The sequence below is a fragment of the Mus musculus genome, chromosome 16, assembly GCF_000001635.26.
Source record: "Mus musculus strain C57BL/6J chromosome 16, GRCm38.p6 C57BL/6J".
In the NCBI taxonomy this organism is placed as follows: domain Eukaryota; kingdom Metazoa; phylum Chordata; class Mammalia; order Rodentia; family Muridae; genus Mus; species Mus musculus.
The window spans coordinates 17,435,424-17,544,050 of NC_000082.6; the positions used below are offsets into that span (position 1 = coordinate 17,435,424).

The window sequence follows — 108,627 nt, forward strand, 5'->3', positions numbered from 1 at the left end:
ATCTACTTGTCAGTGATTTGGCTGACAGAGAGGCAAGGACTGAAGATGTTTTGGGTTTCTAGACAAAAGCATTTGTAGTGGATACACTGCTTCTTTAAAGGCTATAAAAGTGTGATCCATCTTGGTGCTGGAGGAAGGAACTAGATCCTGGAATGCTGAGCTTGAAACATTTGGCCCATTCAGGTGGACTGCTCATTGTTAACCAACGCTGTGCACAAAACAGACCCCATCCCTACCTCCTGAGACCTGGTCCTCAGAGAAAAGGCAACCAAGGGACAAGTAAGAAGACTAGTAAGTGAACTAACTATGCAGGTCTGAGGTAGAGAAATGTAGCAAACTCAGGGTTGTCAGAATCTGACACCAAATACAAGGTGATGAGCGATGGAGGTGGTAAGTCAGGCATGGTGGCTGACATCCATAAACCCAGCACTTGGATGAGGCAGAGGGATTGCCAAAAGTTGGAGGCCATCTTAAATTACATATTGAGTTCCAGGCTATCCTGGGCTAAAGACAAGAGAAGCCTTGTCTTTCATTCATTGATTAACTAAAATCTCATAGGTAAGCCTGGCACCAATGGAAGTAAGCCTGGTCTACAGTGAGCTCCAGGATAGCCAGGGCCACACAGAGAACCCCATGACCAAAAAGCTAGTTGGGGAGAAAAGGATTTATTTGATTTATACCACACTGCTGTTCATTATTGAAGGAAGCCAGGACAAGAACTCAAACAGGGCAGGCTCCTTAAGGCAGGAGCTGATGCAGAAGCCGCGCAGGGGTGCTGCTGCTTATCGACTCCTTTCGCATGGCTTGCTCAGCTTGCTTTCTTATAGAACTCAGGGCATGGATGGCAATGTTCACAATGGGCTGGGCCCTCTCGCATTGATCACTAACTGAGAGAATACCTTACGGCTGATCTCTGGAGGCATTTCCTCAGCTGGTAACTCTAGATTGTGTCAAATTGACACACAAAACCAGGACTCCTCATCTCAAAACCCCGCCCCCTAAATAAAATTTTAAAAAATCATAGGTGAAAGATACTGCTGGGGAGAGGAAAACCAATTTAAAGCCATATATGGTGGAGGCAGGAACATTGTAAATTTAGAGCCTGTCTGTCTGGAGGGGAATGGGGGACTAAGGACATACCTTGCATGCTGAAAGCCAGGTGTTCAGTCCCCAATACTGCATAAACCAAGTATGGTAAAATATGGAGTCATTTGCTCTCTGGAAGTAGAAATAGAGGGACCAGAAGCTCGAGGCTAGCCTGGGCTATGTGAAACTCGGTCTCAGAAAAAAAAATTGTAAAGGCTTAAACATGAACACTAGAGGCTAGAGAAAACCAAACTTATGAAGCCAAGTGTGATGGTGCATGCCTATAATGTCAACACTTAGGAAACTGGAGCAGGGGGATGGTCATGACTGAAAGCCAGACTCAGCTCCATCTCACAAGACATTGTCTATAAATAAATAAACAATGTCCATGAAAACCCAGTTCAACAGATGAAGCTTGAGAATGCCAACAACCTGGCAAACATGGCAAGTAAAACCCCAGACAAAACAAAACAAAGAAGAGGCAAGAACTCCAGGGAATGGGGCTAAACATCCTTACAGCAGGAAATGGCACCAAGGCCAGAAGCACAGGCGTGCTTACCAATCCTAAGGGATGCAGAGCAAAGACGAAGCAAGAAGCTAATTGATCAGTCTCCTCAACCTGACAGGAGGTAGAGCCTGTGGAGAAAGGAAAGTCACATAGCTAGAGACATCCACTGAGCTTGGGACCACCCACCTGCTATTCCAGAATCTTAGCAGTCAGGATACCAAGCAGGAGGATCTCAAACTAGATAGCAAGACTATAGCTTTTTGGTTTTTTGTTTTTTGAGACAGGGTTTCTCTGTGTAGACCTGGCTGGCCTGGATCTCACTCTGTAGACCAGGCTGGCCTCTGCCTCCCAAGTGCCAGAATTAAAGGTGAGCATCACCACCACTGGCACAAGACTGAGAGAGAGAAAGAGAGACAGACAGACAGACAGACAGACAGACAGTTTTTATGTTGCAGCTACTCTGGAGGACCACAATTTCAAGTCCGACTTGGGCTAGAATGAGTTTGAGGCCAGACTATATTACTTGGTGTGAAACCCTGTCTTAAAATAAAACCACAAAGGAGCCAGGCCTGGTGGCGGTGCAGGCTTGGAATACCAGAACTTGGGCATGAGTTTGAGGCCAGGTTGGGCTACATGAAACCCTGTCTCAAAGAAGAAGAAAAAATAGCTAGATGTGGTATTGTTCACCTTTAATCCCAGCACTGGGGAGGCAGAGGCAGGCAGATATCTGTAAGTTTAAGGCAGCCTGGTCTTTACATAGCCAGTCCCAGACCAGCCAGGACTACATAGAGAAACCCTGTCTGGGGGAAGAAAAAAAATTCTATAGCTTAGTGTTAGGGTTGCCTAGTAAACTCAAGGCCCTGGGTTCAATCCCCAGTACCTCTTCCTCAGAAAGGAATGAGGAGATACAGTGGGCATATATACTGCATCTGAAGCTGGCCTTCATTACAGCCCTGCAGATAAGGTGGCTTACAGTACAGGAATGTCCAGGAATGTCCATCACAGTTCTGCAGGCTAATGCCAGCAGGTTGGTTTCCTCTGAGAGCAGAACCCCTGACCCTCTCTGCTTTGGGTTTTCTTGCACCCGTGGTGAACTGCCAGGCATGCCTTAAGGGCCTTTCAGAGATTCACCAGAATCAAATTTACCCTTCTACCTTTCCCCCTAGGAACTCTGGCTGATGCAGATCTACCTACATTTGCCTTCTAGTGACACAGAGAGGCCCTCTGTTTGTCTTTTTCGAATGTGTTTTTGTTTTACCTATTTGTACATCTACATGCAGGTCTATGTCTTTCAGGTCTGCAGATGCCTCTTATGTCACAAACACCATGTTTTATCATGGGACTCAAAGCCACAAACGCTGCATCACAGTCCTAAGGTTAGTGATAAATTGGCATCTTTTTAAAAAACCTCTTAGATGAAGAGTCACATCTGGCCTGGAAACATAACTGGGATGTTCTTATCTTTTCTTATTTTTTAGGGTTTTCTATAGTAATAAATATTTAAAAATCCCAGCCTAGGGCTTCTTCCCCATCTTAGACCATTTATGTTTTCAGATGAATGACACACACAGCTCTTGTATCTTTAAATATGCCTTAGGCAGCGTAATAACAGGGCAACTGTCTACCCTCCATGCTATTAGAATCTACTTTCTTATCAATAACCCAGAGTTGTGACTATGTTTCATCTGGGGCTGTTCCTAGCTCCAATTGGCCAGGCCACATGGCCACATTTTTATGGTTCATGGTGGCTCTCCTTTCTCCTCTCCTGCACATTTTTCTTTTCCATGGTGGCTTCTTCCCTCTCTTCCCTTTCTCACGGTGCTCTCCCTCCAAATCCTGTGAAACCTCAACCACCTATGTCTCTGCTGACCAGCTATTGGTTGTTAGCATCTTTATTCACCAATCAGAATTAACTTGGGGGCAGGATCCAAGTCTTGGGGGCTGCATTGCAATAGACAGTAAAAGACAAAACCTCAACTGTTTTCTTTTCTTGTTGTTGTTTGATTACCCTTAAAATCAAATGATTTTATTTCGTTATTATTTTGACTTTTATTTTAAATGTATGGGTTTTGCTTGCATGAATGTCTGCCTACCACTTGCAAGCCTGATGACTATGGAGGCCAGAAGTGGGTGTCAGAACTCCTGGAGCTGGAGTTACAGATGGGTATGGGTTGTCCTGTGGATGCTAAGAATCAAACCCAGATCCTCTGGAAGAGCAGCCAGTGATCTTAGCCATTAAACCATCTCTGTCTATCACCTTAGGAACACCCCCCCCCCCGCCCTTAAATCACTTTTATCTCATTTTTCCCTGTTTACTATCCAACTTATTCCACAGGTTACAAAATTTGTTGTTGGTGGGGGTTGGTTGATTTGTTGGTTGGTTGGGTTGTTTGGATGGTTGTTTTTGTTTGGTGGTTGGTTGGTTGGTTTGTTGGGTTGGTTGGTTGGTTGGTGGTTGGTTGATTCCATTGGTTGGTTGGGTTGGTTGGACTGGTTTTTATCCCAGGAATGGCATAGATTTAATTTGCACTGTCTTTTCCATTTATCCTGGCATCCTCACACAAGCCATCTTCTAAGAAACCACCTCAGCATAAAACTATACCTAGTAGTGTCCATGCAACCTCCATGGTAACCTGCTCACACTCTGACCATGTGACCATGTGTTACTCTCTCAGACCGAAAGTTTTATTTTCAACCTTTAACTTTTTTTTTTTAGGACATCTCTATACTCAGGCACCAGACCTCACTCGTTGAGCAGGCATACCATCCCATTCTACAGAGAGGACAACAGTTTGACTGGGATTTGCCCCATTGCTCCCCACCCAGATCTTCCCTCTAGTTAGAGCGCTCATCTGTGGTTATGCATATCTCAGCACCCATTGTAGGGGCATGTTACTGCTGACAGAGCAAGATGATACCTTCAGGGGTGCTGGACCAGGTAGTTGTTGTTGTCATCCCCTGTCAATTAAAGAATTAAAAGGCAGGAAAGAAATGCTACCAGGATCTTGGGGTTCCCATTTTGGGGTTCTTACTCCCACTGATAAAATAATTTAACAAGCTGGTAAAAACACATGGCAAGGGCTAATGCCACCATGGAAGGGAACCAAAGAACGTGGACTTTTGAATTACTTACAGGTCAGGGACAGCACGCTGCTAAACCAGACAAATTATCATTGGGGAGCGTACGCTCAGATCTCAGCTGCCGCTCTTAAGGCGTGGAAAGCACTCTCTAGGAAGGGGGAGGCAAGTGGACATTTGACAAGAATTACCCAGGGCACACAGGAGTCATTCTCAGACTTTGTGGCCAGAATGACGGAGGCAGCAGGGAGGATATTTGGAGACCCAGAGGCAGCTATGCCTTTAATTGAACAGCTGGTTTATGAACAAGCTACGCAGGAATGCAGATCAGCAATCACACCTAGAAAGAGTAAGGGGTTACAGGACTGGTTAAAGGTTTGCTGTGAGCTTGGAGGGCCGCTTACTAATGCTGGATTGGCAGCCGCCATTCTACAGGGGCGGAGGCGCTCGGACTCAGCGGAGATCAAACTTTGCTTTAATTGTGGCAAACCAGGGCATTTAAAAAAGGACTGCAGAGCCCCCATAAAAAGGACAGCGCCAGGGTTGTATACTAAGTGTGGAAAAGGATACCATTGGGCCAAAGATTGTTGCTCAATTAGAGATATACGAGGCAGGCTCTTGCAGCCAGGGCCCCCTCAAGTGGTAGAAAATGAGAATGAAGGCATTTCAAAAAACGAGTTTCGGGCCCCCAAGTCCCACGGCCCCAAAACATATGGGACTCCGATGGGCAACAAGTGGACACCACGGTCCGCAGGGCAACAGAAGGCTCAGCTGGTTTGGACCTCCGTGCCTCCACCCGATTCATGCTGATGCCTCAGCTGGGAGTGCAGCCAATTCCTACTGATTATAAGGGGCCTCTGCCATCTGAAAGTGTCGGCCTAATTTTGGGCCGGGCTTCCCTCACCTTACAAGGCCTTATTGTCCACCCTGGAGTTGTGAATCAGGATTATAAAGGGGAACTTCAGGTTCTCTGTTCCTGCCCTCATGGTGTCTTTTCTATATCACAAGGGGACAGAATAGCTCAACTAATAATTTTGCCAAGCCTACATGGCTGTTTTCCCTCCTCTGGTATTCCTCGAGCTCCCAGAGGGATTGGTTCTACAAGAAATGATTCTGCTTACTTAATAATGTCTTTAGATTCCAGGCCATCCTTGGAGTTAGTTATAGAAGGGAAACAATTTAAGGGAATTTTAGATACAGGAGCAGACAAAAGTGTTGTTTCTTCCCACTGGTGGCCAAAAACCTGGCCCGTCACTCAGTCATCACACTCTTTACAAGGGTTAGGCTACCAGTCCTGCCCCACTATTAGCTCCCGTTCTTTGAGATGGCAAGCACCTGAAGGTCAAATGGGACAATTCACTCCTTATGTCTTACCACTCCCAGTTAATCTCTGGGGGAGAGATATTTTACAGGCAATGGGAATGACCTTGACTAATGAATACTCACCACAAGCTGTTCAAATGATGAGAAAAATGGGCTATACAGAATGAAAAGGATTAGGGAAAGGAGAGCAGGGTAGGCTTGAACCTATCCCTCAAGAAGGTAATACTGGGAGACAAGGTTTGGTTTTTTTCTAAAAGCGGCTGTTGAGAGTTCCATGCCCACACCATGGCTTACAGAGGAAGCTGTATGGGCTCCTCAATGGCCTCTTTCCTCTGAAAAATTAGAAGCAGCCACAAATTTGATTTCTGAACAGCTATGCTTAGGTCATTTAGAACCCTCTACCTCACCCTGGAATACACCTATTTTCATAATTAAGAAAAAAATCTGGCAGATGGTGCTTATTACATGACCTCAGAGCAATTAATGCACAAATGCACCTGTTTGGGCCAGTTCAGCGAGGGCTACCATTGCTTTCTGCCTTACCAAAAAATTGGGAGATTATAATCATAGATATTAAAGACTGTTTTTTCTCTATACCTCTGTGCCCTCAAGATAGGCAAAGATTCGCATTTACCATCCCAGCCATTAACCATTTGGAACCTGATCAACGGAACCAATGGAAGGTTCTACCTCAGGGGATGGCAAATAGTACTACCATGCGCCAACTGTACGTGCAATTGGCACTTAAATCAGTTAGAAATTATTTTCCATCCTTGCTTCTAGCTCTTTATATGGATGACATTCTCATTTGCCATAAAGATCCACAGTTATTGCAAGATGCATACCCTATATTAATACAGACATTAGGGCAATGGGGATTGCAGGTAGCCACTGAGAAGGTGCAAGTTGCTCAAATGGGAACCTTCCTTGGGTCACGCATTTATCCTGACAAAATTGTTCCTCAAAAATTAGAAATCCGCAAAGATCAATTACATACCTTAAATGATTTTCAAAAATTGTTGGGAGATATTAATTGGCTGAGACCATTTTTGAAAATTCCATCAGCAGAGTTAAAGCCTTTATTTGATATCTTAGAAGGAGATACTCACATCTCCTCCCATAGAGCACTTACCCCAGCTGCCTGTCAAGCTTTACAAACTATAGAAAAGGCCTTACAAGGTGCCCAATTATTACGCATTGATAAGTCAAAGTCATTTGAATTGTGCGTATTAAAAACTGAACAGTTGCCAACAGCAGTCTTGTGGCAAAATGGACCCTCATTGTGGATCCACCCTAATGCTTCACCTGCAAAAATCATTGAATGGTGCCCTAATGCAGTCGCTCAACTTGCACTTAGGGGAATAAAAGCTGCCATCACTCATTTTGGAGAAGAACCTCATATACTAATTGTGCCTTATACCTCTGCTCAAGTTCGAACCCTGGCAGCAACAACTGATGATTGGGCAGTCTTAGTTACCTCCTATTCAGGAAAAATTGATAATCATTTTCCTAAACATCCAATTTTGCAGTTTGCCTTAACTCAAGCCATAGTGTTTCCAGTAATTACAGCCAAACACCCACTTGCAGACGGGGTGGTAGTATATACAGATGGATCCAAATATGGCATAGGTGCATATGTAATAAATGACCAAGTAACATCCAAGCAATATAATGAGACATCACCCCAGGTTATAGAGTGTTTAGTGATACTAGAGGTCCTTAACACTTTCCCAGGACTGCTTAATATTATATCTGATTCCTTATATGTAGTCAATGCAGTGAATACACTTGAAGATGCTGGCTTAATTAAATCATCTAGTAAGCTTGTTCACATTTTCCAACAAATTCAGTCAGCCTTGTTACACAGAAGACATCGTGTCTATATTACTCATGTCAGAGCTCATTCTGGCCTTCCTGGCCCTATGTCTCATGGAAATGACTTAGCAAATAAAGCCACTAGAATCGTGGCTGCTGCTCTGTCCTCGCAGACAGAAGCTGCAAGGGAATTTCATAAACACTTTCACGTGATGGCTGAAACTTTACGCTGCCGTTTTACTTTAACCAAAAAAGAAGCTCGTGATATTGTCACCCAGTGTCAAAACTGTTGTCAATTTTTACCTACTCCTCATATTGGGGTAAACCCCCGAGGTGTCAGGCCATTACAAGTCTGGCAAATGGATGTCACACATATTTCCTCTTTTGGGAGAAATCAGTATTTACATGTTTCTATTGACACCTGCTCTGGTGTAATGTTTGCCACACCTTTAACAGGTGAAAAAGCCTCTCATGTTATACAGCACTGCCTAGAAGCCTGGAGTGCTTGGGGCAAGCCCACAATCCTAAAAACGGATGGGCCAGCGTATACTTCTGCTAAATTTCAACAATTTTGTCATCAAATGGATGTCACTCACCTGACTGGCCTTTCTTATAATCCTCAAGGACAAGGCATTGTGGAACGTGCCCACCACACACTCAAGTCTTATTTTATAAAACAAAAAGGGGGAGTTGATGAGACTCTACCCTCAGTGCCAAGAGTAGTTGTCTCCATGGCACTCTTCACACTTAATTTTTTGAATCTCAACGAGCAAGGATGTTCTGCAGCTGAGCGACATAGCACAGACCCTGATAGACCAAAAGAAATGGTTAAATGGAAGGATGTTTTAACTGGTCTGTGGAAAGGCCCGGATCCTATTTTGATAAGATCCAGGGGAGCTGTTTGTGTTTTTCCACAGAGTGAAGACAACCCATTTTGGCTGCCAGAACGACTCACCCGAAAGATATTCATCAAGGATGGTGTGGAAGATGCTGACCTCCCGAGGACTGTTCCTGATCCTGACAATGCTGAACTTGTCTAAGGTTCCTAGTATAATGGGTTCCTAGTATAAAGGACCATTCTCTCGACTTTCCCTAAACCAATGCCAATTTGCCATGATGCTATAGTTTTTCCAAAATTCTTTACTACTAATAAAACAGTGGATTTGCCATATCTACCCTATGATCCCACCCAAGCACCATTAGGAGAAAAATCGCTCTTTACTAGAACAGGGTTCTTTATGTTTTCAAATTAATGGACCAGGAAAATGTATCAACCTCACAGCCCGAGCCTTGGGAATGTTTAATAAGCACCGAGAAGGCTTGGGGAGCACAACCCAAGATACTTCCAACGCAGATATAACCATTACAAATCGGACCTTCTGGCAGGAGGCAATTTGGGTTAATGGTACATTTCTACCACCTAACTTTTCAAACAAAGAATGTCCCCACCAACCAAGAATAGCCCCCCATTGTAGCTTGGAAGATGAAGGGCTGATCCTGCCTTGGTCTGATTGTCAATCCTCCATCACTCGTTGGGCAGATCAGAGTAAAACCTTTTCCTTTTCTCCCAACACGATGGTTGACCTAGAGAAGGAATTTGCTATGAAAAAGGGACTTTTCATACAGGACATTAGAATGCATCCCTTTCACAAGTGGATGCTTTGTGGAGTCAACGGCAGTTGTACAGAACTCAATCCTTTGATCTTTATCCAGGGAGGAGCAGTTGGAAAGGCTTCTTTTACTGGCATCTCAAGAACTGCTCAGTATTGGGGAATGCATGCTGCCTCCCTGGACTCTTATGGATATACTAATACCAGTGTAGAGATCACTGGGTTCAATAAAACTTTGGTAACCAGATTAATTATCCACCTACCCCAGTCTGTGTTTACCCCCCCTTTCTTGTTTATCCTTTCAAATGGTTCATTTGAAGGCTGTTCTAATGATTCTTGTTGGATTTCTCAATGTTGGGGTGTAACAAAGGACACCCGCGCCATGGTGGCCTGGATCCCATGTTGGATCCCATGTTGGATCCCTGTTCCGGTGGAAACACCCTCCACCTTATCCCTGTTTAGACAAAAAAAAAAAAAAAAAAAAAAAAAAGATTTTGGCATTACTGCTGCCGTGATCCTAGCGATTTCAGCCAGTGCAGCTGCTGCTACAGCTGCAGGGTACGCTATGGCTAATATGGTTCAAACAGGCACAAAATTAAATCAGCTTTCAGTCGATCTGGCTGATGCCATCAATGTTCAAACTTCTGCTAGTGCTCAGTTGAAGGGAGGGCTGATGATTTTGAATCAGTGCCTCGATCTGGTTGAGGAACAAATAAGTGTTCTATAACCAGTTGGCCCAGTTGGGCTGTGAAAGAAAATTGGGTGCTCTGTGCATTACCAGTGTCCAATATGAAAATTTTACTCGTGCAGCTAATCTGTCTAGACAGCTCTCCTTGTATCTTGCAGGAAATTGGTCCGAGGGGTTCAATGAGACTCTCGAGGCCCTGAGGGCGGCAGTTTTAAGGATCAACTTGACTCGAGTGGACCTGTCATTGACAGAGGGCCTCTCCTCCTGGATTTCATCTGCATTTTCTTATTTTAAGGAATGGGTGGGGGTAGTTTTATTTGCTGCTGCCATCTGCTGTGGACTTGTGTTCATGCTCTGGTTGGTTTGTAAGCTCAGAACCCAACAAAACCGTGACAAGGTCGTTATTACTCAGGCACTTGCAGCCATTGAACAAGGGGCTTCCCCTGAAATTTGGCTATCCATGCTTAAGACTTAAATGGCATCTGAGTTCTCTGCTATTGCGTCCCACGGATTTATGGATCCATTGCACTGGGATGAGAGATACTCAACGCTCATTGATCAGCACTTGCACTTCGCTGAGTTCTACTAATTCGTTTTTTGGCTGGCCTCTTTTATAGAGTTCGCCCTAGGTCATTTGGCAGTTACTGTCACATAGTACTGCGGTATCCAGAGACAGGCAACTTTCCTCATGTACAGACCAACCTAAGACACGGGACCCAGTGGTGATAGAGTTACCCTATGACAGGAAAGGCTGTGACATTGGAGGAATGACCTAAGACAGGAGCCACAGCAGATGGACATGACTGCAGAGGCCTAGACCAGCCTCAAATTTTAATAAAATAAAAAGGGGGAGATGTGGAGAGCCATGCTGTGAGCAATCGCCATTATAAGATGGCGCTGGCTTCCACTGCGCCTAACTAGTAAACAAGCTTTATGCACAAGTGCAAGAGTAAATTCACGCCCAGTCACTGCCCATCTCGGGGCGTAGTAATGGGGTGATGGGCGAGCAACTAATCAGGTGCTGTCACACCACATCAAGTGCTGAAACGTCACGCTGCTGGCTATATAAGCAGCACCATTTTCCGGGTTCGGGGTCTTCCTTATGTTGAAGCAATAAAAGCTTTGCCGTAGAAGGATCCGGTTGTCCGAGTGAATTCTTGCCGGCGAGATACTAGCTCGGGCAAGAAAGAACAACAACTAAGCAGGTTGAGCTGGGGTTGTATCTCAGTGCTAAGTCACGTGTAGCATGGACACGGTGCTAGATTAAATTCCTAGCATTAAAACAAGTCGTTGGTAATAGCAGCCACCCTGAAAGGCTCCTCGGTGCTTCTCCCTTTCCCAGACGGACACTAGTAGGCAGGCAGAGCTTGGCCGCCTTTGCACCTAACTCCCTAAAATGCTTCGTACAGTTGTAAGAGTTTATGCATATACATGATTTTCAGGGTCATAGAAAAGGTTGCTTTTCCTGAAGCTGACTGAGGGAAATCTTAGTCCACACTGGCTTGATAGTCTAACACAGTAATTTTTTTTTTCTTGATGACAAAACACAATTTCATCTGGTCTCCATGGAGCACGTGAGGAAAGATCTCCCAGAAAGGTTTCTGAAGAAAATATTTCTTTTGCTCTTAAAAAAGGGACCAGGACCATCCAGGTGGCTTGGTAAAGGCACCTGCTGTGAAGCCTGAAGACCTGAGCTCAATCCCTGAACCCACATGAAAGCCAGAACTGATTTTACAAAGCAGATCCCTGACCTCCACACATGCACCATGTTGAGTGTGGTCTCCACACCCTAGAAATAACACATTTTAAAAAGATTTACTTATTTTATGTGTAGGAGTGCTTTGCCTGTGCATGTGTGTTTACACCACGTGTATACGCCATACCCCAGGAGATCAGGAATGACAGGATCCTATGAAACTCTAGTTACGCTATAGCCACTATGTGTGTCCTTTATAAAAGCAATTCTTTAGCCCCAATTAAAAAAAAATAATAATAATAATTTAAAAAGGGAGGAAGCGGGGTGCTTAGGATTAGGTGTGATACTGTACTCCTGTGAATCCCAGCACCCTGAGGCTAAGGTAGAAGAATCACAATGTTGAAGGCTAGGGCTTCATAGGAAACCCTGGTTCCAAAACAAACAAACAAACAAACAAACAAACAAACGAACAAACAAACGAACGAACCTGCAGCACTGGGGATGTAGCTCAATGCTGGAGCATGGGCCAAGCACAAATAAGTCCTGAGTTTGATCCATAACATTGCTACCTAAATAACTAAATAATTAAATAAGGCATTGTCCTGACTGGGAGTGAGGATTGGGATGGTGGAACCCTCTTTCTCTCTTCTCCGTTACTCTGAATAAAGTCAAAATGAAGTTAGAACAGGGGAAATCCCACAGAACCAGCTCCAGAGAGCGGCTATTCCATCTGTCTGCCGAGCAGGCTTTTCCCTGACAGCATGTCCTGGGAAGTGACAAACCCTCTTACTGCTTTGGAAAGGGTGTTTATAGCTTCAGCCACAAGTGCACTGGCTTCCCCATGGTTGCTGATCGTGCTGGATCTTGAGTCCCTAAGGAGGAATCCTTCAGAGACCCTGAGTCGCTGCCATCAGGTACAGACTGGTCTGACTGTGGTAAGGGTCAGAGCTGACCTCAGTCATCACCGTTTCTCAGGGAGGCAATGATGCGAGAAACTGAGTGGGGGGACCTGGATGGCTCAGGGAGTTAATCGTGAATTATGTTTTGTGACTTTTCCTGTGGAGATGTGAACTAATGTCTGTCCACCTCAAATAATGTGCTACAAGAGACCAGAGACAATTCTACCAAGTCCACACACTGTCTACAGATTTGGTCTTTCAATGTGTCTGTCATGCATACCTCGAAATCCCCCCTGGTACTTTCTTATAATTTCATCTTTGTCCTAGTAGAAGGATGGGAGAAAAGGGGAGGGGGAGAAGAGGCAGGAGGAGGGGGAGGAAGAGTAAGATAGCAATATCATTCTAAAGTTATGAAGGAGCTAAAGAAAAACTCATTAAGAGTGCACTCGCCACCATTCTCCTTATTGGGCAGCTCACAACCACATGGAACTCCAGCTCCAGGGGAGGGGCCAATGTTTTCTTCTGCCTTGGCACCCACACACATGTGGTATACACTTATATAGACACATGTACATATTTATATTATTACTACCCACAGATTTATGTGGCTATAAAGCTTGGTCAGAAAAGCTTTTTTTTTTTTTTTTTTTTTTTTTTTTTTTTTGCAGTGGACAACTGTTGATGTACAGATTCATAACTGGTCAAAGTCAGATAATAAGAGACTATGATCTCAGAAAACCGAGAGAGAGAGAGAGAGAGAGAGAGACTATGAACATTCAACCCGCACACCTCAGGAAACATGGAGGGAGCAGAAAGAACAGAAGAGCTAGGGGCTGGATAGATGGTTCAATAAGTAAGAGTGCTTGCTGCTCTTGCAGAGAACCTGGGTTTCTCTCTCTCTCTCTCTCTCTCTCTCTCTCTCTCTCACACACACACTTTAAAATACACATTTGCTGTTGTTATTTTAGACAAGGTCTTGCTATACAGCCCTGTCAAGCCTATAACACTCCATGTAGCCTAGGCTGGCCTCAGACTCAAAATGATCCAACTACCTCTGCCTCCTGAGCTCTGGGATTAAAGATAGGCAGCATTGTGCCAAGCCAAAATACAAATCTTTTTTTTCAAGATTCCAACGTTATTTTTTCCTAAAATATAAATCTTCTTTGTTGTTGTTGTTGTTGTTGTTTGTTTGTTTGTTTTTCGAGACAGGGTTTCTCTGTGTAGCACTGGTTGTCCTGGAACTCACTTTGTAGACCAGGCTGGCCTCAAACTCAGAAATCTGCCTGCCTCTGCCTCCCAAGTGCTAGGATTAAAGGCATGAGCTACCACACCTGGCTTATAATATAAAATTTTAAAAAATAAATAGGGAGGGCTGGAGAGATGGCTCAGCGGTTAAGAGCACCGACAGCTCTTCTGAAGGTCGCAAGTTCAAATCCCAGCAACCACATGGTGGCTCACAACCATCCGTAATGAGATCTGATGCCTCTTTTGGGTGTCTGAAGACAGCTACAGTGTACTTACATATAATAATAAATCTTTAAAAAAAATAAATAGGAAGAGAGTGGCATGAAATATCCTGTTCTAGTCATGACATGGTAGTGGCCCTCATGAACTCACAGCTGGTTTTCTGCACAGGATCAAGCCCATCTTCAGAATTCTCAGGAAAAAAGCCAGGTGTGTTGGTATGTGTTTGTGATATCAATGTTGGAATGCAGAGGCAGTTACAACTTTGCCATTCACTGCTTAGCCAGCCTAATCTACCTGGTGGGCCCTATACCAATGAGAAAGCCTATCTCAAAAACATGATGTTGCCTATGCTGGCTTCGAACTTTCCATCCTCCTGCTCAACCTCTGAGAGAGCTAAGATCATAAGCCTGTGTTATTTTTTCTTCTTTTTGTGGCAGGGTATTTTTAATGTACCACCACTGGCCTGTGTGTTAATATATAGACCAGGATGGCCTCAAACTTGGAACTAATTGAATCCTGCCTCTGCCACAAGAGAGCTGGGATTATACATGCACCACCAGAGCTGGCTAGAAGATAAGTCCTGGAGGTCTCATGGTGAGGCACAGAATGACTGAATAGCCCATCTAGTCACTGATTTGAACTTCAACCATGAGTTGAACTCAGTCAAATTAAATATCTGAGCTATACAAATTTCACTTGCGACTAGAGCAATATGAAAGCATGTTTTTATTTATGTGTGTGTTGTGTGAGTGCAGGCATGTGTATTACCACTCTACACAGAATTTTAGAGGACACCTTAAGTTGATTGTCCTTCCATCTTCAGACCCAGGGATCCAATTCAGGTGTTTAGGCTTGGCTGGCAAGAGCTTACTTCCTGAGACATCTTCCTAGCCCCCATGAAGCATCTCTGGTTATGCCAAGTTACAAAAAGGCACTAGACCTTGACATTTTCCCCTTCGCTTACTTACCACTGGGATGGAATCACCAGTTATTACCCTACAATCTAAGAATTGCTAAACATGGGAAATGTAAACGGCCAGAACAAGACTTTAGTGATAGAGATCTAAGTAGGAGTTCTCCTGTATTCCTCACTTTTGAGATTTCTCCCTCCCCTAACTTCCTCCCCATTTTTGTTGGGTTTCATAGAGCTCAGCTGCCTTGAACTCATGATCCTCCTGCCTCCATCTCCTAGTGATGGGATTATTGGTATGTGTCACCACCACTGGCTTGGGACATGCCTTCCTGTTTATCTAATTTGGGAATGCTATGACCAATAATCCAGCATCTGTTTTTGTGGTGATTTTTCACAATAGTCATTCATTTAACAAATTTCTGATCATTCAAGACTAGATGTGGATTTAAGGCAGGCAAAATATAGGTAAATAAGACAGTATTCTGTGGTATTAAAATTTCATCCTAGCCTGTTGGTGGTCAGAGTTAGTTCCAGGACAGCCAGGGCCACACAGAGAATTCCTATCTTGATAGATAGATAGATAGATAGATAGATAGATAGATAGATAGGCCGGGCAGTGGTGGCGCATGCCTTTAATCCCAGCACTTGGGAGGCAGAGGCAGGCGGATTTCTGAGTTCGAGGCTAGCCTGGTCTACAAAGTGAGTTCCAGGACAGCCAGGACTACACAGAGAAACCCCGTCTCTAAAAAACCAAACAAATAATTAAATAAATAGGTACTAGTCGGGTTGGAGGGAGAAATATGTCAAGGGAGGCAGAGCTGAAACTGAGCAACGTGGAATGGCAGGAAATGAACTGTTGCAGAGCAACAGGCTTCAGGCCAGACACAGGTGTTGCATTTCACTTGTTACACTTTACAGCCGGTAGTGTCCAGTCATCCTCACCAACACACTGTCCTCCTCGTAAAGTATTAGTCAAACTGATCTTCACCATCATTCCACGTGTACCAAGGAGGATCACCTAGGGCAGGCGTTATTTGATAGGTTATTCAGTAACCTATTTGATGGTCACCTCACTCCCTAGGTCATGCCCTTCCTGAGCCACCTGATTTACCAGGGCCTTCTGGCTCGCAATCATCTGACGGCCACGCCTTCTTGGCCGGACACTCAGCAACCACTCTACGCTTTGTTCACAGAAACAGGTTTTCAAAACGCTGTTCCCTCTCGGCTCCAGCTGTTTTCCTGCCAAGCCCGGGAAGCCTGACAGCAGCAGCTTCTCGGCGGCTGCTTTGCGGTCCAGGAAGGGCCTGACCCTCTGCCTCCTCCCGGAACGCGGGAGCCCGCGCGAGTGGCTCACGCTGGGACCCTCGCGAACGCACTCCTGATTGGCAGCGCCCAGTGACGTCAAAGGAAGGGCCTCCGCGGTGGAGGGGGTAGAGCCCAGCTCCGCGCGTGCGCAGATTGAATGCGCTGGACCAAGGGGGAGGTGCCCGGCTGCTTCTCCCGCGTCCGCCATTTTGTTGCTGTGGCTATTGGGAGCGGGCTGGGTAAGACTGCTCGGGAGGCGCGACTCTTGTTGGAGTGCGGTGCTTCGTGTGACCGCGGGGATCGGTGCAGGCTCTTGAGGCTGTGGAGCCGGCGGCGGGTTCCAGGACAGAAGTCACTGGAGCCTCCCCTGTACTCCGGCCAGCTGAGAAGCCCGAGGCGGCCTCCGCTACTGCTCAGCTTCGCCCACCTCGACCCCGGGGCTTTGCCCAGTGTTCCCGGACCGGCTCTCCGTGAGGCGGCCCGGTGCAGGAGGGCGGTGGCGGAGGATGCTGCGGGGCCCGGAGCCTAGAGGAACGTCCTGACCAAGCCCTCTGATTGTTCCTCGAAGTGTTCTGAGAGGCCCTTCCTCGACCCCAAAGCCGACAGCGGGTAAAGGCTTCCCAAGCAAGAGAGCCGCAGACGCCGCCCATCCCCGAGCCCAACACCATGTCCTCCGCCAGGTTTGATTCTTCAGACCGCTCTGCCTGGTACATGGGGCCAGTGACTCGCCAGGAGGCGCAGACTCGTCTCCAAGGCCAGCGCCATGGCATGTTCCTAGTCCGGGACTCATCTACCTGCCCCGGGGACTATGTACTGTCCGTGTCCGAGAACTCGCGTGTCTCGCACTACATCATCAACTCCCTGCCCAACCGCCGCTTTAAGATCGGGGACCAGGAGTTTGACCATTTGCCGGCCTTGTTAGAGTTCTACAAGATCCACTACCTGGACACTACCACCTTAATCGAACCGGCGCCCAGGTACGCGAGCTCCTGCCCTTCTCCGGTTCAGAACTTGACCGGATGCGAAGGGTCGGTCAAAGATTAAATTTTGGGGGTAGGGTAGGGGATAGAACTCCTTTTCCTCATTCTAAATCAGAAGACATTCGGATTATAAGGCCAATATCAGGATCTGGGTCATTGGATGAAAGGATGCATTTTATTTAGACATTTAGCAGTGCTGCTTGCATTGTTTAAATGCACCCCTAACCCCCCACATATATACACAGTTTTGCCACTTTACTTGACTGTAATACTAATGCAGAATGCTTATTAACGACGCTAAAAATATAGACTTCCTTGAGATTCTGAAGATAGCCATGACTCCTCCTTTCTCGAAATTCTTGTACACCATTTAAGGTTTTTGTAACTCCTGCATTTTTCAACTAACTTTAGGTTACAAAGTGGCCTTCGGCCTTTGGAATAATCCTTAAAATGGATCGAAAGTGTAGAAATCTCAGAATCTGATTCTCTAGCACTCATTTTTAAAACTGGGATTACCAAGAGAAGACAGTGGGATTATATTTGAAGAAATTTGTATCCTCACCGTTCCTTCCTCAGGGGTGGGAAGTGTATTTACCTAAATTCTACATTAATTCAATTTTAGTTTTTTTTTTTTTTGTAATTAAGTCTAGTGGTTTAACATATGCTTTAAAGACCCCTAAGTAGAGCTAGCTGAGATAGATACACACCCCTAGTCCCCTAAGGAAAGAGGACCTTGATTCCAAGTCAGACTGAGCTGTAGCAAGACCCTGTCTTAAAGAGAAAGATATTGATCCCCAAGTGTTCTCTTTTTCAAGTAAAATGCATTATTTTATAATTTGCTTTAATTTCCCTAACGAATATCATCAAATGATACAGTGTGAATTGAAAAGGTGTCTAGAGACTTTAAAAGATATTTTCCTGCCCAGTTTATTTCTAAGCTATTTTCTAAAAAAAGAATTAAAGGCTGATTTAGATTTTTCAGGGTGAGGCGACTTCATAAAGGTGAAATTTGCTCTGAACTTTGAAAATGAAAAGATACTATAATTAATTAAGGGCACCTACTTAAATCCAAAGAGTTTCTTCTTTAGGATAGAATAATGAAGGTGGGGTGGTTAACCGTTGCCAGACCGAGTGGATTTTAGGAAGTGTGGAGAAGGCTAAGCCTGATGATGAGTGAGGGGAAGTGTTTGCAGTGAAAGCTGGGTGACCTACCTGCCTTTGGTTCCCACCAGGGGAATGTGAACAGAGAGCCCACCCCCACAGAGTTGTCCTTTAGCCTCCGTGTGCTGAGTGAGTACTCACACACAAAGAATTGTTAAAAATGTAAAACACAGAAAAGTGACTGTAAAAAGTGATGTGTTATCCAGATGAGAATATAAAATTCTGTGAAACACGAAGTTCCTAGTAGATGCTGGCAGGTGCTGTCAACTTGAATCATCTTCAATGTAAGAGCTTGAAGAGACTTAGGATGGATAGTGTTTAGTCGTATATTTAAGTAAACTCACTTCTCGAATTGTGAACATTATGTTATTGACTTCAGGCCTTTATTAAAACATGCAACAATGTGACAGGTGTTGGAGAAAGTTTAAGTTAATTATTAGAGTCACCTCAAAGAGGGAAATATATACTGCAGTGGCTTCCTGCTAGTTACAAGATCTGATTCTACTTCATGTGTCTTCTCAAGTACCAAATGTAATTTTCTGAGTTTTTCATTAGCTCTGCTTGACACACATTCCTATCTTTTCTGTTTTGTTTAATTTCCAGATGAAAGTAATAACCAAATCATAATTATCCCTAACTTGATATCACTGTCCCGTGTACAGCTGCAAATTGTACATTATAAATTTTGGAATAGATGGCAGTGTACCTTGGGGGATATTCTTTAGTATCTCAGCTTAAATATAACAACTACTAATATTCTCTTAATTGATGTTATGCTTTATGATAAAGAAATTGAGGGGAAAACTGAATATCTGTACAAACACATAATTAACAAAATATGGTAGAAACACTCCTGTTGATTATAATCCTAACTGGTCATGTGGCCTTACTGGATACTCATAAATACCCCTCTCTACTACATGTTGTATTTCTCCACCCTCAGCGGGCACCTGAGGGCTTGCCTTTTCTGGAGCAATGACCTATGTCTTCATTCTTGATGGTTCTGTGCCTTTTGTCATCCTGCTTGGATTAGGCTGTTATAGTTACCCACTGACTAAAAAACCTAGGACACAGCACTAAGAGACACCCTAAAGGATCGCCTGTATTCCAGACATCATCTTTCTTCCTCCATTGTGGAGAAGCAATCCAATTCTCCCTTGGTAATCTGGACCAGTTACCCCTCTTAACACTGTTTTCCTTTCTTAGCCTGTTGACGTAAGGGCATCAGATACCCATAGTGGCCAGAGGGAAGCCTGAGCTTCCATGTCAGTGGAATGTTTGTAGTGTCTCCTGGCAGGAACCCTTCCCCCACTGGAACCAAAATTTCTAAGACAGCAGAATTTAAAGTTGCCAGAACCGGAAGCAAAAAATTTCCTAGTGGGTGATAGTGAGTGGGACCATCTCCTCTTTCACCCCTTGGTTCTTGAACCCATGGGTAAGCTGCTGCTACCTAATCTAATCTGTACTGTAACTGTCTTCAAAAGGCTCTTCCATCTCCATGTCAGACCAGCAGGCTTCATGGTAAGACCAGTGGATTTCATGTTTATAGGCCCACTGTTGCAATTCTTGGGCTGTGAAGTAAGTTCTTTGGTTAGAAGCAATACTCTGTGGAATACCATGATTGTATTAGTCATTCTATAAGTTCATGGATCGTGGTTTTGTCAGGAAAGGGAAATCTATAACCAGAATTTAAGTATCTACTCTAGTAAGGACAAAGGCTTGTGCTTTCCATAGAAGAAGTGATCCAGTGTAGTCAACCTGCCACCCGCTCACGGACTAGTTACCCCAGGGAATGGTGCCATATCTGGGACTTAGTACTGGTCTCTGCTTTTGGCAGATCTGGCACTCGGCAGCAGCTATAGCATGGTCAGCCTTGGTGAGTGGAAGTCCATGTTGTTGAGCCCATGCGTAACTTCCATCTCTGCCAACATGGCCACTTTGTTTGTGGGCTCATTGGGTAATAGTAGGGATGGCTAGGGGAAAAGCCTTGTCCACAGAATGGGTCATTCTATCTACTGCTTGATTAGTGAATTCCTCCTCTGTATAAGTCACCTATTGTTGGACATTTACATGAGACACCGTATCTTCATATTCTTTGCCCATTTATAGAGATCTATCTGTATCTTTCTCATATGTCTTTCTCACCAATTTTCTTTCTTTTTTTTAAAATATTTGTTTGTTTGTTTGTTTATTTATTATATGTAAGTACACTGTAGCTGTCCTCAGACACTCCAGAAGAGAGAGTCAGATCTCGTTATGGATGGTTGTGAGCCACCATGTGGTTGCTGGGATTTGAACTCCTGACCTTCGGAAGAACAGTCGGGTGCTCTTACCCACTGAGCCATCTCACCAGCCCTCTCACCAATTTTCTAATCACACTCTTCAAGTCCTTACCTATATAGCCACTCCACTATATATCTCATAAATAAATGAAAATTACTCATCTGGCCATTTCTCCTTCCAAACAAAATGTATGACTATGTGTACTGCCTGGAGTTCTGCACAAAGATTTCCCTTTGCTGTTATCTTTCAAGGTTGTCCCAGAAAGGGGTTGTAATGCTACAGATGTCCACATCCTGAGTGGTCCTTGCACATTGTGTAGAACCATTAATAAACCAGGCCTTATTTTTTGTCTTCTCAGCCAACCAGTCATAGGATACATTCCATGAGGTGCATGCTTGGCAGTAGACAGCATTGTAATGGGAGTAGAAACCACAGCATAGACATTTGGACCTATTATTACCTTCATGCTTATGTCTTCAGGACCTGCTCAGACCCTATCATGTGTATAAGACTTTCACTTGATAATAGATTGCTGCTGTGTATGGCTTGATGGGTCAGATAACACCCAGATCGTGATGGGCAGCATAAGTTCCATGGGAACTTGGTAGCACATTGAAAAATGTTCAGTTTCCTCTTAGGCCCAATAGCAGACCAAGAGCAGTCTCAAAGGAGAGTAGTTGTCTACAGATAATGATAGAACCTTGATCCAAAATCCTAAAGGTCTCCTTTGTGATTCATCTATGGGGGTCTGCCAAAGACTCCAGACAACATCCCTGTCTGCCATTAACACCTCAGGTGCCATCTGGTCTCCTGGATCCTATAGTCCAAATGGTAGAGCAGTGTGCACAGCAGTCTGGACCCATTAAAAAGCCTTCTGTTCCAGGCCCTATTCAAAGTTAGCAGCTTTCTGAGTCACTTAGCATATGGGCCAGGGTAACACACCCAAGTGAGGAATGTGCTGTCTCCAGAATTCTAATAGGCCCACTAAACATTGTGCTTCTTTCTTGGTGGTGGGAGAGGCCATGCGCAATAGCATATCCTTCATCTATCTCTGCATGCCCCACACCACTGGACTCCTAAGGCTTTCACTTAGTCCTTGAATTTTGGTTGGATTTATTTCCCATCCTCTGATGTGCAAGTGTTAACAAGTCTAAACCTCTTGCTCACTTGATCCTGTCAGCATAGTGTCTTCGGTATAGTGAGCCAGTGTGATGCTCTAGAAGATACAGACAGTCAGGATCCCTTCTAACTAAGTTATGACACAGCTGCAATTAATATATCCTAATAAAGTAAAGCTGTAAATGTATACGGCTGTCACTGCCAGTGACAGCAAATTGCTTTTGGTGGTCTTTATGGACAAATACCAAGAAATACCAAGTGCATTTGCTAGATCAGTAGCTACATGCCATGTATTAAGAGATGTGTTAATCTGCTCAAGTAAGGATACCACATCTGGTACAGCAGCTGCAGTTGGAATCACTACTGTATTGAGTTTTTGATAGTTAACTGTTAACCACCACCATCCATTTGTCTGCTGGACTGGGCAGATAGAGTTAAAGAGAGATACGGTGGAAACCACCACACCTGCATTTTTCAGTACCTTCACAGTGGTACTGATTTCTGCAGTTCTTCCAGGCATATGATACTGGTTTTGATTCACTATTTTTCCTGGCAGAGGCACCTCTCGGGGCTTCCATTTAGCTGTTTTGTTTTGTCTTGTTTTGTTTTGTTTTTGAGACAGGGTTTCTCTGTATAGCTCTGGCTGTCCTGGAACTCACTTTGTAGACCAAGCTGGCCTCAAACTCAGAAATCTGCCTGCCTCTGCCTCCTGAGTGCTGGGATTAAAGGCGTGTGCCACCACGCCCGGCTTCCATTTAACTTTTTTCCAATCATAATAGCCCTCACTCCATACAGGTCAGGGAGCCAGTGTGAGAATTCTCCCAACTTCTACATATATCTATCCCAAACATACATTTTGGATCTGGGTTAATAACAGGATGAATTCAGGGACCCACTAGACCTATTGTGAGTTAGACTTTGACCAAAACTCTATAAGCCCCAACTTTAACTGGAGAGCCACAATGTTTCTTGGGGTCTCCCAGAATCAGTGTCAATTCAGAACCAGTTTATAGTAGACTCTGGATAGTCTGTTTCCTTTCCCCTGGTGTAGGTCCTTCTTGGAACAACTGGAGAAAGGCTAACAGTAAAACCTCTTATTTTATCATTTCCTTCCTTAGGAACTTTGCACTTTGCCGTCCCTTCATTCAAGGGATTTTGGGTCTCCAAACTGGCTCAAGACTAGAAATTGGTTCATCAGCTGAGATTCCCTTTTGCCACAGTCCAATCTAACATTCCTTTAATTTGTTTGAGGATTTTCCTGCTTATACAAATCAAACAAAAAGCCGGGCGTAGTGGCGCACACCTTTAATCCCAGCACTCAGGAGGCAGAGGCAGGCGGATTTCTGAGTTCGAGGCCAGCCTGGTCTATAGAGTGAGTTCCAGGACAGCCAGGACTATACTGAGAAACCCTGTCTCAAAAAAACAAAAAACAAATCAAACAAAAAAGCAGTAGAGTTTCTATCTATTTTATGCCTGGAAACACCATGATTGATTAGCAAGTATTGAAGGTTCACTGGAGTCGTGCCATAAAAATGGCTTTGTCTGTGCTGCTCATTATGGGTTAGGCCATTATGGACCCTGCTCCGTCTATGCTAACCATTACAATGACTGTTATCACCTTGCCTTGCCTTTATGATTTAGTGCTGCCACATGGCCCCTACTGCTTTGAGGCCCCATTAAACTCATAGCATTAATTCATCCAACTAAGCACCAGCATCTCTTACCCTAAGATCTGGCACAAAGAATGACAACAGAGCTCTAGATGTGCTAGTACCTTACTGCCCTCTCACTTTTTTGCATCTTACAGGATCAGTGAAGGCCTTCTTCCCATTCCGGAGGATCAAGATTTATACAGTGAACCCCCTTAGCATTGCACTTTCCCTGAGCCTTCAGTTCCCTTCATCAGCACTAAGCCAAGGGATATTAGGCATCTCATACTCCTTTTGACAAGTGCTTCAGCCAACCATTCAAAATTTTAACCCCTTTAAAAACTGTGCAAGCTTTCCTGTTAAATGTAGCTCTCCCTCAGTGGGTCCGTATCAGTAAGCTCAGCCCCAGTTTGTTGGTTGTTTTTTTTTTTGTTTGTTTGTTTGTTTTGTTTTGTTTTTTTTTGGTTTTTCGAGACAGGATTTCTCTGTGTAGCCCTGGCTGTCCTGGAACTCACTCTGTAGACCAGGCTGGCCTCGAATTCAGAAATCCACCTGCCTCTGCCTCCCAAGTGCTGGGATTAAAGGCGTGCGCCACCACTCCCAGCTGGCTCTTGTATTCTTTATGTAATCCCTCTGCCATGGCTTTCCCTGAGCCTTATTTGGGAAGGGATTGGTTTTATGTACCATCTAGGGCTGAGCACTCAATGGAGTATCTCTGTACTTTGACCAGTTCTGAGTCTCTGCATTAACTGTTAGCCACAGCAGACACAAGCTTTGGCCAGCATTGAGGGCAACACTAATTTATATGGTAAATATAAAATATTTAAAAAGTTTGACAGCACATCCTTCTAGCAAGTCAACAGAAGTAGGGTCTCCCTAGAGCCTTTGACCTCAATGAGGTCTGATTATGGTAACAGTACCAGACAGTAAAAAATGGTGAGCTGCTCGTTCACTGAGAAACTCTCTCAGTAAGGTGTTAATCATCTAGCTACGTTAGGTAATGGTGAATAATGGCAATAGCCTGTGTTGTTTTGGGTGCCTCATAGGCCTCCTGGAACAAGCCTTGCTTGGGCTTAAACTCACTAGGATTGGTCTACCTCTTTATCCAAAGTACAGAGATTAATAGCATTGTGCCACTATTCCCAGCCAAAACTCCCTTTAAAAAATTACATATTCATTTAAAAATGACTTTATGTGTTATGAGTATTTTCTCTGCATGTATGCTGGTGCAACATGTGCATGCAGTGCCTGTGGCAGCCAGAAAAGGGTGTTAAGAGTTCTGGAATTGAAATTGCAGATAATCATGAGCCACCATGTGGGTGCTGGAAATCGATGAAGAACAGCAGTCAGTGTTCTTGTGCTGGGATTAAAGGTGTGCGCCACCATTACCCGGTGCAGTAAAGTTCCTAAATCTCTTAACTACAAAGCCATCTCTTCAGCTCAGAACCTTTTGTAACCCTAGTTCCAGAGGATCTGATGCCCTCCTCTGGCCTCTGCAGATACTGCATGCACATGGTACATGGACATATATGTAGATAACAAACCATACATGCACATAGTATACAAATAAATGAATTTGTATTAGTTTTAATTGTGCCCATATTTATGTGGGCACGTGCTGTGAGATTACAAACTGAAATAAACCCTTTCCCCAAGTCATGGTGTTTTATCACAGTCACAGAAACCCTAAGATATATGGGAACTGGAGTTACAGATGGCTTTCAGCTTCTATGTAGGTGCTAACAATCAAACCTGGGATCCTTTCAAGAGCAGCAAGTGCTTTTAAGCTGAGTCACCTCTACAGCCCCTAAGAATCTATTACTGTGTGTCTGTGTGAGTGCAGGTGTGAGTGTCATTATATGTGCAGAGGTCAGAGGACAATTGTAAGGAATTGCTACTTTTCACCATGGGATCAGATTCCCATGGTCAGGTGTGGGCAGCAAGCAAGCACTTTGACCCACTGGGCCATCTCACCTGACCAAGAGTAACTTTGGTTTTTGTTTATTGAACTTGAAAAGAGTAAAGTGTTGTTAGTCTGATGGCTTTAATGAGGAAAAAAAAGGCAGGGGCCGAATAATAGATTTAGGAACCTTAAACTAAGATAGGATTGCTCAGATAACCAGGCAGGACAGAATATACATAGCAAGAGAGGCTATGTAAGGAGGTAGTGTGCTGTTATTGTTGGCCTGAATAAAATACCAGTACGGAGAATCGGGAGAACTTACTAAATGTCATTGAGTGGACGCTGGGCATGTAACTCTGTACATGTGCTTAGATAAGAGAGGCCCTGAGTTCAAGTCTTGGCTCAGCAGAAAAACTGTTAATTTTTTTTTAAATAAGTGGACATATGTTTCAGTGGTAGAGCACTTGCTGCCTATCATTAGTGGGGCTCTGAGTTCAGTCCTCAGCTTGGAGTTGGAAGATAAATGCTACTCCAGGTGTCACCTGGAGCAACTGTAATAGACTTATGCTTGTAATCCCAGTTCTTCTCAGGCTGGGCCAGGCAACTCTCCCACTAATGTGAAGCCCTCCTGGACTACAGAATAAAGATCCTGTCTCAAGAAAAGGGGAAGAAGATGATAACTGTTGTGATTTAAGTGAGAAATGTGTCCTCAGTTGTAGTGCTACCCAGGGAGTTACTGCTGGTCCTGGTATAATATTACATAACAGAAAAGTAATAGCAGTTATTTTAGGGAGATATAGCCTTAATAAAAGAAGTAGGTCAGTATGGTTGGGCTTTGGTGATTTTTAGTCCTGCTTCCTGTCTCTGCTTCCTGTGTGCAGCTGAGGGAGAATTTCTCGCTTTCCTGTTGTGGCCACCTGATACTCTGTCACTCTTGCCATTATGGACTCTAACCCTCTGAAACAACTCAAATAACCTTGAAGTTGCTCTTTTTATGTTTTAAGATATATTTTATGTATATGAAAGTTTTACCTGCATATATGTATGTGCATTTTATGTATGCCTCTGGAGACCAGAAGAGGGGGTGGGATCTCTTGGAACTGGACTTACATATGGTTGTGAGCTGCCATCTGAGTACTGGGAACTGAACTCAGGTCCTCTGAAAGAGCAGCTAGTGCTCTTAACCTCTGAGCCATCTTTCCAGTGCCTATAAATTGTTCTTAGTCATGGTGTTTTATCTTATCATACAACAGAAAGTAATTTGCCACTTTTCTTGGATAATGATGACTCTTCCTTTTCCTCCTCCTCTTCTTCTTCCTCCTTCTCCTCCCTTTCTTTTTCTTGTTCTTGATTTTGAGACAGGGCCTTATTCTGTAGCCCAAACTGCCTCAAAGTACCAAGTGCTAAAATTATAGGCATGGGCCACTCTGCCTGCTTTAGCATTGATGACTCAAATTTTTCTTCAGTTATTGAGTCTAATAAAAGGGGCAAAATAAAGGCTGGAGAGATGGTTCAGTAGTTAAGAGATTTGTTCTGAATACATAGGACTTTTGTTCAAATCTTTAGCACTCATATAAAAATCTGAGCGTGGTAATGCATGCTGTTAATCCCAGTACTCGAAAGGCAGAGGCAGGAAGATCTCTTATGAGTTCCAGCCTGGTCCACATAGCAAGTTTTAGGGCAGCTAAGACTTCACAACAAAATAGTAGGACCTTAAGGGTCTTAGAGAGGGAAAATGATTTTTTTCGACATGGCTGCAAGTACTTGTAATCCCAGCATTTTGGGAGCAGAAGACAAGTGTATCCTTGAAAGTTGCTGCCCTGCTAGCTTAGCCAAAAAATGGTGAGCTGCTAGTTCACTGAGAGACCCTCTCAAGAGGGAGACACCTAGTTCTTGCTTGCTCTATCTTATGCGTGTGCACACATGGGTGAATATACCCACACTATGGCACATACGTACAAATAAAATGAAAAGTAGTAATTTTAAAAATAATGTGTGGCACTATGCCTACATTAAAAACTAAAAACCATTTGTAGCTTGCAGATCCTGAAGTTTGTACAATCTGGTACTTCACAGAAGTTTGCTTTCTTCTGGAAACCCTTCAGTAGAGTTTCTGTTTCTTTGGGGGGGGGGTGTTTACAGAGCATATGAGTCTCTGGGACTGGTCTACTAAGCCTATCTTAAAATCTTAGGAGGGCTAGTATTCATAGCCTCTTTTTTTTTTTTTTAATCACATCTAAATTCTTTGCCTTTTCAATTTCTGTGACTAGATACTTGACAAGAGACAAAGGAAGTTTATTTTAGCTTACAACTTAAGAAGAGAAGAAATCCAGTCATCATGGCTGAGAAGGCATGGTAACAGCATCTATAAGCAGATAGAACATCACATAGCTTCACCAATCAGAGAACAGAGAGTAGACAGGTAGTGGGGCCAGGCCACCAACCTTCAAGATGTGCTTCTAGTAACTCTCTTCCTTCTGTGGGGCTTCCCCTGACAGTTCCAAAACAGTGCCATCGCCTAGGGACCAAGTGTTAAAATGCATGAGTCTATGGGGGACATTTTACATTGAAAACACTTGTTCTGTCTTTTCAACGTTTACCTTTTCCTTAGACTGTCCTGGGTTTTATCAACTCCTGCCCTGACACACAGTAGTTATGCTTAGTTTTATTCCATCTCTATCTCTAAACTATGGTCTTTCAAAAACAGTTAGTTTTATTCATAATTTTGGTCTCATAAATACTTAATACGTAATGGGGTTAGTGGCTGTCTGGTTCATGGACTTTATTAACTTGAGTTCATGGTCAGGTTGTAATGGTGCCCTCTTGATCTGTCTTGTTTGTTAGGAGCTATGTTGTTCGTCCTTTTGTGTTTGTTTTTGAGACAGGATCTCTATGTAGTCTTGGCTATCCTGGAATTCAATATGTAGATCAGACTGGCCTTCAGCTCACAGAGACCTGCCTGCCTCTACCTCCCATGCATGCCCAGCTGTTTAACCGTCTAAAACCATACAAATGCTAAAATAAACATCCTTGGGTAAGAGTTGAAATAGAGTTTACTGTGCTGTCTAGTTAGCTCTGTCTATGTGATACACACCAAACTTGGAATAGGAACAGGGATATGCTTTTAAGGTGTATGTGAACAACACACAAAAGAGTTTACCTAACAGGAATCCTTGTGAATGTCTCAAATGCATTGGCATAAACTCTTTACCTAAAAGATACAGTTTGTCCTTGAGGCTAATTAACTTAACATGTTCTGGTTGTGCATCTACCTACCCTATGTATTTGCTTTTCTTGTCTGTAAAATGGAGATATCAGAATCTGTGCCTCTGGATTATTTAGTGATTAAATAGCATCACCAAGAGACCCCAAACCACAAGCTTGGTGGTATATCCCTGTAGTTCCAGCATTTAGAAAATGGAAGCAGAAGAATTGTAAGCTAAAGGCCAACCTAGGCTATACATAGTGAAATCATTTTCAAAACGATTTGGGGTTGGAGAGATGTCGCAGCTTTTTAGAGTACTTTGTTGCTTGTCACCTTTTGGGTTTTTCTATGTATGCCCTAGTTCCTGAATAATGACACAAAGGCTTTTATATTTTATTAATAAAGGCCTAGGTCTTAAGCTAAGCTTGTTCTTCAACTAGCTCTTAACTTATATTAACCCATTTATACTATTCTGTGTCTGCCACATGGCTGTTGCCGCTCCTCAGTTTCATGCACCTACTTCTTCTGTGTGACAAAGCTCCAACACCTGACTCTTTCCCAGACCATCCACTTTCTGGCTTTGCTGTAGGCCATTAGCTCTTCAATAAACCAATCAGAAGGCACCTTAAGCAGGCAAGGAAGGACAGATACACATCTTCATACAGTGTACAAAACATTCCTCCAGCAGTTGCTCTTGCAGAGGATCTGTCCAGTTCTCAGCACCTACACAGCGGCTCACAGTCATCCACAACTCAAATGCTTAGGGATCCGACGTTGGCCCTCTGAAGATGCCAGACATTTATTAAAGGGTACTTACATACATGCAGGGAAAATATCCATACATATAAAATAAAATAAATCTTTAAAAAATAAAAATAGAAAGGTTGGGCCTTCAGAGATGGTTTCTCTGCTAAAAGCGCCTACTGTTCTTTCAGATGACTCGAGTTTGGTTTCCAGCACACATGTGAGGCAGTTCACAACTTACTTAAGCCCCAGGGCATCTAAAATTCTCTCCAGACACCTGCATTCATATGCACATACCCATGCACTTGTGCACATGATTAAACATACAAGCAAACCTTTAAAATAAACACAAAGCGTGTTAAAGTGCTTTCTATAAATAGATATTAACTCTTTCAGTGCTGCCACTCTTGTCTCCAGGTGGACTGGTATAAGCCACTTGCTCATAGGTTTTTGTTTTGTTTTGTATTTTAGTTTTCAATTTAAGTAGTTACTTGTATTACTAATAAAATGTAATTTTATTACTAATAAAGATGTAAGTTTGCCAATTATGAAAGATGCCTTTTGAGAAACAATTGTGCCCTTCACAATGTAATAGATTGTACTACAAGGGCCATAAAACAATTCAGTTCTTTAATTTAGAACATTTACATAAAGTGTAATGTTGGGGAAAATATGCATAATGAGAGAGTGTATAATGTGCTCAAGATCACAAATTCAGTTCCCAACACCAAGAAAAAGAAAAGAAACCAAAAATATGCTCAAAAGGCTTCATGACATTGAGGAAGCTTGGAGCTGGAGAGATGGCTCTACAGTTTAGAGTACTTGTTGCTCTTGCAGAGAATTTGAGGAGAATTAGAAAAAACCCTAATACCCAGGAATGCTTCATTAAGTAGCCTTACAGAATACAATATAATCCTGCCATAAAGGTAACCATGAAGCAGACAAAAACACTAACATTAAGTACTAACATTAAGTAAAGAAATTGCTAGGCTGGAGAGATGGCTCAGCGACTAAGCACTGGCTCTTCTTCCAGAGGTCCTGAATTCAATTCCTAGCAACCACATGGTGGCTTACAGCCATCTGTAATAGGATCCGGTGCCCTCCTATGATGTGTCCAAGGAGAACCATGATGTACTCACATAGATAAAATAAATACAATCTTTAAAATAAAAAAGGAAGAAAGAATAGTAGGTAGATCTAAGACTTTAAGACAGCCATAAACTGGCAGGTATGTCTCTTGAGTTTGAAGCCAGCCTGGTTTACAGAGTGAGTTCAGGCCAGCCAGGCTGTTTTGAGACTGTCTCAAACAAAACAAAAGCAAATGCTTTAAAGGCCAGTGAAATTGCTCAGCAGGTAAAGGTCCTTGCCATCAAACCTGAGAGCATAAGTTTAATCTCTGGAATCTATCTACATGGTTGAAGGAGAGAATGGACTCCTGCAAGTTACCCTTTGACCTCTGTGTACACTTCAGACATGTGCATACACAAAAATACACACTAAATAAACAAACATAAAACACTTCAAGGTAGCTATAGGGACTATTATTACTTAGGTCACTAATCAGAAGAAAGAAAATTACCAATAGCTACGTGCAGATAAAACATATTAGACGCTTAATTAAAAAATAAATTAAAAAAACATATTAGAGTGATCTATGAATATGAATGATTAAACCTATACATCCTGTATCCTTAGTACAGTGCTAGAATGGGAATGACGATGGTCTTGCTGCTGAAGCCATCCCCTAAGGAGACTGTTCAAGATTGTGATTCTTTTCAATCTGGTATAGTCTTCTTCAGAAAACATTGAGAAAGGTAGTGGTGAATACTTTTCCCCTCGAATTAGGCACAGTTGCATGTTTTCAGAATATTTCTTGGTTAAGAGAGACTTCTGGGGGCTGGTGAGATGGCTCAGTGGGTAAGAGCACCTGACTGCTCTTCCGAAGGTCCAGAGTTCAAATCCCAGCAACCACATGGTGGCTCACAACCATCTGTAACAAGATCTGACGCCCTCTTCTGGAATGTCTGAAGACAGCTACAGTGTACTTACATATAAGAAAGAAATAAATCTTTAAAAAAAAAAAAAAAAGAGACTTCTGTGCTAGTTTCACATGGGCTGTTAGTGAAGAGCAGGTTTTTAAAATCCTTTTATTTTCCTTAACTGCTGCTGGGGCAGAAGCCAGAGCTTTGTATATGCTAGCTAGCTAGGCAAGTATGTGCTGCCATATGGCTGAGCTGTACTCCATTGGGAACTTCATTGTGTAGCTGATTCTGGAAGTGACTTCTCCTTGGTAAAATACATGTTGAACATGGTGCACAGACAAAACGCCCATACAAATAAGATAACATTAAAAAAAGAACTCTCCACCTTTTGTTTTAACTTACCTACTTTCCAGGGGCCAGGGGAGCACTCTGCCACAGTGCACATGTGGAAGTCAAAGGATAGCTTTCCGGAGTGGGTTCTTACTTTCCACCTTGATTCAGTAAGATTGTTCTGGTTTCTGCAGTTCCAGATCCAGAGAGTAGTCCAGGCTAGCTAGCCCTCGAGCTACTGGGTGTGTCTTGTCTGGACTCTGACCACATCCAGCTTCTCCTGAGTGTCAAAGGGATTCGACTCAGATTGGTAGGCCAGCACAGCCAACACCTTTCCCCACTGAGTAACTTCTCTGGCCCCTCCAACTTCTCTTTTGAGATAGGGTCTCACCAAACCTGTAGCTGACTGATTCTACTAGATTCTACTGATTCTACTAGTCTGGCCAGTAAATCTTTGGAGTCTCCCTGCCTTTGCCTCCCTCCCCTATGCTGACCTTCCTTCTGGCAGGTTCTTCAGGCCATGCCTGACTTAGGCATTAGAGATTCCAACTCAGGTGCTGATGCTTGTGTCACCAGCCCTTTAATGGCCATCTCTCTGTCCTAGTTTTCTCTCTTTTTATTGTTCTTTGTTTTGATTTTACAGTGAAACTTCCTTAGAACAGTGAAACAAAAGAACATTAGGAGACTGGAACCTAGTTCAACTTGAATTTCAAAACTTGCATTAAAATGGAATTTATCTGCTTTTGGTTTTAGTTTCATTTACTAGAAACAGCATCTTTCTTCATACTGGGAATTAAATCTAGGACCTTGTACATACTAGACAAGCTCTCTACCTCCCTCCCTTTTTCTTGCTGAGACAGGGGCTTATGTGCAGCTCTGGCTGGCTGGCCTGGAACTTGCTATATAAAGAATATACTGGCCTTGAATTTAGAGACCTGCCTTTCTAGGGCTCTACCACCTCCTGGCTAGGTGGCACACACCTTTAATCCCAGACCTGGGGAGGCAGAGGCAGGCAGATAGATCTCTGAGTTCGTAGACAGCCTGGTTTACAGAGTGAGTTCCAGGGCAGCCAGTGTTACAGAGAAAAGTCCTGTCTCAGTAAACAAACAAAAGTATGTGCCACCATATTTAGTGTTCCCCCCTCTCCAATCACTATACACTTGGCTTCTTTTTCTGGTCTTCATTATTGTTTATCAGCCAGGAGAGGAGGATCATCAAGATGTGTGCAAGTCAAGATGATAATGTTTTGGAGTTGGTTTCCTCCACCATTTACATTGATTTTAGAAATCAAACTTAAGGTTTGCACAGTAGACATTGTACCAGTGAGCAGTTAACTTTCATATTTTACATCCTTTGTAACTTAGTGACCTATGCAGGACGAGAGCCATTAATGAGGACTGTGAGGAAATGTTTCTGTGACAGTTGTAACAAGAGAAGACAGCAATAGAACTTACTTAAGAGTTAAATAGGTTCAGATTATCTGAAAACAAAACATTCTTAGCAACAGATTGTGGGTGATGGTGCATATGTCCTTGTACACACATGACACAAAGTATATTTAGGATATTGTTATAGACTACAGAAGGTACAATGACAGAACATTCTCACTTACTGAGAATACAGTGAAGGAACAGTTCCTTATAGGGGAAGGAACTCTATATGTTTTTGACACATACCAGCATAGAATAAGATTTCTCTTCAGAATAATTGTGTTTCTCTCTTAAGGTACCCAAGCCCACCAGTGGGTTCTGTCTCAGCACCCAACTTACCTACAGCAGAAGAAAATCTGGAATATGTACGGACCCTTTATGATTTTCCTGGGAATGATGCTGAAGACCTACCCTTTAAAAAGGGCGAGCTTCTAGTGATAATAGAAAAGCCTGAAGAGCAGTGGTGGAGTGCCCGCAACAAGGACGGCCGGGTTGGGATGATTCCTGTCCCTTACGTTGAAAAGCTTGTGAGGTCTTCGCCACATGGAAAGCATGGAAATAGGAATTCTAACAGTTATGGCATCCCAGAACCTGCTCATGCGTATGCTCAACCTCAGACCACAACTCCTCTACCTACAGTTGCCAGTACTCCTGGGGCAGCGATCAACCCTTTGCCATCCACACAGAATGGACCTGTCTTTGCAAAAGCAATCCAGAAGAGAGTACCTTGTGCTTATGACAAGACTGCCTTGGCATTGGAGGTAAACATTTATCAAGACTGGTTTTTGAACGTGGGTCTTCATTTAAGTTAGTCATCCCTTTTAGAGGTGCCTGTGTTGTTGGGAATTAGACTAGAGAGTTCACAGGGTGGACTTGCTATCCTTGTCCTTTCCAAGCCCTCCCTTCAGTCCAGGTTCTTAGCTACTCCCTCTCTCCTTTGCTCCCAGCAGGGAAAGTGATAATTAGACCCATAACCTATGAGTAAAATTAGCCATCAGAGGTACAGACTACTTGTATAGATCCGTATCATTACATTGTAATTAAGGAGTAATACAAATAAGGTGTCTAGGCAGAGAAATGAGTTTACTAACCTTTGCCTGTTACAGATTTTGTAAATCATGATAGAATAAAGTAGGAAAAACTTGAACATTTTCATTACCAAGTCACTGTCTTTTTTTGTTTTTCTTTTTGTTTTTGTTTGTTTGTTTGTTTGTTTGAAACAGGCTTTTCCTCTGTAGTCCCAGCTGTCCTGGCCTCCTGCCTCTGCCTCCTGAGTGCTAGAAAAGTATGTACCCACCACTGCCTGGCAATTGTTGTCTTTTAATTAAAGACTTTTGCCAGCATTAGCATTGTTTCTGTGGCCTGCTGAAATAAGACAAATAGTCCTGAAGATCCGTGTTAATGAGGTTATTGGAGAAGCTATTGTCTCAGAAGTTTCAGGTTTTGTTTTAAGACAGTCTTAAATGTAACTGAGGTTGGCCTCCATCATACTATGCAACTGAAGCTAACCAGCATTCTAGATCCTCCATCTCTCTTTTCCAAGTGCTGGCTTACAAGCATGCTACTGCTCTTACAGAAAATAGACAGGCTTAAGGGACTTTTGTCCCTTAAGTGTGAGAGAGGTCGTGTATGTGTGTGCATGGGTGTGAAGACAGTTTATTTGCTGTTGCTCAGTAAGTGTGAGGGCCTTCATGTATGTGTGTGCACGGGTGTGAAGACAGCTTATGTGCTGTTGCTTGGTCAGTTGTCTTGAGTTTTGGAAGGTGTTTTGTATTGTTTTTGAGAACAAGTCTCTCGCTGGTTGGAACCAATTAGGCTGGACTGGCTGGCCAGTGAGCCCCAGGGATCTGCCTGTTTCTGCCTCCCCTATGCTGGAGTTAAGGGCATTATCATAGCCAACTTCTTTATGTAGGTTCTGGAACTAAAACTCAGATCGTCATGCTTGCAAGGCAAGTGAACACTTTACCAGCAGAGCTGTTGTCCTAGCTCTGGCTAATTGGAATTATGTAGACCAAGCTATTCTCAAATATTGGACAGTCTTCCTACCTCTGAGCACAGATTCCATTTGGCCTAGGAGAAAAGAATGAAAAATAAAGGAGGTTGAAGAATGTGTACACACACACACACACATACATATATATTTATATTTTCTAAGATGTAAAGTACAACAGGTGATTGCTGAGTATTTGAAAATGGGGAATTGTATGTCACAAACCTTCACTCTTTCAGCTTTGTCCTCTGTAAAATGCAAGTAGCTTAGTTATACCATCTTCAATATATTGTTATGAAACCAAATAACATGCTACTTGTGAAGATGCTTTGCAAATCACAGAGTGCTATGTAAGTATCACTATGATGACAGTTGGATATGCTTGCTTAGTGTTATTACATTGCATATGTTATAGAAACTAAGATAAACTTGGCTATTTTGTATCATCCAGAGGTGGGAATAGGAGAAACTTGAGGGAAAGCCTAGGTATCCCACAGGAATGGAATGGACCTGACTGCTTTGAAAACAAAATAACCCACAGAGCCTGTTGAGACTGGCCTTCAGTTCCTTTGTTTGTCTTTGAGACAAGCTCTTCTTTCTAAGATTTATTTATTTTATATATATATATGAGTACACACTGTAGCTGTACAGGTAGTTGTGAGCCTTCATCTGGTTGTTGGGAATTGAATTTAGGACCGCGGCTCACTCCAGTCAACCCCCCCCCCCAATCAGTCCCTGCTTGCTCCAGCCCAAAGATCTATTTATTATTACTATAAATAAGTACACTGTAGCTGTCTTCTGACACACCAGAAGAGGGCATCAGATCTCATTACGGATGGTTGTGAGCCACCATGTGATTGCTGAGATTTGAACTCAGGACCTTCGGAAGAGCAGTCAGTGCTCTTAACCACTGAGCCATCTCACCAGCCCAGAGACAGGTTCTAAGTGTGGCCCTGGTTGTCCTGGAACTAGCTCTATAGATCAGGCTGGCCTTGGACTCAGATCTGCCTGTCTGCCTCTGCTTTCTGAGTGCTGGGATTAAAGGCATTCTTTTTCCTTCTACATTTGCATAAAGATAATACATATAGCCTGTACACAGACAAAAATTAACTATAGGGTTGAAGAGATGGCTCAGCACTTAGAAGCACATATTGGTCTTATAGAGGTCTGGAACTAAGTTCTCAGCATCCATGTTGGGCAGCTTATAAAAGTTTGCAATTCCAGCTTCAGTGGGATCCAGTTTCTCTGACTTCTTTAGGCACCCGTGCTTGTGTATACACATGCAGGCACACACACTATAAATAAAATAAATGTTTTTTTCAGTTGGTTGTATATTTATATGTAACTTTCTACTCACTATCCAGTTACTTTTGGACCAGAAATAATATCTAAATGAGTTACACTTGAAAATTTGTTTCAGGGTCAGTGACTATATATCTCTTCTTACAGCAGGGACCACGATTGAGGAGGAATCCAGTTATGTTTAGAGCAGGAAAGAAACAGAGTAAGGATGAATACCTGTAATCCCAGCACTCAAGAGGCTGAGGCAGGAGGGGTGGGAGTTGGAAGTCTAATTGGCAGATTAGGCTTCCACCACAGTGAAACATGAGTGCTCTCATTCTTGCCCCCTTCCCATCTCACACACAGGCACACACTTCTTATTTATTAGAAGACAGGATCTCTCTCTTACGTAGTTCTGGTTGTCCTAGACTTGCTATATAGACAAGGCTGCACTCACAGATACCCACCTGCCTATGCTGCCGAGGTGCTAAGATTAAAGGCATGTGCTACCATACTCAGCTCTATATTGTTTGATTATTTTAGCATTTTATGTGTATGGGTGTTTTGACTATGTTTCCTTTACATATGTCTGTTCACCATGTAGATGCAATGCCCTCTGAGGCTAGAAGATGATCTTGGATCCCCTGGAACTAAAGTTAACAGTCAGTTGTGAGGCACCATGGCGGGGGCGGGGCGGGGGGGGTGCGTATGGACACGTGGGTCCTCTGGAAGAGCAGCCAGTGCTCTTAACTGCTGAGCATTTCTCCATCCTCCATCCACCCCTCTTGAGTAGTCCTCACCTCACCACTTCTGGATAGCATGGATGCTTTGCCTGTTAATACCTTCCAGCTTGGTTCTGAGTGTGATAGCACATACTTAACAATCCTAGCACTGGAGAGGTAGAGGCAAGATTAGGAGCTGGAGGACAGGCTAGATGATAAGAGACCCTGTTTCAGCCTTTCAAGATACTTGTCATCTTAAACTAGGACGCAGAATACATTAGACCATTGGCTGTTGTTGCTAGGATAAGAGCTTGCAGGCCCTTGTTTGTTGAACTCTGATTCTGAGTTGTTTGCGTGTTTGTTTTTCTTTTCTAGACAGGATTTCACTATGCATCCCAGGCTGGCCTCAAGCTCCTGCCTCAGCATCCTTGAGTGCTAAGATTATCAGAATATACTAACCATGCCTGGCTTTTTAAAAATATATATTATTTATTTAATGTATATGAGTACACTGTAGCTGTCTTCAGACACACCAGAAGAGAGCATCAGATCCCATTACAGATGGTTGTGAGCCACCATGTAGTCGCTGGGAATTTAACTCTGGACCTCTGGAAGAGCAGTCAGTGCTCTTAACCACTGAGCCATCTCTGCAACCCTAACCATATACCTGGCTTGATCTTTTATTGTAAGATAGTGTTTTAGAGATCAGTGTCTGCTATATGGTGCATTCTTTGGAATGTGCAGAGTAGGGTTGGAGGTGTAGTAGAGGGATGGCCTGAGTAGGAGAGCCAGATGAATGATGTAGTTTTTAAGATGACTTACACACTTGGCCATTACACATCTCCCTAGACTCTCAGCCCCCATTTCTCACCAAACCTTCATCATCATTTGCTCTGTGTGATGCTTCACTGCAAGAATATGTTGGTGGAACCACTGAGGATATTTCCTATCAAGCTGTAACATAAGAAATAGTGTTTCTCTGCCTGTCTGATCTTGTTAAAAGCAATTCTCTTGGGACTGTTGCAACTAGGTTATTGGGGAAAGTATTAAAATTAAGTTGAGGAACAGTGGGAAAAGTAGGGCAACATGTGCCAGTAATTGGAACTTTATTATTCCTTTAGCTAGTGTCAGGGAGAAGAAGAGTGGCGTTGCTGAGCAGTATTCTCTGAATATTTCAAAGATGTTTGTTTTGTTCTTCCCTGAAAAATAGTCTTTGAGAGTAGGAATGTAGCTCAGCCCTCAGTTTGATTTTCAGCTCTACAGAGTTTAAATATATAAGTTGACTTTTGAAAGAGTCCCTGCAAATAGAGACAATTTAAAAAGTGTTAGCTGTTTTCTTCTGGCTTCTTCTTAAGCAGTGACCCATGTAAGAAGTGGAGGTGTGTGTCCTCAATCCTTGAAGACGGTAGCTCTAGCCAGGTCTGTTGGTGCGGAACTGTACTCCTAGTAACTTGAGAGGCTGAAGCAGAAAGATAGGTTAAAGCTAGCCTAAGCAACTAACTCAGTGAGGTCTTGTCCCAGAAAGTGCCACCTGATTTCACTCAGGATGGATGGATGGATGGAAGACAGACAGACAGACAGAGAGACAGCAGAGCTCTCCCTGGCCTCAGTGGAGCTACAAGGGGCTGCTGTGAAAGCTCATCATATGCCCAGGAAAGTTCCCAGATTGATGAAAGCAATCTAGCCTGCCTGCAGTTGTAGTACCTCCCAGAGGCCAGAAGAGGGTGTCAGATCCTCTGGCCCTGGAGTAACAAGCAATTGCAACCTAAAAGATCTTTAATCAAAAGATAATAGCTGGAGCTGAAGAAATGTGCTGTTGTTACAGAATATTTGTAGTCAAAGTTCCTTATCTGAGAAGTGAAATTGTGAAGAAGGTTGGACCTATTTTAAATCCTGGCACTTTTTTTTGTTTGTTTGGCTGGTCTTTTGTTTTTGAATTTTTGAGAGAGGGTTTCTCTGTGTAGCCCTGGCTGTCCTGGAACTTGATATATAGACAGGCTAACTTCACACTCACCTGTCTCTGCCTTCCTAGTGCTGGGATCAAAAGTGTACTTAAAGGTTGACTTTTATTGGTATAGTTTTGGGCAAATTACTTAAGTTTTCTAAACAACCTGGCTCAAAAAAGTGACATTTGCCCATAAGTTATCCATCCATGTAACCAGCTGGTAGTGATGTATATACCAAGGAGCTCACAGTGTGAACAAAGGGACGATAGAGAAGAGTGTGGAGGTAGATGTTGGTCTGGAAAGGTTTTCTGGAGAAGGCACCCCTTGAACTGAGTTTTGAAGGATGAGTTGAGCAAACTGGTAAAGCAGGAAAGACAGGGGAAAGAGTAAGCATGGAGGGCCTTGACACACTACAGAGCAGCCACCTGGGGTGACAGAGAGAGCCTTGACACCACAGAGCAGCCACCTGGGGTGACAGAGAGAGCAGGTGGGAGAAAGGGCCCATGTGGCAAAAGGCAGCAGGGGAGCGGCTTGTACAGATTATAAAAGAGCCAGGGAGACTTAACTTTCTTCTAGGCATTGCTTTAATTTGAAGCATGAAATACCCAGTTTCTCAAAACTGGTTTTAGGGATTGTACCTCCTTGTTAATTTTAAATTTCACAGAAAATGCTTTATTTCCTTCTAAAGATGCTCTCACTCATTCTAGTATTTGTTTATTACAAAAAAGAAAGGGAAGAGCGAGGTGTCGTGGTGCACACCTACAGACCCAGCACTTGGTCAGCAGCAGCCGGGGATGGTCCTGGGCTACATGAATATCTAAATGGAGCTTCAGCCACAGAGCCTGTATGATAAAGGTTAAGAAACATGGTTGAGGAGATAGTAATATGTGTCCTTTGCAGTGGTGAAGGCCTGAGTCTGAGCCTTAGACTCCACACAGGAAGCTGGAGTGGCATCTGTGCCTACAGTTTCAGTGATGGTGAGGTGAGAGGCAGAGACACATTTACCCCTGCAGGGTCCCTGCCAGCTAGTCTAGTCCACGAGAGACTCTAGCTCAAATCACAGGTAGAAAATGCTGAAGAGGGCTGGTGAGATGGCTCAGTGGGTAAGAGCACCCGACTGCTCTTCCGAAGGTCTGAAGTTCAAATCCCAGCAACCACATGGTGGCTCACAACCATCTGTAACAAGATCTGACGCCCTCTTCTGGAATGTCTGAAGACAGCTACAGTGTACTTACATATAATAAATAAATTAAAAAAAAAAAAATGCTGAAGAATGGCACCCAGGATTGTCTTCTGACCCCCACACACAACAATTGGTTATTCCTGCTGTTCTATAGGAATTAGTTAGGATACAATCTGTGCATGGAGAGTATCCCATGTCACAAGCTTCAAGTAATATAAAGTGGCTCAGAATAGACTTTGCAAAATTGAGGAGAAATTAAGTTGTAATGATTCCTTAGAGCTTAGTCCAACATCTCACAGGTATTTTGACTTTCTACAATGTCTAACTCCACTGACCCTTCAACAGAATTAATTAACAGACAAGAACCTGGGACACTGTAGTGAACAAAAGCCTTCAAAAACATGAGGACGGGCACTCAAACAGGGCAGAAACCTGGAGGCAGGAGCTGATGCTATGGACCTATGGAAGAATACTGCTTACTGTCTTACTCCTCAGCCTGCTCTCTTGTAGACCCCAGGACCACCTGCCCATAGCTGGCATCACCCACAATGGTCTGAGCCCTCCCCCATCAATCACTAATTAAGAAAATTCCCAGGCTAGAGAGAGATGGCTCGGTGGTTAAGAGCACTGACTGCTCTTCCGAAGGTCCTGGGTTCAAATCCCAGCAACCACTTGGTGGGTCACAACCATCTGTAATGAGATCTGATGCCCTCTTCTGGTGTGTCTGAAGACAGCTACAGTATACTTACATATTATAATAATAAATAAATCTTTTTTTTTTTTTTTGGTTTTTTGAGACAGGGTTTCTCTGTATAGCCCTGGCTGTCCAGGAACTCACTTTGTTGGGCTGGAGCGAGCAGGGCCAGAGTGAGCAGAAGTTCTGAGTTCAATTCCCAGCAACCACATGATGGCTTACAACCATCTGTACAGCTACAGTGTACTCATATACATAAAATAAATAGATCTTTAAAAAAAGAAAAGAAAAGTGCCCTACAGGTTTGACTACAGCCCTATATTAGGGAGGCATTGTCTTAATTGAGGTTGCCTCCTCTCAGATGACTCAGCTTCTGTCAAGTTGACATAAGACTAGCCTGCACTCCTGGTTTATACAGTACTAGGAATCAAACCCAAGTCTTTGTGTGTGCTAAGTAATATCTTATACTATCCCCTCACAAAGCGATTTTTAAAAGAAACAGATATTTATACTAAGGTCTTCTGTGCAGCTTCTCCTCTGATATCTTTTGTTCACTAATCTCTTCTGGCATTTTGTCCAGGTTGATTTTAAGCACATCTATAGAATTTATCTATTTGGCACAAACGAAAAGACTTGACCTTGCTTAAGTCTGCCACTCTCTTCTGGTGTACTTTGTCTGTGACAGAACAGTCTTGGACCCCTACTCTGCTTGCAAGTATATTTGCCCAGGCTTCAGTCCATCCTTTTTATCTTTGGTGTCTCAGTTTTAAATTTTTTATTTTTGTTTATGTGTATTTTTGTTTTGCCTGCATGTATGTGTGTGCACCACATCTGAACCTGTTATTGGAAGAGGTCAGAAGGTGTCAGATCTTGAACTGGAGTCACAGATGGTTGTGAACTGACTGTGAGACTTGAACCTGGGTCCTTCGGAACAGCAGCCAGTGCTCTGAACCACTGTCTGATGTCTCCAGCTCATGTACTATTTATTTATTTATTTATTTATTTATTTATTTATTTATTTTTGAGACAGGATCTTATGTAGCCTAGTTGGACTTAAATTCATTGTATAACTCTTGTATAGACCTGAAGTTCTTGATCCTTCTGCCTCTGTCTACCAAGTGATGGGATTACACAAATCCACCACCATTCCAGGTTTGTCATGGTCTTTTTATGATTCTCCGTCATCTTTGAGCTGACTAGCATTCTTTTTATGGGGGGGAGGGCGGCAGGGGTTGTTATTTTGGCTTTTTGAGACAGGGTTTCTCTGTATAGCCCTGGCTGTCTTGGAACTCACTTTGTAGACCAGGCTGGCCTCGAACTCAGAAATCCACCTGCCTCTGCCTCCCCGAGTGCTGGGATCGAAGGTGTGCGCCACCACGCCCAGCTCTCACTAGCATTCTTAATGCTCTTTACTCCCACTGGAGGTCATACATGATTATATTGGAATTTCTTCTTGGATCCCCTGTGCCACCCCCTTAAAGATTCAGTTATTTAATGTGTATTTGTATGTGCTTGAATATGTGTATGTGAACCATATATGTGCAGGCATCCTCAGCAGCCAGAAGTGTTAGATCCCCTAAAGGTGGAGTTGCAGGCAGTTGAGAGCTGCCCAATGATGTGAACTCCCAATTATTTGAATTATATCTCATCGTTGAGTCCTTTGAATTAGATTTCTCAAAGCCTATTGTGCAAGTTCCTTTCACTGAATGGCTCAAATTCTCAGATTTCTATTTTGGTCAGTTGGTTTTCTTTCATTGGTTAATTCACATTAACAGTGTTGTAACTGTTTTAGACAGGGTAGTGCTATATAGCCAGGATACTCTAAATTCACTATGTCCCTCCCTCTCCTCCAGCTTTGCCTTGCATTTCTGAGGATCCTCCTGTCTCACAGCAATGTACTACCATGTGTAGCTTACAATAGCAATTTCTTCTTTACTACTTTTGCTTGCTAAGATGAAGCAGTATGCCAGGCATAATGAGATTTAGTGTGTTAGAATAATCTCACTGTCACAAAGGAACACACAAACAAGGCAGAAGCAGCTCAGCCAGCCTGGGTAAAAGACCCAGACCGGACAGGAAGTTCTCTTGGCTTTTATTTTAATGCAGATGGTGATTATAAAAGAACCACTAAGGAGGAGTCAGCCAAGTTCTGGGAGGAGGGGTTTACCACTTGGGGGAGGGTTGAGATTAAAAGATTAAAAAGTATGCATACAGACTTTGTAAGATCAGGGAAGACTTACTGAATATTGGCCCTTGGCGGCACACTATCTTTGAAGACAGAAAACCATGCCTCACAGTAGCACTGGTTACAGTGTTCAGTCTCAGAGGTAATCATAAATTGCAGTGAGTGAGTAGCCAGCAGTTTCTGGTTGGTCCTCTCCACGTGTGCATACAGAAGCACCTGACTCACCCTAGAGGGCCATACAAGGTCCTTGCACAGCTTCTCAGTATAAGGCTGCTTTCCCTCACCTCTGTCCCATCCCAGCTACGTGCAGCTTTGCCCTAAGATTCATTAGTCCTCACATTCTGAAGGACCTCTGCTGGGCTGCCGTGTGAATGTCCAGGGCCCTTATTTTTCACGAGGACTGACCAGGCTCTAATTCTTGTTTTTGAAGTAGGCCTTGCTGTGTTTTGAGTCCTAGTCAAATAGGCAGCAGTACAGGTGCCCCCGTCTTTAGACTTCTGTCTTGAATCTTTTTTTTTTAAGATTTATTTATTTATTATATGTGAGTACACTGTAGCTGTCTTCAGACACCAGAAGAGGACTTCAGATCTCATTACAGATGGTTGTGAGCCACCGTGTGGTTGTGAGGATTTGAACTCGGGACCTTTGGAAGAGTAGTCAGTGCTCTTAACCACTAAGCCATCTCTCCAGCACCCCCACCTTTTTTTCTGTCTTGAATCTTATATCAGTTCTCATTTGTAGCAGCTCATTTTTAGAAATTTTATTTTTTTCTATTTCTTTAGTGCCAGAGATGCTTTTTTCCCTTGTGATCACACTACCATGTCAAAAGTAAAAATGATCCCTGGATGTTGAAATACACTTGTAATCACAGCCTTAGAGGCTGAAGTAAGAGGATTAAAAGTTCAAGGCTAGCCTGGGTTACATGGTGTATTCTAGGCCATTCTGGGCTACATAAACATTGTGAGACATGACTGCCAAAAGAATAGGTATATCTGTTAATACAGGCTCTCAGGAACTCAGGATGGTCTCAAGATAAGCAGTCCTCCTGCATTAGCATCTTGAGTACTAGAATTAAAGGGATGGACCATCATATCCATTATTCCTCTAAAAAGGTGTCTTTAGAAAATCCTTCAGATATCAGGGAATTTAGTTCAGTGGGGAAAGTGCTTGTCTTCTTTTACTCGTGTGTGTGTGTGTGTGTGTGTGTGTGTGTGTGTGTGTGTGTGTGTGTGTGTGTGTCTAAGAACAGCTTGAAATTATTGGTGGTTCTTTCTTCTACCATGTGGGTTTTGGGGATAGTACTTGAACATGTCTGGCAAGTGTTATATCTATTAAGCCATCTTGCTACCTCAGGTTCTCCACAAGGTCTCACTTGTATAGTCCTGGCTGGCCTGGAACTCAAAAGAGATCTGCTTCTCACATTTTTGATTAAAAAAAAAACCTTTCAGTTGGTAAATCTTATCATTGACTTATAAATCAAAATTAATTGTTCTTTAAAGGATTTTGTTTGCTTGTGGAGACAGGTCACTCTGTAAAGCACTTGCTGCACTAGCGTAAAGACTTTGGTTTGTTTCTCAAAACCCATGTGAAAAGCCAAACGTGAACCAGGTGGTGGTCGAGTCATTCATGCCTTTAAACTCAGCACCCAGGAGGCAGAGGCAGGAGGATCTCCAGAGTTCCAGGACAGCCAGGGCTACACAGAGAAACCCTGTCTCGTGGGGGGGGGGGGGGGGAGGGGGGATCAGGAATGGTGGCACACATTTGTAATCCCAATACTAGGAAGAAGGAAATACTTGGATACTTGGGGCTCACTTACCAGCTAGCCTAACCTAATTGATGAGCCCTAGGTCTTAGTGAGAAACTCTATCGCAAAAATCAAGGCAGGGGCTCCTGAAGGAATGACACCCAAGATGAGCCTCGGTCCTTCGTGTATATATGTGTGTGACACACATGCATATGCATATAGACATAAATGCCAAAATGGGAGGTGGGTTTTTTTAATGTGTAAATAGGACAAGAATACTCTGAAATTGATAGGGTAATTTTTTTTTGAGTCAGTCTCACATAAACTCATAGCCCAGTCTGACCTCAAACTCTGCAGTATATTCTACTGTGTGCTGGAACCAATACTTCTGTCTTGGTGTGTGTGTGTGTGTACATCTTGAGAGGTAGGCCCATACATGCTACTGTGTACATGTGGCAGTCAGAGGACAACTTTAGAGCCAGTTCTCTTCTATCTTTTTGTGGGTTCTTAGGATTGAATTCAGGTCCCCAGGTTTGTGCAACCAGCACCCAGCCATTTTGCCAGCCCCCTGATCTATCTATCTCTCTCTCTCTCTCTCTCTCTCTCTCTCTCTCTCTCTCTCTCTCTCTCTCTCTCCATTGTTGCTGACTTCAGACACACCAGAAGAGGGCATCAGAACCCATTACAGATGGTTGTGAGCCACCATGTGGTTTCTGGGAACTGAACTAAGAACCTCTGGAAGAGCAGTCAGTGTTCTTAACTGCTGAGCCATCTCTCGTTGATATTTTTCTTAAAACGCACATGTTAGTTTACATATGGACTATTTATATTTTATGTGGAGTAATGTCCAAGGCTTTGTGGTTAAGAGTGCCTATTGCTTTTGTGGAGGGCCCCATGTCAGGTTCTTGTGAACTCCAGCTGCAAAAAATCTAACACCTTAAGCACCCATATTCACGTGCACATACCTACACAAAGACACACAATTAAAATAATAAATGTTAGTAACAGTAAAAGGGATGAGCCTATAGCTCTGTGCTAGAGCACTTGTTTATTAGCATGGCAGAAGGCACTGTCTCCATTACTGGGAATGTAGAACTAGACCTGCTTCCTAGCCTTTCTGCCCCATCTATAAACATCCAGGCTCCTTTAGCAGAGCAATAGCTCATTTTTTCATGTGTTTTGTAGCTTGGATTCAATTATTTATTTATATATACATATACATATACATGTGTGTATATATATATATATGTATATCACATAACTTTTGTCATATTGTTATCTCATATAGTCAACGGGTATGGGCCCTATCTGGACTGCTGAGTGTTCACTGTGTAACCGCAGCAGAGATAGGGAAGTTCATTAAGGATTAGGAACTGCCTTAAACCAATTGGGTAAAATCCTGGTGGAAAGTTAAAAGTGTGTGGTTTTCAGTATTTGACACACTCTGTTCTGTCTCCCTGTTGTCTTTCACCTGTTGAACCCATTGGAATGATTTATTAGACACTGTTTTTAGGTCTTCTGCATCCATTATCCTATTTGCTTGTAAGGGTTTTTTGGAGGGGGTTGGTTGATTGGTTAATTGGTTTTGGTTCTTTGAGGCAGCACCTCGAGGAGGCAAGGCTGCTGGTCTTGAACTCAGTGTGTAACTAAGGCTGCCCCTGATTCCCTGATCCTCCTTCCCTCTACCTTCCAAGTACCAGATTATAAACACACACACTATGTGTGACTTTGTGTGCGAGTTTCCTCCTTCATTTCTCTTAACATCATTCTGAAATGCCTTTTTTCTTATGTGTTGTCTCCTCCCCTGCCCTTGGCAGTATTGAGACTGAAACCCTGGGACCCTAGACAAGTATTGTATTAGCAAGTTTACATTCCTACCCCTAGCTCCCCTTTATCCGTTCTGATAGAACCCCTGTTATTGACAAAGTAGAAAATGTAAATTAAAGGGCCAGCCATGTGGCTGAGTGGGTAAAGGTGCTTGCTCCCCAGTCTGAGAACCTGAGTCCAATACCTGGAACTAACTTGGTAGAAAGAACTGACTCCTGAAAATTGTCCTTTGTACTCATATGCCCTCCACCCACACTCATACATATGTGCACACAGTACACACAAATACATAAATGTAAATAAGCATTTCTTGAAAAGTTGTATGGGTGTCTTGCAGGCTAGCCTGAGTTATGTAAGTAAATAGTAAGACCCTGTCCCCACTCCCAGAAAAGTTGAGAGCTGTGCTGCTTTCCCCAGGGACTGCCCATAGACGGTTGGGAACTGTTCCCTCCTTAGTGAGAGAGGTGACATTGCCTGATAGCAGTTGTACCTTTTGAATTGATTTGAGGTGGGCAGAGTCCTCCTTTCTTCCTCTCTTCCGCTTTCTTCCCTTCCTTCAGACATGTTTTTTGTCATTGTGTGTTGGGTTGTGTTTTGTATATGAGGAGAGCAGAGGTCAGCGTCAGCATCATGTGTAGTTCCTTATGCTCTATCCACCTTGTGTTTTGAGACAAGGTTTCTAGGTGACCCTGGAACTCACCAAGTAGGCCAGACTGTCAGGGACTCACCTTTCTCTGCCCCACCAGTTCCATGTCACCATGTCTGTCCTTTTTCATGCATTCTGGAGATGAAATTCAAACCCTTACATTGTCATGGCAAGCACTTCAACGCCTTCTCCCACGGAACTTCTCACCAGCTCTAGATTGTTTTTGTTTGCTGTAGTGGTCTTTTAGTATGAAATGCTTTAACACATTTGTGCAGGGGTCATGCTAATTATCTCTGTATCATTTCAGTTTTACATAAATATACTGTCAGAGCAAGATGGTTTTATTAAGTCCGTGCTGGTCTCAAACTGAAGGTCCTCTTAGCCTCCTGTGTGTTGTCTGTGGGGATTATAAGCACCACACCTGGCTACTTCCCACTTTCCTCCCAAGACAGGGTTGCTCTGTGTAAGCCATTGGCTGTCCTGGAACTCGCTCTGTCCATGAGGCTGACTCAGAGATCTGCCTGCCTCTGCCTCCCAAAGACTGGGATTGAAGGTATGTGCCACCAGTCCGCACTTCTTACCCTTTTATTCAGCTTAACATGCACGTTCTTAGAGTTGGATGCTCATACATGTCCATTTATTAGTAACGCTGGAGGGAGTGGCTGCTCTGTGTTCAGAGGCTGCTTCCTGAGTTTTTGCCAGCGACAGGTATCCTGGGTGGTTGGTGGCATCTCGTGTCTTTGTACTACTTGATTTTTGTATAGACAGTGTTTGTGATTTAATGTAAACTGTCTTCCTTGTTTGTAGTGATGCTAATTTTGTTTTCTTTCCCTCTTCCCTTACAGGTTGGTGACATTGTGAAAGTCACAAGGATGAATATCAATGGCCAATGGGAAGGCGAGGTGAATGGGCGCAAGGGGCTTTTCCCCTTCACACATGTTAAAATCTTTGACCCTCAGAACCCCGATGACAACGAGTGATTGCTGTGCTGTCCCTGCTGCTGCCTCCTTCTGCCTGTCAGTCTCCTTTGAAGTGGGAAGCACTCTGTCACATGCAAGTTACACCGAGCTGCTGGCGGTCAGCTTTCCATACATTGGCAGTCCCTGCACATACGGAATGCCTCAGCAGCTGCCTTGCTCGCTGGCTCGGCATTTGTATCATAGTCATGCTGTCAAAGAGTAGCTGATTTAGAGTTCTTGTGGATTGTGAACTGGAAACACTGGTGGAAGCACACAGTAGAGACTGGAACCCAGAGCAGCTCTTCCTTCCCATCCATCACTGCCTTGTTTGTACTGGAGGCTGACAGAGAGAGCAAGCAAGCCTGCTGATGGTCTGCATGGAGACGGTGAGGCTTGGCAAGGTCTCGCTTTGCTGGTCCACAGAACAGTGGTTTTGCCACCAACTCAGTTTTCTTTGGACGACAGAGGAAGTAAAACTCCAGACAATTCTGTCCCGAACTCCTCAAGTCTGGCTGGTTTTCATTTTCTTTTGTTTAGTTTTGTTTTTTGGAAGACTAATTAATTATAGTTGTGTGTTCTGAACAGATTTTTAAATAGTAGGTTGGTCTATGATGGTCTAAGGAACAATCCATGTCTCTGAGCTTCCAAACTGAAGCCACTGTACGTAACTAAAATAGGAAAAGACCCCCTCCAGGGGCCTTTATCTTTTGGTTGCCACAGTACCTTGTTTACCATGTGGCAAACAGTGCACAGCAGCAGTCATGGTGTACCTTGCTGTGAAGCACCAAGGTGGGGGTGGGCCTGCTGTCATCGCTGCCTCTGACAGGAGCAGACAGGGTGGGCCTCTTCAGTGAAAACGTTTGAAGTCTGTGGGCTTACTAGATCCGTGAGTTAAATTGCATTGCTGTGTTCCACCACAGAGGCCACCCAGCCCTTCCTGTACTGACCTAGCTTGTCCAGGCAGCTTGAGAGTGGTGTCTGTTCTGGTTCCACAGCCTGAGTAGAACCAGAATACAGTGCTTCTGAGCAAAAGAAGACGCCCCTCGATCATGAGCCATTTTTCCTTGCATGTCAGCTACTACAGATATGTGTCTGATCCCTCATCCACACATGGCAAACCAGAGCTCTAGAACCTTTCTAGAGTGCACTCTTTTCAGTTGGACCCTGATGAGGATACACCTCCACACAGAACGAACGTAGCAGACCTAGAGATGGAGTAGTGGCTAGTGAGCAGCTCTAGCATTTACAGAATATCTTCTGTAACCATGGCCCTGGTTCTGCAGGCCTGAGGCTTTGAGAACTAATGGAACATATTCAGGTGACAAAACCAACAAAACCCTTTGTCCACTATATTTATTTCTCTTAAAGACTTTAAATTTTTGTTTATGTTGGGCATGGTGGACACACCTTTAATCCCAGTACTCAGAAAGGCAAAGGCAAGTGGATCTCTGAGAGTTCAAGGCTATCCTGATCTATGTAGTGTGTCACAGGACAGGCAGGCCTACATACATACCTTGTATCAGAAGATGGCCCAATCCCCCCCTCAGACCTCCCCCCAAAAAAAACTGTATATGGGTGTTTCCACTACATGTATGTATGTGTATCACATGGGTAGTTTGTTAGGAGGCCAGAAAAGGGTGTTGGTTGGATCCTCTGGAACTGTGGAGTTACTCTGTGGGTTCTAGGAATTGAACCTGGGTCCTCTGCAAGAAGACCTTAACCACTGAGCCATTTCTTGAGCCCCATTAGTTTCTCTTTAAATCAGTAGTCCATCAGGCTAAGTTCTATAGTAAAGAATGTTCATGTGACAAAGTAATGGTCATTTGGGGTATGGGGAGTGTCACGTCTGTAGAGGTTACTTCTTTTTGTCTCTGAAAGCTGCCATTTCTAGCCAGACCTATTGAGTGGACTTAAGTGTTCAGGCCCCAGACTCTGCCTAAATCAAGATTTAAGACTTGCCTTCTGGCCAGTTACACAGTTTAGCCCCAGGCCTTTGATGTCTCCACTGGAATACACACCTTGTTCACTGAGGGCACAACCCCCAAGGGATACCCCATCACTGGGGCCTGAACCTCATGCCTTACACGTGCTAGATAACCGGCTGCCAGTAAGCTTTTGAAATCCGAGATGGGATCTCTATAAATTGCCCATGCTGGCTTCAAGATTTCCATCCCAGCCTCAGCTGAAATTATAAAGGTTTGAGTCACCACACCCAGCTCTTAAGGTCTTTTAAAACTACATTTAACTGAAGGGCTTGGTGCCTTTTGATTATAGCACCTTGCTTAGCATAAACAGCCATTTTTGAGAACAGGGTTTCCCTTTTCCCAAGACTGTTGACCAGCAAGACTCTAAGGAATACTTCATGATCAGAATGTCCCATAACCCTGGAGTTTGCTTTATGTAATCAGTTAATTTGGCACATGTAAATGTCTATGCAGCTTCCTCAGAGATCCAGATCTCAAAATAAAGACTTAACTTTCTGAACTCTCAGGATACGTGCGTGCGTGCCAACAATAGTAATTCTCTGACTTAGAAGCTCATCGATTTTTAATCATGGAAATCTCTCTCACTGATAGAAAGCAGCATCTTCCCCAAGTCCCACTCTTCTGGGAAGACCCTTGGTTTCAGGGGAGTACGATGGAGGCTTCCTTTTCTCATCATCAGTGCTGTGTGGTCTGCTCTGCCATGTTGTAGAAAGTACTGGGATGATAAACCCACTTGCTATGGCTGTTGTATCTGAGAAGGAAACAATTAGGTAGTTGAGGGCTTTAAGGGCTAGTTAGTCCTGGGTGACAGCCCCCCACCTCCACCTCCAACCCCATACAGAAGGCATGCTTGTCACTCTGCACTGCTCTGATGCCACCTGTTTCGAGGTTGACAGGGTGTCCTGGCTTTTGTCATCCAGACGTAACCCTCTGTGCTCACTGGAAGAGACTCTGCCCTCTTTTCAAGTTGCACGATCCTGGCACTGTGCCAGCCTTCCTCTACAGCTGTTTACAGACAAGATGGGCCAAGACTGATGGCCACTGCTCTTGTAACCTTTACTCAAAAGAATAATGAGCATTTAAAAAAAAAAAAAGGGATGATGTGTTTTTGTTCCAGGTGTTCATAATTTAATCTTTTAATATTATGTTCATTAACCTCTTAAAATGAGTGAATTCTTGATTGTTTTAACACAGTACCTAAGACTAATGCTTTCTGTGGACTCCTCACTCTGGAACCAGTGAACCCCTCCCTGGTTAACTGCTGTGAGCGTGGACGCTGAGCTGCTTGTATATTCTGAAGGAGCAGGAGGACAGTTCTGAGACAGGAGGACAGTGGCCTTGCTTCTAGACGGTCTTCACTGTGTGTTTTAAAATGACATAAAACTCTTTTGACGTGTATAACTTAAAGAACATAAGCATCAGGCAATAATATTTTCTGTGTAAGCTTTTAAAATTATTTTTGGGGATCATAGCTTGTTTTATTTTGTGCTATAAAATTAACAGTATTAAATGACTTATATTCTTAGAATACATTGAGTGTCTTTTCTTAACAGATTAGTGCCTTTTTATTTTTGTATTCCATTTTGCGTTACTGGTCCCAGCATCAAAACCCTTGTTTCCATGGCCTGTTTGTACATTGTCTCAATAAAACTTGCACCAGCCGGCGTGGCAGCAGCCTCGGTGTTTCAGTGTCTCCTCAGTCAGCCCCACCAGACTCTCCCAACAGTTCAACTGTGCTGAAGCCCCTGGTACTCCCCAGAGACCCACTCACGCTGCTCCTGCCTCCCTCATTCAAAAATGACAGCTTCCTAACATGGGAGCCTCCTCCAAAAGGAAATAACTCTTTTCTGGGTGTCGTGGAAGCAAGCACTTACTCAGCATTCCGAGCAGGAGGTGCACTCGGGGAACCAGTGGGTTGCTTGGTCCTCGCCCTGCCTCAAAACAACCTTCTTTGCAGGGCTCATGTTTCCCTTGTGTAAACCTAACAAGCAAGTTTCATCCTTTCCTTTCTGTCTGCCTGTCTTATTTCTCTACCACCTTAGGAGGCAGGGTCTGTATGTAGCTCTGGCTTCTCACTCTGTCCTAAAAGAGTGGGAGGCTTGCTAGCTCTCGCTCTCCAGCTCAGGCTGGCCTCAGACTTCTGGAATTACAGGTTTGTGTCACTGAGCCTGGTTCGTTCATTGCTGGGATAGAACCCAGGACTTTGTTCATGTTAGGCACATACAGTACCACTTAAAAGAGTAGGAAGCCCTGTGCTGAGGTGCCCTATGGCTGAGGAGCATGGGATTCCCCGTTTTTCCAGGCCATAAGCTGACCCTACACTTAAGCAACCAAAACATCAGGGTGCTAGGATGTGTCACCTTGCCAGAAGCATCCTTGGGGTGAAATTGGAACCTCAGGCTTCAGGTCACAGCATCTTTCAGGATTTTCCTGATTCTCTTGCGACATGAGCTATCCTTGGGTCTGAGGACCTTTCTGAAGGTAGCTGTCCTAATGAGTCCTTGTGTTTTATTGTTTGCTCTATGAAGCTCTTGCCACTTCTGCCCTGGGACACAACAGAAACCTGAAGCCTGGTGCCCTGGGCCTCAATGGTACCATAATGAACTTAACACATGCTAGGGTTTCTTCCTAAGTAGTCATCTGCTTCGCAACTACTACACTAATAATGTCCTTCCAATTTCATCGTTGACACCTCAAACTCAATAGCTCCTATTCTATCTACTTCCTGTATGCCTGGCTCGGAGTCTGTTGTTTTGCCAACAATCCTAGGAAGCTGCAGCAAAGAGATTCTGCAGAACTTGGACTCTGTAGACTGGGCTGGGGGTCGAAACATCTTCCCTCCAATTCCCTCATCTCATACACCAGGACAGCCTGTCTGTTCAAGTCCCAGCCCTGTCACCTATCAGCTATGCGCCCTAGTGGGGAGGGGTCCCTAATCTCTCTGAACCTCAATTTCCCCATGCTCTGACTAGTTATGAAGAATAAGTGCTATCAGCCCTGCTGGTGTATAACTGTATCTCAGCTATCAAGAGGCAGTGGAAATGAAAGTTCAAGGCCTGCCTGGACCCGAGAGCCAGTTCAAGGCCTGCCTGTCTGGGCAATTTAGTGAGACCTTGTTCCAAAATAAACGTACAAAAACATAACCAGCAGTGGGCGCACACCTTCAGTCCCAGCACTCTGGAGGCAGAGGGAGGCAGATCTCTGAGTTCAGAGCCAGTCTGGTCTACACACAGAAACTCTTGTCTCAAAAAACCAACAGAAGAAAAATACAAAAGCAGTTAAGGATATAGATTAGTGTCAGAGCACTCATCTAGCATAGATGAGACCATGGGTTGAATCCTAAGAATTTCAAAAATAATTAAAATAATAAATAACAAACAGTAAGCCAGGCTGCATGTGGCGGTGATCCGCTACTCCGGAAGCTGAAGCTGAAAGAGTTCACATTCTAGGATAGGTAGTCCAGTGTTAAGGGCACTTGCTGAGTGGTTCCCAGAATCCGCGTTGCATGTTAACTCCAGTTCCAGAGGATTCAACGCCGCCTTCAGACTTCACAGGCACTGCATGTACATACTGCACAAACATACAAATGGGCAAAACACACACACATGAAATAAAAATATTTTTTAAAAAAATATTTCAGGCATGGCATGGTGACCTACACCTTTAACCCAAGCGCTCTGGAGACAGAGGCAGGTGGATCTCAGTGTGTTCAAGGCCAGTTTGCTCTACTTATGGGCTGCAGCTCCCCTGCCTCCCTGACTCAAACCCGGGCAGGTGGGCTAAGGGGGCGGGGCGGACGCCTCGGGCTCCAGGCCCGCAGTGTAGCCGCAGCGCCGGCCCCGCCCCCGCCCGCTCCGCCCTGCAGGCCGGCCGCAGCCCGGAGCGGATCCCGCCCGCCCGCCCGCGGCCACCAAGCCAGGTGAGCGCGCCTGTCCCTGTCCCGCACGCGCCCCGGGACAGCTCGCTCGCGGATTTCTACCCTGGTGGCAGAGTGAGGCACTCAGGAGGCTGCAGCGACCCCGGTCCTTGCTGCTGCTCCCCAGCACCCCTTTCGGCTCCCTGGAGCCCTCCCTACCTTGTGCTGGTCGGTTGGTTGGCTGCTGCTTCCAGCGAGGGAGCCGCAAAGAAGCCGGTAAGGGTGCTGGAAAAGGTTTCCGAGCCCAAGGAAACTGCACGTGCCAAGGCAGGGAGAGTGGACAGTAAGTTGGCGTTAGGGCCCCCGACAGGTGAATCACAAGCTGAGGCGCTCCGAGGCAGCAGTCTCCAGGGCCCCTGACGCCACCTAGGGCCTAGGATAAGCTGGGGGTTGGGAGTTGGGGGGACGGCCTCTCACTCAACACACACCAGGAGCGAAGAGTGGGACCTGGCATGGAAAAAGAAACAAGCTTCCTGCTGGCCTGCACCCAGGGGGGTCCCGGAGCCATGCGGAACCCTCTGTGAGGTGGGGGTAACTCAGAACCTGCTTCAGGTTGCTGGAGTTCCTGGGACATGGAGTGTCCACCCGATGTGTTTGTGCAGCGGGGCAGTGTTAGAACTTTTCTGGGCAACAAAATGCAGAGGTCTCTCCCCACAGGCCCAAGAAACTTTGTCTTTGAGTTGGAATCCCTGGCTCTAAGCTGGCCTTAGCACATCATAGGTGGAAGGCATGGTCCCCACCAAATCTCCCGCTAAGCCTGAGGCCCCAAGAATAAACTCCCGGAAAGGGAGGGACCCCAGATCCAAAAGCCAGTCTAGTCTGTTTGTACGATCTCAGCCCCAACAGGTGAGGGCTGAAACCAGACCGGAAAGAGGTGGGCAACGCTGAGACATGGGTGAAACCAGGACCTCTGAAAGGGTTCTCTGGTTCCCAGGAAGGGAGCTAGAGGGGCAGTTAGCAACTGAGTTTTATCCCTTGAGTTGTCTCCTCTTGCCCCGACAAGGGCCTTGGGTTCCTCACCTGTAATTTGCTTCGAAGGTCAGAAGCTAGCAGTGGCTGGTCCTTTCCCATTCTGTATTTCCTTCTTGACATGGGGACTGGGCTAACCTAGTGACTCCCAGCACGGTTCAGTGCAGGCTTCAGGAAGAATTTCCAGGTGACCCAGAGCCGACTGTTGGGTAGAATTTGGACAGATCAGTTGTAAACAGGGTAGTTACACCTTTGTCTTGAGCCTTCCAAAGTCCACATCTTCTAGAAGGCCCACCTATGGCCACAAGGACACAATGGCCACAGTGATCTGTTTACCAGGTAGTCTTGCTCTCCCGTTTGGAGCCTTAGAGTGACCTGAGCACGTCCCAAGGCCTTGCTTATCTTAGGATTTATTAGGGTGAGGAGTGGGGAAGACCACACAGATGCCCCTAACTGCTGCTTGACCTTGGTGAGACCTTGGACCCCAGTCTTTCTATCTTCTTCAGCACTGCACAGCCGCCTGAGGGGTGGGGAAACTTATGGCTGCTGGGCTGCTGGGCATGGGGCAGAGGCAGAGCTGTGCGCTTGGTTTCCCTCTTCCCCCAACCCCATCAGTCCTGGGCTGGCTGCCCGCTTTTTTCCCCACAGAGCTGGGTTTCCCTGGGGACCAGTGGCTTGGCCTAGCCCCACACCCACAGCCCCCTCCTGGCCACAACTCATGCTAGAAGGCGGGCTGGACCCTCCAGGACACTGGCCTTCCGTGCCCTGCTGACCAAGGCCCAGTAGTCTCTCTCCATTGCTGGGCTGGGAGCAAGGAGCAGTGACTCCCATGGAAAGAGGTAGGTGACTAGAGGTTGCTAGTCAGGGCAGTGGCCAAGGCTGGGCTGGGACCCTTGTCACTCTCAGTGGAAGAAGAAGGATTCTGGGGACTCTGGTTGTCAGGGTTTTCTGTAGACGTGGTGGTCTTATCTAGGGAAATGGAGAGTCTCAGAGTCTCCAGACTTGTGGGATTTAGAAAAGGGGAATCTAGGGCTAGGTCTATGTAGTCGCAGGTTTATGGGCAGTAGCAGATATTAGAGCACAGAGGGTCTCCAACAAAGGATGCAGTAAGGGGAATCTGAGGTTCCTATGCCTAGAAGCCTCAAAGGGAGACAGATGCCCTACAAACAAGATCTGCCCTCCTCATGTAAGACTCTTCCAGGATTCCTCAAAGATGCCTCTGACTCTACCCAGACCTGCATCAGTGCTAGGACCCAATTTCCCATCTCCCCTGCAGGTCCTAAAGCTGTCTAGCTGGCATGGCAGCTCTAGCGTCTCTGAGGGCCACAGGGGGTCCAGTCCTGCAGGGCACATCCTAGACCTTGGACAGCTGGACAGCCTGCCATCGTGCTCCCACCAGCCAGGCCAGATCCCAGGCCACCGTTCACCATGGGCGGCTGCTTCTCCAAGCCCAAGCCAGGTACCTCCCCTTCTCTGACAGCCTCCCCCTCCCTCTGTACTTCACCAACCTCCAAAGTAGGTCAGGCTAGGCAGGAGCCCAGAATGCTAATGCACTGCAGGCAAGAAGGGTAAAAACCTAGGAAAGCTCTCCTGGACTCCTCTCCTGTAGCATCCCCCTTTTTATTTGGGACTTTGGGTGTTAGTGGTGGGGACAACAGCTGATCCTTCTTAGAAAGTTGAGTCTAGAAGGTTCCTCTTATGCTGCGCAGAGCTAAGGGCTACTTCTCCATTCTGGAGAAGAGAGGCTTTGGGGGATGTTCTTAGCCACAGTGTAACCTCTTTGAGTCTCAATTTCCCTCTCTATAAAATAGAACTGGACACTGCCCTCTTAGGGTGACTGACAGGGTATCATGGACAGGTCCCTACTCTTATCATCCTGTGACATATCAGACATCATCTTGGCTTCTCTGGGCCTCATCTCCTGTTTTGTGTTTTTGTTTGGGTTTTTGTCTTTTGAGACAAGATCTCACTATGTAGACCAGGCTGGTCTCATACTCACACAGATCCTCCTGCCTGTGCCTTGCAAGTGCTAGGATCAAAGGCATGTACCACTCTTCTGTTTTCTCCATGTATATAGGAAATCTTGCCTAGCCCTAGAAACTCCAGCCAGGGGTAGGATCATTCCAAGGTACTACAGTACTTAGGATCTACCCTGCCAGGGGACTCATGTCTTTGGGTTTCTCCCTCAGTCTGCACATTCCTTCTACCCTAGTCGTAACATCCAGAAAGCAGAACCTGTAGCCATGACAGGGATGCAGAAACTGAGGACTTCAGAGCCCAGTGAGTGCTCCACCCACCCAACTTGCCCTGGCTGGCTCACTCTGCCAGCTTGCTCAGCTCTCCTTACCTGATACCCATCAGCTCGGTTACCTTGGGACTCATAAGACTTTTCTTCCTTTCTTGGGTCTGAGGTAGGACTTGGGGGAGAAAGCGGAGCTGTGACCCACCCACTGGCAGTATTGGTGAAGATTGTCCATCCTCGCCTGAGTCTGTGCCAGATCCTACAGCCTCTGCCATAGGTGCCCACTGTCTTTGTCTCAGTTTCTTCATAGAGTGGGCAGGAATGTGCCTGCAAGATCCCATGGGAGTCCCATACTGGGCACCTGAGGGACTGCTTGGCTGGCAGGACATGGTGGGGACAAGATGCCACTCAGTCTCAATGAGCTGGCCTAATCAGGGACCCCTGACTCAGCACTTCAGATCTGGAGCTAGCCATTATCCCCTGACCTGAATCTTGTCAGTTTGCTTTTGTAATTTTTTTTTTTAAGATAAGATTTCATCTAGCCCAGGCTGGCCCCAGACTCACTATGGGGTTGAAAATGATCTTAACTTAGCAGCCTCCTATCCCCCTCACTGGTGCTAGAACTGCAGGAGTGTACAATTATGATCACTTTTACTTAGTACTGGAGATAGAACCCAAAGCTTTGGGAATGCCAGGCAAACATTCTTCCAGTTATGATGTTTGGTTTTTTTAAAAAAATTTTTAAAGACTTATTTATTTTATGTATTTTATGTATGTGAGTACATTTTGCTCTCCTCAGAAGAGGGCATCAGATCCCATTACAGATAGTTGTGAGCACCACGAGGTTGCTGGGATTTGAACTCAGGACCTCTGGAAGAGCAGTCAGTGCTCTTAACCACTGAGGTATCTCTCCAGCCCTGTTTTTTAAATTTTTATTTTTATCATTTAAATTTTGTGTGTGTGTGCGTGTGTGTGCTCGCGTGTGTGTGTGTGTGCGTGCATGCGTGTGTGTGTGTGTGTGTGTGTGTGTGTGTGTGTGCGTGCGTGCGTGTGTGGGTGCGTGTGTGTGTGTGTGCGTGTGTGTGTGTGTGTGTGTGTGTGTATGTGTGCGTGTTTGAGTGTGTGAGTGAATGGAGGTGCATGCAGAGGTCAGGAGAAACAGGTGCCCTTGGACTAGGGTAATGGCTGTTCTGAGCCACCTGGCTGCTGGAACTCAAACTCAGCTTCTCTAGAAGAACAGTATGTGCTCCAGCACTGGTTCTGTTTTGTTTTTTGTTTGTTTATTTTTATTTTATAAAATGAGCATTTTTGTCTTCGTGTATATAAATGCATAGCATGTGTGCAATGCCTGTAGAGGCCAGAAGAATTCATCTGACCTCCTGAGCCTGGAGTTACACATGGTTAATTGTGAGCCATGGTGTGGGTGCTGGGAATCAAGCTGGGTTCTCTGCAAAAGCAACAAATACCCTTGACCTCTGAGCTGTCCTCACCCCTTCCTTTCCTTTCATTAAAAGACAGAGTTTACTATGTAGCCCTGAATGACCTAGAATTCACTACTTAGACCAGGCTGGTCTTGATTGTACTGTGAGCCTCCCATGTGCTGGGATTACAGACCTGAGCTAGCATACCCATTTTATGTTTTAAAAACTTTGTGTTTTAAGGGATGATAAGTTTATTTTGGCTTACAATTTGAGGGTCACATTCTGTCATGGTGAAGGCCTGGCTGCAGACGGCTTTGTGGCAGAGAGAACATTCAACAGCTCTCTTTCTCTTTCTCCAGGAACTTACTGTTCTGCTCTGGGCTGGTCTCAAAGTGTCTGGCTATTCTTACTGCCCAGAGACAACATTCAAACTTGGGTTCTTTAACGTCTTGGCGGTGTGGCCAGGGGCTGATGACCTCGCTCAGGTCCTCCGTGTCCCCATGTAGAGTACAGGGTGGCTCGCCTGACTCTGACCCTGACTCTGACCCTGGCATGCAGGAACACTTGTAACTGTGATTGTTTTCTTCCTTTCTGAGGTGGATTCTGGGTTGCAGCCCCAGGCTCAGGCTCTAGTGGGGCCTGGGCTCAGGGAGCTTCAGGATGTAGGTATGAGAATGAGGCATGAACTGGGCAGTGGTCAGCAGGGCCCATGAAGAGACCAGAGCAAATGGAAGACCTTCCTGTAAATTCTCCCCATCTCTGCCACTCTTTATGGCTGTGTCTTAGTGATAGCAGCATTTGCCTCCTGAGTCCCTCCTGTCTTGTTCTTGAGACCGGGCTTCGCCGTACAGCTCTAGCTGGCCTGGAACTTGCTTTGTAGACCATGCTGGCTTTGAAGTCACAGACCTGCCTGCTTCTGTCACTCGAGTGCTGGGATTAAAGTCGTGCACCATCATTCCTGACAGTTCTTTTTTCTTCCTAAGTCTTTCAGCCAGTTGCTTACCTGTGTCAGAACTGTTAGAAGTGGCTGAGGAGGTGGCTCAGTAAATATGGTACCTACCACACAAACATCAGGATCTGGGTTCAGATACCCAGAGCCCACATGAAAGCCAGGTGTGGTGGTGCGCACCTGTAACCCTAGTTTTGGGGATGGGGAGAGACAGGTAATGTAGCCAAGTAGCCAGTCATGAGGTCTAGAGTCAGTGGGAGATTTCCTGTCTCAAAAAAAGAGGGGAGAGGGGTTGGGGATTTAGCTCAGTGGTAGAGCGCTTGCCTAGCAAGTGCAAGGCCCTGGGTTCTGTCCTCAGCTCTGGGGAAAAAAAAGAGAGAGAGAGGAGGGATTGGAGGGATAAAGACTTCTGACACCAACTGCTGGCCTTCACACGTACTCACAGATATATGTGTGTACACCCCTCTAAAACATGTGCATGCGGGCACGCGCGCGGATACACACACACACACACACATACCTACCCCCATCTTAAATGCCCAGCCACACACTATTAAAAAACAAAAATCAAAAAATCAAAAAGCTAATAGGAAGTACAATTCTCTTGATCTGGCTGTCTGTCTGCCTTTTATTGGGTTTTTGTTCTTTGTCATGTCTTCCAGTAAGTTCAGAGCTAGCTGATAAATCTCTCTCACCAGAGCTAGGATATGTTGCTCAGTAGTTAGAATGACCACCGAAGATGGCAGAGACCCTGTGTTTAATCCCTAGCACCAAAACCAAACCACACCCCCTCACACACACACACACAATCCTAAACCACTATTGTAGTTTCCAGAATAGAGCTTTTGTCCGGTTATGTGTACGATCAGCGCATGGGCAGGTGCTCCTCGTCCTTCCCTACCCACTTTTTGAGGCAGGGTCTCACGTTATAACTCAGGCTGGCCTGGAATTCACAATGAAGCCCAGGCTTACCCTGAGCTCTTGGCAGTTTTCTACCTTAGCGTCCCAAGCGCTACAATTACAGGGGTCAGACACTACTCCCCACAGTTTGTTCCTCACCGTTGATGCTGGGGGTGAAACCCAGGACCTTGCCATGCTAAGTGTGACCCCATCAGTTGTCTCTACCACAGCCTATTCTCATTTTGTGCCTAAGGTGTCTTGAGGACCAAGAGGTAATGACAGTGACTGGGCGGCTGATGGGATCATGACCTGGCTCTGTGGGTAAGAAGGGTCCTCCTCTAAGCCGTCCCTTCTGCTCCTCACTTAATGACCGCCCAGGAGAACATCAGTGAGCTTGCCTTGGAACCTTCTGGAAGCATGCAGAGAATAGCAGCCTGACTTGGAGGCTCCCTGGCATCCTGCCAGGCTGTTCCTGTGAACTCCCACAGCTCTCACCACTGAGAGCAGCTGAGCCTGGCATGTTTTTCTTCTTAATTCTTCCAAAAACATTCTAACACCATTACATAAAGTGTGTTAGTTAGAGTCCCTACCCCCACACAACAGCCTCCATAGTGTGGCAGCATGCTCTTGTGTCCTCTTCACCAGGCCCAGTTAAAGAGCCTTTGCCTTTCTCCCCTGCAGTAGCTAGGCCTGAGGAGAAGGCTGGGATGCCTGCTGGCATGTGGAGGGGAGCTTGGCCCAGCAAGCAAGGATCAAGAACCATGGGAACTGTACCTGAGCTCACAGTGTGCTCACACTGTGGGGAGGGGGAATGGGGGGTCAGGGTGGCAACTCAGCAGCCAGGTTAATCCTTGTGTCCTTTGTTTCTGGGGTATCAGGTGAAGGGGTTCAGAGGTAAAAGCAGGAGAGAGGCTTTGATGCCTGGGGGCATAGAGAGCCAGCCACCTGCTCCCAGGATAGCTCATGCTGTGCCAGAGCCTAGCTTCCTCCTCCTTGGCCTCCTCCCTACTGTAGCAGCCCAGGAGATGGGATTACAGCTGCTCAAAATTCTGTTTATTGTTCCCTTCTAATTAAAGAAAGAAAGAGAGAGAGAGAGAGAGAGAGAGAGAGAGAGAGAGAGAGAGAGAGAGAGAGGGAGGGAGAGAGGGAGAGAGAGAGAAAGAAAGAAAGAAAGAAAGAAAGAAAGAAAGAAAGAAAGAAAGGAAGGAAGGAAGGAAGGAAGGAAGGAAGGAAGGAAGGAAGAAAGGAAGAAAGAAAATAAACCAGGCACGTCATGGGAATGGGAATTTGGGAAAATGCAAGAAAGTTCAAAGAAGGAAATGTCAGTCTCTAGCTACCTACTCCTGCTATCCTGTAGTAGCCCCATGGACACACTGTGCAGCCTCTGTGTGGGAGCCATGAGTCTGCTCGTCTGTACTGCACATAAGTATGTACCCTTAGTGGTCTCACTGACAGGGCTACAGACCCTGTGCACAGAGATGTCAACCACATGGGGTTCGGTAAATGCTAAAGAGATCTCCAACTGATTGACGTAGCCATATTAAGAAGCTGAAAGCTGAGAGGTGGTAGTGTATGCTTTTAATCCTAGCACTTGGGAGGGAGATACAGGCTGACCTCTAAGTTCAAGGCCAGCTTGCAGTACAAAGCGAGCTGGAGGACAGCCAAGGGCTACACAGAGAAGCCCTGTTTCAATAAACCAATAGATAGATAAATAGATAAAATAAAAAGAAGTTGTTGAAATTAGGGCCTCTTCTAGAGGAACCCACATGGCAGCTCATAACTGTTTATAACTCCATGTCTAGGAAATCTAATGTCCTCTTCGGGTCTCCGTGGGTACCAGGCACACACATGGTGCCCAGATATGCATGCAGGCAAAACATCTACATACATAAAGTCATTTTTAAATATTTATATATAAAGGGCTGGAGAGATGACCCAGCAGTTAAGAGCACTGGCTGCTCTTCCAGAGGTCCTGAATTCACATAGCAGATCTCAACTGTCTATAACTATAGTCCTATAAGATCTGATGCCCCTTCTGGTATATAGATATACATATAGACAAAATATGTACATGCATAAATAAGTTATTATTATTATTATTTTGGTTTTTTGAGGCAGGGTTTCTCTGTGTAGCCCTGGAAGTCCTGGAACTCACTCTGTAGGCCAGGCTGGCCTTGAACTCAGAAATCCTCCTGCCTCTGCCTCCCAAGTGCTGGGATTAAAGGCGTGTGCCACCACCGCCTGGCAAGTAATTATTTTTTAAAAGTTGTATCGATAAAGAAAAAGTTGAAATTTTGTCGTGTACTTTGCCTTCCTTTTTGTGGCATTGGGACACTGATCCCAGTGTCACCCATGCCAGGCCATTCTGCCACTAAGACTGGCCCAGCCTGAGTACATTTTTTCCTCAGGTTGGCTGCAGACTCTTATGTACCTGAGGAGGACCTTACATTCTTGATCCTCCTGCCTTGCCTCCTAAGTCGGGATCACAGGTGTGCACTGCTATGCCGTGTGGGTTTTAAGCTTGATTTGTTCGCTCTTACTGCTGTTGTTGCAGTCCTGAGGATGGGCTAAAGCCTGTGCAAGCCTCAAGCACTGGACCACTGAGCAACAGACAGTCGGGTTTTTTAATTTTTAGTTTTGAACAGCAACCTATTGAAGCTGGAACGCCAATGATCCAAGCAGTGGCTGCCCGGGGTCCTACAGCTTGGGAAGCAAAGCAGGAGGATCAAGAGGTCAGAGATGCCATCAGCTGTAGACTGAATGCGAGGCTATAATAGTCCAACTACATGAGACTGTTTAAAAACCAACAAAACCCTCACACAACAAAAAACATTTAAAGCTAGTGGGAAAGTTATAAGGACAGTGATTCTTGTCCCCACCCCCAGCCTTCTTGGTTTTTGATGTAGGGTCTCACTTTGTATTCTAGGTTGGTCTAGAACTCATAGGAGTCCTGCTCAGGCTCTGGAGTACTGAGATTGTAGGTGTGATCCACTGGCCCAATAGAACAGTGAACACTCTTCCATTGCCCAGATTCACTGGCTGGGAACTGAGCTGTAAATGTGTCTCCAGGCAGGGACATCACCTTTGTCTCTCATTAGATAGATAGATGAGTTGGGCATGGGGTTCTTTCCTCCAGACTGGCTCCAGGTGAAAAGCTGTGTTCTGTGACTCCCTTACTGATTTTATCACTGGAAAAAATAGAAGTTTCTGGTCTGGCTATAGTTTGGTGGTGGAGTACTAGCCTGACCTGAGGGAGGCCCTGGGTTCTTCAACAAGAAGAAAATACACACGAAAGTGAATTGAAATCAAGCACCGGTTGCTGGCCTCTGCTTGGCCTGTGGGGTGGGAACAGGGCTGGTTCAACTAGGGCTCATGGCTGCTCTGTCCACAGTGGAGCTCAAGATTGAAGTGGTGCTGCCAGAGAAAGAGCGGGGCAAGGAGGAGCTGTCAGCCAGCGGAAAGGGCAGCCCCCGGGGTTACCAGGGCAACGGCACAGCACGCCACTTCCATGCTGAAGAGCGGCTGCCCACCCCACAACCCTATCCCAGCCCTCAGGACTGTGTGGAGGCTACTGTCTGCCATGTCAAGGACCTCGAGAATGGCCAGTGGGTGCTGGGCTGCAAGGGTGGTGGTAGGACCTGAGGGGGGGGGGCATGGGAGAGACCACACATGAGGGGTTGGGCTGAGGCCTTGTATGAAATCGGCTGTAGCTCTTGGCTCCCTGGGTGCTAAGCTTTGTGCTTCAGCTGCTCTGGGCTTCCCAAATATTGGACCCTGGGAGGAGGTGCTTACAGGAGGACATGATTAGCTTCTAGTTTGATCTCTGAGCACAGCCTCTCCCCAGGATGCGGGAAGTGGAGCTGGGCTGGGGAAAGGTGTTGCTGGTGAAGGACAATGGGGAATTCCATGCCCTGGGCCATAAGTGTCCTCACTATGGAGCGCCCCTGGTGAAAGGTAAGAAAGTGTGAGATATACATGGGAGGTGGGCTACACCATCCATGCCTATATAGGGAATCTAGAAGGCCCCAGGGCCTTCAGTCATTTGTGAGGGCTCCTGGGTTCGGGAGAGGCCCAGCAGGGTCCAGTCTCTTCTGGGCATGGCGCTAGACTGGCACTCATTTGTCTCTCCTAGGTGTACTGTCCCGGGGACGTGTGCGCTGCCCCTGGCATGGTGCCTGCTTCAACATTAGTACTGGGGACCTAGAGGACTTCCCAGGCCTGGACAGCCTGCATAAGTTCCAGGTAGGGCTGGGAAAGTGACATGGTGGGAGCCTGTGTTGTGGAGTCAGAGACTGAAGCATCTCAAAGTTTGGTGCTGATACTGCCCTCTCAGGTGAAGATTGAGAAGGAGAAGGTGACCATTCGGGCAAGCAAGCAGGTACCAGGGAGACTCAGGTCACCAAGGCCCAGGTTTAAGAGGAAGGGTTTTGAATAGGCTGGGAGGGTATCTTGGCTGGAGAAGAGCATGAGGCAAAGTCCTGTGGTGGAAGGGAGCCTGGCGTGGGAGGGGAATGAGGGACTTTAGGATGGAGATGAGGCTGGGCTGGAGCCTCAGGATCCAAGCTCTGTGCTGCGCTTCCCCACTCTCAGGCCCTGCAGCTACAGCGGAGGACAAAGGTGATGGCCAAGTGTATCTCTCCAAGTGCTGGCCACAGCAGTAGCACCAACGTGCTCATAGTGGGTGCAGGTTGGTGTGGGGCTAATGAAGGAAAGGGGGAGCTTGGAAGGTGGGAGAGGCCTTGGCCTTGGTCTACGGTCCTGTCACTCAGGTGCTGCTGGCCTAGTGTGTGCAGAAACACTGAGGCAGGAGGGCTTCTCAGACCGGATTGTCCTTTGCACACTGGATCGACATCTGCCCTATGACCGGGCCAAGCTCAGCAAGGTAGGGATGGAATGGTGTACCCTGTCCCCAGATCCGTCACGTACACATGGAGCCTTGCCTGGCACGCACTAGAGGTTTAGCTGACTATTCTCTGCAGTTTCTCAAGCCTGTCTATGGTGCTTGTAAGAGATCTGAGTTTGTTGAGTTCTGTCCCAAAGCCCCAGTGTGATGCAGTGTCTTCACCCTCCCTGGGGTCTGCGTCCTCTTCAGTACAATGAAATGTCAGGAGTGTAATATATATGCCTTAAATCTTAGCACTTGGGAGGTAGAGGCAGGTAGATCTCTGTGAGTTTGGTATACATAGCTAGTTCCAGGCCAGCCAGAGCTACAAACAGAGACCCTGTCTCAAAAAAAATTAATAAATAAAAATAAAATAGCCACCATCTGACCCTGACTCATGACCATGTTCCTCAGTCCCTGGATGCACAACCCGAACAGCTGGCCCTGAGACCCAAGGAATTCTTCCGGGCCTATGGCATTGAGATGCTCACTGAGGCTCAGGTATGAAGATAGCGGGGGTTGGGGGCAGTCAATGAAAATGTCTAAGGAAACAAGAGGCCATGGGTACCCCTGGAGGTGTGGTGGATGTTCAGCCCTCTGTTCAGTCCTGGGACCCAGCACTGAGCCTTCTTCCTGGCAGAGTGATGGGGATGGTCTGATCCCAGCTAAGTCTAGGGAGCCTTGTGGGATTTGAAAGTATATAAAGGCTGGGCATGGTGGCACATGCCTTTAATCCCAGCACTCAGGAGGCAGAGGCAGGCAGATTTCGGAGTTCGAGGCCAGCCTGGTCTACAAAGTGAGTTCCAGGACAGCCAGGGCTATAAAGAGAAACCCTGTCTTGAAAAACCAAAAAAAAAAAAAAAAAAAAAAAAAGAAAGGAAGGAAGGAAGAAAGAAAGAAAGAATATAAAGACAACTTTGAAGGGTCGGGACTACCCTGAAGCTGCACCTTAGAAGTCTAAGTTCAGGTTCTGGGGGTCTTGTGGAATTCTAAAGTAAGCCACAAGGCCCAAGCGTGTGCTGAGAACTCTTGCTGCCCTCTGGGGCTTGCAGGTAGTCACAGTGGACGTGAGAAATAAGAAGGTTGTGTTCAAGGATGGCTTCAAGCTAGAGTACAGCAAGCTGCTGCTGGCACCAGGAAGTAGGTAGGTAAATGTCTTCTGCCAGACACTAGGCAGCTGGACATCAGCCGGGGTGGGGGAGCCTCACTGATCCCATCGAATCTTAGCCCTAAGACCCTGACCTGCAAAGGGAAAGATGTAGAGAATGTGTTCACCATTCGCACGCCCGAGGATGCCAACCGCGTGCTGCGGCTCGCCCGGGGCCGCAATGCTGTTGTTGTGGGAGCAGGCTTTCTGGGTGAGTAGCTGCAGGGGAGGTGGGTAGTGGTTAGCTACCATACCTAGTCCTAGAGCGTGAGTAGAGTGCTAGCCTTGCTACTCCCTGCCCACCACCCAGGAATGGAGGTTGCTGCTTATCTGACTGAGAAAGCCCACTCAGTATCCGTGGTAGAGCTGGAGGAGACACCCTTCCGGAGGTTCCTGGGGGAACGTGTTGGTCGTGCACTTATGAAGGCGAGTCTGTTTCGATGCTTGACCTCTAGATGCCCTAGTTGACTTGCCTGGCCCCAGGCCAGAGTCTCACCCACTATCCATGTTCCTCCTTGCTTGTACAGATGTTTGAAAACAACCGGGTGAAGTTCTATATGCAGACAGAGGTGTCAGAGTTGCGGGCTCAAGAGGGCAAGGTAGGCTTTTCTCTGCTGTTGCTGCTGCTGCTGTTGCTGCTGCTGCAGTCTGTGTCTCTCCCTGTGCTCAGGAACTGTGCCCACTCACTCACCCATTCCCTCCCCCCAGCTGCAGGAGGTGGTGCTGAAGAGCAGCAAAGTCCTGCGAGCAGATGTCTGCGTGTTAGGCATTGGTGAGTAGGTAGACAAGCAAGTACTAGTAAGCAGAACTGTTACTTGAGCCTCAGTTTCCACATTTGTAAAATGGGACTCCAATGTTACCCACTTCACAGGACCATTGTTTACTGGGCTTAGTCTAGGCCTCTCATGGAGCAGGTGACTGCTCTCTATGATACCAGCTGATACATAGGAGACAGACAAGTTTCTGATTGGTTCCTATGCCAACCCACATAATAGTTTGGGGAGGAGCCAAGCTGGAAGGTGGCAACACAGGGTTGGAGAAGCATGGCTTTGGATCCCTATCAGGAGAGCTCTATAGCACTTATTGGGGAGACAGTTCCTGAGGCTAAATGGGGAGCATAGAGCCTACAGATGGGCTTACAGAGGGCAGGATGCAGGAAGTCCCCAGGTGGGCATCCTATGGGTGACTAATCTGGGGCTGGCAGATACAGCAGGAATGGAGAGAGAGATGAGACAGAATGGCGGGACCAGGGTGTGGATGCATGGCTTCTGTCCTGTTAGGTGCGGTGCCTGCCACAGGCTTCCTGAGGCAGAGTGGCATTGGTCTGGATTCCCGAGGTTTCATCCCAGTCAACAAGGTGGGGCTGGATGAAGTGGGTAGGATGCGGGGTGGAGCATGGCTGGATGACCATGTCAGCTCCCCTGTACCACCCACAGAGCCCTGGCCCTCTCCCCACAGATGATGCAGACCAACGTCCCAGGAGTGTTTGCTGCAGGTGATGCTGTCACCTTTCCTCTTGCCTGGAGGAACAATCGGAAAGTGAACATCCCACACTGGCAGATGGCTCACGCCCAGGGTATGGCCAGCCCCGAGGCAAGTTAAGGGCTGGAAGGCTATCCCAGGGTCTCAGCCACCTTCAGGTCCAGACCCCAGTTGTTGATCTGGGGTCTTAAGTTCAAGGGTTGGTGGTTCAGCGAGTCTTATCCAGTGATCAGTCGGTGTACAGAGTGGCCTCCCTCCTGAGACCCTCTGCATACTTGCTGGACAAAACTCTCTCCAGCCCAGCTGTCTTTTTGCTACCCTCCCCTTTTTTGTTCTCAGGGTTATGAATTTGGTAGAATTGCTGCTTGGCCATCAATCACCTCTGAGAGGGAGGAAGGATTTATTTAGTAGGCTAGCTTCTTACTCAGGACCTTGTTTTTCTTGCACCACTAAACTACCTCTGTGACTCGGTTGGGTTATTGTGGTTTTTGTGGAATTTTTTGGTAGCCACCATATCTCCTGAGCTTCATGGACTATGGACTTTGCTCTCAATCCCTAAGATGCAGGCACCAGTGTGTTAACCACCTCAAGACCTTATAAAGGACCTCCACATCTCTAGTCTTGGATAGGGATTTCTCCTATGTCTTACCTTCCCTTTCTTCTTCCTTCACCATTATCTAAAAGGCTGATGGTAGTGGTATCTCCCAACTCTACTATCTGTTCAAAATTGTTACTAGAGAATAAGGATCCAAAGGTACTCCTTGGCCAAATATAATTAGGACTTAGGGCTCTCTGGAGATTCTTAGATGTATTCAATTGTAGATTTAGGTGGAGCTTTAGAAATGGGAAGCCACCTGTGCTAACTCTGTGGGCTGGTCATCTCTCCCGTCATCTCTCCCGTCATCTCTCCCTTCTGGCCTTTGGGCCCCATTGTCTTCCCTCTTTACACCTGCTATATCTGATCTACTGTCTGTGTACACAATTGTGAAGTAGATCACAACCCCAGTAGACCTTTCAGATGTACAACACATCATTCAAAGAGGACTAATGTAAGTGGATCTCTGGGGCCAAGCATTCCCCTCTGTACCCGCTAACTACATCCAAAGGTGGGCTATGGGCTGAACATGATTCTTTTTTTAGGAGGCCTAGGCAAAAAAATCATACCTGTCAAGGGTCCCTAGAGTGGGCTGAGGGCAGGCAGCCGGGTGGTGAGAGGAAGGATTGAGCTCTCACCACCCTGGATTTTTCAGGGCGGGTAGCAGCTCAGAACATGCTGGCACAGGAGGCTGAGATCAACACGGTACCCTATCTGTGGACTGCCATGTTCGGCAAAAGCCTTCGCTATGCTGGTAACTAAAAGCTTGTCTCCTGGGGATGGGGTCCTGAAGGCACTTCAGGATTAAGTATGGGGGTTGGGTCCAGTAAGAACTAAGAATTGGCAAATAAGAACTGGGTTGGCTCAGGTGCATACTGCACTCCCAGCAGTTCAGAGGCTAAAATGGGAAGATCAGGAATTGGAGACCAGTCTGAGTCTTAGATGGTAGAGCCAGGAACTGCTTAGGAGGAGCAGAGGGTTGACGAGATGGCTCAGTGGGTAAGGGTTCTTGCTGCCACACTGATGATCTGAGTTCATTTCTTAAAACCCACATAGTGGAAGGTGAAAAATCACCTCCTGCAAATTGTCCTCTGATCTCCATACATGCATGTGTGCATACACATGAAATAAATAAATAAATGTCATTAAAAAAAAGTCGGAGTAGGATCCAGGTATGGTGGCACAGGAGTTTAGTCCCAGCACTTGAGAGCAGAGCCAAATGGATCTCTTGAGTTCAAGGCTGGCCTGATCTACAGAGTGAGTTTTAGGACAGCCAGGGCTACACAGAGAAACCCTGTCTCAGAAAAACAAGAAGGAGAGAGAGAGGAAAGGTGGGGAGGGAGGTCTGTTGTTTAGACAGGAGCTAGGGAGCCTATGAAGACTGTCCCCCTTCCCCAGTTCACATGGGCGCCCTCCCACAGGCTACGGAGAAGGCTTCGATGATGTCATCATTCAGGGGGATCTGGAGGAGCTGAAGTTTGTGGCTTTTTATACCAAGTGAGAGCAATGGGGTGCGATGGGAGCATGGAGCAGTGGGAGTGCTGTTGGGAATCGATAGTGTTAGCAAAGCAGCAGGGGCTAAAAGACAAGTGAATGGCCGCGTGGGGGTGCTGGGCAGGAGATGAGGAGGAAGCAACAACAGTCCTCCCGTGCATCAAACAATACTGTGTCTTCTGGATATTTCTTTGAGGTAAGTGTTGACACTGAGGCAGGTAGGTGTCTACAACAAGGAAAGACAAACTGGTGTAGACAAGCTGATGCTAAGGCTGGGCCCATCCCTGCGCTGTGCCAAGGGTTTCTTTGGGCAGCTGACAGTGCTGGGACCAAATGGAGGGCTGGGTGCTCAAGACATCTTGTTTCCCTGGACAAGAGCCTTCCCGGCATCCCAGGTGGACCAGAAGGTGTTAGGATCTCAAGAAGGACCACTGCTGCTAGTGGTCTCAGGCTGGGGCTCCTTCTCTCCATAGAAGTGACGAAGTGATTGCTGTGGCCAGCATGAACTACGATCCCATCGTATCCAAGGTGGCTGAGGTGCTAGCCTCAGGTCGAGCCATCCGGAAGCGGGAGGTGGAGTGAGTGCGGGTGTGGGAGACTGTAGGGTGTGTGTGGGTATCCTGGATAGGATCTATTAAAGCTACCATGGCAGCCTGTTGCCCGCTCAGTCCTATAGAGCTCTTCTCCTCACTTTCAGTTCCCATGGTTCCTGGGTGAGATGAGGGTGAATTTGGTTTAGAAGTTGACAGGATATGATTACAAAGAACCGGGTGTGTGGCCCAGAGAGGAGCCAATGTTGGGGAGTGGGGGGTGGAGGCAATGTGATTTGTGCTAAGCTTGGCAGAACTTAGGTGGAGAAACATAGTAGGTGATGCCCCCAGATATGCCATCCACAGAGAAGTGGGGTGGTTACATGACATCTGGGAAGCAGTGGACATGAGCCATTACCATCATCCCAGCACAGTGCCAGTGAGTCCCCAGTAGCTTAACCTGTGTACAGAGAACTTCCCAGGACCAGAGACAGGCCAGAGGTGACTGATGGCTATGTGTCGGGGTAAATCCTAGAGTGGAAGACTCAGAGTGGATCTGATAAATGATATACTTTCTTTGGCCTTCTGTTTTTCCCTCTTGCCTTCGAAAAGGTTGTTTATGCTACACAGCAAGTACGTGCATTGTTTCTTGTTGACTGTTCTCAGCCTTTCTTCCCCAGCCCAATGACTGAACCCTCCCACCTTGCCCAAGTCCATTACCTACGGGGCTTTGACACAGATCAGTCTCTGCTGCTGTATTCAAGAATCATTGGCTCATGGTGCCTAGAGTGGGGAACCTGTCCTCTTCTGCCCTGACCCATCCTCCTCTCATTCCTGCAGAACCGGTGACATGTCTTGGCTCACAGGAAAAGGATCCTGAGCTCTCCTGTGGTGGACTTGGGCAGGCCTCTGGGGTACCAAGGTCAGAGACCAAGTCCTGGGGCAAGTGCCAACTCCAATTTCCCAGGATCCCTCACTGTGGAATCTGAGTCCTCCAAGGCTTGCCTTGACCTGTCTGCCTCGCCTCCAGCCAGGCTACCACAGCCTCCAGAAGATGGTCCATTCCTAATGCCTCAGCTGTCACTGACAGCTGGGTGTAGAGGCAGGACAGGCTCTGCCTTGGTTTCCTCTACTAGGACGATTTTCCCAGCAAGCCCCTTCAACATTACCTTAAAATTAAAACGCATGTCTCAGCAGAACTGTGTCCTAGTGTAATTGGGCCGACACTTAGAGCCAGGCATGATGTGACACATCTGTAATAGTGGCACTCAGGACAGAGGCAGGAGGGTTAGAAGTCTCAGTCTTTTGTTTTTTTTTTTTAAAAAAGCTTCACAAGCCAGAGACAGCTTTTGTATTTGTCCACTTAAGAGAGGTGGGAGCTGGGTCCTGCAGACTCCATGCTGCCACAGAAACCTGAGCTCAGACCAGGAGGTGGTGGCGCACACCTTTAATCCCAGTGCCCGGGAGGCAGAGGCAGGCAGATCTCTGAATTCAAGACCAACCTAATCTACAGAGTGAGTTCCAGGACAGCCAGAGCTACACAGAGAAACCCTGTCTGAAATAAAACAAAATGAAAATCACCTCATTGTTATTAACTCACAAATACACTCTGCTAGATTGCAGTAGTCACTCAAAAACCTATCCAGTTGCATTCTGTATATCTCTAGGTTTTGTTTTTGTACAGTTAGGATAGCCATTGTGAAGCTGCTCTTGACTTTTACTATTTTACATTTATAAGCTCTTACCAAAAAAATATGAAACTAGACCAACTGACATTATATCCATTTCACTACATGTGTCCCTTTTGCCTGAACTTCCTGAATCATTTCACGGGTGATTCAGCTGGCAGCAGACTACAAATAAAACACACACACACACACACAAATTGTGGTGTAGCCTAGTGGCAGAGTGCATGCTGATCAAATCCTAGGTTCAAAACCCACAGCAAAACAGAGAAAGGGGCTGGAGACATGGCTCAGTGGTTAAGAGCACCAGCTGCTCTTCTGAAGGTCATGAGTTCAAATCCCAGTAACCACATGGTGGCTCACAACCATCCGTAATGAGATCTGACGCCCTCTTCTGGTGCATCTGAAGACAGCTACAGTGTACTTAGATATAATAATAAATAAATCTTTTAAAAAAAGAGAGAGAAGGAGGGGGAGGAAGAGAGAGGAGAGAAATAAATGAAGATACTGCTCTCAACTGAGAACCCAGAGGTGCCCCGCCATCGAGAGTCCCAGACAAGAATGCCAAGAGAGAGCAGAGGGGGAGCAGTGAAGATCAGGTTTGGGGAGCACAAACAGAAGGTGGACAATTGAGCAGCTCGCTTGCAAGTCCGAAACCTCATCCTGGAGGAGGGCGGGGGGATCTTCCGGGAGACAGCAAAGCCCGACTACAAGGCATGCCGGGAGCGTGTAGCTCGCCGCTGCCTTGAGAATGTCAGTGGTTTACTATGGTCTGAGTGCGTATCCTGAAAGAGGAAACCCAAATCGAGACTTGGCCAGAAATACTTTCCAGAATGTGATGTGCTCGATATACGATAATGCGAGGAGCCGGGCTGCCAGGTTCCTCGATAGCGAGCCGCGTCGCGGGAAGCGCGAGGTTTGTCGGGAGGCCCGACAAACCGGCCGGAAGTGCTACACCAGCGGCGCAGGGCTCTCTGGGAAGTGTAGTCCTTTGGCTCTGCCCGGGCGGTGGCCGTGAGTCCTGCAACCTGGCGGCCTATCCAGCCTGAACAAGGGATGGCTGGCTCCGGAGGCCCCATTGGGTCCGGGGCCTTGACAGGAGGGGTACGCTCCAAGGTGGCTCCGAGCGTGGACTTTGACCACAGCTGCTCAGACAGTGTCGAGTACCTGACGCTCAACTTTGGACCCTTCGAAACAGTGCATCGCTGGCGGCGCCTCCCGCCCTGTGACGAATTCGTGGGCGCCCGGTACGACAGTGTACAGGGATCCTGAAGGCACTGGTAGTAGGGACGAGAGCTGGTCTTAGGACGGGCTGTAGGGACGAAATCCCGTGTGATGTCTTGGAGTATAGATTGGTCGTTCCCAAAGCTGAGTTCCCAGGGAACAGCACCGTAGTGATTCTAGGCAGGGTACCAGACTTGTGTTTCTGAGGATCCTGTTTGGGTCCCTGAGCTGTGAGGTATGAGTGGGAAGTCTGAAGCGTCCCCGATGTATGTCCTTGCTGTCTGAAGAACTGAAGGATCTCTATAGATCTTAGCAGTTGAGAGGCTTTGTCCAAACTTATGTGGTAGCAACCATGTGTGTAGTCCCATTTCTTGGGTGCCAGCTGGGAGAGTTCCGGTCTCACCACCCTTCACCCCTTCTTTCTTTCTAGGCGCAGCAAGCACACAGTCGTGGCATATAAGGATGCCATCTATGTGTTTGGTGGAGACAACGGGTGAGTTTGCCTGTTTTGATGGAAGTGGTGGCAGGGGATGATGACAGAGAGAGACAGAGGATGGGAGTCATTAGCTATGCCTTGTGAGCCTCTGTTTCGCCATCTGTGTGGTGCTTTGCCCTTGATTCCCATGTTACGGTGAGGAAGACCCTACCCCTAAAGCCCTTTTATCCAGCATTCAAACGGCAGCCTGTGCTAGGTTCATGGAGATATCCTTGTGTTGAAAGAGGAGACAGCTTTGGAAGAAACATGCTAGCCCTACTGGCACTTTTCTTCTTTCCCTACACTTCTCTCTAGGCTTTGCCCAAATTTTTGTTTTGTAACATCTCTTATGGGGGGAGGGGCGCAAATGTGGAGATCAGACAACAGCTAGCAGGAATCATCTTTCTCCTTGTATGGGTACCAGGGCTTGAAGTCAGGTTGCAAGACATGGTGGCAAGTCTTGTTGAGTCATCTCACTACCTCTAAAACAGTTTTATTGATGCTGTACACACATTTGGTGGAGATTTCCCTGTGTTGCTTTAACCTCCTGGAAAATAATATTCCTGGAAATGACCTAGTAAGCACATCTCCATGCACATAGACTTCCACCAAGTAAGCTGAGGTTATGTGTTTACATATGACTCCCTCCTCTCAGGCCTAGAACCTGGCCTAAAGCCCAGAACAGGCACTATAGCCTTGGTCCTGTAGACTACATGAGGTAGCTGACCTAGAGCAAGTGAGATTTTTCAGGTCTATTAAGACATACAAACTTGGCCATGACTGTCTGGGATTTTAGCTCATTTCCACAGCCTCTTTCTCCAAGAGCAGTTGGGGATTCATGTACAACTGCACATCAGAGTGCGCGTTAATTGGTTCACAGTCCTGAATGCCTCTGTCTTCTTTGTCCTAATAGGAGGGTATGGCCTGCTTGTTAGTGCTGTCCTGTCTGTTTGATGACCTTGTCCCCATCCTTGTTGCCTAGCCATTTGCAATGTTGTTCCTTCCCTTCCACACTTCTGTCCTCTTCTAATGTTCTTTTGGGTGAGGCCTTGTGCCCTCTTATCTCTTTTAAGTGCCACTTGCCCCTGGTGTTGGCCGAGATCCATTTCCTTACTGTTTCCTACAGCAGTGTCCAGATGTAATCATTTACTAAGCAAAAGAAAAGAACGAGCCTTAGTAAGAATTTCTACACCAAAAAAGGCTGGCAGCTAGCATAGAGTGGGTAGGACATTAGGACTGCTGTCCTCAGCATCTACTGGAGCAGGTAGATAACTATGTGGTAATAAACAGAAGTGGTTTCAGTATGCAGTTTCAAAAGAAAAGTTAAGAGAAGGCCAGTTACACATTTATTTGGCTGTGACTTATGATAAACCAGGGGGCCCTCCATTAACAGAGTGGAAAGAAGAGTTCCTTCTGGGCAGTAGCAACTTTGGGTCTTGGGAAGGTAGGAGCCAGGAAACCTGGCAGTGGGGGTGAGGCCTGGTCAGTTAAGTTAGACTCTTGACGGTTACAGCAGGGGGGCTTCCTTATCACACTGCCTCAGGTAGACTACAGTCTCCTGGTTTTAGGGAAAACTGTTAGGTTTTGGGATCAACAGCTTTCGGTTTATGAGGCTTTTGACCTTGGTAACTGTTCTGGTTTGCCCCGGTCTTTGGGGACCTAGTATAGGAAATTAGTTTAAAACAGTAGTCTCCCATAATTTTGTTTAACAAATGCCACTAAGTTTAAGTAGGGGGTTAGATGAGGAAGGGCAGGAACTAGACATGATACTAGCATCTCAGGTTTGACTTCTTGGCCATAAAATGAAGTTAGGAAGGGCACCCACCTAGCTCAGCCTGAGCAAGGCAGGGAGAGATGCCCTGCAAAGGCCTGGCTTGGAGGGGGTGTTTGAGTTGGTTCACCTTTTTTCCACATCAACGAGTTGGTAATATGCCCAACTTGCATATTAAATGCAAGCTGACCCAGTGAGCAGTGGAATTACCTCTGATGCAGTTGTCATGTCAGATGGCGGCAGATGGAAAGCATGCAGGTCTCCACTGATGTTTGAGCCAGAGTGTTGTCATTGCGGGGCAGCCTGGGAAGGGTTCAGTGCAGGACAGGACTTCTGGAGGCTGGGTGAGGTGTGAGTGAGGACGCCAGCCCTGGGCCCTTGAGTGGGCCACTGGTGGTGTGATCAGGCTGGCCTTGCCTGTGTGGGAGCCCTAGTTGCCCATATCACCTAGTCATTAGTTTTGAGCTTTGGACATTGACGAGTTGTCTGACAGGTCAGTGAGTCAGGCCCTTCTTACTGCCTCCAACCCTAGATGCATGCCTTCTCCCATCTTGAAGATCCTGACGAGGTGACACCTTGCAATATCCTAGCAGCTGCCATTCTTTCTCTCTGATTGCCTTTCAGAAAGACGATGCTCAATGATCTTCTGCGTTTCGATGTGAAGGATTGCTCCTGGTGCAGGTGGGTAGCCCCTGGGCCCCAGGACCCTGCCTGTCTTCCTGGAGAGCAGCAGCACTGGGCCAGATTTACTGGCTGAGAGAGTCAGCTCAGATGAGAGTCTTGAATGGCTTCACTTCTCATGGCTTTCTGTGAGAATGATTATCCTAAATTATCCCAAATCCTGTGAGCTACAGGCTGCCTTTGGTCTGGTTGGTGGAAAGTAGATTCTGACTTGGGTGGGACCTTCGATCACTAGAATTTGTCCTGGGCCAGGAGCAGCTGTGAGATCTCAGGGTATGGACAGGCCTCAGCTTAGACAGTTTTCTCAGAGTTCCATCTCAAGGCTGTCAGCAGAGCCTCTTGTCCAACCTTTGTCTCATAGGGCTAGTTACGTGCCAGTAGACCCCACACAGTTGTTGCGCAACTGTGAAAACCCTATGAATGACAACCTCAGCCGTGTGGCCTTGGACAGGAGCTGCCTGCCTTTGTTTTCTGCAGCAGACCTGATCTGGCAGCAGCTGACAGCTGATGGGGAGACATAGTCCTGAGGGTCAGGATGTACTGGGCTCGCTAGCTCCATCATCTGCTCACACAGGAGTACAGTGCCACACAGCCCCTTCTGCTCCATGCTCTGTAGTCTGTAGGACATGCCCCTTGGTCCCTAGCAGCCTTCTGGAGTGGGGTCTCTTTTGACAGGAGGATTCAGGGCTCTGGCGATTGTGTGACTGCCCTGAACATTCAACCAGGCTGGGTAGCTCTACTTGGCATCATGCACTGTCTTAGTTAGGGCAGGAAAGTGTTTACCTCAGATTACTATTCTGTGTCATAAGGAAGTCAAGGCAGGGACCCAAGGCAGGTATTTGGAGTCAGGAACAGAAGCCATGGAGGAATGCTACTAGCTTGTGCCTCACGATGTGCTCAGCCTGCTTTCTTACACCACCCAGGACCAGCTGGCTGGAGGTGGCCCTACCTACAATGGGCTGAGGCTTCCCACACCACCAATAAAGGAAATGCCTATAGGCTTGCCTGCAGCCCAATATTATGGAGACATCTTCTCTATTGTGTTTCCCTGTTTTCATATAACTGTAGCTTGCATCAAATTAACAAAAACAAACAAGTAGAAACAACAAAACCCCACCACCAACTAGGACACCCACCTCTGCTTGGTTTCCCCATAGCACCAGCATAGCAGCTGCAAGTGTTTCTCTTGAACTTGATCTTTACACAACTGCTGCAGATTCTTCTACCTCTCTTTCCTTTTCTGGATACAAAACGCAGGGATTAGTGCATGCCAGGCAAGCACTCTGCCTCTGAGCCGTCTCCCCAGCCTTCCTTGTATTTGTTTGTTTGTTTTCTGAGACAGGATCTCATGTGTACCCCAGACTGGCTTCAGACTTGCTATGTAGGTAAGGATGACCATGACCTCTTACCCTGAACCTGAGAGCTGGGACGACAGGTGCCTGCTACCATGCCCGGTTTATGTAGTACTGGGCATCTAACTTAGGGCTTTGGCTAGGCAGGCTTAGTGCAGGCTAAGCAAGCACTTTATTAATTGAGCTCCATTTCCAGGTCCAGTCCTCAGTTGATTTTAATGATTGCTTTGACTGGCCAGCGAGATGACTCGGCAGGGAGAGAACTTGCTGTGCTGGCCTGGTGACCTGAGTTCTGCCCTCAGAACCTGAGAGAAGGTGGAAGGAAAGAGCAAGCTCACACACAGCTGCCCTCTCACCTCCGCAGGCACACACGGGATTCTTAGCCAGGTGCACAAGGTGCTAGACAAAAATGAAAACCACTTTGAAACTTGGTAACTGTCAGTCAAAAGGTGCTTAAGAAAGGCAGACAAAGTGGTATACACCTGTAATACTAGCACTCAGGAAGCTAACACAAAAGGATCCTAAGTTCAATAACAACCTGAGTTCAAGACTGGCCTTCCCCAGTTCTAAGGCTGTAGCTCAATGGTAGTAGTGTTTGCCTAGCATGTCCAAGGTCCTGGGTTCATTACCCAACACTGCAGAAAATTCACATACAGTCAGGTATGGTGGGTGTAGACACTTAACATTTTAGTTTTGAGAGGGAAGCAGGAGCTTTGCAAATCTGAGACTAGCCTGGTTACATAGCAAGACCTCAAAAAACAAGCAAACATGAATTGCTTAAGTTGAGCATTGTCTTAGTTAGGGTTTTACTGCTGTGAACAGACACCATGACTAAGGCAAGTCTTATAAAAAACATTTATTTGGGGCTGGCTTACAGGCTCAGAGGTTCAGTCCATTATCATCAAGGTGGGAGCATAGTAGCATCCAGGCAGGCATGGCACAGGCAGAGCTGAGAGTTCTACGTCTTCATCCAAAGGCTGCTAGTGGAAGACTGACTTCCAGGCAACTAGGGTGAGAGTCTTAAGCCCACACCCACAGTGACACACCTATTCCAACCATGTCACACCTATTCCAACCAGGTCACACCTATTCAACAAGGCCACACCTCCAAATGGTGCCACTCCCTGGACCAAGAATATACAAACCATCACAAGCATAGAGGTACCTTTCCAAAGTCCCAGCATCCTGAGACCAGGACCAAGGCAAATTCTGTTGCCTACTTGAAAAAACAAATTATAAAATACCTTTCAAATGATTCAAAAAACAAAAACTAAACAAACAAAAAAAGTCCCAGCCAGGTATCACCAATGGCTCACACATGGATTGATTGATTGATTGATTGATTGATTGATTGATTGATTGATTTTTGAGACAGGGTTTCTCTGTGTATCCCTGAATGTCCTAGAACTCATTCTAGACCAGGCTGGCCTGGAACTCAGAAATCTGCCTGCCTCTGCCTCCCAAGTGCTGGGATTAAAGGTGTGTGCCACCTCTGCCCTGCTTGGCTCACACATTTAACCCCAACAGTCAGGCAGAGCTCTGTGAGTTGAGGCCAGTCTGGTCTACATTCTACTTCTACTTTCTATGTCCACTTCTAGGCCAGCCAAGGCTACATAGTAAGACCCTGTTTAAAGGGGGGACGGGGAGTCAGGAACAGTGGTTTTTTAATCTCAGAACTGGGGAGGCAAAAGTAGGTGGATCTCTGAGTTTAAGGCCAGCCTGGTCTACATAGTTTCAGAACAGCCAGAGACCCTTTCTCAAAAAAATTCCCGAGAGGCCTCAGAGGTATTCAGTAGAAGGGTACAGAGTGAGGGCCTGCTCCAGGCAGGTAAGTAGGAATTTTAATGCCTATTACCTTGGTTTTCTCCTGATTAGTGATGTTTTAAAGGGCTCAGTGAGAGAAATGACACCTTTGAAATACAGAAGCAAAGCAAACCTGACTCCCTGGCACACATCTCTCCTCCCCTTTTGTCGGGTGGCTGAGGTAAAAGATTGCTTGAACCACAGTTGAGGCAACCTTGGGCACCATAGTGATAACCTGTCTGAAAGAATTAACAGATTACTGCAGTCATGGGGATGGCACCCTTGAATTCTAGTATGGAGGAGACTGTGATAGAAGGGTGATAAGCTTGAGGCTGACCTGGACTACGTAGCCTAATGAGTTACGTGGCAGCCTAGATACTTGCAGCAACACCATAACTTGAAGAGCAGAGGAGAGGGAGGGTAGGTCAAAGAGAGCCAGGGAAGGAAAGAGAGAGCATGTTGGAATCAGAGGCTGTAGGGCTTGGATTGCCTGGCGGGGGCCTCACTGACCTCCCCTTGTGCCTCTCCAGAGCCTTCACCACCGGCACCCCTCCAGCCCCCCGTTACCACCACTCTGCTGTGGTCTATGGGAGCAGCATGTTCGTCTTTGGTAAGCAGCAGCCTCTTGCTCTCCTGAATCCACTGACCAAAGTAGTACCATAGATATAACCCTTCACTTTCGTTCTTGTCTTCCAGGGGGCTATACTGGAGATATTTATTCCAATTCTAACTTGAAGAATAAAAATGACCTCTTTGAATACAAATTTGCAACTGGCCAGTGGACGGAGTGGAAGATTGAAGGGAGGTAAGAGATTCTGCTGAGAACCTTTATAGTAAGTGAGGCCTAATGCTATTCAGCCCTGTGTGCCTCCTGCCACAACCCACACGAGGAGCCTGTGGCTCGGAGATGTTCATTTACTGCTTAATTTTCATCTCTGCTAAGTCCTGTGAGGGCACAGGCAGGAAGCCAGGAACTGGTACTGAGTCCCTGTTGCACAGCCTGCTCCCAGGTTCACATCTCCTGCCTGCTCTGTGAGCCCACTGTTCTCCTAGCAGCTGGGAGGTGCTGTGTCTGAGTGGACCCCAGATCCCGTTGGTTGTCCTTTGTTTGGTTTCTCATCACTGGATGGAACCCAAAGCCTTGCTGAGAGGAGGCAAACTTTCTGTCGTTGAGCTACACTCCCTACATCTGATTTTTGACTCCTGTCTTTGCAGTAGGATTTGTAGGCTAGCCTAGCTTTGAGCCTGAGTGCTGGGGTTACAGGTGTACCACACTATGTCTGTTTTTTGGTGGTTTTTTTTTTTTGGTTTTTGGAGACAGGGTTTCTCTGTATAGCCTTGGCTGTCCTGGAACTCACTTTGTAGACCAGGCTGGCCTCGAACTCAGAAATCCACCTGCCTCTGCCTCCCGAGTGCTGGGATTAAAGGCGTGTACCACCACGCCTGGCTTATGTCTGTTTCCTACAAAAGGAGACATGTTCCCACCCCTTAGGAGGGTTTGGTTTGGTTTGGTTTGGTTTTATCTTTGTTGGTGTTTGTTTTGAACCAGGGTCTCACATAGTCCAACTGACCACTGGCTTGCTGTGTAGCTAAGGCTGGTCTTGAACTTCTGAGCCTCTTCCTTTCATCTCCCCAGTGTCAGCATTTACAGACATGCTGTCATGCATGGTTTCAACATCTGGATTTCTTACACATCTTGTGCAGTTGTTTGCTTGCACTGCTCTTTGAGTCCCAGTGTCAGGCAGACGTGGGCCTGCTCAACACAGGACACATGCAGCCCTGCACTGCAGCCTCCCCTAATGACCTCTTTCCTCCATTTAAAATAAATAATAAATAAAATATATAATAAATATTATATATAATATAAATATATATCATTTATATATATTATATGTAGATATATTATATACATACATATATGCTTATGTGTATATGTAAAACTTTTTTTTTTTAATTCTGTTTGGGTGTTTTGCTGGCCTGTATGTTGCGCAACGTGTATGCCTGGTGCCTGAGGAGACCTGAAGAGGGCATCAGGTCCCCTGGGATTGGAGTTACAGGGATGGTTGCAAGCTGCCCTGTGGGTACAACCTGGGCCTTCTGAAGAACAGCCAGCGGGCACTCTTCAATCCTGAGCCTTCTTTCTGGGCAGTCCTCATTTTTTTTCCCTTTTTGTTCTAGGTTGCCTGTTGCCAGGTCAGCCCATGGGGCTACAGTGTACAGTGATAAGCTCTGGATCTTTGCTGGTTATGATGGCAATGCCAGGTAGGCGCGTAGCTGGCCATGTCTCCTAACTCTGCATGCCCTCAAGGGCAGAATAAGCTCTCTTGGCACCTAAGTGCTCAGGCTGGGGTAAGTTACCCTGGTAGGTTTTGAGTTCCTTAGGAGCTGGGTGTGGAGGTAAGACTTCTGAGTGGCGCTCTCAGCCCAGTTGCTGGCCCCTTGATTTTCTCAGATGAGGATATTTGGAACTTACAGGTGGGGCCTGGAAGCAGGAAGCGTCTCAGCTCAAACCCAGCTCTGAGCTCCTGTGTTGCAGTGTTCTCTATTGATTTGTTGTCTTTTGTTTTGCTTTTGTTTTAAGACAAGGTTGCTATGTATGTAGCCCTGGCACCCTCTGTGTAGAGACTGGCTTCCAACTCACAGAGATCCTCCTTCCTCTGCTTCTTGAGTGCTGGGATTAAAGGGGTGGGCCTCCACACCAGACTACCGCCTTATTTCAGAAAAGTACTTTTAGCTGGGCGTGGTGGCACACCCCTTTAATCCCAGCACTTGGGAGGCAGAGGCAGGCGGATTTCTGAGTTCAAGGCCAGCCTGGTCTACAAAGTGAGTTCCAGGACAGCCAGGGCTGTCTCGAAAAACCAAAAAGAAAAAAAAAGAAAAGTACTTTTGCTGTGTTCGTCTAATAATCAAAGCAACATGTGCTCATTCTAAACTTGAACATCGCAGAAGCTAAGAATGGCACAGTGGAGCAGTCGGTTCTGCATGTGGCCATTTCCCTGTCTCAGGCGACTCATTACCCCAGATGTTATGTGTAAAGCTATTCTGTCTTGGCTGGTCAGAGAGCCAGCAGGAAGTGAGGGCGGCTGGGCCCAGTGCAGGGATTTGATATAGCAGCTTCTTCCCATGAAACACCTGGGTTTTTTCAAGAAATCTGGCATAGTTGTCCCTGACACACATGCCAAGTGGTTCTTTTCCAGAGCTCAGGACCAAAGGATCCTGACTCCTCTGTCCTGATGCAGGTTGAACGACATGTGGACAATTGGCCTCCAAGACCGAGAGCTCACATGCTGGGAGGAGGTGAGGGTACAGGGAGCATGCAGCTGGTGGGAAGTTGGGCACTGGGGCTGGGTTGCAGTATGGGGAGGTGAGGGGTAGAGGAAGCTGGTCCTCGGGTAAGAGGTGCCGGGGAGGGATATAACAGAGGCTGTCTTCTTCCCTTCCCAAGGCCTAGCCTCTTTTCCTCCTTGACCTTCCCTCAGCCCAATTCCATTATTGACTAGACTCCAGTTGGGCAGGCTTGTAGCTTAGTTGGCAATGCAGCAATGCACGAAGACCCGGTTTCATCCCCAGACCTACATAATCTGGGCGTGGAGGTGCATGCCTGTAATCCCAGCACTTGGGAGTTGGGTCAGAAATTTGAGGTGATCCTTAGCTACAGAGTGAGTTTGAGGTCAGCCTTAGCTACATAGAGAGTTCTGGGTTAGCCAGATCTGTACAGTGAGACCAACCCTGCCTCCAAAATGAATGAGTGAGTAAATAATAAAAGGCTTTGGAGCTAAGGTTATAGTCCAGGCTAAAGTCCCCGTCTTTGACCCTAGCAATGGAAGTGGAGTCAAAGGAAGAAAAAAGCTGTGAGTCCTGGATGGGCAGGGTGCCACAGGTGACAGATGTGATCTGAACATAGTGACAGCCACGTTTTGCTCACCATTTTCCCCTCTTGTAGAAACTGTATTTTAAGCTCCAAATGAACCTCATGATTCTAGCCTTAGCTGATGAGAACAGGCTGTGTGGTGTGATGAGGATGTAAGTTTGTGTTTATTCATTTCAAAGTTTAGGATAGTGTAGCCTCAGGCCTTGGAGGCCCTGGCTGAGCTGTGCCCATACCCCAGGTGGCCCAGAGTGGTGAGATCCCCCCATCCTGTTGCAACTTCCCTGTGGCTGTGTGCCGGGATAAGATGTTCGTGTTCTCAGGACAGAGTGGAGCCAAGATAACTAACAACCTCTTCCAGTTTGAATTCAAAGACAAGACGTGAGTTCTCTGGGTCTTGAGGGACGCTAATATATTCATGCCGATGTCTGGTAACTGTTGTGATCTCCTAGTTTCCACATATAGCAGGAACGTATAGCCTGGAGTATGGGTATTTGACCCTGAAAGGCCTTTGGGTTATGGCTGTAGCTCAGCAAGACATGGCCTGGATCAGGGTCCCATGGCTGTCCTGAGTGTGAAGGATAGCCCTGTACTGTGTATGGCCACTGGTAACAAATGTGGCCAGTGCCAATATCATGTGCTAGCAGAAGATAGGCAGGGTAACGTAGGCTCTCTACTTTCTTTGGCGGCTGTCTATCCTTGGACCCTATGATAGGGTTAGTCTTTGACTCTGGAACTAACAGAGGAAAGGGAATAAGGCTTGGGAGGGGACTCCAAAGTTACCCCACAGGTCAGGGTAGAAAGAAGTACCACAATTCCTGGGTAGAGAGAATACAGTTCTGGGGTATCATGGAGCCAGATGGAATAGCCTGCATCTGTGTTGGTTCTGCTAACTTAGCAGGAAAGGGACCTGTTGAAAAGTCCTAGGAGGAGCATGTTCCTGGGCAGGCATCTCCCAGGCAGGGACTCTACTGTTTGGGCAGTGAGCAGCACAGCTCCATCCCCAGAGCAAACTAGCAGAGACTGCCCTGTCACTGCTGTCCTCTCTATGACGATGTGAGGAGAGGGGGTAAGGGTGGGGCCCCATGGTAGGTTTCACAGAGCTGGGTAGGGCCAGTACCTGAACTAAACAGGTCAAGAGATGCTGGCAACAGAGACCTGGGTCTTCCCTTTAGACCATGGGCTGGCACTCCAAGCACTTTAGGGGGACTTCATAGGAGGACCTTTTATGGGGAGTGTGTGAGAGAGCAGGGCTCCCACCCCACTGTTGGTTCATGGTCATGGCCCCAGGTGGACACGCATCCCTACTGAGCACCTGCTTCGGGGCTCCCCACCCCCGCCACAGCGGCGCTACGGACACACCATGGTGGCCTTTGACCGCCATCTCTATGTGTTTGGGGGTGCAGCGGACAATACACTGCCCAATGAGTTGCACTGCTATGATGTGGACTTCCAGACCTGGGAGGTTGTCCAGCCCAGCTCTGACAGTGAGGTGAGTCCTGGCTGGGTTCCCTGGGTTTCACATTGCTAAGAAGAGCAACTTGAGAACCTTCAAGGCCCTATAGCCTTCAGTTTTTCCTGCCCGCATTTCATCTTGTGGCACTGGGCTGCTATCCTGAAGAGCTCTGGAAAGCATTCTGACCACCCTCACAGCCTTACCCATTGTCTTGTGCCCCCTCTGGAACCCAGAGCAAGCTCTGGAAGGGATGATGGCTTATTACCTTCTTGCACATGTTTTCTACAAGGTTGGTGGGGCCGAGATGCCTGAGCGAGCTTCCTCTTCTGAGGATGCATCTACTCTAACCTCTGAAGAGCGGAGCAGCTTTAAGAAGTCCAGAGATGTGTTTGGCTTAGACTTCGGCACCACTTCAGCCAAGCAGCCTGTCCATCTGGCATCAGAGGTGAGTATCAAGGACCCTTATTAAAATTCCATTACTTTCAGAAGCAGGAACTTTCAGATGGTATGGGCTCCTGGAAGGAGCTCCTTACTCAGGTCACACAGCAACACATGGCTCTGGGAGTCCCAGGCTTGATCCCCTGTACCCTAGTGAGGTACTCTGGACTAAGTCCTCCATATCATAAAGTTAATGCACAGCCTGCCCTGCCCTCTGCCTCCCCTACCCCATGACCCCAGCTTTCCTCCACACCTGCAGGAGCACCCAGGAAACCTCTGTTCAAGGGACTAGGATCTTTGGCCTTTCTTCTTTCATGGCCACATGGAGCCATAACCTGGCCACAGCTGGATCTAGTGTCGGAGACTGGGTCCCATCCCATTGCTTTGTTCACTTGTCTTTCTCAGCTGCCCAGCGGGAGGCTCTTCCATGCTGCCGCTGTCATCTCTGATGCCATGTACATCTTTGGGGGCACTGTAGACAACAACATTCGCAGTGGGGAAATGTACAGGTTCCAGGTGAGTAGCTAGTAGTTCTGTGAGGCCTGCTGGGCCAGGTGGGTCCAGTGAGTAGGGACAAGGAGATGTCAAGGTGCACAGTGGTACCTGAGCCTGGGGATGGTGGCATCTCTGAGCAGCTTGGTGGAGAGGGTTAGAGGTGCTGTAGGTCCAGGTAGGGAGAAGGGACCCTTACTACGGTGAGGCAAGCAGAGCCTCTGTTTCAGAGGAGAATGGCAGGTCAGCTCGCAGGACCAGCAAAGCAGTGGCCAATCTGGGCTCTGTGCTGGGGACTCCAGAGAAATCATAGCAGCCCGTTCCCAAATCTGGAGGAACTGATGCTTAGGACAGGGGCCTGTGCCATAGTGGAGGCATGGATAAATCTATTTCAATGGTGGGTAGGGGTGGGATGGGGTTGCTTGAATTCCTGGGTCCACGTTTATTAGAAAGAGTACAACCTGGGGTAGCCTCTGTCAGTGCAAGACCATAAAGTGGTAGGCCCTCATGGTCATGGCCAGAGCAGGACAGTCCTCAGCTGGCCTCATCTGATCCCTGGTCTGAGGATCCCAGGGCTGGCTGGTTGTAGGCTTTAGTTGCTCGCTCACTGGTTCTCCCTCTGCAGTTCTCTTGCTACCCTAAGTGCACACTGCACGAAGATTATGGGCGCCTATGGGAGGGCCGCCAGTTCTGTGATGTGGAGTTTGTGCTTGGTGAGGTAGGTGACTGACTTATACCAGCCTTGCTTGCTGTATGTGCTGAGTTGAGCTTTGCCCTGGCCTGCTGACCTGTATCCCCTGCAGCAGGGGTCCTGTGCTTTTGCCCATGTATCATTTGTTTGTCATGCAGAAGGAAGAGTGTGTGCAAGGCCATGTTGCCATCGTCACTGCAAGGAGCCGGTGGCTTCGTAGGAAGATCGTACAGGCTCAAGAGTGGCTGGCCCAGGTCAGGTCTCCTTTAGCCCCCATGACTGGGAAGGTTTGCCTACTGTCTGAAGGGGTGCCCTGAGTTCCCTTTTCCCCACAGAAGCTAGAGGAAGATGGGGCCCTAGCTCCCAAGGAGGCCCCTGGCCCAGCTGTGGGCAGGGCACGGCCACCCCTGTTACGTGTGGCCATCCGTGAGGCTGAGGCCCGGCCATTTGAGGTGCTCATGCAGTTTCTCTACACAGACAAGATCAAGTACCCACGGAAAGGTCTGCCTGGGACATGGGTGATGTGCACCAAGGTGGGGTGTGGGCAGCAGAGCTAGAAGTGGTGCTGCTAGGTGTGTCACAGATGTGCTTGAGGCACAAACCTGTTACCCTTGATGATAGCAGTTGACCTGCAGTCTAGCTGCCATCTCGCAGCCCTGGCCCTCTTGTTCATGTTTGGAGCCCTGGGCCCTCTTTTAGGCCCCCCTCTCCAGGGGCCCCTAGGCTCAGGGACTTTTTGGTGCAGGCCATGTAGAAGACGTGCTGCTCATCATGGATGTGTATAAGTTGGCGCTGAGCTTCCAGCTGTGTCGCCTTGAGCAGCTGTGTCGGCAGTACATCGAGGCCTCTGTAGATCTGCAGAATGTTCTGGTTGTGTGTGAGAGTGCTGCCAGGCTACAGCTGGGCCAGCTCAAGGTACAAGCTGGGGATGCCTTCCAGCCCAGGCCTTCCTGGGTAGGGTGGGGTGGGTGCCCGTGCTCCTTGCTACATGCTTTGTTGCCCAGCCTGGGCCTTGGCCTGACTCCACTTTCCTGTTGTGTTTTGTCTGTCCCAGGAGCATTGCCTGAACTTCATAGTGAAGGAATCCCACTTCAATCAGGTGATCATGATGAAGGAGTTTGAGCGCCTCTCATCCCCACTGATTGTAGAGATAGTTCGTCGGAAGCAGCAGCCGCCCCCTCGCACACCCTCCGATCAGCCTGTGGACATTGGTAGGGAACCTCTCTTCCTGTCCTGAGTATAGGGAAGTGGTAAGAGACTTAGATCCACTTACCTGCCAGTCCCTTGAGGTAAGGGTGGCTCTGTGACCCACTCAGGTGCTCCCTGGCACAGGGACTGGGAAGGACAGGGGCTTTTAATAGTAAGCTATGTGCCAGCAAGCCTGGGTACCCATGAAACCCACTCTTGAGGGTGACCCATGCATTCTCTGGTTGGCTAGTCAGATCTCACGTCTTACAGTCAGGTTAGTGAGGCAGCTGCAGCTGTGTTCTTCTTTACATTGTACCCACTAGAGATTCCTAACACCTTCACTGCCCCAGCTCACTTTGGGTCTTGTACTGACTGACCCTTGCCACTGGCATGATAGTCCAAAAGCTGGGCCTGGAGGGATATGTCGCACGAGACTGGGAGCTGGACATACAGGGCATGTGGGAGGAGATAAGGTATTGGTACAGCATCCGTGAGGGCCAGAACAAGGACAGCTGTTTCCAGGTGAACAGAAAGACTGAGGGAAGGAATGACTGGCACTTCTGGCTTTGGGAAACTTTGAGCAGGGCAATAACACTGGATAGGGCCCTTAGGCCAGAAAACAAAGTTGGTCTATTCATTCAGGGTCAAGGTGGGAGCCTTCTCAAGGTCCTTCTACACTCCCCAGGCACATCTCTGATCCAAGACATGAAGGCTTACCTGGAGGGAGCAGGCTCGGAGTTCTGTGACATCACACTACTGCTAGATGGCCAGCCACGGCCAGCCCACAAAGCCATCCTAGCTGCCCGTTCTAGGTATGTTACGGGCCTGTGAGGGCAGGGCAGGACCTTGATGCTGACTTCCTTCTCCTGAGAGCTGGGATCTGCCTCCTGCTTGCAGCTACTTTGAGGCCATGTTTCGGTCGTTCATGCCAGAGGACGGGCAGGTGAACATCTCCATTGGGGAGATGGTTCCCAGCAGACAGGCCTTCGAGTCCATGCTACGCTACATCTACTATGGCGAGGTCAACATGCCCCCTGAGGACTCGCTGCATCCTTTTACATGTTGGTGCTCCCGGGTCACCACTGGGGAGTTGTAGACATGTCTGAGTCCTGTTGCTTTGTTGGCTTGCTGATCTTGGCTTGGTACCTAATTTTAGAGCAGTGCCAAATGCTGATACTGGATCTACTAGTCTCCAAAGGTTCCAAGCAGGTGGGCAGCAGGAGAGAACACTTTCACAACTATAGGGGACAAGTGGGCTAGTTACTACTGTTCAACAAACAGGAGGTGGACAAAGTGATTCCTTGTGTTTTCTGTCAAAAGTGTTTAAACCTGAGGTGCAAGGATACCTGATGGGACGAGAGGGCTTGGAAAAATTATGGGAATGCGCACGTGGGAATGAGAGGATTAAGGTGTTCTTTGGCTCTTTTTTTTTTTTTTTTTTTAAAGATTTATTTATTTATTTATTATATGTAAGTACACTGTAGTTGTCTTCAGATACACCAGAAGAGGGCATCAGATCTCATTACGGGTGGTTGTGAGCCACCATGTGGTTGCTGGGATTTGAACTTCGGACCTTCGGAAGAGCAGTCGGGTGCTCTTACCCACTGAGCCATCTCACCAGCCCGTTCTTTGGCTCTTGAATGGAGCTTTGAGCCTAAAATGGTTCAGAACCAGTTTAGAGAGCAAGCCAGCTGGGGCCCTAGTTCTGGGTGCTAGCTCTGGGTTCTGGGGTTTGTGTAGTTCCCAGGAGGACAAGGGATGTGGCAGGATAGGTGGATGCAGGTGAAAACATGTCCTTTGACTTGGCAGCTCCTTAACTTTTATCCAGCTACCTGTTTGCAGCCCCGTACTATTACGGCTTCTACAATAACCGACTGCAGGCTTACTGCAAGCAAAACCTAGAGATGAATGTCACAGTGCAGAATGTGCTGCAGGTAGTGCTTAGTACCCTCAGGCCACGCCTTCCTTCAAGGGTGAGCTGCGACAGGGCCTCATGGTTCTTGCCATTGCAGATTCTGGAGGCGGCTGACAAGACGCAGGCACTGGACATGAAGCGGCACTGTTTGCACATCATTGTACACCAATTCACCAAGGTCAGGCTCTGGCCCCAGTGTTCTAGGTCCCAGCTCTCCCCAGCAGGCCTGGGCACCTCTTGGCCATTGTCCACTATCCTCAGACAACCTAGGCCTGAGCAGGCTAGACCCCAAGAGGACTCTTCTGCCCACCCTGGTCGTCTGGTTTCATCTAGTTTTGGTCATCTGTGCAGGTCTCTAAGCTGCCCACGCTGCGGTTGCTGAGCCAGCAGCTGCTGCTGGACATCATAGACTCCTTGGCCTCCCACATCTCTGACAAGCAGTGTGCAGAGCTGGGTGCTGACATCTGAGGATCTCTGTTTGGAGAGTGAAGACACCCAACCAATTGGCCACATCTCCACCTGCAGAGTGATCACACCTGTGGGGTCAAGGGTTCTCAGCTTCTACAGGGGGCTGAGGTGTACAGGGACCCCCCAAAGCCTGCACTTCATTGAGGACACAGGCCCCACAGGGAATAGCAAATAAAGCAAACTCCTTTCTAGCTGGCACCTCTCTGTCAGGAGCCATTTTGCTTGCTTCTGTGAAAGCCTATCAGGCCGAGTCAAGTCAGGCCAGGGTCTGCTGGCAGATTTTCTAGCCTGCTGACTCATGAAACGGTAAGAGGGGATACACTTGAAGCTCAAGGTGAGGGGCTGAATGTTCGGTTAATCTTGGAGTAAGGGACAAGGAGGCCTCCAGATAGGTACAGATATCCAATGTATGTCAGCCATTGTCTCTGCTGGCTTGTGACTTTGTTTCCCGAGATACTGTAAAGAATATAAAGCCTATGAGAGTTATTATTAAACTCAGAGCTGCAGCGGCACTAACTGAACAGCCCTCTCAATTTCTAACCTTTGTCTCCGAGTCTTCTTTTCCGTCTTTCCTATAATCATCCTTACTCGCCTCTCAGAGGACTGTTGGACTTTGTACCGGCAGTCCCAAGACCAGGGCTCAGGGACAGCACCTGGTGGTAGAAAGATGATGGGAGTGTGGCTTTGTAGTACCAGCATAGAATCCTACTGTCAGGGGATGAAGGCTCAGCAAGTTATTCTAGCTATACCCCACTCCTTACCCACAAGTTAGGAATGGGGATTAGTAACAGTGGTCAGATCTTAGACATGAACTTTGGAAGGTTTTGCTCCCAGCCCATAGGGCAGTAAGCATAGCTCAGCCTCCCAGAGGCTGCATGTTCTGGGCCACACAGTGTGCATATTTGGGCCAGAGAAAGAGTGGAGATGTTCCTATGTCTGTATTCTGTCATGGCCATGCCTCTATTACAGGTGTGGCAATGCTGCTTACACACTTGCCTGACATGGTTGCCATCACTGGTCTGCCCTCCTGTAGCATGTGACAGTTATACAGCTCAGGATAGATGTGGGTTTAGTACATTTTCCCTGTTCTGCCCATGTCAATACATTGTGTCAGTCACAAGGGAGAAGAAACTGCATACCTATTTCCACAGAGCCCTAGACTGTCCAAGGTATCCATCCTTGTTATCTGACAGCAGGCCACGAAAGCCTATATCCCAATACAGCACAGTGGACCTGTTTTTTGAGTTCAGGAACCTACTCTGTCTTATTTCCTAGGAAACCAGAACTCATTTTCTGTTTGGCTCTTCCTGGCCTTAGAACACATTTCTCTTCTGTGCTTCATTCACCCCATGCTGTGGGACTCTGGGTAGAAAGGTGCCCAGGGTGGCAGTGTCCCAAAATGACAGACAAGAAGTGGTCTGGTTGCAAGATGCGCTGGGAATACAGGGAGGTACCTGGCACAAGCTGAGGCTGGTAGCTGACTCAAGTAGCAGCTAAGCTGAGTGGAAGGGGCCAGCCAGGCAGGCTTGTTATGAGTCAGCTGCGTTGTCAGAGCCACTTCCCAAAGGTGGCCTCGTCCAAACCTATTCTGAAGGACCATGTGAAATCTTCATGATGCCCACTGTAACTGGCCCTTCAACCATCCCTCCTACACAGGACACAAATAAATATACACCCAGAGCTCCAAAAAAGAAAACTCTGAGAACCTTGTGTACCAACTACAGCCATCACCTCAACTGTGCTTGAGCTAAGGAACAGCAGGGAAAGGGTGTACACTTGATGTTTACCATGGACACGGCTGAAGCGAGAAGCCTACATTCCCAAGGTATATAGTATCTAGGCCAGGACCTCAAACACTATATCCAAAAGCATTTCTCTAGGTACAGCCTTACAGCCTGACAAGTGTAGGGTGCCCTATGTTGGTTTTGAGGGCAAAGGGGCCAGGAGTGTGGTCAATGCAAGAGACTGGCCAAACATGAGGCCCATGGGCTGAAGCTTGTGCCTCTACATACATTCCAAGTCTGACACTGGTCATGATGGCACCTATCTGTATGGCTACAAACACACCAGCCTGGACTATATGAAACCCTGACTCAAAGAGGGGGAGGGGGCAGAGCTAACCTCTGAGGAGCTGACTTTCTTACATGAGTAACTATACAGGCAGAGGGACTGCAAACAGAGATTTAACCAGGGTCAAGAGGTGGCATGCCAGGATCTGAGCTCTCTAGGGTTTTGGCCATGGTCTGGGGAGGAGCCGGGCACCTCCAGCCAAGCCAAACAGCAGTCTCTTTCTAGCATCCACTTTATTGTAACATTTGGCCAGCCCAGTGGATGCAGTTCTGGTCAAGTGTCTCTGAGAAAAAGAAGCCAGAGCCTGGGCATGTAGTCCCTCTCTCAGGCCATACTGCTGCTCAACTGCATAGCAAAGTCCTGTACATGGTCCTTCAGAGTCTGGCGGGCATCTGCCTGTGCTCGCTTCTCCCGTGCCCGTTCCTGCTGCAGCTTGGTCAGTCGCAGCCTAAGCCGCTGCTCCCGCCGCTTGCAGGCCTGCAGCTGGCGCTGGGTCTTGTCCAGAGCATCAAGAGCTGCTTCAGCTCGCCTCTTCCAGAGCAAGGCGCTCCCCACTTGGTAGCTGTGCTCATTCTGGATGTAGGCTCCAGCAGGAGGTGGCAGCCGTAACATGTATGCAGATGGGGAGGCAGGCTGTGGCTCAAGAGGGGAGGGGTGCTGCTCTGGTGAGGGCTGTGTGCTACAGCCCGCTTCATCCGCCTGAGCACCTAGAGGGCCCAGGAGATCTGAGAAGGGGCTGTTAAGGCCAGGGTCCAGCCTCACAGCTGGGGATGCGGGCAGAGTGGCAGGTGCTGAGGCTTCTTCCACAGGGAAGCAGATGATATCGGCACGAGGAGGTGGAGAAAAGGGAGTTGTGGGTCCTTGTCTTTCGGAGCAGCTGGAGGGGAAACAGAAAGAAACTAAGGCATGCCAGGCTCCTCTCATTAGCCCATTTAGTCTCCCTAACATCTGAGCCCCCTTTACTGGGTCTAGATAGCAAAATAGTTCAGTGAAGATGCTGGCATTCACCCTAGGTCCAGCCCCTCAGCCCTGGGGTGAGGGTGGGGCATCCCCCGGTCCTGCAGCACATACCGCTTCCTGCATCGCCGGAGCCGGCTGACGTCAGGCAGGCCAGGTGGATAACCATGCCCCTTGGTCTTGGCTGTTCGACGCAACTTGGAGAAAGACTCAAATATGGTGGGGACTGCCCCCTCCTTCAGCCTGTGATACCCACTGTGGGGAAAAGCAGCCCAGATGAGCTGGAGAAAAGAACGCTGCCACGTCCCCTGATTCCCCACATAAGGCCCTGCAGAGGCGTAGGACCTCTAGGGATGAGAAAGGCCCCAAGGCACACTGCCAGTAGCAATCTCAAGAATGCCACGTGTGGTAAAATCAAACTCATCTTCCCTGTGAATGAGCTTCCCGGGTTAAGGTGAATGGAGAACCCACCAGCAGGGATAGGTGGACGGCTGGAAGAACTAGGTGCTAACCATCCTATGAAAAAGCTGTTTTTCTTTTGCATGGAGCGGCTAACCTCAGGTGACTTCCTTAATCATTCTCTACCTTTGTTTTTAAAGATTTTTTTCCTTAAAAACCTTTTTTATTTTTATGTGTATAAGTGTTTGCCTATGACTGTTCACCGAATGCGTGCCTAGTACCTACAGAGGTTAGAAAAGGATAAAGGATCACTTGGAACTGGAGTGAGCCAGTTCCAGTTCCAGACTGCTATAAGCCATTATGTGGGTGGTGGGAAATGAACACAGGTCTTCTGGAAGAACAGCCAGTGAGTGCTCGTAACCTCTGAGCCAGCTCTACTGATGTGTATGAATATTTTGCCTGCATGTACATATGTGTACCCGTGCCCTCAGAGGTAGATTGAACCCCAGTCCTCTGTAATGCTCTAAAATGGTTAAGCCATCTCTCCAGCCCTTCCACCTTATTTTTTTAAAGACAAGTTTCTCAACTCAACACAGGGCTCAACAACTCATCTAGACTAGCTTTTCCATAAGTCCTTGGGATCCCCTTTTTGTTTTGTCTTCTCCAGGACTGGGATTAAAGGAACAAGCAATCACATGTGGCTTTTTATTTGGGTCCTTGAATCTGAAATCAGGTCCTAATGCTTGCATACCACGTCTTTAGCAAAGGGGGCTATTTCCCCAGCCTGGAAAGCCTGATTTTCTCTAATGTCACTGGCACAGTGATCCTGGGATCATGCTTTAACTGTACAAAACTGGAAAGAGGCTTGGCACGCTTGACAACTGGTCTGCTTGTCTCTGAGCATGCCAGCGGATGTGCATGGACTCCACCAGGGCAAAGAGCTGCCTCGTTTGACCCACTGCTCTGATGCCTCACAACCTGTCCTGGTGTTAGCTGGCAGAAAGACCCACCTGATTCCCACCAGCTCAAAGCAGTTTTCCTCGAAGTGTTTGGAGCAGAAGTAGATGTACTCAGAGGTCGGATCCCACAGGCCCTGGCCGCTGGGGTCCAGCCGCTGACAGTTGGCCAGCCACAAGCCGCGCCTGGGGTTGTCTTTCTTGGGAAGTCTGCAGAGCCACAAAACCGTGAGCACCAGACTGTCTACAGTCCTGCGTTCAGGATGCCCAAGCTCCCCAAGCAAGAATGGCAGACCTCCCCGCGACCCTTTCAGATTACCACCCGCTGGGGGAAAGGAGAAACTGAGAACGAGAGAAAGAAAGGGGCCGGCTCAGCATCATCTAGCAGGAATGAGTCGGAGCTGTAAATCCAAGCCAGGTAAGCGTCCAGTCCTTTTTCCGGCTGGACTCGAGACTATGCGCCCTTCCCTGTCACCCTCCCGCTCACAAGTTCAAGCCTCACATCGACCTCGGGAAAGCGCCGTCTCCTGCGAGGCCTAAGGTGCGGCAACACCGGCGCCTGCGCTATGAGCCCTCGCGTGCCACTACGCACGCGCGCTGACCTGTGGAAGGAGATGCCGCGGTTGCGAGTCTCGCGCGTATCCCGTGTGCAGCAGCCGGCGGCGGAGCAGTGTCGCGGCATCTGGGGAAGGGGCGGGATCTGGGTGGTGGGCGGCAGTCGGGGGAGGACTGTCTTCACGCCCAACTGTCACTCCCTCCAGAGGGCCCGAGCCGGTCGGCTCCCCGAGGCCCGACCCCGTACCAGTCTTGTCCTAGCTCGTTCTATAGACTCCCGTCAGCGGTACTCACGGTCTTGCCATTGCTGCGCCGCCAAAATCTCGCGATGGGTGGATCGACGCGGAAGTTGGGAGCAGAGATACTCCGTCGCCCGTGGCGCGGGCCCCCAAGGGGCGGGACCGGAAGAGATCCTGGCGGGGCGGGCCACCGGATGTTGGGAGTGAGGGATGGCGATCGTCGCTCCCGAGTTGAGGTTTCTGCATCTGTAGTTTCGGGTCCCTGTTTTGTTTGAGCGTCTGTCGTTTGGACGAAGCAGCTGGGTGTGGTCTGTACTGCTCCCTGAACAACGTACGCGCACACTCTGGTTGAAAAAGATCCACCACCAAGAAAAACCTGGGCTCTTTACTGAAAGAACTCGGCCACGGACTGGTGGCTCAGCACTTGCTACCAACCCTGAAGATTGAATTTGATCCCCAGGACGCAACCTGCTGGAAGGAGAGAACCAACGTCCAGTAATTGTCCTTTGATCCCCATATACATGCACAAAATAAAATGTTAACGACACATTTAGAACATTTTCTTTTAATGGCCTTGTAAAGGCCTGGGTGAAGATAGTGACCTTATGGGAGGCCGTCCCAATATACTAAGTAGCAACTGTCCAGTTATCGGAATGTTCATTTTTCAAACCCTGAGACGCTAGCCGGTGTGTTCCGAGAGCACGGTTTCCCCAGTGATGCTTTGAAGGGGGATTTCTCTGACCACAGGATCAGGCGTTTTACATTCTAGGCTCACTTTTGTAGCAGGAACAAAGTCAGAAATGGGTTCCTTGGGTTTCTGCTGGGGGAAGAGAGGTGAACAATTACAATCTTGGGATGCAGAAGGGGAGGTTATGGGACTCCAGGCCTGAAGGGCACAAAGGCATACTTGATCTAAGTACCGGCGAGGTTGGGTAGCCTGTTATGCTCCTGTAGAGGAGTTGTCTTGGCTGAAAAGGTCATCGAAGCCCCTATTTAGTTGGTTTTGATTTTTCCTGATCTGTTGGAGGCATTCATCCCTATATAAAGCCTCCCATTGAAGGAATAGGGGGCAAGAAGGACCAACCGATGTGCTGGCTCAGTAGTGTACTTAGAGCTGCACAAGACTCAGAAGAATGGATTTGGCCCAGGGTGCATGAGTACCATCCTCCTTTTGATTGTCTAACCTCTTTTAATTCATTGGCCCAGTAGGGATACCAGTGTAGGGGCAGAGAGTAAGTGAGTTGAAAACATGGAAAACCCAGGTGTTACTTTATTTGTGCTGAAGTTTGGACGAATCTCTAATTTCACATAGTTGGTGGGTGTGGGAGGTAGAAGACAAAGAGCCTTCAAGAGTTCTATGAGTGTTCTTAGGGTGTGAGGGAGGCAGGAGGGGGCATAAGGCATCAGTGGGGCATAAAGAGGGTGTGTGTGGATGTGGCAGGTCATTTTCTAATATACTCAATGGCCTGTTCAAGGGCAGTGAGCTCCACCTAGGGGCAGTCTTCAGGGCGCTCCTCCACAAGATGTGGCCAGACAATAGACTTCACCTAGGTTAGAAGACTCCACCCTAGGTGGGCTAGGCAACTGTGGTAAAACAAGGTCTGATTCAGCCTGTTCAAGGCTAGCCCCGACCAAAAGAAGTTGCCCCTTCACCGTAGTCAGTCCCTTGCGATGCCTCAAATTGAAGGTAAAGGAAGAAGGAAGAACCAGCTGAGGATCCTCAGGTTGGGATGCTGATGTCCCTCAGAAGGAAATCCTTGCCATCTTCCGAGCATCCCTGTTTGAGCCCCAGATGTGGGTCCTTTGCTCCCGACTGGGCGTTGATCACTGGTGGTCTCAGGATGCAGAGGAGCTGGGGAGCAGGGTCTCAGGCAGTGGTGAGTATTTTATTGAAATAGTGGGGCTAACTGACGTAGCTCAAGTCAGAGGGAGGAGAGGTAAGTGTTGCAGCGGGGGCAGGGACCTTCCAAGTGTATTAGATTAGCAGACCACAGTCTGTCGGGGTAATCTTTTTTTTCCCACAGTGTAAAGGTTGTCTTTGTACTATTCAAATGTTGATTTCTGTACCGGTGACGAGTTGAGTGCTGGCTGGACTTTGGTATTGGTTATTTTTATGGATCATCACCTGCTTCAGTATTTTGTAAACATACACCTCCCTCACCTTTTGATTGGTTTAACAAAGATCTGACGGCCAGTAGCTGAGGCAGGAGAGGAGAGGCGGGACTTCTGGGCAGAGATGGACTCTGTTGGAAGAATCAAGTTGACACGGAGTCGCTCGGACTTAGTGAGTGAGAAAAAGGTAATAGGCCACGTTACAGACATGGATTTATTAAATTCATCAAGCTACACACCAGCCAGAATGGCTAAAATAAAAAATTCAGGTGACAGCAGATGCTGGCGAGGATGTGGAGAAAGAGGAACACTTCTCCATTGCTGGTGGGATTGCAAGCTTGTACAATCACTCTGGAAGTCAGTCTGGCGGTTCCTCAGGAAATTGGACATTATACTACCAGAAGATCCAGCAATACCTCTCCTGGGCATATACCCAGAAGATGTTCCAACTGGTAATAAGGACACATGCTCCACTATGTTCATAGCAGCCTTATTTATAATAGCCAGAAGCTGGAAAGAACCCAGATGTCCCTCAACAGAGGAATGGATACAGAAAACGTGGTACATTTGCACAATGGAGTACTACTCAGCTATTAAAAACAATGAATTTATGAAACTCTTGGGCAAATGGATGTATCTGGAGGATATCATCCTTAGTGAGGTAACCCAATCACAAAAGAAGTCACTAGATATGCACTCACTGATAAGTGGATATTAGCCCAGAAACTTAGAATACCCAAGATACAATTTGCAAAACACAAGAAAATCAAGAAGAAGGAAGACCAAAGTGTGGATACTTCATACCTCCTTAGAATAGGGAACAAAATACCCATGAAAGGAGTTACAGAGACAAAGTTTGGAGCTAAGACGAAAGGATGGATCATCCAGAGACTACCCTACCCGGAGAACCATCCCATAATCAGCCACCAAACCCAGACACTATTGCATATGCCAGCAAGATTTTGCTGAAGGGACCCTGATATAGCTGTCTCGTGTGAGGCTATGCCAGTGCCTGGCAAACACAGAAGTGGATGCTCACAGTCAGCTATTGAATGGAACACAGGGCCCCCTATGGAGGAGCTAGAGAAGATACCCAAGGAGCTGAAGGGGTCTGCAACCTTATAGGTGGAACAACAATATGAACTAACCAGTACCCCCAGAGCTCGTGTCTCTAGCTGCATATGTAGCAGAAGATGGCCTAGTCGGCCATCATTGGGAAGAGAGGCCCCTTGGTCTTGCAAACTTTATATGCCCCAGTACAGGGAAACTCCAGGGCCAAGAAGTGGGAGTGGGTGGGTAGGGGAGCAGGGCAGGGGGAGGGTATAGGGAACTTTCAGGATAGCATTTGAAATGTAAATAAGCAAAATACCCAATAAAATTTAAAAAAATAAATAATTTCATCAAACTAGCCTGGGAGGTAGCCCGCTATCATGCCTAAGCTTTTATAACTAATAGGCCCAAGCCTGATTTGGGTAGGGAGCGGGCCCCATTCCTGCTGTGCTCTCAGAGAGATGTCACAAGTATGGTGAAGCCTCTCTCTCTCTCTCTCTCTCTCTCTCTCTGTGTGTGTGTGTGTGTGTGTGTGTGTGTTTCGAAAGAGGGTTTCTCTGTGTAGCCCTGGATGTCCTGGAACTCACTCTGTAGACCAGGCTGGCCTTAAACTCACAGATCTGCCTGCCTCTGCCTCTGGGATTAAATGCCTGTGATACCATGCCCAGCTACATTATGGTCTCTTTAAGCTCACCTTTATAAGGTTTTATTGTTGGCTACTCATGCCAATTTCAGCATCAGGGAAGGTTTTCGCTGCCATGGACTCTCTTTATAAACTTTGTAAACCCTTGCTGCACCAGAGTGGCCAGGCCTGAGGCGCTCCAGCAGCCAGACTCTACAAGAAAAAAAAATTGCACCAATTCCTGAGCTTGTTTAAAACATTAGGCTACATAATTCTTCCAATCTCAGGCCCCACTGGAAAGCTCTATAACGCCCCCCCCCCGGAAAAAGCCTGCTTTCTGCCCAGTTCTTTGCTGCTTCTTACCTGAGCAGAGACAGCCACCCTCCTGGGTTTTTCCCTCCCAATAAATGTCTTTTGTGAGGCTTGTCATACAGTGTGACTTTGTGACATTCCTTGGCTCCTAACTGACAGGATACCTCTCAGAGCAGAGCTGTAACACTTTCCCCCACTCATGCAGAACTTCTCTAGGGGAAGCCTTTCCCTTCCGAGCTACAGCACTTACATTTATAACAGGACCCTCCTGTTTCACATCCTGATACATACCTGCAGCGGCATGGCTACCCTATAAATAGGCCCTCTGTAGATTCTCCTCAAGGCACCAATTCTGAATGGCACCTAGTCTGTGTTGGGCACCTAGTTGCACACTCACTAGTCACTTGTTCACATTTAAACAAGTCATCCTCACAAACAGATGAGATAACGTGAAGTCTGTAGGACCTTACATATGCTATACTGGGGTCTCCAACCAGTAGCTATATGCCCAGGCAGCCCAGGGCAGATTAAATCAGTCTAATACAGAATAGTGAATGTTCTTTGCAATTTGTGATCTGTTCCTCACACAGCTCTGGAGTGTATTTGCTATTTATACACATTTACCCCTTTCTGTTTGTGAGTGAATCTCATTGATGCCTTCCAAGTGGCCCCATCAGATGTTGCATGAGCTTGTCACCAGTGACTTGGCAAGTGGGATGCATCAAGAACCAGTATTGCCGGGCACGGTAGTGCACACCTTTAATCCCAGCACTCGGGAGGCAGAGGCAGGCAGATTTCTGAGTTCGAGGCCAGCCTGGTCTACAAAGTGAGTTCCAGGACAGCCAGGGCTACAGAGAAATCCTGTCTCGAAAAACAAACAAACAAACAAACAAAGAACCAGTATTGTGTTACCCTACCACTGTGAATGCTAGGAATCTCATCCTACTTGATGTTACAGGGGTGCACTGCCACCCCTGGATGTACCTCATACATCACCAGTGATTGGCAGCTGAGACATGGAAGGGCCCAAAGCTTGCTTTCTAGTTTTCTGTGAATTAACTTTCAAAAATAAAAACAAATACAGTCTCATACTTTTTTCTTTTTTAAAAAATTGCAGCATGGCTTCTACAATGCCTCAACATGGAGCCCCTCCCCCAGAAGATTACAGATGAAGGAAACTTGTTGGGTGAAGGGTGGACAATGGCTTTTTGGTTATCAGGCACTCTGATTAATTCTTAGAAAATTTCTATTACATTTTCAAATATTATAATTTGAAAAGCCCTTGTATGTGGAATATGCAGCAAATTTGTTGCATAAAAGTCTGTATTGTAAAGACAAAATAACAGAACTGAAAAAAATGACTTCTCAACAAAAATGTCTTTAAAGTTGAAAGCTCAGATGAAGTTTCTGGCAAAAGTTATACTATAGCATGTCTAATAGCAAATGGCTAACATTCACTGATGGTGAATACATTAAGCAATGTATAAGGAGCACTGAAGACAGAAGATCCCCTGGATGTGGTATTTCTAAACCTACCTCATCTCATTAGACAATAGCCAGCCAGACTGAAGACACTAGACACACATGAGAAGGCTGGCACAGAGAACCTTTTCTTTTCTTTTTTTTCAAAGATTTATTTATTTATTTTATGTATATGAGTGCTCTGTCTCCATGTACACCTGAATGCCAGAAGAGATCATCAGATCCCATTGTAGATGGTTGTGCGACACCATGTGGTTGCTGGGAATTGAACTCAGGACCTACGAAAGAGCAGTCAGTGTTCTTAACCACGGTGCTATCTCACCAGCCCCCTTTATTCTTATTTTTGAGATAGAATCTCACTGCATAGCCAAGATTAGCCTGAAGTTTGGATATGTAGACCAGGCATACTCATAGACAACCCTCTGCCTCTGCCTCCCAGGCAGCATTAAAGGTATGCACCATGACACCTGGTTGATCTACTTTAAAACGCTACTCTTTGTGACTGATGTCAGCACTGATGTTGCAAATTTGGCTCAACTTGTCTTCTTATTAGTGGTACTGATGATGAATATAAGGCCACTGAAGAGAGGGCTTTTTTGTGTGTCATTAAAAGATACAGCTAAGGGCTGGAGAGATGGTTCAGCAGTTACAAGCACTGACTGCTCTTCCAGAGGACCTGGGTTAAATTCCCAGCACCACATGGCAGCTCACAACTGTCTGTAACTGCAGGTACAGGGGACTTGGCACCCTCATACAGTCATACATGCAGGCAAAACTGTCATGAGCCAACATAATACCAGCTAATAACTAGCAGGTGATCTTTCTGAGATGGTCTGCCTCGGATTTAAATAATCCATAACAGATTTACTCTTATAGAAAAGGCCCAGGAGAAAATCATTTTAGGAAAGATCACTGTCATTAATATGCTTTTCCTGTTAGTATTAAACATAGACAATAATCACTAGGTATTAGCCCACCCTTTTGAGCAGATCTCTGCAGATCTACAAAGATGTACTGTTGTGTAGTGATGCTATATAGACAAACAGATGACTTCTTAATCCTTTTTAAAAAAGATTTTATTATATCTAAGTACACTGTAGCTGTCTTCAGATGCACCAGAAGAGGGTGCCTCATTACAGATGGTTGTGAGCCACCATGTGGTTGCTGGGATTTGAACTCAGGACCTTCAGAAGAGCAGTCAGTGCTCTTAACCGCTGAGCCATCTCTCCAGCCCCAACTTCTTAATTCTTAATGATGACCCTATAAGAATTTCTAAAATTATATCAGTATTTATTAAGCTTTTTTTTTATATTGGGACTGCTATTAAGTCCTTTTCTGATAGTCAAAACTTCAATGAGAACTCTGCCAGTCTCCCATGTGTCACCAATTAATTGCGTCTAGTATTCAGAGCACATTCAGAAAGGTCGTAAAACCATTAACCAAAGGTCATCAAAAGGGAACTACAGTTTATTAGAAGATAAAATATTGACTGGATTTATCTATACAAAACGTCACTAGTAACTTAGTTATGGTTTTCAACTCTCCAGGAACCTGTGGAGCTATGACAGATGTTGAATGTTTAGCCAGATAATTACTCCTAATGGACATGTATGTAAACATTCACTGTTGTAAACTTATTAGATAACTGTGGAGAGTTTTTCTTTTTAAACTGGCAACGCACAATTTTATTCAGTATGTTTTCCTCCCACTATCTATTTGTTGGGTTTTTTCTCATTAACTAATTGATTTATTTGCTTTATATCCTGATCAGTGAGGGTTTTTTCTGGATCGGGTTATTTGAGGTGGGAGACCCACCCTAAGTCTGGGCTACACCTTCTGGTGGCAGTCCTCATTAAAAGGACCAGGAAGGAGGAAACATTTGCTTTTTTTTTTTTTTTTTTTTTAAGATTTATTTATTTATTATATGTAAGTACACTGTAGCTGTCTTCAGACACACCAGAAGAGGGCATCAGATCTTGTTACGGATGGTTGTGAGCCACCATGTGGTTGCTGGGACTTGAACACTGGACCTTTGGAAGAGCAGTCGGGTACTCTTACCCACTAAGCCATCTCACCAGCCCCCAAAACATTTGCTTTTTTGTCTACTTTTGCCACTCTCCTGGCAAGCTCGTGTACCCTGATCACTGTGCTAGAACCTACTTCTCCATTATAGTGTAGACTGAAGACCCGAAACTCTGTGGGATGGCTATAGCACTCGGCACCAGATTAGGACTTCTGATTCTTATGAAATAATTTTATCAGTCCTGCTTCTATAGAGAATGTTGACTAACACAGATGTGGTACCAGAAGTTGAAGCGGTAGTTTTGTTAAGCGGCTCTAAACTCCCCGGCAGGTGCATGTGCACTTCTCGCCACCCGCCAAAATGCTCTGTATGTGCGAATGAAAGGCACAGGCACACACGAACGCACGCACATGCACCGGCCTAATTTTAATATGTCTTAAACAGCGCAATGGCTGGGCACTTCCAAACCTCCGGCGACTCGTATACTCTCCCCTCCGATATTCTTGAATTATTTCTTACTAAAATTTATATTTCATTTCTGTAACCCGAGACCCAGTGTGCGGTTCTCCCCGATTCTCACATGGCTGGTTCAATGTCTTCTGCAGCTCTCAAGCTTGCACTCTATTCCTTTCCTGGCATGCCCAGCCACTGGCTACCGACAACTTTATTTACCAGTTAGAACCAACTGTGGCCAGGGACCCTCGGCATCTTACAGGCAGACGTGTAGACCAATCCACAACAAGAAGTGGCTCTAGACTGAGAAACAGAATTGTATAGCTGAATTTCTTAAGTATCTGGAACAAGTTTTGCAACTCATCAAGACTGAAAGCCCATGGTTAAAAATATTTGAAGGGCTTGCTGCAGAGAAAAAAGAATTTAGTGACTCTATCCACAAATTTTGGCAATTTGCAGAAAATAAGAATGTTGTATCATTGTTTCTAGCATGATACAGTGGATAAATTGACAAAAGGAAAGAATGAGTTTTATGACAAATGTAGCCATCTAGCATCTCAGGATACAGTGCAAAGCAAAAGAAAGAACTCAGTGGGATAACCAACAGGGTGCTGGTGCTCAGAAACAGTCTGGGGATCCGGAGGGTGCCCTGGGAAGAATCTTCTCTCCAGCAGCCACAGAGCTCAAACTTTGGGAAATCAAACGAAAGCAAAGTGTGGGACTGTGATAGGCAGCCTATTTTGGTTGAATGGGACTTGCTCCGGCGACCCAGTAGAGAACTCTACAAAGGATAGAAAAGTGAGCCACGTTCCCAGAGCCAGGTGCCTTACACCACAGAGCCTCCAACTCCATAATTCTGTTACTATCAGTCACACAGACAATGTCCTAAGCTTCTGGCATTCTGGCTAGACTCCACCCCCACAGTTACCTGACTATAGCCAGGTATGCTCTTCCCCACAGTTACCTGACAACAGCAAAATAGCCCAGCCTACTATAAAAGAGGCTGCTTGGCCCCTCCTCCCTCTCTTTAAGCTCTCACCTTTCTTACTCTCTAGCCTTCCTTCTCTTTCTCCCTTCTCCCCTCTCTCCACATGGCCATGGCCTGTATCTCTCTTTCTCCCTGCCTTTCTACAGCAAGGCCCAAAATGCTTGAATGATGGGATAAGCTTTCCCCTAACAAGCCACATCTAACCTCCTGCCAGAAGGTCTTCCTGCGCTCCAGCCACTGACTGGACCAAGGACTCCATCCAGCACCCCCTATCCCCCTGCCCTCTCCTCCCTTGGGCCCTGGAGCTGACCTAGCCACCCAGGGCCCCCATTTGTTCTCAGCTCATTTGCGGTATCCAGCGAGGGATGGGGATGCCAGAGGCTGGGAACCTGGTGCCTAGGACTACCCCATGTCCATGACCCTCTGAGCTGGGTCAGTGGCTTCACACAGCCAGACACCCACCCGGAGCCGCATGGAAAGCATGCGACAGTCCTCCCGAGTCCACCTGCCCAGAGCACCGGAACTCTGGCGAGACGCGGGTTTTCTCCCACCCCTTTATTCTTCCGGTGCCCAAGGCCCACAATTACAATGAAAGTTCAAGTCCCAGCCTCAGAGAGAGCCAGTGCTCACCATAAGGGTGAAGAAATGGAATGCTATAACTCAGGTGAAGGTATGTGGAGGGACCCTACTGGGACCGAGGACTGAACATTCAGATCCTGAAGGACTTCTTTTGCCCGAGGAAGCAGTGTCTTAGCTGCGGATGCATCTCCACCTCTACCTCCTGCAGCATGGTTCTTTCCACCTTTGCCTGGGGAGCTAATCCTTTATCATCTTGGGAAGAGCAGTGACTTTTCACTAAAGGAGGTGCCAAGAAGGTAATACTGACATTTCCCGGGGCCCTCCAAAAGTCTCTTGTTTCGCCCTAAGTGTGGTTATAGATCTAGAGGCAGTTATTGGAGGGAAGGTAGAGAGTGCATTCCATGAGGAGGTATGCTACACCACAAAAGAGCTTAATGAATTTGCTGATTCTTTTAGCAGGAATCTGGGACATATGTGTGGGAGTGGATTTTAAAATTGTGGGGATGCCTAAAAATTTTTTTTTATCAGGCTGAGTTTATTGATATGGGCCCAGAAAGTGGAGATTTTAGGTTTATCATGGAATCTTGCATAGTTAAAAACTGCATTCTCTTGTCCTTCCACAGAGGGACCTATGGCCTTTTTAACAAGGGTGACTACACTGAGGGAAAGGAAACAACCAGACTTTCCAGGATCTATTGAATGCTGGTTGACCCTAATTCAGGGAGGCCCCAAGAAGCATTATGATGTCCAGGTAGTTGGGGTTTATGGAGGTCGGGTTATTAATGAAGTTTTGACTGAAAGTCCATGAGCTTATCCTGTAGTTATTTTCCCAGCTCCAGAATGTATAATTGGGATAGACAGACTTAGAAATTGGCATTATTGTCACATTAGTTCCCTGATCTGTGTAGTAAGAGCTACTATGGTTGGAAAGGCCAAATGGAAGCCACTGGAGTTGCCTCTACCAGGAAAGACAACGAATTAAAGACAATATCACACCCCAGGAGGAATTGCAGAAATCTGTGCCACCTTCAAGGACTTGAAAGATGCTAACGCATCTTCCTGTAACTCTCCTATACGCCCAGTGCAGAAGACAGATGGATCATGGAAAATGACAGTTGAGGATTGCAAACTCAGTCAAGAGTGACTTTGACTGCAACTGCTGTGCTGGATGTTCTGTCCGTACTTAAGCAGATGAACACATCTCCTGGTACATGGTATGCAGCTATTGATCTGGCAAATGCCTTTTTCTTGGTGTCTGTCTATAAGAACCACCAGAAGCAATTTGCTTTCAGTTGGCAATGCTAGCAGTATACCTTTACAGCTTTACTTCAAGGATATATTAATTTTCCAGTTCTGTGCCATAACTTTATTTGAAGGGTTCTTGGTCATCTGTCTCTTCCACAAAATATCACAGTGGTTCACTATATTGACCACAGCATTTTGCTTACCAAGTAAGCAGAAGGTAGCAATTACTTTGGACTCCTGGTCATGAAGTCCCCAATATGAACTGGGTATTATCTGACCAACCAAACCATAAAAATAAGATATGCACTGCATCAATCCATTATCAACTGAAAGCTTTAATATATATATATATATATATATATATATATATATATATATATATATATATATATATATTACATCAGGTCCCCAAGCAGGTCTCGAGGACACAAGCAGGTTACATGTGTAAGTTGCCTAAATGCCTGTGGTTTCTGTTCCTGTTACAGTGCTACCTGCTCTCAAGTGGTTACCTGCAGCCTCATGAGGTGTACATATGGTCAGTTAACTGAGGAAGGTTTAGGCAGGCACCACCCAGAAGTGAAGAGCTGCAGCATTTCATCCCCTTTATGGACAATTTTGAGAGACACTGAAAAAGGGAAGACTTCAGTAAACAGAATTTTGGGCAGTACACTTGGCCACTTGTTTGGTTTGCAAGGAGAAGTGGCCAGATGTATGACTGATAGTTCATTGGCTCATGGTTCATGGCCAAATAGGATGCATTAACAGGGACTTGGAAAGAACATGATCGGAAAATTGACGTGAAAGACATCTGGAGACAAAGTATGTGGCTAGATCTCTTTTATACAGGATATTTCTACATACCCCTGTCTGGTCTTAAGTCACCATGCTTCTGACTCAGTCTTCAGAGTTATAGAATCACAGGCATGTGTCACCAAGTCTCTATATATACACAATTTTTTTATTTTTCTTTTTTGAGTCAGGGTCTTATGTAACTTGAACTTCTGGTGTGCTAGAATTACAGGCATGCATCATCATGTTTTCTCTACGGTGGTGTAGAATCAGCCAAAGGTTTCCTGTATGCCAGGCAAACACTACTGAGTCATACACCCTGGCCAGGCAGCAGTAGTTTTCCTATGCAGCTCTGGTTGTTTCTGTAGAGCAAATTAGTCAGTTGACTAGACTGAATCAGGGTGGTTTTATTTTCTTTTAATTGGATATTTTGCTTGTTTACATTTCAAATGTTATCCCTTTTCCCAGTGGTTTCCCCTCTGCAAACCCCCATCCATCCCCCCCCACCCTGCTTCTATGCGGGTGATCCTCTACCCACCCCTGCTCCCTGTTCACTTATCCAGTCTGTTAGTATATGTCTTTTTGTTTTTGTTCTAGAAATTTATTTATTTTACGTATATGAGCACCTTGTTGATGTCTTCAGACACACCAGAAGAGGGCTTTGGATTCCATTACAGATGGTTGTGAGCTACCACCTGGTTGCTGGGAATTGAACTCAGGTCCTGTGGAAGAGCAGTCACTACTCTTAACCACTGAGCCATCTCTCCCCAGTCTATGTCTTTTTATTGGGGAATTGAGTCCATTGATCTTAAGAGATATTAAGGAATAGTGATTGTTGCTTCCTGTTATTTTTGTTAGAGGTGGATTTATGTTTGTGTGGCTATCTTCTTTTGTGTTTATTGAAAGAAGATTACTTTCTTGCTTTTTCTAGGGTGTAGTTTCCCTCCTTTTATTGGAGTTTTCCATCTATTTATCCTTTGTGGGGTTGGATTTGTGGAGAGACATTGTGTAAATTTGTTTCTCCATTTACGGTAATTAAGAGTTTTGCTGGGTATAGTAGCCTGGGCTGGCATTTGTGTTTTCTTAGGGTCTATATGAGATCTGCCCAGGATCTTCTAGCTTTCATAGTCTCTGGTGAGAAGTCTGGTGTAATTCTGATAGGTCTGCCTTTATATGTTACTTGACCTTTTTCCCTTACTGCTTTTAATATTCTTTCTTTGTTTTGTGCATTTGGTGTTTTGACTATTATGTGATGGGAGAAATTTCTTTTCTGGTCCAATCTATTTGGAGTTCTGTAGGCTTCTTGTATGTTTATGGGCATCTCTTTCTTTAGGTTAGGGAAGTTTACTATTATAATTTGTTGAAGTTATTTACTGGCCCTTTAATTTGGTAATCTTCTCTCTCTTCTATACCTATTATCTTTAGG

General features: G+C 46.5%; 4 protein-coding genes across 30 annotated transcripts; 3 read left to right on the plus strand and 1 right to left on the minus strand.

Annotated features, from left to right (window-relative positions):
* The first annotated feature begins 16,561 nt into the window (after window positions 1-16,561).
* Crkl (v-crk avian sarcoma virus CT10 oncogene homolog-like) lies at window positions 16,562-52,017 on the plus strand. 2 transcript variants are annotated; one of them, NM_007764.5, is made up of 3 exons: window positions 16,562-17,365; window positions 33,470-33,935; window positions 48,238-52,017. In NM_007764.5, exons 1-3 carry the CDS (start codon window positions 17,055-17,057, stop codon window positions 48,370-48,372), a joined length of 912 nt encoding a protein of 303 aa, NP_031790.2. In that variant the 5' UTR covers window positions 16,562-17,054; the 3' UTR covers window positions 48,373-52,017. The 2 variants fall into 2 exon arrangements, with proteins under 2 accessions (NP_031790.2, NP_001264160.1); NM_001277231.1 differs by lacking the exon at window positions 33,470-33,935.
* Window positions 52,018-54,200: 2,183 nt separating this feature from the next.
* On the plus strand, window positions 54,201-72,062 carry Aifm3 (apoptosis-inducing factor, mitochondrion-associated 3). 15 transcript variants are annotated; one of them, XM_017317136.1, is made up of 22 exons: window positions 54,202-54,468; window positions 55,870-56,060; window positions 56,498-56,680; window positions 60,987-61,054; window positions 64,125-64,338; window positions 64,578-64,687; window positions 64,866-64,975; window positions 65,067-65,111; window positions 65,324-65,420; window positions 65,503-65,615; window positions 66,030-66,116; window positions 66,668-66,759; window positions 66,843-66,973; window positions 67,073-67,188; window positions 67,290-67,361; window positions 67,471-67,534; window positions 68,043-68,119; window positions 68,221-68,338; window positions 69,495-69,593; window positions 70,261-70,336; window positions 70,807-70,911; window positions 71,476-72,059. In XM_017317136.1, the coding sequence occupies exons 6-22, from the start codon at window positions 64,579-64,581 to the stop codon at window positions 71,549-71,551; spliced, it is 1,587 nt and encodes a 528-aa protein (XP_017172625.1). In that variant the 5' UTR covers window positions 54,202-54,468; window positions 55,870-56,060; window positions 56,498-56,680; window positions 60,987-61,054; window positions 64,125-64,338; window position 64,578; the 3' UTR covers window positions 71,552-72,059. The 15 variants fall into 15 exon arrangements, 9 of the variants coding, with proteins under 9 accessions (XP_006522653.1, XP_006522656.1, XP_006522654.1 ...); XM_006522592.3 differs by lacking the exon at window positions 60,987-61,054 and having other exon boundaries at window positions 71,476-71,496; window positions 71,704-72,059; XM_006522590.3 differs by lacking the exon at window positions 60,987-61,054 and having other exon boundaries at window positions 54,201-54,468.
* A 774-nt stretch (window positions 72,063-72,836) lies between these two features.
* Window positions 72,837-90,910, plus strand: Lztr1 (leucine-zipper-like transcriptional regulator, 1). 8 transcript variants are annotated; one of them, XM_030249246.1, is made up of 21 exons: window positions 72,837-73,795; window positions 74,203-74,265; window positions 76,643-76,699; window positions 80,385-80,464; window positions 80,551-80,659; window positions 82,033-82,116; window positions 83,094-83,151; window positions 83,964-84,103; window positions 85,129-85,214; window positions 85,468-85,623; window positions 86,022-86,132; window positions 86,734-86,826; window positions 86,958-87,053; window positions 87,135-87,300; window positions 87,545-87,714; window positions 87,854-88,010; window positions 88,673-88,799; window positions 88,885-89,034; window positions 89,816-89,921; window positions 90,000-90,080; window positions 90,254-90,910. In XM_030249246.1, exons 10-21 carry the CDS (start codon window positions 85,483-85,485, stop codon window positions 90,368-90,370), a joined length of 1,515 nt encoding a protein of 504 aa, XP_030105106.1. In that variant the 5' UTR covers window positions 72,837-73,795; window positions 74,203-74,265; window positions 76,643-76,699; window positions 80,385-80,464; window positions 80,551-80,659; window positions 82,033-82,116; window positions 83,094-83,151; window positions 83,964-84,103; window positions 85,129-85,214; window positions 85,468-85,482; the 3' UTR covers window positions 90,371-90,910. The 8 variants fall into 8 exon arrangements, with proteins under 8 accessions (XP_030105106.1, XP_006522540.1, NP_001318156.1 ...); NM_001331227.1 differs by having other exon boundaries at window positions 73,260-73,795; window positions 83,905-84,103; window positions 85,013-85,214; NM_025808.4 differs by having other exon boundaries at window positions 73,260-73,795; window positions 85,013-85,214.
* Window positions 90,911-92,535: 1,625 nt separating this feature from the next.
* Window positions 92,536-95,728, minus strand: Thap7 (THAP domain containing 7). Of its 5 annotated transcripts, none has more exons than XM_006522511.4 (5): window positions 95,555-95,727; window positions 95,355-95,434; window positions 94,807-94,962; window positions 93,512-93,652; window positions 92,536-93,317 (listed from the first exon to the last, which is right to left on the minus strand). In XM_006522511.4, the coding sequence occupies exons 2-5, from the start codon at window positions 95,432-95,434 to the stop codon at window positions 92,765-92,767; spliced, it is 930 nt and encodes a 309-aa protein (XP_006522574.1). In that variant the 5' UTR covers window positions 95,555-95,727; the 3' UTR covers window positions 92,536-92,764. The 5 variants fall into 5 exon arrangements, with proteins under 5 accessions (XP_006522574.1, XP_030105121.1, XP_006522576.1 ...); NM_026909.2 differs by having other exon boundaries at window positions 92,559-93,317; window positions 95,602-95,629; XM_030249261.1 differs by lacking the exon at window positions 93,512-93,652 and having other exon boundaries at window positions 95,602-95,728.
* Window positions 95,729-108,627: the final 12,899 nt, after the last annotated feature.

Excerpts from the sequence above, each read along its gene's own strand:
- Lztr1 (NM_025808.4), top strand. The coding sequence starts at position 73,605 with ATGGCTGGCTCCGGAGGCCCCATTGGGTCCGGGGCCTTGACAGGAGGG. Across the intron at positions 76,700-80,384 it reads AAGGATTGCTCCTGGTGCAG|AGCCTTCACCACCGGCACCC; the intron begins GTGGGTAGCCCC and ends GTGCCTCTCCAG. Across the intron at positions 83,152-83,963 it reads AGCTCACATGCTGGGAGGAG|GTGGCCCAGAGTGGTGAGAT; the intron begins GTGAGGGTACAG and ends CCCATACCCCAG.
- Thap7 (XM_006522511.4), bottom strand. The coding sequence starts at position 95,434 with ATGCCGCGACACTGCTCCGCCGCCGGCTGCTGCACACGGGATACGCGC. Across the intron at positions 94,963-95,354 it reads CGCGGCATCTCCTTCCACAG|ACTTCCCAAGAAAGACAACC; the intron begins GTCAGCGCGCGT and ends GTGGCTCTGCAG. Across the intron at positions 93,653-94,806 it reads TTTGAGCTGGTGGGAATCAG|TGGGTATCACAGGCTGAAGG; the intron begins GTGGGTCTTTCT and ends TTTTCCCCACAG.
- Aifm3 (XM_006522590.3), top strand. The coding sequence starts at position 56,650 with ATGGGCGGCTGCTTCTCCAAGCCCAAGCCAG. Across the intron at positions 67,362-67,470 it reads TGCGGGCTCAAGAGGGCAAG|CTGCAGGAGGTGGTGCTGAA; the intron begins GTAGGCTTTTCT and ends CCCTCCCCCCAG. Across the intron at positions 68,339-69,494 it reads GCAGATGGCTCACGCCCAGG|GGCGGGTAGCAGCTCAGAAC; the intron begins GTATGGCCAGCC and ends TGGATTTTTCAG.
- Crkl (NM_007764.5), top strand. The coding sequence starts at position 17,055 with ATGTCCTCCGCCAGGTTTGATTCTTCAGACCGCTCTGCCTGGTACATG. Across the intron at positions 17,366-33,469 it reads TTAATCGAACCGGCGCCCAG|GTACCCAAGCCCACCAGTGG; the intron begins GTACGCGAGCTC and ends TTCTCTCTTAAG. Across the intron at positions 33,936-48,237 it reads AGACTGCCTTGGCATTGGAG|GTTGGTGACATTGTGAAAGT; the intron begins GTAAACATTTAT and ends CTTCCCTTACAG.